This window comes from Suricata suricatta, chromosome 8, assembly GCF_006229205.1.
Source record: "Suricata suricatta isolate VVHF042 chromosome 8, meerkat_22Aug2017_6uvM2_HiC, whole genome shotgun sequence".
In the NCBI taxonomy this organism is placed as follows: Eukaryota; Metazoa; Chordata; class Mammalia; order Carnivora; family Herpestidae; genus Suricata; species Suricata suricatta.
This window is the reverse complement of record NC_043707.1, coordinates 112,420,542-112,528,997: the sequence shown is the minus strand read 5'-3', so window position 1 is coordinate 112,528,997 and position 108,456 is coordinate 112,420,542. Positions and strand designations below refer to the sequence as shown.

The window sequence follows — 108,456 nt, the reverse complement described above, 5'->3', positions numbered from 1 at the left end:
GGGGCACCTGGGTGGCTCAGTCAGTTGGCCCTCCGACGTCCGCCCAGGTCATGATCTCACGGTTCAAGCCCCGTGTCGGGCTCTGTGCTGACAGCTCAGAGCCTGGAGCCTGCTTCAGATTCTGTCTCTCCCTCTCTCTCTGACCCTCCCCGCTCATGCTCTGAATCTCTCTGTCTTAAAAATAAATAAAACATTAAAAAAAATTAAAAAAAAAAAAAAGAAGACGACTGGGTGAAAATTCAATGTCAACAGTACAGGAAAAAGAATAGAAAAAAGAGAACACAGAATACCCTCTCTGACACGATGCGCAAGGGCTCCTTCAGCAATGCCACCACACAATCACCTGACCACAAGAGATCTGAGCTTGGACACCGGAAACCGTCATAACTAGTAACAAAAGCGGGACAGCCAAGCGAGACATGAAACGAAGTGCAAATACTCATCAGTTTTGACACCATGGACAAGGGAGCAGTGAAATGAAGTGGAGCTGTCTTACTAACAGCTCCAAACATGGGCCCAAGTCAGAGCTGGAGATGCGAATTTTTCCGTCAACTACACAGGGAAACTTTACCGGAGCCATGGTTTGGATAAGCTGACCAGGGGAAGAAGTGAAGAAGCGAGCAGAAAGCCTTGGCTCTGAGGAATGCTCAGACTGAGAAAAACGGTCAGGACAAACAGGAGAGGTGGTCAGAGAGACAAATACATAAAGTAACCTGGAGAGCTCAGCGTTAGGGAAGAACAGAGGGGGTAGACTTCCCCAAAGGAGGATCCGGCAGGGCCATATGCTTCAGGAAGCTGAAGAGGCGACAGAACGAGGAAAGGCCACTGCATGTAGCAGGAAGGGAACCTGGGAACCTGCCAAAAAACAACCTCGGTCCACAGAATCGGGTGGAAGCCAAACAACAGGCACTGAGACATGCATTAAAAGGACCCCAAGTAAGAAAGGCTGGAATTAAACACTTGACTTAACGCCAAAGATCAAAAGAAGAATAAAGTCTGGACTATATATGGAAAGGAAGGAACAAAAGTAGTTTGAGCTGATAATCCTCAAACACTGCAATATTATCTTCTCTTACTTTCAAGAACCTAACAAATGATGACAAAGAACTTCACATACAAAAACAGCCTTTTAAAATGCCATTACCTTTTCGTTCAAAACTTTCTTCCCTAAGAATGCAGACCAGTGCCAAAAATTTAGTCACTTCCTTTAAATAAAGGACAGTTGTATTATTCAGCTTGATAATTGCCATAGATTCTTTGTCATAAGCACTTCCACTTCCATCTTCCTTTAACCTGTTTTAAAAGAAAGTATTCGTTACAAGTTTCCCAACTAGGTATTTTGTCACATTTTTACGCACAATGACAAGTCTTTCCACCCAGTTTCCGGAGTGGCTTTTGAGAAAAGATACTGGCTTAAATACACTGGAACAGAAGTTCTCATTTAAGAGACATGGTTCCCAGACCTGGATGCAGTATTCCAGGCGCTCACACCTTCATCTTGTTTACCTAAATACATGGAACACAACGCCTTCCAATCTTCCCTCATAACTCATCTGTACCGACAGCATGCAAATAAAAAGGACCTAACCTAAGAGAGCTGCCATTTGGGACGCCAGGGTGGCTCAGTCGGCTGAGCTTCCGACTTCGACTCAGGTCATGATCTCACGGTCCATGGGTTCGAGCCCCGTGTCGGGCTCTGTGCTGACAGCGCAGAGCCTGGAGCCTGCTTTGGATTCTGTGTCTTCATCTCTCTCTGCTACTCCCTTGCTCTCACTCTCTCTCTCAAAAATAAATATTTTTTTAAAAATTAAAAAAAAGAGAGAGCTGCCATTAGTGAAAAGCAGCATAAAAACTAAAATGAATACAGTCTGTCAAAGACTCCATAGAATCTTGATGCTTACAAAGTGAGCCTTCAGGGTCTGAAAACTATTTTATTTTATTAGAATTGTCAGAATTATATGCTTCTCCTTCGAAAGATGTAAATCAAGAGTCAAGTAAGAAGCAAATAAAGCACACCAAAGTGCATGCATGGACTGTGTGAAGACTGACAGTAGAGATGTTCTCTTTTATAATGTGCTTATAATGTATTTTACAATGTACTTTATACTGGGGGAAAAAACTTTACAACTAAATTTGATTTTTATATTATAAAAAGAGATTATAAAATTTTGACTTCTTATAAAGAAAAAGCAAATGTTCTATTCATCCGTTTTCAAAGTAGGAATGGGAACATGAAACTTTACTAAATAATATAATAAACAGACAAAAATCACAGTTTTATCATGGGAAAAATAAAAACAAAGGAAAGCCTGTAATCACAACGGTGAAAAATAGAAACAGAAGACAGGGACAGACAGGTAAAGAACAGGTAAGGGAAACGCATTCTTCTCCTCCTCACAGGCAGCTGGAGAAAGATGCCGACAAATCGGGCTGAGAGACCAAGGTGAAGAACAGGGACAGAGATGAAAGAAGAGTTCAGACCAGGTGGAGAGAGGGACAGATCAAGGACACAGGTACCAGAAAGCACAGGTGATGTCCGAGCATCAGCGAGTGCCCTGAGGGTACCGATGTTAATACAGGCAGGGGACCAGGGCTACTATAAACAACAGAGGCTGTTGGCTTTTGAAATACCAGTAATTCTCCAAAATCACACGCTTTTGCTAGCATTTATAAAGCCCTGTAAGGAGTTTGAAGAATTTACATGAAGAGAGAGTTTATATTTTAGACATTTACTTTGGAAACTTAGACATATGGGTGAAAGTTTTCTATGTGCAAGTCCTTCGGACATCCAAAATTCTGATCTCCTTGTTTCTTAGCTCTATGAAAGATAAAGGATTCCTCATGCTCGCAAAGCCTGAAGTTAAATTAGGAACCAGGACTTCCTCTGTTGTTCAAAATGTTTTAAATAAATAAATCTACTTTTTTGACCTAGCTAAATCCCTAAGGGAGAAGACACAGTGCAAACCTCCCAAATAATGGCAGGGGAAACCTCCAGTGATAATGAAGTCTGGCACTTGCCACTCTTTTACCACTCTTACCCATCCTCTCGGAAGGAGGAAGACCTACAGGAAGTCCTACAGTCCACCTACAGAGACATCATGCTCCAAGTTGACGAACTATGGTCGGAACAATTCCACTCCACACAGTACCTGCTAGAAGCCTCAGAAATTAATCCCTCTGACAAACTGATCTGGTAGTTTTCCATCTGTCTGAAATCTTACCAACATGTATATGTAACTTACCCATATATACAAGACACATCAATTACGACATCAATCATGTCACAGCAAAGTTCGTAAGATTGCATATCCACAGGTGAACTGTCTGTGGCAATGTAGATTTTGCTGACAACATCGAAGAGAAAAGCTTTTTCAATACCTGAATTCTTGGAGAAACAAAATTGGGGAAGTGTCAGTTTTAAGAATCAAAATTTGTAATTTACTTAATATCCAAAATGACTGATTAACACACAGAGACATTTTTTAAATGTACAACCCCATACCGAAAAAGCAAATGATATTTGGAAACACTTCTGTTATCCAAGGGATAAAAGGGGAATTACTTCTCTGTTCTGATTTACTAACTTGCTTGCACCGAATTTGTTTCTTCTTTTGCTAAGACACCACCAAAAAAAAAAAAAAAAAAATTAACAACTTTTAAAACCCTCCAAAAATCAAGCCCTCCTACATTTTCAATAATCCTTTCTTGTTACAATAATCAATCTGATTTGAATGACCTTGCTACCAGGAAGGCTTTCCATGGTAATTAGCAAAACATAAAAGAATTAATTTTATGTCAACATCTAGCATAACCCAAAGCCCCAAAGAACTGGGGATCACTACATGCTGAGTCCTTCAAAGTCATGTCTGGAAAACATAAAAGTTGAATGTTAAATTTATTGAAGGAACATCCTTTTTTATTAAGCTGAATTCTCAAAATAAGAAAGGTGAAATGTGACACTAAGATTACGGTTAGCAAAGAAAAGATCAATTTTTCAACGTGACCTCCAATAAAGCAGACATTAAGCAGGAGTCAAATTCCCAAAATCCAGTCTTTTGCAGTTACTACTCTTCGTTCAGGAAACCAATATTATGGTTTTTTCTTTATCATGAAGATTTTTATTAGTTAAGAAAGCCTGAGAAAATTTTTCATTAAGTCCATTTTCAGACCAAAAGGGTGAGCACTAAAGAGCTCAGAAAATAACTCTAGCCATTTTTTTTGTGAATGTTCTTATGATTTATTCTACATGTTAAGTGTGTCATTAGTCTTTCAGCCTGATTCAGACTAATTCAAGCCAGTTTTTGGAGAGTTTGATAACACAGATATATTCAAGAGAATGGAATCAGAGACTATAGTGAATTAGCTCACTTACTGATATAAAGATATTTAATAGGTTTTCCAAGGTCGGCAGTTGTGGGATGAGTTTCTGCACCACCTTACTAAAGGCTTCAAATATTGAATGGTCATAGATACTAGTCAAATAAAAGCTGAAAAACACAACACAGTTTTGATTACTTTGACAAAGAAAGTGAAAATTATCATAAAATATAAAACTTTAAGTTTCTTATCATTTCATTTCAAAAAGTCCAAAGCCTTTTCATCTTGCCCATAATCCCCACTGGGGAACACAATCGCTGCCTCCCCACCTGGCTTGTAACCATCCGTCCTGTTGTTACTGTGCTTCCACAGAGGGCAATGCCCTAGGACCCAGGAAAGCATTTCCAAATGCAGAAACCTGCATATTCACCTAATTCTTTGCAGCCTGATCCAAAAAGCTTGGTTTCTTAAACCAAAAAAAAATGACAATGACCAAGATAAAAACCAAAAGAGACTACAGAGAAGGATGACATTTATTAAGTAAGAAGGTAATTCAGGCCTCTATTAAAGTGTCATCTCCTCAGAAAGCTCTTTCCCGACCCCCCTACCTAAAATAGCACCCCTTTCACCTAATATATTTTTCTTCATAGCACTGATAAGTACCTAAAGTTACCCTATACATTTGTAAGTGCTTTCGAGCTGTCTCAGTCATCAGAATGTGAGCTCCATGCAGACATTCTGACAGTTCTGCTTACAGCTATACCCCCAATGCCCTCAACAGTGCTCATAAATATTTGTTCAATAAACAAATGAACACAATAGATACTTAGAATTCATGTAAATAACATATTTAGAAAGATAGGAGCTAGGGCCCTCCTGAGAATGAAACAGGAATCTAGTAGCCTAAAAGGACATACAGTGGAGAAGTCTACAGATTTAACAAAACACATAGAAGAGACACCTTTAACCTTTTAAACAATATAGACAATTTTACCTCCTTTTTAGGTCAGGGAGTATACTTTTCATTACAGTTGTTCTATTTATTTATTTCCAAGCATATATTATAAAGTCAGAAACACAGATCTGTGAACATCACACTTTACAGGCAATTTAAAAACACTTTCGAGAAGGTGACCTAAGACCCTAACCCTACACAAGATGAGGCTCCACTTTAGATGTCAGAGCAATGAACAGGAGAGACCAATGGGACTCCCTAAAGGCACTAAGAACAAAGGAGTATTTGACTATTTCTGTTAGGCAAGACGGTTAGCAATGTGAGAAGGTCCTGTGACACCTGCAAGGTCTGTGACACCGGGAGTAGATGGGGACATGGAGAACCTACAACACAGGGCATGTAGTAAGCAGAGTTTCCGGTAACCGGAAATCGAATGAAGCTTAATCTACAGGTGTGCCAGTGATTAACAAAAGCTAGATGCAAAATTCTACAGAGGTTAACAAGGCCTAAGGCCCTGTAAGGAACTAGAGAAAGGGACAGAACGTACCACTGGGGTGGGCTGCCCTAGAAAGGGACACAGAAGTGGTGTAAAGATTAGGAGAATTCCCATGGGCACTAGGGAACACAGGACAATCATGACCTAAAATCCACTGTCGATAGTAGATTCCCAACAAGTAAGACTGAGGAATTTCATACGGAGGCACTTTCACTTTCTCTTACAAATACTGCTGAATTTTGTTTTAGGTGTGAATTACTGATAAATATTTTAAAATTTTAATGCAGGCAAACTAGAGATCAATGAGACTTTCTCTACATGACTTCCTAGAAAAATAACAGAAAGACCCTGGAGTGTGAGACTCTAGGGTATATTAGAGATAGTGATGGGGGTTGGATTGAGCCTATAAGGAAGTCACTGTAACAGACCAAGGATAAGGAAATAGCTACATGTGTGTCTCTCCCCTGCTTCCCCTTTAGCTGTCTGCATCATCAAGAGAACATTTTCTTGGGTATTTTTTATTAATCCTATCTACCTATCCACCAAAAAATACAAAATACAGATAATATTCCTCATACACTTTCAGAATATAAGCACATACACCATCAATCCTATCTAGTAGGTGAGTTGTTTTAGTAGTAACTTTTAATAATATTTATGAATCAATTCTTGAAACCTAACAGGAGCCCGCAACAATATATACAATAAACTCAACTAACCCAAACTTTACAGACTCATAAAAGCATAAAATGTTTTTAAAAACATACACACGATACATTAGAGTGCAGATTCGAAACTATAGTCTTTAAAAGGCCCTTCCTACTGAAAAAAAATAAAGTGAAAACTCAGGCTACAGAGAGCTACAACAAATGTGACCAAAAGTCCTTGAATAAAGGCAAAAAGAAAAAAAAAAAAAAAAGATGAAACCAAGAGAGGGAAGTCCCAAAACAGATTTATGCCATGAAAAAACAGGCTGATTCCAGTCTCTTGAGATGGATTTCTAAAAGCACCAAAGAAAACACTTTACATGACTTCAATCTCCAGGAAAATGCAAAAAAAACTGGGAATGAAACTTCTCAAGAACATCCAGGCTCCCAAAACTGAATTCGACAAAGAAGAGATCAAGAACATCACAGATTTGGGAAGGGCACACCAGTAACAGCAAGCTACGTGTTTGTAATGACAGAGATGGGAATACATTTACACATTCTTCAGGGCTCTCATATCAAACACACATGTTGTTACCTAAGGTGGAGTTTTTCTAGCCCAGCATCTGCAAGGTCATCATTGGCCCTTTGATGAATGTCCCTCTGTGTTTCTATTTTGTGATCATCAGACAGACCATCAACTTTGTGAATAAAAACCTCAAAATTCATGTCTGGGTTAACTTTGTAGGCTTTAGAAACAGTAATGTGAAGTCTTGTTAAAGCCTCCATGTAGTCATCCTGTAAGTCAGAACAAAATATTTTTTAAAAAGAAATCTTGTAAAAGTCAGTAACGAGTTAAGAAAGCCTCAAACCACCTCTTTCCCCGACCAGAGAAAATATATTGCCCTAATTATTCACAAATACTCAACACATTCTAATACACTAACTTAATCTAAATCTTTTCATTTCTCCGGATAAAAAAATTCAACTACCAAGTTAAAGCTTGTAATTTTTAATATTGATACTATAAGGAAATGGACATTTCTTCTCAATAGAATTTTTTCAAAGTAATCCCAGCTCTGCCATTCATTAGATGTGTGACTTTAATTAAGCAGGTTGCTTAAACCTGTGATCTGAAGTTTTACTTCTTCACGAAATCGGCGTTCCCGTACCTACCTCACAGCATTGTAAAGAGCAAGTTCTATCGACTCATGTATGTGCAAGTGTCCATTACAGAGCCTGTCGCTCAGAAACCATTCCTGACTGATGTTTACGCTTATAAAAAAGTAAGCCTCTTAAGGAGAGGGCCACGTCCCATTCTCCTCAGTGCCTTTCACATGCGAGGCCCTCAATAAATGCTTGTTGAGGGAAACTCAATTTGGACAGTAAGGAAACCAGTCACTTTAACATTTACTCAGTTCTCCCCTTCCTCCTGCTATTATGGGCACCGAGGAGACTTTTCCAGTGACATCCCCAGTATGTTAATGAAGTAGAGCAATATCCACTGTTAACAAATAAAGGTGGAAACCTGCTCATTAACTGGAACTCAAAGACCATCAACGAGCCACTCTCTCCTAATCATCTCCTGCTCTGTCCTCGCACACGGCATGCTCTGCAGCTGCAGCTCTCACACTGCAAGGAGCTCTCCCTGCAAAGAAATGCACTGCAAGAAGCACATGATAGAAAAGACAACTTTCCTTTGTTTCTACATCTCTTGACACCAGATAAAAAAGAAGTAAACATCTTTATTCCTAACTACCTGTGCATCAATGACATATATCAACGCTCCGGTTCCCCTGAAGATCATCTCGTAGTCAAAAGTTGGGTCAAAAAAGTCCATTTGCCCAGGAAAATCCCAGATCTGGAAATTCACAAAAGAACTATTGGAAATGTCATCTTTATAGATCTTGTTGGTACTTTCCAAAAAGAGGGTCTCGTTGGGTGACATTTTATGAAACACCACCTGTTAAAAGAAAGGAGATAATTTTATGACTATTCAGCTTTGTATTTCAAGTTCAAAATTCCCCCCTGAATTAACATGCAAAGAATTTGATCCTATAACAAAAATGTTTAAAGAAATAAAAAGTGAATGGTGTATCCATCACTACCCACTATCCTTTTACTTCTCAGAGATGAGAAGACACCAAATTAATTTCCATCAGGCCTATTCTGGAGCTAAATTTTTCTGCTATTTTCTCTGAACCACAATCAATCCTAGTAGTAGCAATGTCTCTTGTGTTAATTTTGTTTTTTGTTAAACTGTATTAGTTCTGCCAAAATCTGCTTTAAGATTACACAAATTTATAGCTAAAGTATAAAAATTTTTGTTCATTGAAAACTTCCTGGGAGACCTATATCAGGCTCTGAGAAATCATTAGAAATGTAACTGACTAGACTCTGCCTTCACTGAGTTTGCAGTCTTGTGGAAGAAATTAAACAGCCAGGAATCATACCAAGTAGAAAGTAATAAAAATTGGGGGAGCAGTGAGAGGAGACAGTGATATATGGGGGAGGGGAGGTGACAGAGGAGAACAGCTCCCATGAAAAAAGAAATGGTAAAGGTAATTAGTAAAAATCAGGATAATCCCAATCCATACAATTCTAACATAAAACCAATTCATCTCTGTTACTTTATGGAAGAGGAAAATGGGTAGTTACTCCCAAGGTCTGGTCAACGAGTAACAACTGAGAATTAAACCCAGTTTGCTAAAGCCCCACCATACAGGTACTCAAATTTTGCTACAATAAGTGAGAAGATAAATAAAACCCAGCAATCCAGTAAATTCAGAAGTAAACACAACACAGCGATCCAATACTTGCAGAAGAAGACCACTTTTTAAAATCATCACCTTAACAAAATATCAGAGATTTATTGTGGAAAGGCCTTTGCAACATAGTGGAAAGGGCAAGGTATCTGGCGTTTTAATACCAGCTCACTTGTGTGTGAGGGGGATGGCCTCAATTTCCCCCTTACTATAAAGGCTCTAGCCCTCCATTGGTTCCTGGCAGACCCGAAGTGAAAGCAAATGGACTGACCTAGGTCTGCAAATACTCTCGAGGTCTCAGAAGATTTTTGTATCGCATACGGGAGGACTATCACCAGCAATGATACTCGCCTGGCCACAAGTTCTAAAATTGGGGGAGTAACAGCCCCCGATCCCCAGTAATGTTAAATTCTCCTTCGCGGTAGTAACAAGAGCAAACATTAAAATGGCCAGTGATGTAGTCACAGCTCTTCCAGACGCTGCTCCCTGGGGCTCACCTGAGAAGCCCCGCAAACTCAGGCCACCTGAAGTGACAGGAATAGACAAAAAACAAAAACGGGCAGGGGAGGGAGTGGGACAAGTTTTCCAAGTTGGGACCGGAGAGTACGTCTCGGTTTCGGAAAAGCACGCAGGGGCTGGGTCCCAGGGGGCGGAGGTCCCGGGCGGTGGCACCGGCACCTGCCTCCCTCCAGCCGCTCTCGCTTTCGGGGACCCGCTCGGCCTCAGCTGACTTGGGCGTGGACTCTCAGTTCGGGGTCCTTCGCGGGCCGCGCCTCTGGCCCCACTCCACAGAAGACAAGAAAAAGCGCGGTGGGACAGCCTTGCCGGCCAGCCTCTGCCGCCGACCTCCTCGGGGGCCCCCCACCCCAGCCCGGCGGCCACCCAAGCCCCCGGGACGGGGAGAGAGAGCCGAGGGACCCGGCGCGGCCCCACTCACCTTCTGGATGGAGGACTTGCCGCTGCGCCGGAGCCCCATGAGCAGAATCCTCGGCTTGGAACTGTCAGCGCCCCCCGGACCACAGCCTCCGCCGGCCCCCGCCCCAACCCCACCGGCCGCGGCTGCTGCCTCCTCTTCCTCCTCCTCCACGCCGTAGCCGAAGTCCTTCGGAAACGAATCCGCCGCGCCGTAACTGCCGGCCAGGGGCGTCTCCTCCGCCCCGTACTGCAGGGACATGGTGCTGGAGCCGCCGCCGCCCGCGCCCTGACAGGCCAGGCCAGGCCAAGCCAGGCCGCCGCCTCCCCAGTCCGCCGCCGCCGCCGCCCCCGGCAGCCACCACCACCTCGCGGCCCGCCCCCCGGAGCCAGACTCTCATAGGCTCCGCGCCGAGGCCCAGCCCCTCATTGGCCGCCCGAGCTGCCACTCGGGAGCAGCAGGGTAGGTGGTGCCCGTCACGTGCCCGGAATCACCTGACTTGGAGCCGTGGAGGGGGGAGGAGGAGTCACGAGGAGGGTGGCCCGGACGGCCGAGCCCTGTGCCCTCCGCCCTAGCGAGCACCTCGGTCCTGCCCAGCCACGCGCAGTGTTCCTCGCTGCTCCCCTGCCTTCTTAGGAGGTCTGGAGGCCATCGCAACGGGAGATACTTTCTGGGCATTTGCGGGAAGAACTAGTTGTCCTCCTACCATGGTACTCGCCCGACCAGTATTTACTGATGCCCGCGATGCCCTGGGGGGACAAGGGACACAAAACTGAAACCGACTCGGACCCTGCCCGCCCTCAAGTTGCTCGAAGACTAATAGAGATCGGATCTCTGCGTAAGTAGCTTTGGTACGAGGTATGAAGCGGAAAGGTCAAAGGTGAAGATAACAATGCTCGGGAGTTGGGTGGGAAAGTCTGTAAGGAGGTGGCGTCTGAGCCCGTCTAGATGCATGGATCTGGTAGGTAGGGAAGAGGAGCCAGTCGGAGTGAGGGTAAAGCCTCAACCAAAGGCAGAGTCTTGGGTGTGATGCAGTTCGTTCTAGCAGGCAGCAGGACCCTGGGAGAGTAAATGCAGCCAAGCTAGAACAGCTTATCCTCCTCCAGCAAATCAGACAGTGGATACTACTACCACTGTAAACTCAAGAGGACTCAATTTTCCCTCCTTCCCACCTAGTTGTCTACTTTTCATGTAATTCATCCCCCGCCCCCAATAGAACATAGCATCTTCTGTGACCTTCAGTTCATGACCAAAGGAGTGAATAATGAAAGCAAACTAAAGCTAATGCTTTCACCAAATGCGTTTGAGAAAGCTAGCGGAACTTTCATCCTTGATAGTCAGGAATTAGAATTGGAAATTTGACGAACCAAGATCCTCCTCTTAAAATGGAGGTGGTGGTGGCACTGAATTTCCAAAGAAAACAACTTCTAGATTATGAAAGGAAAGCATGTTCTTGGGGATCTGAGACTTGGCTATGTCTGAATCTTTAAGTGAAAGGTAGGACACATCCTTCGAGGTCCTCTAGTCCAATCTCTCACCTAAAGAAATCTACCCTGTAACACCTGTGACTGTTGGTAATGCAACATACACCTCAATAGTTCCAAGGGAAGAGAGCTCACTATCTCAAAGGGCGGCTGCTTCCCCTGAGGTAGAACTTTGTTTGAAAGTCTGTCCTTGGAGCTCAAAGTGGAACGCAGGAGTAGTCTTCAGCTTTTTCATGACAGCCCTTCAAATACTAGATTGCAGTCTTCACTATCCACTAAGTCTTCTTTTCCCACATAAAACATACTCTTTTCTTTCGACCATCGCTTCTATGATGTCCAATAGAACTTTCTGTGAGGATAGAAATGTTCTACAACTGTACTTTTGGGTGTAGTAGCCAGTGTGGATTGAGCTTTCGAAATGTTACTACTGTGAGGAACTGAATTTTTTTTTAACTTTAATTGCCACGTGTGGCTAGTGGCTACCATACTGGACAGCACCACCTCATATTTTCAAATGCCCTCTCCTTGTTGGTCACTCACTCTCTCAGCAACTCCTGCCAAATGTCTGGCACCCACAACGCAAAATGACCAATACAGCCTTCAGGATGACTGTTCAGCACCTGGACAATACTCATCATTCTTTCATTCTTTACAGAATGGAATATATATATATTATATATAGAGAGAATATATTTATACTGAGGAAAATATATATAGATAGATAGATAATCACTGGAACTAGTATTTTGTCAGCAATCCTAGTGCCTAGACTTGTAGAACTACTTTTTCTTTTGTTTTTAACCTAAATATAAGACCTGACACTTCAGCTTTTTGGTTTAGGCCCAGAATTTTGGGTACTCCAAGTTAATCATTTTCAGGTTTGATTCAGCATAGTCTACCAACCAGCCAACTCTGTGGCATTTACAGATTTGGCATTGCACCATGTGACCCATGTGTAGTCTTTTACAATTTACAAGGCACTTTTCATCCATTATATTTAATTTGAACCTTACAACAACCCTGCGAGGTAGGCAAGATATGAAATCTACATTGTATAGACAAGGCAGCTGAAGTACAGCAGGAACTGGACGGATGGGATTCTTTTTCTACTTCATGTGAGCATCTTCTTCCTATAATCTCTTCATCCGTATCCTGGACAGAAATGATAAAGAGGATCTCCAGAGGCAGGCTGACTCTGAGTTCTTAAATAGCACTGACTGGTACAGCAGTTTAAGCAGGTCAGTTCCCCCCTAAAAGTGCGATTAGCCAACCCACGGGTTGCCATTCTATCCAAAAGGATGGTGCAAGAGACAGTAACCTGAGTTATAGAAATAGTAATACTAGTCCCATGGGAAAAAAGCAAATGAGGGTTGGCTGCCAGGAAAAAAACATTCTGCTTGTGTGTATTCTACAAAGGGGCTGTCATACCAGCTGCTTAAAGAAGCCAAGCCTCCCTCGCCTCCAGAATCCCCATGGGGCCATGTTTTATTATTCTTATGATTCTTAGCACTTCCTATCCCACACTGTAATTGCTTATGTATATGTCCTATAACTAATTTCAAGTCATTAATCTTTATAATACCCAGCCCTCAGCCTACTGCTGAGCATGTAGAAGGCCCTCGATTGGTAAAAGATAAACCAATTCCAGTGAATGTTCTTCCAGTAGTGTCTGGCCCCCCTCCAAAAACAAACTTGTGACTAGAAGAGACGCAGACCATTGCCACATTCTTGCCAACATGACTGATTAAAATGCCCTTATAATTAGCTTGGTCAGTTTCCAGCAAGTGCTGACGCTTCTGCTAGTTAAAATCGGTTCGCTTTGTTTTGTTACATGTGTTTTGACCAAAGCGTAAATATGGGTTCTCTAGCAATAGGGTTAGAATATATGACCTAGAACTCTTAATGAAGACAGTCTAGGGTTAGAATATATTAAATAGGGACTCTTAATAATGTCAGTAAATCAGTAAGGACAATAAGTGATCAATAAAATGAAACATCTGACTGTAGGTCTTCCAAAAGAAAGGAAAAGGACTAACAAACAAGAATATAGTGCTTTACCATTTACAGATCTTTCACATACATTCCATTTGACCCTCACAACAACCCTGTGAGGTAGGCAGCACAGAGACTGTTCTCATTTAACAGATGAGGAAAGTGAATCTCCGAGCAGTTAACTGATGTGCCCAAGGTTCTACAGTTAGTAAATAATTTGTATTAATATCAGTCTTTGGCCTAAAAATTCAGCACCCAACCTCCCCTCATACTTGCCCTACCTACTTCACAGGGATAATGAAGATAAAATGAATTCAAGGCTAGAAAAATACGTTGGGGGAGGAAGCACTATATAATTATACCCGCAGACTATAGTCTTCCACGATATATGGCTCATTCCCCTTCTTGTCCCAGCTTGTGCGTGAACCCAGAATTCTAGATTGCTTCTGTTCTGTGCTCAGCTAAGCAACGAGGTAAGGCAGGGGGACAGTGTGATCCTGCTTGAAGTTATTATAAATTACACTCAGGGTAACTGCTACAATAGCAAGTTGACAGACAGCACGGGCCGATGTGCACCTGGGACCCACTGAAGCACAGAGCAAAGCAAGGCCACATTACCGGGCAGGGCATGATTGCATAGAAGGACCGCGGTGTCAGAGTTCACACTAGCACACGCACGGTGATGTAAGGCAAAGTGGTGGCAAAGAAGAGTTATTTGTTCCGCGTTATACAAATAAGAGCAGAAGATTCATGGGAACCCGTGGCAGAGCATCTTCTTGTCACACAGACCTTTCCAGCTGCCTACAGACGATATAAACGACCGTGTCCTCTTCATTTTAAAGAATGATTGTACCTGTGCTCATATCCTGAATGAAAGCAAGGAACGGCTCCATGCTGAACTTCCTTGGCTAAAATACAACCAGTACCGTCATTCCTAGTCAGACTAATAAACAGAATGTCTTTTAAGGTAATGCATGAGATGGCTATGTTTACATTATTTTTTTTCAGGATTCACTTTGGATTCTCCTGCTTTTAAGACCCAAAGAAAGTTACATTGAGTTTTTATTGGTGGTTCTAAGTATATGTGTTTATAACAGTTAAAGTGTGGTTGGTGAATTCAACATATTAAAAGAGTTCTATAGCATCTGTTCAGAAAAGATTATATACTATACAAACTATTCAAGTCATACAAAACCATTGTTTCAGTGTCTTTTCAATTGAGAAGAATCCTATTCAGCACGCTTCTCCTCCTGAGGTGGTTCATACTGAGCAAGCTATAGGGCAAAGACAGAGGAGTTTAGGTGAATTTTTTTCTAAATTGGGTAAAAAACTTAATAGTAACGAAACAAGTTAACTATTGTACTTTATTTAATTATTGAATCAGTACCTTTATAGGAATATCCTATCCTTTTAAAGCCATTTAAGATTAACACGATTTAAGATTTAATGCAATCAAGTCTAATGAAAACCCTTTTTTGTATAAACCTTTAAAATTACTGGGAAACCAAAATTGAATTCCAGTTCATACCGCACTGCTCAAATACTTGATAGGCAATAATCTATCTCTATCTTCCCAAAGGTTCTGTGGCTTCTGATAAGGTAACTAACTTTCTTCCTCTTTACCAAAGGTTTACTGAACTTCCTCTCAAAAAGCAGAAAAAAAGAATAATGTAACGTATATTAATCTAGCTGCTCAAAGAAAAACAGCTCATGTCTGACTTAAAAGATTCCAAAGAGTTAACTAGTGTTTGTGTTGTGGAATCTTGAATAACTTACGACACTGCATTTTCTATTGTGCTAAGCTGTGGTCCTCTGTAAGAACACTAGGCTAAGATGTAGATTGTTCCAATTAGCTGTCAGATGTGAGAAGACAGACTTCGCTATGCTCTAGTTCCCTCACCTACAAAATGGTCCATGTCCCTGTCTCACTTATGTCGCAAAGTTGTTGAGAAGATAAATCACGTGACGAGAATGCCTAGAGTAATGTAAAGTATGTGATTCAGAATTGGTAAAACCTCAAGGGCTTAGAGATGACTAATTTGAAGTTTATGAAGATTCTCACAAGAATTTAAACAAAGAACTTCAGTGATAGACAAAATTCAGTGCAAACAAATTGACACATTAACACATTATAGGGCCGCCACAATAGGACCGTGCAAATTGCACACTGCACAACTCTAAGAGGCGCCAGTCACAAAGCAGTGACCCTACACTGACCTACTTACATCAACTGCTTAGGACTCCCCCAAATTTCCATTCACTCATAAGCAGTACTAACTGACATTCTCAGGTTTTTCTTGATGCAGGTTCCTAAGAACCTCTTCTTGACTACACTGTGCTTGTCTTACTAACAATTTGTCTGTGGTTTTCTTGACAGTTCAGTTCAGCCTTGCAGTTAATTGAGATCATTTCTCCTCCCCCCCCCCCCCCGCTATCTGTTTTAGTGAGGTTCTGAGCTTATAATCATTAAAGTTAAAATTATTTTTAGTACGAATGCTTTTAAAACATTTATTTACCTTTGTTTTCAGTTTTTTATTTTCTTCTACAATAGCTTCATATTTCTCTTTCATTTCTGCCAATTCTAGGCGAAGCAGCTCTATTTCTGGATTTTCTGGGGTAGTAGCTCCTAAGTGATGCTTTAAAAAACTAATATCAAAGTTAAGAATTTACTTGAGCTGAATGAAACAAATGAAATAGCTCAGAGTAGTATCACTGTCTCTGATCACAATCACCGCGCCTTTCCACCGACATTTACCCAGAGATCTTCATCGCAAAACTTAAAGTAGCTTTTTCAATCATTTAAAATATTTTAAATATTATCTATGTGAAAAAGAGTTCCAAAAATAAGTCCTTTTTCTGACTTGAAAGATGAAAAGGATACTCCAAAGCACTATTAGGTTTCTCTGGTTCTTCATATAAGGCTACCAATACTGCAAATCAAAAAGCAGAAAAAAGCAATAATTAAAGTCTTAAATTTGAATGACTGAAATTATATTCCATAGTCCAGTAAGTATTAAGTGCCTTTTATACACCAAGCTCCTTACCAGGATGGCCATGCCATGAGACACACAGCAGATTATCACCCTGTTCTCAACAAATTCATAGTCTAGTGCAAAAAATAAGCAAAGGACTAGACCAAAAAAAAGCATCAAGCGGTGATACGGGATGGATTATGGGAACACTGGGAGAACACCTACCTACTCGCCTAGGACCCTAAGGGAGGCTTCCTAACAAGGGGAAGTAAGAGACCTAGGCTTTGAGGGTGTCAGATAAAATGGGAAGGTAAGGGGGTGGGGAGGGCAAGAGAACAACATATTGAGGAACTGAAAATTCAAGTATGGCTAGACGGAGCTGCGAACCATGTGGCAGGAAAGGAAGCTGGCAAGGTGGTCAGGAGGCCAACCAGGGAGGATCCTGCAAGTTCAGTTGGACTTTGATCCTAAGAACAGCAGGCATATTATTAAACAGTTTCAAGCAGGAGAGTGACAGGATCACTCCTGACTGCTGTGTGAAAGTTGCCGGGTGGGACAAGGATAAAGGCAGGAAGAGCAGTTTAAGAGGCAGATGTGGTGATCCAGCTGGAAAAGGTAGTAACCTGCACTAGAGTGAGTGATGGAGGGGTGAAAACAAAGATAAATTTATGAAAACTTTTGGAGAGAATCAGCAGGGCTATGATAATTCCTGGAAGAAGCTTTGAATTGAAAACATGCTTCAAGAATAAAGCTTCAGACACAACATGCTAAATAACCAACCAAAAACTTCACCAGTAATCAACATGCGTAAATCAACATTAAAATATATACTTCAGTTCATATCCAGAAGCTTACATCAGCACTGCCTTGTTCCTCTTCTATTGAATGAATTCCTCCTAGGATTTACTACTCAGATATAAATCTCTATACACCAGCAGTTAAATTTTTTGGTGCACAGAACCCTTTGAAAAGGGACAAAAGCCAAAAAATTTAACTGCACACAAAAAAATGTCCCTCTCTACCCCCCCAAGACACTGTTCTAAGACAACACACTTCCTTTTTTAGTTTTTTAGCTTTAATAACTCATCAAAATAATACAGACAGAAAAAAATCAAATGGCAGTGACTTTTAACAACCAGCACTGAGTTCCGATAGTTACCCTTCTGAGTGTACTTGCAACAATGTTTTTGAGCAGTCGGTATACTTCATACATCACCGCCCCCCTCTCTCTCCCCTCTCCTTTTCAGTGTTTTTCTTTCAATAACATAGTCAAACGTGTTTCTTCTTCCACTGATCTCTGCCAGCTAACTTTTTAAGACATGAATACTCTTTACCTTTTCTACCTCTTGTTCCCCACCCCGTTTCTTTCAGCTTCTAAATTTGTCAGTGGCACTACAAGGCTGATAATTACAGAACATAATGTAAATGGCAAGTTTCCTGTGCTTTTCCATAGATGAAATATACTTCCTTCTAATTAGACGACAAGAACTCCATACCCCGCGTTTCTCTTTTTGCCTTAGCAGCCAGGAATTTTAGAGGTTGAAATGGTACTCAAAATAACTCAGATGCCTCTTTTTCCAAATGACTTATCTTTATCTTTAGCCATACAGTTTTTAATGTTAGAAGCAATTTCAGATCTCTTGGAAATAAGCCGGATGAAAATTCTAAATTAAATACGTGTAAAGTACATATGTTTGAAGCTAAAAAAAAATTTTTTAAATAGGTTCCATCAGTAGGTACTATGTTAAGTGGTCTGATACTATTTAGGAGACTGGAAGCCTACAGTGGTTAAGGAGTTAGATGCCAGTAGATGGAAGCAAGGGAATAGACGCCTTCAGCGGTTTCCAGTCTCATGAGGGAAGATCCATGTATGGCGCAAGGCTGTACATCTTCAGTTACCTCCCACCAAGGTCACTTCCCTACCTTTTAACATTCTTTTATTTTGTCCAGCCACTCTAGCCTCCTTGCACTTCCTGGAACTCTTGACATCACATTTCATTCAGATCTCTACTCAAAGGTTACTTAAGAGAGAAGTAACCACCACCCCTTGTGAAACGACACATCCATTGATCTTTATCTCCTTTGCTGTGTTTGGTGTTTTTTGGTGTTTTGTTTAGAGAGAGAGAATGCAAGCAGGAAGATGGGCAGAGGGAGGGAGAGGGTAGGAAGGAGAGAGAGAGAGAGGGAGAGTAAAAGAGAAAGAGAAAGAGGATGAGAATCTTAAGCAGCTCCACGCTCAGCACAGAGCCCAACACAGGGCTCAATCCCACAACCCTGAGATCACGATCTGAGCCATAATCAAAAGTCAGACACTCAACCGAGCCACCCAAGCGCCCCTCCTTTGCTATGTTTATTTTTCAAAGCACTTGACAATGGCTGGCACTATGCATTTATTACATCTCCCCCAACTAGAATACAAGCTCATTTAGAGCAGGGACTTTTTTTTTTCCCCGCTGCTGTATCCCCAGTGCCTTGAATAAAATGGTTAAATAATTGAAAGAAATGAACCCACGGAATTTTTTAAAGTGGGGGGAGAGAGGGCCAATGAAATTCCAACCATCTATGACACTTCAAGAAAGGAAAGAGCACAGCACTTTCATAGAATACTCCTGTGATGTCTGAAGTATAATTGCGAAGAGATAGGGAAACTAGTACCTGAATCTGACCTAGGCAGCAATTCAAACTTACCAGCCCATGAATGGGAATTAAAAGCCCTGCTTTCTGCTAAGACCCAAAGTTGTTATTCTCCCAGAATTGTCTCCTAACTTTTGCTTCTGGCCAAAAAGCAGTTACTAAATTCTTTCTTTCCCAGACGCTTCTCATGTGGACCCTGGTCTTTATTCCTGACAGCTCTTCTGTTCTACACCTTGGCAAGTCCTAGCCAATGAGCTGAATGATGCATAGCAGGCATTCATATTTTTGCTGAGCTAATGACATAAGCGGTACCCCCAACAATCTCTTGGAACTCTCCAGTTTCAAGCTCCTTACTCATTTTAGGTCTTGAAATCGCCCACCCCCGAAAGAGATACAGTGTAACAGCTTCTATTTTTAAAAGTGAAAACAATATAACCATTTTTATGTGCCCTCAAGCTCTTTAAACTGTAATTCTACTTATGGAATCTGCACACGGTAGGAATTGATATAGCCTACCAAACCGGGGTTGAAAAACCACAGCCAAATTGACTTATGAATCGCCTACTTTGGGGGCTGAGGTCACTTATTTCATAGCTTTGAAATCTGGTAATTTTCCCACTTGCCCTTTTTTCGAAGGAAAATGTTTCTTTACATAATTGTGAGTCCCCAAAAACTGTAAGGAGGGAGGAGTTGGGACCTCAAGGTCTTTACCAAACATGCTCGCTGTGGCCACTCCAGGCAAAGCAACGGAAGTTGGAGGGACTTTGCAACAGCTGCAGGAGTTTCACTCCCCGCCTGGAGAGTGGTAGCGTGAGCAAAGCTACCCCACTGGAGCGGCGTCCGACAGCCAGCAGCCAGACGTGCGCCAGTCCCTGCCGAACCCCGAGGTCCACTTTGTTGGACCCCAGACAGGTCCCACCTGTTCTCCCTCCTTTCCCACGCCTCGGCCCGTCAGGGGCGCAGCGCCGAGGTGCACGACGTGGACACGAGGAACCCTCTCCTAGCCCATGCTCACCCTTGGTCAGCGTGTCCAGCACCCCCGACTTCTCCAAGTACCTCCGGAACTGCTCGCGCTTCGAGTCGGCGGCCTGAGAAGATACCGCGGGTCAGTAGCCGAAGCCCAGGGGCCGGAGCAGGAAGAAGGCGCTGGGAGTCCGGCAACCCCACCTCCGCCTCGCTACCGCAGGCCCCCAAAATCTGAGCGCGCGCCCCCACTCCCACCCGGAGCCGACCAGCGGCTAGCTACCGCCCGCACGCCCCCAGCCACGCCGCGCCCCCCTCACTTTGTAATGGGCCATAGTGACAGCGGCAGCGGCGTAGCTGGCGCTCGAGACCGTGGCTGGCGGGCTCTGAGCAGCACTGCTCATGCGCGGAAGGGCCCGCGCACCTGCGCACTTGCGAACCACGGACTGAGATCGTGGGGGTGTGGCCTGTTTTCATGGCGACCAGGACGCTCTGAGTGCCCCATAGTGGGCTAAGCCGAGGGAGGCTGCGTACGCCCGCCTCTCTGCTCCCGGCTCAACAACTCTCCTTCCTCTTCCGGTCCTCGCAGCAATTCGGTTGCCTAGCGAGAGGCAAGGTTTTGGTAACTAGGAATGGGTGTCCAGGTGGGGCCAGAGATAGGCGTGGCGCTTGGGGGCGGGGCCTGCGGAGTCTGGGAGCCTTGGGACTTTAGCTGGGTGGCGTTTCCCGACAGCGGTGTGGAGCGGACCTGTCTCAACTGGGGCCTAATTAGGTGTGGTAACCTATATGTGCTGGCTTTTTAGCTTTCGTCCTGAAAAGGTGTGCACGACCGACGCAGGGCGACCCTTGGATTTCCAGTGGCTTGAGAAGAGTGCTTGTAATCGTATGTTTCGGCTCCAGCTTTTACATTTGCAGTTTGTTTTTGTGGGCAGCTTGATTTGGGCCTCTGGAGGGTGAGCTATAACTAGCTAATAACACTTTTGAGCGCTTTCTGTGTACCTGGCACTGTACTAAACACGTTTCTTATTTTAATTCTCACACTATCCCTGTAAGGTAGCTGTTAGTAAAGTGTCAAGGTAAGAGGAGTAGGGAATGAGGAGATACAACTCAATCTGGACATTCAATCACGATGTTTTAAAAGCCACCAATCTTTTAAAGATTTTATTTACTAGAAAGCAACATTATGATTATACTCAAAGGACATCAGACTACAGTCTATATAAGGAAACAAAATTAAGTCGAAGGGACAAACAATTTAATCATTGTCCAGAAATAAAAGATTAGTAACTAAAGGGGAGAATTATGTAGAACAAGGACAGTCTCCTAAGGCTGTGCTCCCATCAAGGAAAAACGTAGTTACAAACCATTAAGCCTCGCTTCTGAACGTGACATTCCCAGAATCAGTTTTCACGAATTCTAAAGGGAGCCTGTGAAAAAGTAATCCTGATTTGGTAACTGTCCATGAATTTAAAACTGCCCCATCACCATTTAGAATTAATGAGTTTCTCTTTTTTGAAGTGGGTTTGCAATTGTCTGCCTAAACAGCCCATCCTTAGAGCTGCCCTTATTTGTTTTGCCAGTTCCACCACCACGAGGCTACATCTATGATAACATAATATGCAGGATGTCTAGAAGCCAACAGCTATTCAGATCTGAAGGTCTGTGGGAGCCCGCCTACCAGTAAGGTTGTTTCTCAGCAGCGCTAAATGATTTGGAGGGCAAGCAGTAGGATTGTTGCAGCTTCTGATCAAATCAGATTCAAAGGACAACTGTCCCAAAGAATCAGGAGTGTCTGGAATATCAAGTGGTTGGCAGCCTCCCTTGGAAGATCGAAGGGTTGGGATTGTGCCCTCTCTGAACTGGCCCTTGAGATTTCCTTTAGGAGGTGATGCCCAATTTTCACCTTCTCTAGAGGGACCCCAGGTAGCACTAAGCCATGTCTGTTTCCAGGCAGAGTTAGCTGGCAGAGAGAAAGCTGTTTCCGGGTCTATGGCACCACCTGGAATAGAACAGTCACCTCTAGAGTAGTGGTTCCTTTTGCTGTCTTTGCCATTGATTTCTCTCTTTTCCTTTAATGGGTTACCCACTTCTTTTCTAAATATTTCATGACTGTCTTCATTATTACATGAGCTGATGTGTTGAAGATGACTACAGGTAGCGCTAAGTGTGCACATCTCATTTGAAAGTATAGTTTTTTGTTCATCCAAAGTGCATTTTTCATCGTTTCCACTGTGATGGTCAGGATCTGCCTGAAATGCAGGTGAATTTAAACTAGGGCGCACTGCTGTGTGTGTTTGTCTTTCTAGCATCAGATAATAATCAGGTGCAGATGAGAGTCTCTTCAGTGAATTTGCAGATGTGCTCTGATATTTGGCAAGATTTTGTTTTGACTTGTTTACAAAGAATTCATTGTGCTCATCCTTCAATCTAGATCGTTTCCAAAGCCCTCTTTTAATCTTCTTAAAACCTAGGTGGAAAATTTCTAAAATATTTAGGAAAAGTGAAACAGTGGCTATAGACTGCATAAATAACAGGAATATTGTCTTTTCTGTTGGTCTTGAGACAAAACAATCAATTATATTTGGACACGGGTGGCTGTGGCATTTAAATAAAGGCTCTAAATGAAACCCATATAAAAGGTACTGTCCGATCATGAACCCAACCTCGACCACAGAGCGAGTGAGAATGTGTATCACGTAAGTGCAAAGCAAGGTTCCCCTGAGTGGGGCTTTGCTTAGTTTCCTCTGTTCCAGCTGACAAAGTTCTTGCGCCAATCTCCGCCTGTCCCAGGGCATTTCACACTCCGCCCCCTTCAGTGCCCCTCTCAGCTGAGCTTTCTTCCTCTGCCTCTCTTTCTCCAGAACTTTCAGCCGGTACAAAGCATGACCCATGTAGACCAGGGATGGTGAAGACACAAATACCACCTGCAAAATCCAGTATCTAATGAGAGAGATGGGAAAGGCCTGGTCGTAGCATACATTTCTGCAGCCGGGCTGTTCTGTATTACAGATGAAGCTAGACTGCTCATCATTCCAGACATCTTCAGCTGCCGCCCCCAGAACAAGCATTCGAAATATGAACAGGATAGTGAGCCAGACCTTTCCAATTATGGTGGAGTGGATGTGAACTTCCTCCAGGATGCCTCCAAGGAAATTCCATTTCCCCATGTTTGTTTAGTCGGCCATCTTAGCTCTGAACGCGGTCAAATAGGAGGCAGATACATTCTTCCGTCCTGAAGGGCATGCTATCTTGTAAAGCAAACCTATGGCCAAAACATGAACAAAATATCGCTCTTTTAGTTGTGCTGGTTGCTTTACTTTTTTCCCAAGAGATCTGTGATGATCTTATCAAGAATATATTTAGGATATCAGTTTAAATCACTTACGTTTAGACCTCATAATACAACAAAAGAAAGGGAAAAAAAGATACCTACCTGGAGGAGGGGTTGTATATATTCTCTGTGAAGAATGGAACTGTAGATAGGGGTGTCTGGCTGGCTCAGTCAGGACAGCATGCGACTCTTGATCTCTGGGTCATGAGTTTGAGCCCCACATTGGGTGTAGAGATTACTTAAGTAAATAAAAATTTTAAAAATAATAATAATAAAGGGTAGCACTGTAGGATTCCCTATAGGAAAGGAGTCCTGTCCTTGTTAGCTGAAGCTAGAACTACTGACATGATCTTAAAAACCTACTTATTAAGATTATATAAAAATCATAAGGAGGGGGTGCCTGGGTGGCTCAGTTGGTTGACCATCTGACTTCAGCTCAGGTCATGATCTCACTGTTCGTGAGTTCGAGCCCCGTCTCCGTCTCTCTCTCTCTGCTCCTCCCTAGCTCATACTCTGTCTCTTTCTTGCTCAAAAATAAACAAATATTTTTAAAATTTTTCTAATTATTACCAAAGTCAGTGATTTTTATCTTTTCTTATATTTATTTATTTTTGAGAGACCAAGACAGATAGAGCGTGAACAGGGGAAGAGAGAGCAGAAGGAGAAAGAGACACAGAATCTGAAGCAGACTCCAGGCCCTGAGCTAGAGATCAGCACAGAGCATGATGGCAGGGCTCAAACCCACAAACTGTGAGATCATGACCTGAGCCGAAGTCGGACGGACGCTCAACCAACTGAGCCACCCTGGCACCCAAAGTCAGTGATTTTTAAATCTCATTTACACACAAAGGCAAATGAATGTGTTTCATTTCATAATTCAGTAAGATCCAAATTTAATGAAACTAGAGGAAAAGGATCTGGCTCTTGCTATAGGAATTTAGATTTGTTTTTTAATCCACATTAAAATGTCTAACTTCTGGTTGCTTTCTGACAGCTGTGAGGTAGTTTCAGAAATCAGAAACTTCAGTAATATTTGTGAATATTCATAAAATTCTTAATTATCAATGAAAAATTTTTATCATAAAATGAACTTCAGAAATTACCAGCTATTTTTGTACTACCAGAATGTTATCAGATATTTCTTGAAACAGATAGCTGATGTGGTGGTCTATTATAGATACTTTCATTGTAACAATATTTAACCTATTTAAGACACATATCTTGCTTTTGAGGAAAGAGCAGGTGGGTAAATCATAATTCAGATGCTTAGATTATCAGATAGTACATTTCTTTTTTTTTTAATTTTTTTTTAATGTTTTATTTATTTTTGATACAGAGAGACAGAGCATCAGAGGGGGAGGGGCAGAGAGAGAAGGAGACACAGAACCGGAAGCAGGCTCCAGGCTCTGAGCTAGCTGTCAGCACAGAGCCTAACGCGGGGCTCGAACCCATGAATGTGAGATCTGACCTGAGCCAAAGTCGGAGGCTTAACCAACTGAGCCACCCAGGCGCCCCTATCAGATAGTACATTTCATACTAAGGTGGATATATTAGGGTATCGAAGATGAAATATATCCCACAGGAAAAATTAAAAAGAGGGAATGTTTTCATCACATTTAAAATATCGGTCTATGTCTATTGAAATCAATGTTGCACTGTATGTTAACTAACTAGAATTTAAATAAAATTTTGAAGAAGAAATTAAATTGAAAAATATATATCAGTATAAATGCTATATCCTTCATATAAACGGAAATGTTACATAAGCAAATAAAACTCTGGGATACTATAGCTACACGATATGTTCATCATAAAAATCTTATGAAGGAGATATATTGTTTCTCCGTTTTACAGATTGAGGAAACTGAGGCACACCTTAACTTACCTAAGGTCATGCCACTGAAACTGCATTAAAACTGGCATCAAAACTCAACCAGCAGCGGGATGCCTGGGTGGCTTAGTCAGTTAAGCATCTGACTTCAGGTCAGGTCATGATCTCATAGTTGGTGGGTTCGAGTCCTGCACCGGGCTCTGTGCTGACAGACAGCTCAGAGCCTGGAGCCTGCTTTGGATTTTGTGTCTCCTTCTCTCTCTGCCCCATTCCCTCTCATGCTATCTCTGTCTCTGTCTGTCTCTCTCTCTCAGAAATAAGTAAACATTAAAAAAAATCAGTGTAGCTCTAAAGTCAGCTCCTATTCTATTAAACTGTTCTTTTTCTTCTTTGCACATTTGAAATCATCTGGTTTCCTCTCAAAAGTTTATTTAAATTAGGTATGTCAAATAGTGAGTGATAGTTTGGGCTTTTTAAACAATTAGTTCGAAAGTCTTTAGTTCCTTTTCTAAAACCTACAGTTGAAAAGATTCAAAACCATCAACTTTCTAAAATTTAGTTGTATTCCTGAGATAGAGAAAATTTCTATTTAGCTTTATTTGTTAATAATATTCTTTGATCCAATAATCCAGAACACTTCCAAGTGTAAGCAATGGTATTATTCATGTTGTTTATAATAATCACAAATTGAAAATGTCCAAAATACCAATACAAGAAAGACATTACTGCACATTATAACAGTACATCCATGGTATGGTACTATTCAACCAATAAAAATGATAAATATGTACAAAGACATTTGATAAATTGTTTCAGTTTATAAAATAGAATAGCATGACCCCATAATTACATATTTTTTGTAGGTAGAGATGCATCCAAAAAAGCCTAGAAGGATATTCATCAAGATATTAACTATGATTATCTCTGGGTAGTGTGATTACAATTGACTTAACTTTTTATAATACATATTTTAGTTTGTTTCTACCATGAGCACTTTACTTTTATAATCACAAAAAAGGATATGTTGGGTTTTTTTCCTTAAGGGACAAGAGCATAGAATTTCCTGAAAGAAGGAGCAGTACCTTTTTCAGCTACAAGTCTTTGGTTCTGAAGCTTTCACAGCAAATGACATGAATACTAGTATACATAGATTCAATCCCATAGAATTCAAAACCAAAAAATAAAAACATTTCAAACAACTCTCTCTTAATTTGCTAAAACAGAGATTAACAAACCTGTTTAGATAAACCTGAGAAGCAGATCATGCTCGTTCTCTGAATGTGACCCTTTGCAGGTGGGGAGCAAGTTCAGTTCAGCGCGTGGAGTCAGCCATCAGCTAAAACATTTGTGCGCCTCCTTCTTCTAAGTCAGCTGCATCCAATAGAACTTTTGCAATGATGTTGAAATTAACTCTGCATTGTCCAGGACGGTAAGCCACTAGCTATGTATAGCCACTGGGCACTTGTGCTGTGTCTGTGAATTTTTTTTATCTTATTTAATTTTAACTAAAATTTAAAAGCTTCACGTGACTAGGGACTACTTTATGGGACAGGACAGATAAGGAATATTTTAATATTTCTAATAACACAACAGTTTAGAAGACTACAGTTATGAGTCCCAAATTAAGCTGAATAGATGGTTCCTTTATAATTCAGAGACGTTAAATTTAAAACACCAGGTTTTTATGTACTTTTTTTTTTTTTTACAGTAGTTTTGTCTCCTGGGGAAATTAGAGATCACTGTTTTTGGTTATGTGAACAATGTTGCTGGTACCAAGAAGTCTTTCTGTCTAAATAATAACTTCTTAGTCATCAATCTTAATAATCAATGGGTCATGTCCAATTTCATAGTTAAATGAATTCTGTTTCTCTGCCTAGTTTTCTGTTACAATTACATTTCCATTTAGGTCATTAAAGGTCTCTCTTCAGAGCTAGTGACCTGATAGGTTGGCCATGACAGAGGACTATTTCTTCACTGGGATTTTTTTTTTTTAAGATTTTTTTATTTTTAAATAATCTCTACGCCCTAGCAAGGGATTTAAATTTATAAGCCAAAGATCAGGAGTCACATAATCTACCAACTGAGCAAGCCAGGTGCCCCTTTTCTGGGCTTCTTTGCCAACTAACAGTTTTCACATTAAATGGAACTATTTCATAGGGGGGAAAATTATACATATATATTCATATTTATATGTTATATAACTTACATCATATGTGTAATAATTAATAAACTTGAAAAACACTAAACCTCATTATTAAATACAAATTTAAATGAAGTATGTTTTTAACTATCAAAAATGTAAATTTTCTTAGACATTGGCTTTTTTATTTTAGTGTTTCATTTTAGAGAGAGAGAAAAAAAACACAAGCAGGGTGGGGCAGAGAGAGGGAGTCAGAGGATCTGAAGCAGGCTCTGGGCTGACAGCAGAAAGCCCAATGCAGGGCTCAAACTCACCAACCATGAGACCATGACCTGAGCAGAAGTCCAATGCTTAACCAACTGAGCCACCCAGGTGCCCCAAAATGCAAATATTTCAAAGACATATACCTGCTCTTGGCAAAAGTGGAAGGAATCTGTTACTGTCATGTACTGTCAATCAGAATATAAATGGATACAGCTACTTAAAAGACAGTTTCTTGTTATTTTGTTTCTTGTAGTTATTTTAAGTAGGCTCCATATCCAACAATTCACGACCCTAAGCTCAAAGCCTGAGCTGAGTTCAGGGGGTACCTGGGTGGCTCGGTCAGTTAAGCATCTGACTTGGAGATCATAACTCACAGTTCGTGAGTTCCACCCCCGCATCGGGCTTTGCACTGGTGGTGCAGAGCCTGCTTGGGATTCCCTCTCTCTTCCTCTCTCTCCACCCCTTCCCCACTTGCTCGCTCGCTCGCTCTCTCTCTCTCTCTCTCTCTCTCTCAAAATAAATAAGTAAACCTAAAAACAAAAAACAAAAACCTGAGCTGAGTTTGAGAGTCAAGACACTCAACCAACTGAGCCACCCAAAAAATCTATCAAAATTAACATAGCATTTCTGCTTCTGGATGTTCAAAATATTCATTCAGCAAACATCCTCAGAGACACACTGCATGTACTAGGAAGTTCACATAGCGCTGTAGATAATAGTACAAAATCAGCAACAACGTCAGTGTCCAGCACAGACGTGGTTAAATAACTAGAGTACAACTTTATCACTCAGCAACTCAGAGAATAGGGTCTCTACGTCACACTGTAAAACAAGTTACTGAACAATCCATGTAGCATAATCTCATTTATCTTGTTATAACATGCATTTCATATGTATATTTAATTAGCCAAAATGGAGAGATTAACCCAAACCTTAGTCGAGGTAAATCTGAGAAGCAAATTGTCCTTAGAAGTTAAATCACAGTCATTTTCAACTTGTTCTCTGAACTTGTCCCTTTGGGGGTACAGAGCAGGTTCAGTGCCATTCAGTAATCAGGCATCAACTAAAATCCATTTCCCTTTCTGCACACCCTGGATAGAAAAAGGTCTGTGAGAATACACACCCAGCTGTTGACAGCGGTCATCACCAAGGGGAAAGAACACGGTCTGGGATGGGAAGGTAAAAGGGACTCTTAGCTTTTAAGTCCTTGTTCAAATCTTTGTTGAAGCAAAAACACATGCATATTCTCATACTCAAAAAACATGTTTCTAACAAATCTCAGATCATTGTTTCTCGAAATGCTGAAATACTTTTCTCAGTATATGTAAGGAAGTATGAATCTTCCTTTCAGAATACAGCAGTGTGTTTAGATAGGTGTTTATAAGTGAAACACGTCGGGTCACCTGGGTGGCTCCGTCTGTCCAGTGTCCGACTTCAGGGCAGGTCACGATCTCACGGTTCGTGGGTTCATGGCCTGTGTTGGACTCTGTGATGACAGTGCAGAGCCTGGAGCCTGCTTCGGAGTCTGTGTCTCCCTCTCTCTCTCTACCCCTCCCCCACTCACCTCTGTCTCTCTCTCTCTCAAAAATAAATAAGCATTAGAAAACTTTAATAAATAATGAAACATGTCAATGATCCAAGAAAAAAATGTGTTTCTTGTGTTCAGAGGGCCCCAAACTACCATTTTGGAAAAAGAAAGGCCAACAATCAGGGGCGCCTGGGTGGCTCTGTCAGTTAAGTGTCTCAACTTAAGCCCAGGTCATGATCTCAGGGTTTGCTAGTTCGAGCCCCGCATCAGGCTCTGAACCGACAGCACAGCCTGCTTTGGATTCTGTGTCTCCTTCTCTATCTGCCCCTCCCCTGCTTGCTCTCTGTCTCTCTCTCTCAAAAATAAATAAATGTTAACAAAAATAAATTAAAAAATGGCCACCAATCCGGTTTCTATACTAGGAAGGGAGACAGGCTTCTCAGCTTTGATATGACATTTTGCTTTTTGTAAACAAATTCTACCCATTCCCAGGAGAGCCAGCAGCCATGGAAAGGATGAAAATCTTATGGATGAGAATGCCAAGAGTCCAGGTGGCCATGGTGCACAAGAAAGCTAGTTCTAGGTCCCTTGGAATCCTAGTCACACTTCTAGAAGTTTAAACTAGCAGTCCAGAAGACTTTATAAGGTGTTTCTACCATGCACAGTGCTCTCAACTTTAAGTATTTGGGGACACAGCGTCATTAGACCAGTAAGGGAGGAGAGTGTGGGCTTTCGAGTCATTACCAACCTTCAAATCCTGCTCCTTCTTAGACAAGTTACTTGATTTTTCTAATGAGTTTCCATGTCGTCCTCTCTAGATACAGAATAATTAGCCACCTTTCTGAGTTGTTGAAAAGATTAGCAATAATGTATATAAAGCATCTCAAACAGTGATCTATCCACCCCAATGGTGACTGAAAGATTATCAATAGTCTGGCACAGGTATGAAAAGTTTTTATTATCAGCACGGTACAGTATTTATGGATTCTATCAAGCAGTCTCTACAATATATACTCCAAGAAGACCAAGTCACTTTTAGAGGATACAAACAAGGCACAGCGCATGTCTGGAAAGAGCCAATCCCTGCTTTTTCTATCCCTGCCCTTTTCTCTCTTCCTTTTCCCTCCCTCCGCATTCAGGAGCCCCTTCCCTAAACCCTGACTCCTTTTGGAAACAGTCTTTGTAACCAATGACTTCCATTGTGTTTTGACCTCTTTATAAAACTGTTAGCATTTGTGAGGACTTCTCTGTCTCTTCGTAGACTTCAGTTTTTTCCCAGATGGCTCTTTTCATTACTTGGTTTATATTGGAGGCAGGTCAGTTTGCTGGGGACAGGAAAATGTTGAAAAACACAGCAAATAAGACATAAACTGAATAAGCTGCGATTGCGATCCAAAATCTCGGATCCTTCAGCAGGGCCTTATCAAAGCAGCTAAACACAGTGTAACCTATGGACATTCCAGCGAATCCACCTGCAAAGTGGGCCGCAAAAGACACCTTGGGAGGAAAGGGGGCAAAACAGAAATAAGTGAAGAAAATGCTAATTGCATATTTCAATTGCATCTCTTTTACTAAAAAACAAGCACCTTCAGAGTCAAACCAGAGTCAAGCCTTAAAAGCCTGAACAACAAGGAGGTGAGGCCAAAGAGACACAAAGCTTGATGTGCACAGAGAGACGTTCTAAAAGCATACAAAGCTAAAACGTGTCATTTCATCAAGTCCCGAGCACACAAGACAGAGCCGTGTTCCTCATCCTCTGTCGCCATCACACCTGGGACGGTTCTACATAATGCCGAGTGTGCTGCGTTGCCACAAGGGACCCTGTAGGAGCGCTCCCTGACCCCACGTAAATGGAATGTCAGAACGAAAACATAGATAATGTACACAGTCGAATATGCAAACAAACTACCAAATTCAAAGACTTATCACCACAAAACTGGAAATCTTTGTCAGTTTTCTTTGTATTGCAAATTCATCCAGACCCAGATTTTCTGTGCTGTTTTCAATCTGCTTTTTATTCTCCGCAAGCAGTGAAATCCCTTCTCCCCTGTTTGGCTACCAGCGGCCACCAGTAGGTAGGGCAGTGCAGAGAAGTAGAGCTGCGGGCAGGGTTCTGAGCGAGTTAAATGAAAAGGACAATCCAACAGCCTGATGTCCTCAGGAATTTGCTTAACTAAATTTGGCTGCCCTAAATCATAGAATTGTTGCCCCCATTTGAGGACCCTTTTAGGCTATTGATAAACACTTTTCGCTTAAAAAATAATAAACTGGTGGTGCCTGGGTGGCTCGGCCGGTTGACCGTCTGACTCCTGATTTCGGCTCAGGTCATGATCTCACGAGTTCGTGAGATGGAGCCCCGAGTCGGGCTCTGCGCTGACAAGAGATTCTCTCTCCCCTTTCTCTCCACCCCTCACCCCTCTCAAAATAAATAAACTTAAAATAATAATAATAAACTGAACTCACCGGTAACCCATTTGCAGAGACAAAGAACCTTCTGTAGAGAGCAAATCCCATATCCGACACAACTAGAAAGAAAAACAACCTGATGAAGCCCCAGAATCACCACAACGATGCGCCAGATGTTTTTGATTCCCTGCTGACAATGATAGCAGCTAACACTGATTGAGACTCACTCTGTGTCAGGTTCTGTAGTAAGAGCTTTAGGAGTATTAATTCACTAATCCTCACAACAACTCTATGGAATAAGTACATCATTATCCCATTTTACAGATGTATTCATCCCACAAGTATTTATTGGTTATCTTCTCTGTGCCGGAGAAGGTGGTAGAGATACTGCCTCACTGATCTGACAGTCTAGTGGGGGAGGCACACAAATAAGTGAAACATACAGTACATCAAATGGTGGTAAGTACTACGGAGAAAATGCAAGGAGAGCAAGGAGGATTAGGAATGCTGGGAGTAGGGTGTACTTTTTAAGAGTCAGGGACAGTCTCACTGAGAATATGACATTTGACGGAGATAAGAGAGCAAGCCATGCTAATATCTGAAGGAAGAGTCTTCCAAGCAGAGGGAAGAGCAAGTGCAAAGTCTGTGCGACAAGAAATGGACCTGGATGGGTGGTTTTCAAAGTGTGATTCCCTGCCCCTCGAGAGCAGCTGTAACATTCGCCCGGGAACTTACTAGAAATTAAAATTCTCAGACCCACCCCAGACTTGTTGAACCAGAAACTCAGAAGATGGGGCTCAGAAATCAGTTTTAACAAGACCTCCACGTTATTCTAGACTTCAGTTTGGGATAAAATGATAGGTGAGGAGTGGGGGACAAATCACGGAAGGGCTTTATGAGCCAGTGTAAGGACTTTGACTCCAAGTGGTAGGAAACCTTTGAAAGCTTTTGAGCACAGGAGTGATATGATCCAGCTTCTGCTTTTAAAAGATCCTTCTGGCTGCTATGATAGGAAAGAGTGTAAAGGAGCAAGGCCAGGGACAGGAAGACCACCTACATGACTGACATTGCTGCAATCCACGTGAGGAATTACCGTGGCATCTTATATGTAAGGAAACAAAACACAGAAGTTGAGTACTTGTCCAAGGCCACACAGCTCAGAGGCAAGGGCAGGGTTTGAACCTTAAGAAGTCTGGCTACGGAGGCTCCCCCCTCACCCACCGTACAAACTGCCTCTAAGGACCACCAATCAGGCCAAGGAAGGAAATGAGTCCACATTTTCCAGTGGAAGAGTGAGAGCCCAGAACTTAGGCACTCTTCAAATAAGTCAGATCCGTGATGCAAAAGGAGCTTCTGGGGTTTCTCGGCCTGGAAGAAGTCCACCCTCCATGTGCCCTGCACTTGGAAACATCTCATGCAATGGTCACATTCCACACCCATCCCCCAACTCCCTGTGCTCCATTTAGTGAACTAGCGTGTCCTCGGAGATAGAAAGACCCAGTCCTTGCCTTTGGGAAAATAGCATCAGGACCATGTGTTCTGCCTAGCTCCCCTTTCAATACCGTATTGATCAACCTTCAAGTGACTAGACAGGAATTGAGGTCGAGGAAGTATTCAATTTAACTATAAATGACTATGACACAAAATGCTGGATAAATGTGGCTGTGTCCTATTTGCAATCATTTGAATTTCTTAATCCCTTGTAAATAACAGAGAACTAGGAAAGTCCAAGAAAACCACTGGAGGAGGGGGCTGACTTATCTGGAAACCGTTCCTCGGTCTAGTCTGCCACAGGAGGAGGCCTCCTCGCAAAAAGCTTTTGTAACTCTTAGCATGTCAGTTTCTCCAATCTGTTTCTCTCCGACCCTGTCCTTCTGCAGATCTCTGCCTGGCTCTTTCTGCTTCCTAGAGAAGTTTGCTTCTGCCCCGCTGCAGTCTCTACACTGACACATGTCTTCCCATCAGAAAAGAAGCCCTCATTCCAATAAACCAAGTCCATTGTCCTTACTAAAAATTTGTCACTGATTCTAAGAGAGTTGCCTTTATATGGATTTTTTGAAGAGTGAAAATGTGAGATTTCTTTTTTCCAAAGGGAAGCTCAGTTGCTTTGTTAGGAGACATAGCCAACCAATAATGCTTTCATGAAGGAAGGTTCTTAAGGCCAGGCCACTTGTCCTTCACAATTAAGAATGATATTTACCATTTTATTAGCATTTTTATAAAAACTACACATTTTCCCAAGGAAACGTGTTTAAAATAAAAATGTACTTGTGTTGGGGTGCCTGGGTGGCTCAGTTGGTTTAGCGTCCGACTTTGGCTCAAGTCATGATCTCACGGTTCGTGGGTTTGAGCCCCAAATTGGCCTCTGGGCTGACAGCTCAGAGCCTGGAGCCTGCTTCAGATTCTGTGTCTCCCTCCCCCCTGCCCCTCCCCAGTTGGCACTCTGTCTCTCTCTCTCCCTCAAAAACAAATAAATGTTTAAAAAAAATTTTTAATGTACTTGTGTTTTATAATCTGGCGTATGTTGTTAACTTTTCTCATCTTTAATAGTAGGCAAACCAGGCCAAGAACCTTTAGTAATGAAGCGTGCCAGGAGGGAGGGAAGGGTTAACATTAGCGGCTCTTACCTACTCTGTAAGATAAAGAAGCGGCTTTATTACTCACCTCAGGAAGGACACAATGTTACATAAACTATTTTTGGAGATTCCCTGTGCATAAGGAAAGGGTTTTTACTCCAGCATTGAAGAGTATTAAAACCATTTCCCCATCAAGGGTTTGAGGTTCATTTTACAAAGTCATTCATAATTACCTAAAAGAAACAGATTGAAAACCAGGTAACTTGTGTGAAACAACTTTTTTTTTTTTTTTGGTCATGGGACTTGTCCCGTGGTCATGATAGTGACACTCAACAGCTCAGGTGACCGCTGTGCTCCACGGTGACTCTCCTCAGTGGCCCCAGGCATATGCTCTCCTTTCTGTGCTCACAACTTTCCCTCACGTTTTCAATTTCTTATGGACAAAAACAGTACGCAGAGTATGCGTAAGCTGCAAACAAGCCACTTATCTGCTCTCAGGATGAAATCTTGTTTTTACAGCTAAACTGTCTGTAAATTGGATTTAGTCTCTTTCCTCAGAGGTAGCTGGCCCTGTTCCCAGCAATGTGGATAATTGAACTCTTGATCCCAATTAGCAGAACCATGTTTGCCTACCATGCGGAAGGCCCAAATCTTAGGTTTTATCAAGTGTCACCTCCATCTTGGCCACCAGGTCTGAGCCTACAGTCTGACCCCAGGGTCTGCCTTCTCCCCACACCCCCTGTGTAGCTTCGGCTTCAGCCAGAGCCGGTTCAGAAACACAAGGCCCCAGCCGCCTTGGCTCCTTTGTCATCCACCCAGAGTGTCCCCCCCCCCCCCCCCCCGCCATGTTCAGACTCAGCTAAAATGTCCACCTCCACTCCAGACTGAGCTCTCTTCCTAAATTTCTTCAGCATGTAATTCTCTATTATACATCTTGGAGATTCCAAACACCACATCCAGCACCGTGCTGGGTCCCTGACCTCTCAAATCCTTCACTCCCTGCTCCTGTCTTCAGCCCGCAGCCAACACTCCATGTTTGGATCCTAGATCAGTTTGTGGGTTTTTTTGTTGTTTGTTTTTTTTCAATCTGAGAATTTAGAAATTGACAGATTAGGTCAGTGGTTTTCAAGCTTCCCCTTCTCAGACAAAATCATATACAGAATCCAATGTATGAATGAGAAAAATCCAGTGTATAAATAGAAAAGAAGCTATTGTGGTTGAAGTAGACAAAGTATCTGACTCTTGACTTCCCCCACTCCAGAAAGAAACAAAAAGCAAAACCTCATTACTGAGGAGCCTCTAAAAACCACCCATGGGGCTCTGTGAAAACTCCTCCATTTACCTTTTTGCTTAAGGCAAGGGAGCCACAACTGTCACTCCATGCCAGTGTTTAGGAAACGTGAGGCCTCCTGGAGGTCAAACCAGTAAAACGTAAGGTGCGAAGTGTTCACAAAATAAACTTACTTATGACGATGATAATCAGTAGTCTGACAATTCCAAAAGCAGGAATCATTTCTCGAAAATTCTTGCAAAGAGATAAATAATAATAGTCACAATATGAGCTGTATATTGGCAAGTGAAACCCCAACTATGCTCTCTCTACATCTACTTTTTTGTCTAGAGTTTGAGTTTCCAATATTTACAAAACAAAGCAATGTGGCAAGAGCCCAGTTTTGGGAAGTACAATGCTGGTGCACTTTGGAGAACAAAATGAAACATGACATTTAATTCTGTGATATAAACTAGACGTAATTGAATTAGTATCAAAGAATCTAAATATAAATAATATGAAATCAACACTTAACATGTCAAAGATAGAGATTTGATAGACGGATGCTGTCAAACTAAGTTTGGTGAAATATGATTTTTTTTTGTTAATATTCATTTGATGCTTTATCCTCTTTCCAAATAGGGGTTTAGCTAAAACTTAACTAAACTTGGAGTATTACCTTAATTTTTTTAGATAATGTCCCCAAAATTTAAAATATTGTTTTAAAATATAAAGTTTTGGGGGCACCTGGGTGGCTCAGTCAGTTAAGCGTCCAACTTCAGCTCAGGTCATGATCTCCCAGATTGTGAGTTCAAGCCCTGCGTCAGGCTCTGTGCTGACAGCTTGAAGCCTGGAGCCTGCTTCGGATTCTGTATCTCCCTCTCTCTCTGCCTCTTCCATGCTCATGCTCTGTCTCTCTCTGTCTCTCAGTAATAAATAAACATTAAAAAATATTTTAAATAAATAAATAAATAATAAATAAAAGATAAAGTTTTAGTTTTGAATAATCTCAATCCAGCTTACAGTACCTTCCTGTGTTACCAAATAACTGCTGAGTCAGAAAGATGGCTCCACTTTAATTTACTGAGTTACCTCTCCCTTCCCTTTCATGTTATTAACTCTCTTCCCAAAGAGTAGAGATACTGAAATACCCATATTTATTCTAAATCAATTATTTTTGAACTGTTGTGGTCACAACCTACAGTAAGAAACAACCGACATAAAAATCCAGGATACACATAAATTAAACAGTGTTACACATGATATATACTGAAATTTTTTTTAATTTTTAAATTTTTGTTTATTTTTTTTTCCAAATAGGCTCCATGCCCAACATGGGGCTTGAACTCATGACCCTAAGTTTGAGTTGCATGCTCTAACAACTGAGCCAGCCAGATGCCCCTCTTTTTGTTTAATTTTTGGTCACAATCTCTTAAACTATATTCAAACCACTACTGGGATTGCAACCCAAAGTTTGAAAACACTTTTCTAAATGACTTATATTTTTGGAATAGTTTTATAACTGCTTCATATTTTTCCTCCTGGGGTATTTTTAAAGTATACCTACGTGCTTAATGGGTTGACAACTAGTCAGGATTTAACACTAGGCTGTTTTAAAAAGTGGTTGGCAGGGCGCCTTGGTCACTTAGTTGGCCGAGCATCTGACTCTTGATTCGAGCTCACATCATGATCTCAGGGCTGTTGGGTAGAGCCCCGCACTGGGCTCCACATTGAACATGAAGCCTGCTTAAGATTCTCTTTCTGCCAACGTTTGGAAGGAAATTTAGCATTTATCTATGGAAATGTAAAGGCTTTATCCAATAAATCCACTTCTAGGAATTTATCCTACCAAAAAAGACCCAAATACAAAAAGATAAATGTGCGAGAATATTCTTTCAGCATTATCACAAGTGTGAAAGGCTGCAGTCACCTCAATTTTTTTTCACTGAAGGATTAAATCAGGATTCAGCTAACAGTGCACAGTGGAACACTGGAACAGATTGAAGTGGATTTCTGTGAGCTGATGTGGGTGGATGGGGTCAAGATCATTTCTACATTAAGATGTACAATATCTTTAAGAGTGGATCCATTTTTGTAGCCTTAATGTTGGCAGGATTTTTTTTTTTAGGATTTGTTATTAATATTTATTTATTTTTGAGACAGAGTGTGAACAGGGGAGGGACAGAGAGAGAGGGAGACACAGAAATCTGAAACAGGCTCCAGGCTCTGAGCTGTCAGCACAGAACCTGATGCGGGGCTCAAACCCACGAACCACAAGATCATGACGTGAGCCAAAGTCAGACACTTGCCCGACCTAGGCGCCCCAACAGGATTTTGAATACATACACAGAAAGGTTTGAGGGGCACCTGGGTGACTCAGCTAAGCATCGGACTTCAACTCAGGTCATTATCCCAAGGTTCATGAGATTGAGCCCCACATCAGGCTCTCTACTATCAGCACCGAGCCCACTTCAGATCCTCTGTCTCCCCATTTCCGCCCCTCTCCCACCCCTTCTCTCCAAAATAAACATTAAAAAAAAAGAAAAAAAGGTCTGAAAGGATGTATATGAAACCATTAACAGATAACTGTAAAAATAGATTTTGTAAAAGTCAGATTTTGACTTTCTGTTTTTTGATTAATTTTTTTACTCATCATTTAGGGATCGGGAAATTAAAGATAAAAGATGAAAGAAAAATTCTGGTGCCAAGAAGGAAGATGAGTGCTCAGTAAATACTGATAAATGCAGATACCGTGATTCCCAAATAACAGTTATCATTTAAAAGGAAAAAGTCCATAGATTCCATTCCCAAAGTTCTTACCACTAGAACATTCATAAAATAGCCTCCCATCAGAGCATAGACTCCTCCTGAAGCACCCACAAGATACCTGAGTGGGTCAAAAATGGAGCTGGCAAGGGACCCTAAAGAATAAAACACAAAGGATCAGACATAACTGTAAGAATCATGAAAAATAAATCGTTCTAATATAGTGTCAAAGTTGGGAAGTTTGGATCATTACCATATTAACAAGCAACAAATTTATTCTGTTTGTCCCTTCCATACTATAAAGGTATAGAAGGGTTGGCTAACTACCTCCATTTTTCTGAAAGAGTAAATGTTCAACATGAAGACAGAATAACAAAAAGCACAGCCTCTAGAGCCAGAATTACCAGCTGTGTGACTTGAGCAAGTTTCTTAACCTCTCTGTGCCTTAGTTTCCCTAAAAAAATGGACATATTGATAGAACTTACCTCAATGCATTGTCAGGGGAAGTAAATTAGTTGATACATGCATCATGCAAACACTGCCTGGCATGTTATGTACTTACCAGCTATTGTTTTGAAATATAGCATTCCTTTAGCCAAAACTATCAAAATACCTTAGACATTCCAACATTTTTTAAAATGTTTATTTTTGAGAGACAGAGAGGGAGGGAGGGAGAGAGAGAAAGAGGAGGAAGGGCAGAGAGAAAGGGGAACAGAGGATCTGAAGCAGGCTCTGGCCTGACAGCAGGGAGCCTGGTGTGGGCTCGAACTCATGAACCCAGAGATCATGCCATGAGCCGAAGTCGGATGCGCAGCCAACTGAGCCTCCCAGGCTCCCCAGTGTTCCATTTTGTTATCTAATGGCTAGCTTTCTCATAGAGTCAAGATGTGGCCTCAGAACCCTCATCAACACAGCATTCAATCAGATCCACCAAGCAAGATGAAACCTGTTCACTAACCCAAACAAGACTTTAAAACCACCTTATGCAAATGCTAAGATGTTCTCTCCTGGCTGCTCTGTTCCACTACTTAGTTTTTTGCTTTGAAGGCCTTCCTTCATTCTTTAGGATACTATGTAATACCTACTTTGTGCAAAGAAGACAAAGTGGCCTTAGGAATCTTACAGAGGAGTAAACAATTCTAAGAGGGAGAATAAAACAACTACTGTGATTTCTTAAATGTAATGAATTTCCTATGGAAGCACTTCAGAAAGAATGATTTTTTCAGCAGAGGGGTGGAGGCCTTGCTACTCTGAGGAGGAGATAGCATTTTGATTAAACTCTAAAATATCTTTAAGATTTGGAAGGAAAACAAAGGAGGAGAAAATATTCAGAACTTAGGGAACTAGAAAAGCAAAGAAACAAAGGTATATGATTACTAAAGATCATTGAATACAGGGTTAGGGCAATGGTCCTCAAATGTTAACTTTCTGACTAGCGCTGGAGTGACTGCATCTTAATTATATGAGTAATTTATTTTTAAAATACAGATACAGGGGAGCCTGGTGGCTCAGCTGGTTGAGTGTCAGACTTCAGCTCATGGCATGATCTCGAAGTTAATGAGTCAAAGCCCTGCATCAGGCTCACTGCTGTCAGGACAGAGCCTGCTTTGGATCCTCTGTCCCTCACCCCTCTCTCTGCCCCTCCCTTGCTCATGCTGTCTCTCATAAAATAAAATAAAATACAGATACAGATACAAATGTCCACGTCTGACCATGATGGAGTAACAAGGATAAGATTTTCTCTTCTGCTTGAAACAGCTAAAAGCACTGGACAAGATGAAACAGTGGTCTCCAAGATACTGGACATCAGATGAGAAGGGACAGTTCACCCTGAGAGGCAAGACATAAATGAGGTGAATTGTCTGATTGCCCAGCTTACTGCCTTGAAAGAGATTACAAGCCATAATGTGTGAAAGAGAAAACCAGGTAGATCTCAGTAAACTCTGAATTGATGAGATAGAGTTTAAAGTCCAGATAGTGGGATGCCTGAATGGCTCAGTGGGTTGAGCATCCAGCTTTGTCTCAGGTCATGATCTTGCACATCAAGGGTTCAAGCCCCATGACGGGCTTTGCACTAACAGCTCAGAACCTGCTTCGGATTCTCTGTCTCCCTCTCTCTCCACCTCCCCTGTTTGTGCTTTGTCACTCTTAAAAATAAATAAGCATTAAAAATAAGTAAATAAGGGGCACCCTGGGTGGCTCAGTCAGTTAAGCATCAGACTTCAGTTCAGATCATGATCTCATGGTTCGTGGGTTCAAACCCCCGAGTTGGCTCTGTGCTGACAGCTCCAGCTTGAAGCCTGCTTCGGATTCTGCAGCTCCCTCTTTCTCTCCTCTCCCTTGCTCACACTCTGCCTCTCTCTCAAAAATAAGTAAACATTTAAAAATTTTAATAAATAAAAAATAAAGTCCAGATATTGCTAGGCAGCTGGGGTTTGTAAGACAGAGCACCAGAGAGGAAAAGAGGTGCAGGGAGAGAAGCATGTGAGGAAATTACCTAAGCCAAGGAATGTTCCACTGGAAAGGCGCAGAGGGAAGAGTAAGTAGGTTTGCGCTCACGGCACCAGAGAGGCTGAGTCACTTTCCAAACATGGGGCACTGGTTAAAGTACACAGAAGGGTCCTGCACCGGAAGTGGGTAATAGCTCTAAACATGACTCGAAAACACAGTTTCACCTCACAAGTCTTATCAGAAAGTTTCAAAGTGCTTCCAAGTAACCGTGTTCCATGACAAATTTAAGGAATATTTATAGGAATACAATAATATTTACTATCCAAAGGTTAAATGTCCAGCATCCAAACAATAATGGTCAGACATGCCAAGGAACAGGAAAATATGACCCATAATGAAGAGAAAAATCTATCAATTCAAACCTCCCAACATTGACACAACTGTAAGTTTTAGCAGATAATGGCAATAAATAATTATTACAATGGTATACCATATGTTCAGAAGTTAAGTAGAGACATATGAAATATAAAACATTCAAACTTCTAAGGATGAAACTACAATGTCTTGAGGCACCTGGCTGACTCAGTCAGAAGAGCATGTGACTCTTGATCTCAGGGTCATGAGTTCGAGCCCCAGGCTGGGTGTAGAGATTAATTATATAAATAAATAAATAAATAAATAAACAAACTTTTTTTTAATGAAAACTTTTTTTAAATAAAGAAAAAAAAATAAACTGGTTGAGTTTAATGACAGATTAGATGTTGCAGAAGATTAGCAACCATAAAGGTACTGCAGTAAAAGTATCCAGCATGAAACACATAGAGAATAGTTTTAAAAATAAATACAGTATCAATGATCTGTGGGTCAGTTTCAAGCAGCCTAATAAATACATAATTAGAGTCCCCAAAGGAGAGGAGAGAAGTACAGAAAAAATAATGAAGAAATTATGGCCAAAATGTTTCTAAAGTTTTGTGAAAACTGTAAACCCACCAGTCCAAGAATCTCAACAAACTCCAAGCACAGGAAATATGAATAAAACGACACCAGGTCACAACAAAATCAAATGGTTCAAAAGCAGTGGAAATCTTAAAAGCGCCAGAGTAAAAAGACATGTTTTATACTGAGGAACAAAGATAGGGATGATAGCAGATTTCTTATTGGAAATAATGCAAATGAGAAAACAGGAGAGCACCGTCTTTACTGAACAAAAAGTACAGTCAAGCTAGAATTCTATGCCTAGTAAAAATATATTTCAAAAATGAAGGCAAAATAAAAACTTTTTTTCTGACACACAAAGGTTGAAAGAATGGATAACCAGCAGACCCATAGAAGAAATGTTAAAGGAAATCCTCAGACAGAAGAAGAAACATCAGAAATACAAAATTACACAAAAACATGAAGGACACCGGAAGTGGAAAGAACATGGTCAAACCCACAAGACTTTGACTTATTACTTAAATCCCTGTAGAAGAGGGGCACCTGGGTGGCTCAGTCAGTTGGATGTCTGACTTCAGCTCAGGTCATAATCTCGCCATTCTTGAGTTCAAGCCCCACATGGGGCTCTGTGCTGACAGCTTGGAGCCTGGAGCCTGCTTCAGATTCTGTGTCTCCCTCTGTCTCTGTCCCTCCCCCAATTGTGCTCTGTCTCTTTCTCTCAAAAATAAATAAAAGCATTAAAAAATTAATTAATTTAATTAATTTAAAAATCCCTGTAGAAGATACCTGTTTAACAGTTTACCTATTTAACTACTAGAAATTTGTGAATTTGTCAAAGTTGGAGGATACAAGATCAATATACAAAAAAATCAACTTTATTTCTATGCTTTATTTCATAGCAATGAAGAGTCAGAAAGAGAAAATTTCTTAAACAGTACCATTCACAGCACATCAAAAAATATGAAATATGGAGTTAAATGTGATCCCTCCAAAAATGTGCAAGAGCTGACCCTCAAAACACAGTTCCTAAAATTTGAAAAGTGATAAATCATACTTCATCAAAACTTTAAAACTCCTGTTCTTCAAAAGGTACTATTAAAAGCATGAAAAGCCAAGCAACAGACCAGGAGAAAATATTTGTAAGTCATATATCTGATGAAAGACTTATAATCAGAATATACATTAATATATATAATAAGAAATATAATCCAATTTTAAATGGGGCATAAGATTTTTTTTTGTCTTTATTTTATTTTGAGAGACAGAGAGGGCGGGGCGGGCAGAGGGAGAGGGAGACACAGAATTGAAGCAGGCTCCAGGCTCTGAGCTGTCAGCACAGAGCCCGACACAGGGCTCGAACTCACAAACTGTGAGATCATGACCTGAGCCAAAGTTGGACACTTAACCAACTGAGCCACCCAGGCACCCCAAGATATTTTTTAATAGAATTTATCTTGAGAGAGAGCACATGCACATGGCGGAGAGCAGAGAGAGAGAAAGAGAATCTTGAGCAGGCTCCATGTGGTTAGCACAGAGCCCGACAGTGGGCTCAATCTCACAAACTATGAGATCATGACCTGAACCAAAATCAAGAGTGAGATGCCCAGCTGACTGAGCCACCCAAATGCCCCTAAATGGCATAAGATTCGAACAGATACTTTACCAAAGAAGGCATGTGGATACCAAGGGAGCGCATGATGTTCAACATCATTGTTAGGAAAGGCAAATTAAAACCCAGTGAGATACCATTATATGCCAAATATATTGGCTAAAATTAAAAAGAATGATACCAGACGTTGCTGAGAATGTCAAGGAGCTGGAGCTTCTGGTGGAGGTATAGAATGGTACTCCAGGCAACCCTTGAAGAACACGGTTTGAACTGGTCAGGTCCACTCTTTCAGTTTTTTCCCCAATAAATACAGTACAGTACTGTAAATGGATTTTATCTTCCTTATGATTTTTTAATAAGTTTTATTTATGTGGGGCTCAAACCCACAAACCCAAGATTTTTTCTTTAGTTTATTGTACGAACACAGTACATAATACATATACAAATATGGGGGGGTGTGGGTGGCTCAGTCAGTTAAGCATCTGACTCTTGACTTTGGCTCAGGTCATGATCTCATGGGCTCTTCTGAGTGTAGAGCCTGCTTGGAATTCTCTCTCTCCCTCTCTCTCTGCCTTCCCCTGCTCATGCACCCACACACTCTGTCTCTCTCTCTTAAAATAAAGACTTAAAATATACATAAATACATTAATTGACTATGTTATCAATAAGACTGCAGGTCAACAGTAGGCTATTAGTAGTTAAGTTTTGGGGGAGTCAAATGTTATATGTGGATTTTCAACTGGGGGCAGGTGGCGGATCAGTGCCCCTACCTGCCACATTGTTCAAGGACCAACTATACTTTGTATCATATAACTTAACAATCTCACTTATATATCCAAGAGAGCAACACAAAAACTTGTACACAAATGTTCATAGCAGTGCTATTCATAACAGCCAAAAAGTAAAAAGAATCCCAATGCCCATCAGTTGACAGATGGGTAGAGAAAATGTGGTAGAACCACACAACGAAATATTGTCCAATAATAAAAAGGAATGAAATACTGATACAATATTGATGAACAATGAAAATATTATGCTAAGTGAAAAATGCCAATGACAAAGGACTGCATATGGTATGATTCCATTTATACTTAATATCCAGATAAAGCAAATCTAAAGCAACAGAAAGTAGATTAATGGTCGTCTAATCCTGGGGAAGGGGTTATGGTGTGAAGAGTGGTACAGGGTTTTTTTGGCAGACAAAAATGTTGTAAATTCAATTGTAATGATGGGTATATAACCCTATGAATTAAGTGGGGAAAAAACATTGTATATACTTTTTAGTTTTATTTATTTTGAGAGAGAGAGAGAGAGAGAGAGAGAGAGACTGCGCAAGAGGGGAGGGGCAAAGAGAGGGAGAGAGAGAATCCCAAGCAGGCTCTGCTCTGGCAGCTCAGAGCATGATGTGGGGTTCGAACCCAGGAAACCGCGAGATCATGACCTGAGCTGAAACCAAGTGTTGGACACTTAACTGACTGAGCCACCCTGGCATCCCTGAATTACAGATCTTAAATGAATGAATTGTATGATACATGACATATCTCAATAAAACTCTTCAAAAACATTGGCAGTCTCTTAAATGTTAAACATATCCTCTGATAGGATCCAGCCATTCCATTCCTAGGTATTTACATAAGAAAACCGAAAATATTTGAATACACAAATACTTTTGTTACACAAAAACCAAAATATATGATACATATAAATGTTCTTAGTGGCTTCATTTGCAATAGCCCCAAACTGAAAAAACAACCCAAATGTCCATCAGCAGTAGAATGGACAAATTGTGGTATATCCCTGGCAGTAAAAAGGAATCAACTATTTTAATTTTTTTAATATTTGTTTATTTTTTACAGAGAGACAGAGCATGAGCAGGGGAGGGGCAGAGAGAGAAGAGGCACAGAATCCAAAGCAGGCTCCAGGCTCAGAGATGTCAGCACAGAGCCTGACACAGGCCTTGAACCCACCAACCACAAGATCATGACCTGAGCCAAAGCTGGACACTGAACTTAATGAACCACCCAGGTGCCCCAAAAAGGAATCAACTATTGATACACATAATAACATACATAAATCTCAAAATAATTATGCCAACGGACCAAAGCTAGACAAATATAGAGTACATACCCTATGATTACATTTATATAAAGTTCTAGAATATATAAATTAATCTATAATGACCAATAATTGCCAGGGAGGGGCAATAGAGAGAGATTCCCAAGGGTCACCAAGAGTGATGGATACGTCTATTATCTTGACTTTGATTATAGTTTCCTGATTGGATACATGCATATTATACACTTAAATTTGTGCAGCTTATTATACGCCAATTATATCTCACTAAATAGGAAACAAAACAAGACAAAAACCCAGATCCCAGGGGCATGCCCAGAGATTCTGACTCAGTAGATGTGGGTGGGATCTGGATCGCTTTAGCTAGAACAAGTTCTCCAGGTGATTGTGATGATTAGTCAGACGGGGGAACGCTGGGTATGATTGCAGACCAGCATTTCTCCATCTTGAATGTGCATACAAATCACCTGTGGATGTGTTCAAATGCAGAGTCTGTTAGTGGGTCTGGTGTGGGGCCCAATAGTCTGCATTTTTAATGAGCTCCCAGGTGGTACCAATGCTGCTGATCCATGGACAAGGATGAGAAAACCAAAGTTATTTGATGTATCAAGGAATGTAGAAAAAAAAACAAAGCAAGAAAGCTACCTCCAAAAGTTTCGGATGGATACGTTTATGACATAGAGTGTAGTGAGGGTTTCACACGTGTGTCCTTAACTCCAAACTCAAGTTGTATACATTAAATATGTACATATTTTTGTATGTTAATCATACCTTAAAAGAGTTATTTTAAAATAAAACATTTTACATCAGGTTCCCCTTAACCTTTTCATGTATAATTTCTTTATTGGAATATTAATTAAGATTATGCTTTCCAAGAAAAGGAAAAAGTTGAAAGGGAATAGGTCGGCATAGCGGACGGTAACGAGCAATCCTGGATGTTTTGACTGTCTTCTGGGCACTGTCAGTGTTTTAGGAAGCATATAATATGATCGAACCGATGCTGGAGAAAGCCGACCAGGCAGCAGTGTGAAGGGTAGACCGGAATGGTAAAGAGACACTGGCCAAAAAGCTATTGCAAAATCAGGCAGAGGGTGTGAACAAGTTATTCACGTTCTCTCTTCTCTCCCTCCTCTGAAACTGAGGCAAGGCCAAGTCCACGGATTGGAATCCAGCTGTGGGGAAAATGAGCACAGATGCTAGAGCCAGGCAGGACCTCACTGCACGGAGGTTCTCAAAGGCGTATGCAGGAATGGAAAAACAGGTGTGCGCAGGAATGGACATAGAAGGTGGAAAAAAGATTCATAAAAGTAGGAGGGAAGCACAACGGGGAGCTGTGTCACTCAGCAACGCCAATTCTGTGCCTTTAACGCATCTCATGAATGCTTCCTACCCTGTGACCTCACTGTTCCGAGAGTAACATTTTCATCAGTTAAAAAAATGGTGAACACTGCAAAAGGGTGGATTGTGTCCCTCAAAAAGATGTGTTGAAGTTCTAACCCCCAGCACCTCAGACTGTGACATTATTTGGAAATAGGTTTGTTGCCGATATTGGAGGATAGTGTCCACAAACAGGATGGTGTCCTTATAAGAGGAGATGGGGACATATGAAAGGAGAACTCCATGTGACGATGGAGGCAAAGAACACAGTGTGGCATCTGCAAGCCAGGGGGTGCCAAGGACTGAAGGCCACGGCCAGAAGCCGGGGGAAGAGAGGAAGGCTTCTCCCCGAGAGTATGGGAGGAGAGCACGGCCCTGATTTCAGACTCCTAGCCTGCAGAGCTGTGAGGTGGTGCACTTCTGTTGCTTCAACCGCGCACTGTGTGATTCTTGGTTACGGGAGCCCTAGGAAACCCATACATGCACCCATTGCAAGAGAAGTAACTTATGGGTTGTGTGTAGAACCTCTACTATACTAATGCGGGTTTGTTGATGCCAGGTACATTTAATTTACTGGTTTTCTTTCAGAGACTAGTATGTTTTTCTAATATAAAAATAGAATTTTTGAAGGACAAAACATTGATTACATGGTATTTTTAAATCATTTCTATTTTATTAATGGCACAAAAATGTGTTATCAAGACATGAAGAGACAAGGAAGAAATGTAAATGCTTATTACTAAGTGAAAGAAGCTAATCTGAAAAGACTACGATTCCAACTATCTGACATTCTGGAAAAGACTAAACTACGGAGACAGTAAAAGAACCAGTGGTTGCTGGAGGCTGGGGGTTGGGGGTAGGGATGAATAGTGGAGCACAGAAAATTTTTAGGACAGGGAGCGTACTGTGTATGACACTATAATGATGGATATGTGCCTTCACACATTTATCCCGAATCATAGAGTATACAATGCCAAGAGTGAACTTTTTTGTGGATTCTGGGTGATTATGACGTGTCCTTGGAGGTTCATCAATTGTAACACATGCCCACTCTGTTGAGGGATGTTGATAAGGAGAGAGAGGGCTATGCATGCAGGGGGCATGGGGTGTATGGGAAATCTCTATGCCTTCCACTCAATTTTTCTATGAACCTTAAACCACTCTAAAAAATAAAGTGTTTAACTTATAAAAACCTTTCAATGAGCAAATTTTAATTTTTTTATTTTTATTTTCTGAAAAAATTTTTAATGTTTATTTATTTTTGAGAGAAAGAGAGACAGAGCATGAGCAAGGGAGGGGCAGAGAAAGAGAGGAAGACACAGAATCCGAAGCAGGCTCCGGGCTCTGAGCTAGCTGTCAGCACAGAGCCCAACATGGGGCTTGAACTCACAAGCCGTGAGATCCTGACCTGAGCTGAAGTTGGACGCTTAACCAACTGAGCCACCCAGGTGCCCCAATGAGCAGATTTTTAAAATAAACTTCATTCTTTTTTTTAAACGCTCATTATATATCACAACCCTGAAGTACAAAAGTATACTTCTTTTTTATTTATTTATTTTGAGGTGGGAGAGAGGGTGCACACTCATGTGTGCGCTCAGAAGAGGGGCAGAGAGGGAGCAAGAGGATCCCACATAGGCTCCTGTGCAGCCAGTGCAGAGCCCAAAATGTAAAATTTTTAAATGACATGTAGTTTCAAATAGGAGCATTATATCGACTGTGCCTACTCCAATTGTGGGGAAAAATGTATTGTAACTTAACTGTTAATTCCCACCTTTCCCAGTATCGGTCATTTGTGCTTGCAGACTAATCAGAAAGTGTTATGGGGTGCCTGGGTGGCCCAGTCAGTTTAGCATCTGACTTTGCTTCAGGCCATGATCTCACAGTTCAGGAAGTCAAGCCCCGCATAGGGTGAGCTGAAGCCCCAATCCGGGCTCCACACTCTCTCTCCTTCTCTCTCTGCACCTCTCTCATTCACACTCTCTCTCAAAAATAAATGAAAGGGGCGCCTGGGTGGCTCAGTCGGTTGAGCGGCCGGCTTTGGCTCAGGTCATGATCTCACGGTTTGTGGGTTCGAGCCCCGCGTCGGGCTCTGTGCTGACAGCTAGCTCAGAGCCTGGAGCCTGCTTCAGATTCTGTGTCTCCCTCTCTCTCTGACCCTCCCCTGCTCGCGCTGTCTCTCTCTGTCCCTCAAAAATAAATAAAAGACATAAAAAAATTTTAAAAAATAATAAATGAAAGAAATAAAGTGTTACAAAATATGTTTAAAACCCACTAAAATTTTTTTTTTAATTTTATGATGTTTATTTCTGAGACAGAGAGAAACAGGCATGAGTGAGGGAGGGGCAGAGAGAGAGGGAGACACAGAATCCAAAGCAGACTCCAGGCTCTAAGCTGTCAACACAGAGCCCCAGCTGGGGGCTCAAACCCACAAACCATGAGATCATGACTTGAGCCAAAGTTGGACCCTTAACCGACTGAGCCACCCAGGTGTCCCATAAAACCCACTAAAACTCTTAACTAAGAAACCTTAAAACAGATTAGGAAATTGTTTCCCTGCTTTTTAAATGTGAATTTCTTTTTTCTTTTTAATGTTTATTCATTTTTTGAGAGAAAAAAGACAGTGCATGAGTGGGAAGGGGCAGAGAGTAAGGGAGACACAGAATCTGAAGCAGGCTCCAGGCTCTGAGCTGTCAGCACAGAACCCAATGCGGGGCTCGAACCCACAAACCGTGTGACAACCTGAGCTGAAGTCAGATGCCTAACTGACTGAGCCACCCAGGCACCCCCTTAAGTGTGAATTTCTAAGACTTGTTGCACATTCCCAGCAGCAAAATCACACAAGGAGAAAATGATTTCCAATTAGTTTTCAAAATGTCCTTTCAAAGCATGAGTATTTTTGGAAAAGCAGTTACATTCTTTCTCCTTGTGTGAAAAAAAGCTTTATATGCTCAAAGGAACAAATTTTGTGTTTGATTTTTCAACAACTTCTGTTAGGTAGTATCGTTTTGAAAGACTTTTGTTACCACAGGGGGTAAAAAGTCAGCAACTTAGACACTCATCGTTTTGTAAAAAGAAACATGCATAGCCTTTAAATAGAGCAAAAGAGGGGCGCCTGGGTGGCTCAGTTGGTTGAGTGTCCAACTTTGGCTCAGGTCATGATCTCATGGTTCATGGGTTCAAACCTCTCATTGGGCTCTATGCTGACAGCTCAGAGCCTGGAGCCTGCTTCGTATTCAGTGTCTCCCTCTCTTTCTGTCCCTCTTCCAACTTGCACTCTGTCAGTCTCTCTCTCAAAAATAAGTAAACATTAAAAAAGTTTAAATAAAATAAAATGAGCAAAGGATGAAAGGAATCCCTCTAACTGATTTCGAGACTCCTATTTATGTAGCTACAGTGGTGTGAACTACATGGTATTGGTGGAGGGATAATAAATCAGTCAATGGAAAAAACAGGAAAACCCAGAAATAGTGCCCTACAAATAGAGCCAGCTGATTTTTGACAAAGGTGCCAAAAAATTAATGAAGGAAGTAGAATTTTCAATAGATTGTTGTGAGATATTTGGATATCCCCCCTCCAAAAAAACCCCCAAAATAACCTCAATCTAAACCTCACATCTTATACAAAAATTAGCTAACTCAAAAATGGATCACATATTTCAATGTAAAGTCTAAAACTATAACTTTAGAAGATAATGGAAAATCTTTAAGACCTTGTGCCCAGTGAAGAATTATCAGATATGACCAAAAGCATGATTCATAAATGAAAAATTGATAAATCAGACTTCATCAAAATTTAAAACTTCAGGTCCATGAAAGACTATTAAAACAATGCAAAGACAGACACACTCTGAGAAATATATACCTTGTAAACTACATATTCAATAAAGGGCTAGGATCTAGAATATGTAAAGAACTCTTTGAATTCAATGGTTTAAAAAAAAGCTAATTAGGAAACGGGCAAAAGACATGAATAGGTATTTCACTAAAGGGGTTATATAGATGGCAAGTAAGCACACAAAAAGGTGTTCAACATCATTAGCCATTGGAGAAAAGCAAATTAAGAACGAGATGAGATATCACTCCACAGAGCACAGCTAAAAATAAGAAAGGTGGGGCTCCAGGGTGGCTCAGTCTGTTGAGTGTCTGGCTTCAGCTCAGGTCATGATCTCACAGTTCATGAGTTCGAGCCCCACATCAGACTCTGTGCTGACAGCTAGCTCAGAGCCTGGAGTCTGTCTTCGGATTCTCTTTCCCTATCTCTGACCCTTCTCTGCTCACATTGTCTCTCTCTCTCAAAAATAAATAAAACATTTTTAAAAAATAAAGAAGGTGACAACACCAACGCTGGTGAAGATGTGGGGAACTGAATTACTTAAATAATATTGGAAGGAATGTAAAATTAAATAGCCATTCTGGAAAACATTTTGGCAAGTTCTTAAAAAATTAAATATGCAACTACCACACAACCTAAGACCTGTGTTCTTGGGCATTTGTCCCAGAGAAATGAAAACTTAGGTTCACAAAACTTTGTACTTCTGTTCACAAACACCTGTACACAAAGGTTTGCAACAGGTTTATTTTGTAACAACCCCAAACTGGAAACAACCCAAGTAGTCTCCAATGAGTGAAGGGTTAATCAAATGGCAGTACATCCATGCCATGGAATACTAGTCAGCAATAAAATGAATGAACTGTTGGGATACCTGGGTGGCTCAGTTGGTTAAGCCTCTGACTCTCAATGTTGGCTCAGGTCATGATCTCACAGTTTGTGGGTTCGAGTCCCATGTGTAGCTCTGCGCTATCAGCAAGGAAGCCTGCTTGGGATTCTGTCTCTCCCTCTCTCTGCCCCTCCCCCACTTGTTTTCTCTCTATATCCCTCTCTTTCTCACTCTCTCAAATTAATAAACTTAAAAAATTTTAATTGTTCAAAAAAAAAAATGAATGAACTATGGTATGCAACAACCTACATGAATCTCCAGAGAATTATGCTGTGTGAAGACAGCCAATCCCAAAGGTGATATACTGTATTATTCTATTTATACAACATTCTAGAAGTGAGAAAATTACAGAAATAGAGAACAGATTAGTGGTTGTCAGGAGTGAAGGAGGGTATGGGGTGGGAAAGAAGAGTATATGGCTGTAAAAATGCAAAATGGGGAATCCGTTGTTTTGCACCTTGGCTGTATCAATGTGGATCTCCTGGTTGTGATAGTCTACTATAATTTGCAAGCTGTTACCACTGGGGGTAACTGGCTAAAGGATACATGAGACCCCTAGCTATTTATTTCTTACAACCATGATGTAAAAAGTTTAACTAAAAAAAATGTTTACAATAAATAAATACATGGATGGATGTAAATTCTGATATATTCTGCTTAGACCAAAGTGAATCATCTTAAGGCACGCCCAGTTGCAGAGATCACTGGCGTATGCCACTAGCCCCTGCTGAGGCTTTGGGCCCCTCCAGTTCTTCTCTACATTCCTTCAAGCTGCCTTTCTGAAATGGAAATTTGCTCCTGTACTCCCAAGATCACTAGACTCACACATTGGGCCTTCCTGATCCGGCTGTAGGTCTCTACCCAATGTAAGCCCTTGGATACCAAACTACACACAACTTCCAACTGTACAAAACCCTGTCTGACTGTGGCATACCTGAGGACAGGCACAATGACTTCTCTCTGCTTTTTTTTTTTTTTTTTTGAGTGAGAGAGCTCACAAGCAGGGCAGAGGCAGAGAAAGAGGGAGAGAGAGAATCGTAAGAGAGAATCTGCAACCCCGCATGGGCCCTGATGCAGTCTCAATCTCAAACCATGAGATGATGACCTGAGCCAAAATCAAGAGTTGGACACTTAACCGACTGAGTCATGCATGTGCCGCTCTCTCTGCTGATCTTATCTCAAATATTTTAATTCTAATTAACTTCTTTCTTTTTGTTTTTTCACGTTTATTTTACTCACCATCCTGAGATCAGGAGTCACATGCTCTTCTGACTGAGCCAGCCAGGCAACCCTCTAACTTACTTTTTTTTACTTTTTTTAAGTTTTATTTATTTAAGAAATCTCTACACTCAACATGGGGCTCGAACTCATGAGCCTGAGATCAAGAGTCACGTGCTCTGTCGACTGAGCCAGCCAGGCTCCCCTAATTAACTTATTTCTAATACTTATCAGATTCCCTACCTCAGACTAGGAGTGCAATAAATCTTGACTGAAATGTTTATTACTTCTGCTTCGTTTATTGCCTCCTAAGAGGCGCGGATTCTGTGTTACCCTCAGAACACTGACCTGCGATCACTCCAGCCAGGTACACCAGCCCTACTCGGAGGCCTTTGTGGACCATTTCCAAGGGAATACCCAGCATGAGCTGCATAACAAGATTCCCCAGGATGTGCTGAACTCTGCAGAGACAAACAGAGTAGTCAGATTATTATGAGTAACCCACATAGCTATTTCTTTGGGACATTAACAGGCTAGTTATAGACTTGCTTAACTCAAATTCCATTCTCTAATCTTTTCAGGTGACTTTTAAAAAATAAAATTGCGACACAGAGCTTCAATATGTAAAACAGGTAAAAGGACATTTTAGAAGTATACATCTATTTTATACGTTCTGTTTCATGACAGTTACTGACAGCGTCAGAGAGTGATGAGTCAGTTTAGGAACATAAACGTGAATTTAGGTGACAATTGCCGTCTCATGTCAGCCCCAGCTTCGGTTGCATGGAATTGAGAAAACCCTAATTCACTCACACTGAGTTTAAATTTCAATAGTTTTGGTTTCTTTTTTAATGTTTTTAATTTATTTTTGAGAGACAGAGAGAGGCAGCATGAGCAGGGGAGGGTCAGAGAGAGAGGGAGATGCAGAATCTGAAACAGGCTCCAGGCTCTGAGCTAGCTGTCAGCACAGAGCCCTACATGGGGCTCGAACCCACGAACTGTGAGATCATGACCTGAGCCGAAGCCGAATGCTTAACCGACTGAGCCACCCAGGCACCCAGTTTGGTTGTTTTATTTTTTTTTAACATAGGCTCCACCTCCAACATGGGGCTTGAACTCAACATGAAGATCAAGAGTCATGTGCTCTACAGACTGAGCCAGTCAGGTGCCCCAAATTTCAATAGGTTTTTAAACAACAGTCTTGAAATCTTAGGCTATTTTTTAATAAAACAGAAATGGCAAGAGAAACCCATATTCCCAGTTCTACATTAAAAAGTTGAAAAGCAAGTTTACCAGATGAAAAAGAAAGTTTACCCATGAATACTAATTTAGTATCTCCCATTACTACAGTTTGATATAGAACATATCTGACTACAGGTGGTTTTTATTATAGTTTTTAATAAGTAAAAATGTGTTTTAAATTTTTTTAACATTTTTATTTATTATTGAGAGACAGAGAGAGACCAAGCATGAGCATGGGAGGGACAGAGAAAGGGGGAAACACAGGATCCAAAGGAGATTCCAGGCTCTGAGCTGTCAGCACAGAGTCCACTATAGGGCTCGAATTCACAAACCGTGAGATCATGACCTGAGTGGAAGCTGGATGCTTAACCGACTGAGCCACTCAGGCGCCCTGGTAAAAAAAAACTTTTTTTAATTTTTTTAATGTTTTTATTTATTTTTGAGAGAGAGATCACGAGTGGGAGAAGGGCAGAGAGAGAGGGAAACACAGAATTGGAAGGAGGCTCCAGGCTCTGAGCTGTCAGCACAGAGCCCAATGCAAGGCTTTAACTCACGAGCTGTGAGATCATGACCTGAGCCAAAGTCGGACGCCCAAATGACTAAGCCACCCAGGCACTCCGGTAAAAATGTTTTTAAATAAAATTCATATTATTTGCTTGTCAAACCCCACCAGCATCTCTGGAGAATCTCTGAATGTACTTTGGAACATTTCCACATTACAATAATCCTTAATTTAGTAGCACAAGGCTTTATTTTATTTTAAAGGAGATTTCAGGTTAAACCAAAAAGGTTAAAAAAAATAGGTGTTGGATCCTCCACAAAATGCAAGAGTTTTCATATTCATTTTAGGGATTGTGTTTTGGATTATAATTTACTTAACAGAGGCTCTCCGGGCACACCCTGCAGAACAGATTACTTACCTTCATGGCTACATGTGCACCAGCCACGACTATCACTGTCCAAGTCATCTTCAAAGACATACAAGAAGTAACATGTAATTCAGCACAAAAGAGTCTAGCAAGGACAGTTACACTAGTCTTATCGAGAACTCAGACATAAAGAGTATTTGGGAATACTCTGTGAATCTGAGCAAAGTCAGTGGGAGCCATCCCATCTTATTCTTTGGGAACAGCTTGAGAGATCACGAGTGGGAGAAGGGCAGAGAGAGAAAGAGAGAGGGAGACACAGAATTGGAAGCAGGCTCCAGGCTCTGAGCTGTCAGCACAGAGCCCTACATGGGGCTCGAACCCACAAACCACGAGATCATGGCCTGAGCCGAAATCAAACATTGAACCAACTGAGCCACCCAGGTGCCCCTCCCCTTGCTGGTTTTAATACCAAGCTACTGCTGCCAACTTGCCACCATGAGAGAAAGGTCAAGGGAAAAGCAGAGATGCCAGCACAGAACCAAGTGTCTTGGCTTCATTAAATTGATGAATTAACCACATACCTCTGGGCTTCTTATGTGGTAAAGAACTAACCTCCATTTGTTTAGGCCCCCATTAGACTTTTTATTACTTCTATCCAAGAGCATTCCTAACTTATATAACCCCATATGTGACCTGTCCTGCACAGCCTTGGGAATTCTTGCTGAGTGCTGTATTATGCACTGCAAAAATTACATTATAACCATTGTCTCATTTAATCACAGCAAACTTATGAGGTCGTACTATCACCCCACTTTACAGATGTGGAAACTGAGGCACAGAGACATTAAGTAACTATTGTACACTATAATACTATATGGTCTTGAATTACTATTTAACTGACTGTTCCCCCCTTATAATTTTAAAGTCCTCGAGTACAGAAACCACATTTGTTCAGAACATGGTAAGTGGAAGACCAAACTGAAAGTATCCATAAAAACTGGGCAGTTAGCAATTTTGCCATTGACTTGTCAAACCTCAGAGCCCTGTGTCCTGCCATGGATCCCTATTTAGCCACTGGCTAGAGTCTTCCTTCAAGGTCCAGGGCTGGGTAGGTCATGTAGATGAAGCTGGCCTCACCTGGAACCCCAGGTGTTCACTGGAGGGGGTGGGGGCCAGCAGCAAACGCCTCCCTGTCTGCAGTGGGCATGGTGAAATGTGGGTCTGAACAAGGCCGTAAAAGACTACTAGTGTATAAGAAGCTATAAACCAAAACTAATGCCCATTGCTTGTATTATTGAGGTAGACAACAGTATTATACACTCAGCAAAGTGCTCATGAACTAATTCTTTTTAAGTGTGTGGCAGGGTGGGTAGGGAGGGACTGCTGATTCATGTCCTAAAGGGAACATTTTAACATCAAACAACTAGGGGAACATACGTGTGGTTTAGTAATGATTGGGTCTCTTCTCATTAGTGTTCTTATGTAACTACCAGTATTAGGCTGCCATATGCAACATTAAGTACATTGGACTTGGAATTAGCACCAATGGGTTGAGGTTCTCCCTCTGCCATGTAGCCATGGGAATGGAATGAGCAATACATCCCCTCAGCCTCGGACATGAAGCAGCAGGAACACCTGCCTCCTAGGGTTGCTGTGAGGATCAGACAAGGTTATGGACACGTAGGTGTCTTATCAATAATAAAGCACCAACCAGGGGCACCTGGGTCGGTCAGTCAGTTAAGCATCCGACTTCGGCTCAGGTCATGATCTCGTGGCTTGTGAGTTTGAGCCCCACATCGAGCTCTGTGCTGACAGCTCAGAGCCTGGAGCCTGCTTCAGATTCTGTCTCCCTCTCTCTCTGCCTCTCCCCTGTTCACACTGTCTCTATCTCTCTCAAAAGTAAATAAACAATAATTTTTTTTAAATAATAATAATAAAACATCAACCAGATGTTGGGGGTTACAGGTACTCACAGGCTACCTCCTCCATCAGCGACTTATATCATTCCTTACCCAGCATGCACCAGCATATAGGAGATGAACCTCCAGGCTTCCTCCCTCTTCTCAGGACTATAGATAAAGGGGCTCTCCAGGATGCCAGTGTCCAAGGTGATCCACTGTTTCTGAGGCTTCCACACAGCATAGTAAATAAACACTGCCAGCTGACAGGGAGGGGCAGACATGAATGTTAACCACCTTCTGCAGAGTGGCCCCATTCAAGCCCACAGGCACTACCTTGGTTTCAAATGATTAGCTCTCAAGTGGGCCATTCCATACAGGTGCTCAGAAGATGACAGGAATTAAATTTCCCTGCTGCATATCTGCCCACGTAACTGTGGTCACAGCCTACTTCCTCCAGTGAGTAGGAGCAGCCCTACCCCAAATATAAAGGAGACGCTTTCTGAACCCCTTGCCCCCTTAAACACCCTCTGCCCTCATGTTTTCACACCCATTTAGTCTTTCATTTACACCGTAACATTCAGTCACTGCTGGCTTCCAAAGAATAGAAGAAGGAAAGGGAACAATAGAAACTTTACAGCAGAGAAGCCTGGCAAACACGACCTTAACCAAATGATGAAGGCTCATGTCAACAGGGACGTCATGTGGATGTCCCCTTCTCCCTGATGTGATACGATGAGAAAAGCACTTCCCCTCTGCGTGTTCCTCCCCAAAACCCATAACTCCAGACTAATCATCAGACAAGCCCACATTGGGGGATAATCTACAGAAACCTGGCCCCATGCTCCTCAAAACTATCAGTCATGAAAACAAAGACAGCCTGAGAAACTGTCACAGATTAGAGGACACTAGGGGGACAGGACAACTGAATGTGATAATTCTGGGTTGCAGGATACAGAAGGAACAGAAAGAGGACATTAATGGAAAAGTTGGTAAAAATAAGTATTAAGGGGTGCCAGGGTGGCTCAGCCAGTCAACTGTCCAACTTTGGTTCAGGTCATGATCTGCGCCCCACATCTGGCTCTCTGCTCTCGCCCAGGGCCTGCTTTGGATCCTCTGTCTCTCTCTCCCTCTCTCTCTCTCTCTCTCTCTCTCTCTCTCTGCCCCTTCCTTGCTCACGTTCTCTCTCCCTCAAAAAATAAACATTAGGGGCACCTGGGTGGCTCAGTTGGTTAAGCCTCCAACCTTGGCTCAGGTCAGATCTCACGTTCGTGGGTTCGAGCCCCACATCGGGCTCTGTGCTGACAGCTAGCTCAGAGCCTGGAGCCAGCTTCCAGTTCTGTGTCTCCTTCTCTCTCTGCCCCTCCCCCTCTCATGCTCTGTCTCTCTCTGTATCAAAAATAAATAAAACATTAAAAAAAATAAAATAAACATTAAAAAAATAGATTTTAAAATAAATAAATAAAAACTTTTATTTAAGGGGCACTTGGGTGGCTCAGTCAGTTGAGCATCCAACTCTTAATTTCAGCTCAGGTCATGATCCCAGGGTTGTGGGATTGAGCCCCACATCAGCATGGAACCTACTTGAAATTCTCTCTCTCTCTCCCTCTGCCCATCTCCCCTGCTCATGCTTCCTCTCTCTCTAAAATTAAAAAAAATTAAATTAAAAAATAAAAAGTAAAGGTTTTATTTAAAAAACATCTTGGAGCACCTGGGTGCCTCAGTCCATTGTGCGTCCAGCTCTTGATTTCAGTTCAGGTCCTGATCTCATGGTTGTGGGATGGAGCCCTGTGCAAGGTATGCAGGGCTCTGCACCAGGAGCTTGGATCCTGTTTAGTATTCTCTCCCTCTCTCACTATCCCTCCGCCACTTGTTCTCTCACACACTCACTCTCACTCCCAAAATAAATAAGCATTTTAAAAAAACCTGATCTTTCAGGGTGCCTGGCTGGTTCAGTCAGTAGAGTGTGCGACTCTTGATCTCAGGGTTCTAAGTTCGAGCCCTATATTGGGTATAGAGATTACTAATAAATAAATAAACAAATCAGTCGATCGATTGATAGAGAAATTATTTTTAAAAAAGAATGTGATCTTTCCATGAGAGACAGATATCTTAGTACCTGCTCCATGACCCTTCCTTAGAAAACTGCCTTCTCCACAGCACTGACTACAACGGTCATGTTTTATATCATGTGACTTTATCCTATTATGCCCAAATTCCCCCAGCCCCCTAGCACTCACACACCTGACTGGACCATGGGCAGGCCAGCCAGTCCATAGGCTAGAAGGATAACATGATAGAGTGCACCAGGAATACTGACACATTAGCCTTTTCTTTATCTGAACCATAAGAGGCAAGGTCCCTATGACAGTTCATTTTATGTATCAATTTGGCCAGACCATGATACCCAGATTATTTGATCAAACATGATTCTGGATGTTTCTGTGAAGATATTTTTTAGATGAGATCAATGTTAAAATCAATAGACTCTGAGCAAAGCAGATTACCTTCCATAAGTGGTATCTCAACAAATCAATTTAAAGCCTTAATAGAATAGATTGATCTCCTCTGAGAGAAAAGGAATTCTGCCTTTAAGGGAATGTATGACTGCCTTTGAACTCTAACTACATCTCTTATCACTCTAGGTCTCTAGTCTGCCAGCCTATCCTAGAGTTTGAACTTGCCAAGCTTCTATAATTACATGAGCCAATTTCTTAAAATCAATCAATTTCTCTCTCAATATCTATGTAGCGATGGATAGATGGATGAATGGATGGATGGATGGATAGATAGGTAAATAGATTGATAGGGAATGTATGTGTGTTTGCATGTGTACACACCCTATTACTTGTGTTTCTTGAAAGAACTCTAATACCATCCTTGATAAGGAAGTTGAGACATCAATAGGAATGAAAAGGATTCCATTAGAGACTTCCTAATGTCCCTGAAGTCACACTCCACACACATACATCCTCTGCCAATTTCTTTATGAGACATCATGGTGTAGGAGATAAAGGTAGGTACGATGAGGCTTAGGAGAAGCACAATGCTGGCCCGGTCAACATATGTGACCTTCGGCAAGTCATCCCACCTCTCTGAGCCTTGTACTCTTTTCTGGAAAATAAAAGGGCTTACTTGATCAGTCTGAAAACACACTAAATGCTACCACGGTAGACATCATTAGAGGATTCCTTTTTTTTTTTTTTTTTCCTACTGAAAAAAATCAGAACCAATCAGTTCATGAGATCAAACCGATTTGTGACCCCAAGATTATTTGCTTTCCAAAGCCCCAACATCTAAAATGAAATTGTAGTCACAGCTGGGAAGGGGACTTGCTTGAAAAATAAATCATAGGAAAGACCTAAAGAGGCTCCAGAGAGAGTTAGGTTGAGTTCTGTGTGTGCTGTACTTGCCACATCAAACTCTCTTCTCTAGATGTGATCACAGCCCTCGTATGTTTGCAACTGGTACTTGCACTAGTGCATACCACCCAACCCACTCACCTCAGCAATGCTGATGGAGATGATGAACACAGGGGGTGGGAGGCAGTTAGCTCTCTCCAAGTATGTTCTTCGGACCTTTTCAGGAAGCATCCATTTTGAGACAACCCTGTGGACCTTTTTAGCCTTGAAGGGGTCTATACCTCCTCCATCCTCTCGCATTTCCTTCTCTTCTTCCAGCTCTCCTTTCATGTCCCTATCCAAATTCAGATTCACATCCTCCATCTCCAAATTGCGATCAGCAGCCATTGTCCTGGGTCTTCCCTCCACCTAAAAGGGACATGAATATCAAGGAAAAATAGATGACTTTATAGTCTTTGGGCATGGATCTTTCCTGAGCTGTCTGGTACAATCATTGGTTTCCTAGGCCTTTTCTGCATATTAATAGGAGGCAGTTGAAGATCTGGTGTCCACATACTCATAATATCTATAACCTATCACCAGCATGTAATTGTGACAAAGTAATAGGGTCTCCCCAAATGAGGGAGAGGGCTTCCAGGGGTCACTTCTAGTTTCATCAATTGCCACCCCCCAAAGAATGGACTAGAGCCTTGAAATAGAAACTCTACCTTGTATGCCCCTTCCTTCCCCTCTGCCCCTGACTGTCAACTATCAGTGTAAGAGATGCCTTGGCCATGAAGTGATACATCTCAGAGCTCAAACCACACATCCCCCGTAAATGAACCCAGTCTCATTCAGCGAAAGTGAATGGCCCCCTTTCCAATTTTAGTTTCATCTTGCTTCCCCTCCCAGTCTGAACACAGGTCTCAGATTCCTGACTCAGAATCAAAAATAATTTACTGAGACTCTACTGTGTATCAGGCACTATGCTAGGGGCTTTCACATCTACTGACTCATCGGACTTCCACAATAACCCCAGGAGGCGGGGATCTGTAGTCCCATTTATAGATAAAAAACTGGGCTGCCCCTTCTGCTTCCCAAAAAAGAATCAAACCTACATCTTCTCTAAATTGCCAGTTTCCTTTCTAAAATACCAGCACTGCCCATTCTGTAGCACACTTGAGTTAGGAAGGCCATTTCCTGCCGGTCCTCCCGGCACAAGGTCAGTATCCTTGCTGAAACACATTTTCCCAACTATGCTCTGACATCCAAAGCTCTTGGCTGAATTCCTCCTAATTTCCACAACAAGTATTCTCTTGAACTCAATCCTCAACATCCAATTATTCAAGTATTTATTCAGTAAATATCTATGAAACACCTACTATCAAGCTACCATCCCTAGTCCAAAGGGTTGACAATGTAATGGAGGAGACAGAGGTCAATAAAAATCATACAAATAATTGTATCATTACACTGTGATAAAGGACACCAAGCAGCATGTCTGTCACAGAGAGGGCTGATCCACATACTCTTTCCTCTCCCTGGGCCATGTACCGTCCTTTCCCTGTTGGTCTGGTTCTGTGGGGTTTTTTTTTAATGTTTGTTTGTTTATTGAGAAAGAGAGAGAGAGTACAGCAGGGGGAGGCACAGATAGAGAGAGGGAGAGAGAGAATCCCAAGCAGGCTCTGAGCTTTCAGTTCAGAGCCCGACGAGGGGCTTGAACTCACAAAACGTGAGATCATGACCTGAGCCAAAAACAAGAGTTGAGCACTTAACTGATTGAGCCACCCTGATTAACTAGGTGCTCCTGGTTCTGTTATTCTCACTCCTGGTTAAACTACTTAAATCATTCAAATATTTCTGTGGTCAAAAGGAGGGGAAGGGTGGGAGTAGTAAGGGAAAAAATAATATTGCAAAATACTACATAGAGTACAATCCAATTTTTGTAAAAAGGAACATACTGATACACACACAGGAAGAAATCTGGAGAATTAACCATGATTGTATCTGGATGGTGGGTGGGATTTCACTAGATTTTTGGCTCCTGTGCCGGGGAGGGGGGGGGGCAGAATTTGTGAAGCCTGAAGTATAAACAATTTAGGGGGCTTTCCTTGGAAAAAATAATATAAAATTAAAATTACAAAATATAAAAATTGCAAAAGTGGATACTGGCCTTTGAAGAAGCCCATGTAAGTGAAAGAGACCTGAAGTTTAAGCTTTCATTAGCTTCCGAGGTAGCCTTTGTTTATATTTGATTTTTAAAGTTTGTATTACTATTTTAATTAAGAAACAAAAAACAACGGGGCGCCTGGATGGCTCCGTCGATTAAGCATCCAACCTCAGCTCAGGTCATGATCTCATGGTTCATGAGTTTGAGTCTCAAATCAGGCTCTGTGCTAGTAGTGTGGAGCCTGTCCTGGGATTCGTGCTCTCTCCTCTCTGCCCCTCCCCTACTCAAGCTTTCTCTGGGTCTCAAAATAAATAAATAAATAAATAAATAAATAACTTTTTATAGATAAATAAATAAATAAAGCCATATCTAGGGCCCCTTGACTTGATCCTAAAGTCTCAACTACTGCACTACTTCACCCTTCTCTTTGTGGCCCAGTGTCTTGAAGGAGTCTGCACCCCTAACCAGCTGGTCCTCTGTACCCCACATTGGAATTGATCTCCTGAGTTAACACCCTTCAAACAAATCTGATTCAAGGGCACCTGGGTGGCTCAGTTGGTTAAACGTCAGATTTCGACTCAGGTCATGATCCAGGGGTTCATGAGTTGGAGCCCTGAATCAGGCTCTGTGCTGACAGCTCAGAACCTGGATGGAGCCTGCTTCAGACTCTGTGTTCCTCTTTCTCTGTGTCCCTCCCCCACACGCATCCTGTCTCTCTCTCTCTCTCTCTCTCTCTCTCTCTCTCTCTCAAAAATAAACATTTTTTTAAAAAGTTAATTTAGGGGCACCTGGGTGGCTCAGTCGGTTAAGCCTCCGACTTCGGCTCAGGTCAGAGCTCACGTTCGTGGGTTCGAGCCCCACGTCGGGCTCTGTGCTGACAGCTAGCTCAGAGCCTGGAGCCTGCTTCCCGTTCTGTGTCTCCTTCTCTCTCTGCCCCTCCCCCTCTCATCCTCTGTCTCTCTCTGTATCAAAAATAAATAAAACATTTAAAAAAATTTTTTTTAAGTTAATTTAAGAAAATCTACTTGAGAAGTGATGTGAGTCCCAACCACACAGGCGGAGCACCCTTGGCATTTCAAAGCACATACCCACGCAAAATCTCACGTACTCCTCAGAATAATCTGAGGTAAAAAGAAGGCAAGGGTTGTGTCCCCACTTCTCATCTTCAGCCTTCCTAACAGACCTTCTTTCATCCATCTTTCATCTCAACCATATTTTATTCACGGACTTCCTTCTCCCGCCCTCAAACCACAGGCATCCCCTCTGCCTGCTTCAACAACACTCTTGTCCTACAACTGGACTTCTCTAACTCGGTGACGAGGAGCTAGTGGCAAGGTCACTAGAGGACAGGAACACAGGCTTTGACATTAGATAGACTGGGGGAATGGCTCCGTCTGAGTTTTCTTTGCAACCCCAGGCAATGGCCCCGGACCTGGCAACATAAACTGTAAAATGGTGGTTTTGCAGGCATGGGGGAAGGGAGAAAAATGGGGAGTTGTCTGGTTTAATGGGTACAAAGTTTCAGTGTGGGAAGATAAAGTTCTGGAGATGGATGGTGTTAAGAATTTCACAACAATGTAAATGTACTTAATGCCAATGAAGTGTATACTTAAAAATGGCTAAAATTTAAAGTTATGTATGTTTTACCTACCCACCCCCAACTCACACACAAAAGCTAGACAATAATGCAAAACTTTCTTTTTTTTTTAATTTTTTTTAATGTTTTATTAATTTTGACAGAGAGCATGAGCAGGGGAGGGTCAGAGAGAGAGGGAGACACAGAATCTGAAGCAGGCTCCAGGCTCTGAGCTAGCTGTCAGCACAAGCCTGATGCGGGGCTCGAACTACGAACTGCGAGATCATGCCCTGAGCCGAAGTTGGACGCTCAACCGACTGAGATACCCAGGCGCCCCAATGCAAAACTTTCAAGGTCATTGCAAATATTAGATACAGTGTACCACCAGTACATGCTTCATCAATGATATATATTTGTTTTTTAATATGACCCACGGAGCCAGATGACTGGGATTAAAACACAGCTTTACTACATTATCAACTGTAAACTTTGGTAAGTCACTTAAATTCTGAGCCTTAGATTACATTTTTTAATTATCATAACATACACATAACATAAAAATTTACCACTTTAGGGGCCCCTGGGTGACTTAGTTCTTTGGGCGTCCAGCTCTTGATTTCAGCTCATGTCATGATCTCATGGGTTCATGAGTTCAAGCTCTGCATTGGGCTCCGCACTGACAGTGCACGCCTGCTTAAAATTCTGTGTCCCTCCCCCACTGGTTTCTCTCTCTGTCTCTCTCTCTCAAAATAAATAAGTAAACTTAAAAAAAATTTACCACCTTAACCATTTTAAAGTATAAAATTCAGTGGCATTAAGTACATTTACAATGGGGCATCTGGGTGGCTCAGTCGGTTAAGCGTCCGGTTTCGGCTCCTGTCATGATTTCATGGTTTGTGGGTTCGAGCCCCACGTCGGGCTCTGTGCTGACAGCTAGCTCAGAGCCAGGAGCCTGTCTTCAGATTCTGTGTCTCCCTCTCTCTCTGCCCCTCCCCTGCTCATGCTGTCTCTGTCTCTCAAAAATAAAAACCATTAAAAAAATATTTTTAAGTACATTGATAATGCAATACAACCATCACCACTAGCTAGGATAGGAACTTTTTCATGATCCCAGACAAAAACCCCAAACCCATTAAGCAATCTGTCCATTGCCATCTCCCTCCAGCTCATGGCAACCACTTTTTGGTCTCTATGGATTTACACTCTGAGTATTTCACGAAAATGGAATCATATAGTATGTAGCCTTTTGAGTCTGGCTTTTCTTAGTTAGGAGAAAGTCTTCAAGGTTCATTCCTTTTTTTTTTTTAAGTAAGTATCATGCCCAATGTGGGGCTTGAACTCAGAACCGTGAAATCAAGAGGTGTGGGCAGAAATGATGGGTTAAATAGGTGATGGGTATGAAGGAGGGCACGTGTGATGCGTACTGGGTGTTGTATGTAAGTGATGAAACTAAAATTCTACACCTGAAACTAATATTACACTGTATGTTAACCTACCTGGAATTTAATAAATTTGAAGAAGAAAAAAAGAGTCACATGCTCCACCTACTAAACCAGCCAGGTGCCCCAGTACTTCATTCCTTTAGTATAGTAATTAATTTAGTATAATAATAATAAATATAATTACTATAAGTATATATTTAAGTATAGTAATTAATATAGTAATTCTATATTTAACTTAGGAAATTCTCAGATTCCATTTAAAAAAATTTTTTTATGGTTTTTTATTTTATTTTTGAGAGACAGAGACAGCACGAGCAGGGGAGGGTCAGAGAGAGAGGGAGACACAGAATCTGAAGCAGGCTCCAGGCTCTGAGCTAGCTGTCAGCACAGAGCCCGACGCGGGGCTCGAACCCACGAACCGTGAGATCTTGACCTGAGTTGAAGCCGGACACTTAGCCGACTGAGCCACCCAGGCGCCCCAGATTCCATTTTAAAGTGGAGATAATGATAGAACTTACCTTGTAGCATTGTTGGAGGTATTGGGGGCTCCTGGGTGGTTCAGTCAGTTAAGCCTCAACTCTTTTTTTTTTTTTAACATCTTATGTTTGAGAGAGAGACACACACAGAGTGTGAGTGGGGGAGGGTCAGAGAGAGAGGGAGACACAGAATCAGAAACAGGCTCCAGGCTCTGAGCTGTCAGCACAGAGCCCCACATGGGGCTCAAACCCACAAACCGTAAGATCATGACCTGAGCTGAAGTCGGATGCTTAACTGACTGAGCCACCCAGGCGCCCCAAGCCTCAACTCTTGATTTAGGCTCAGGTCATGATCTCACAGTCATGATCGATCTTTCTCTCTCTCTCTCTCTCTCTCTCTCTCCCTCTCTCTTTCTCATATAAATAAATAAATAAACATTGTTTGAGGTAATTCATGTAAAGTACTTAGAATAGTATCTGGCACATAGGAAACACTCCATAATTGTTAGTTATTATTAGCTATGGCTGGATGAGTGGGTGCATGGATGAATGGATGGGTGGTTGGTTGGTTGGGTGGCTGGCTGGCTGGCTGGCTGGAAACATGAAAAGGATGGGCTGAGTTTAGGGCCTCTTTTCACACTGCAAGTTACTGGAAATCAACTCATACTGAATTAATTCTTTAAAATATTTCATTAGGCGGTTTCCACATTAAACAATGGGTTATATTCAGAAAATTTAGGGAAGAGAATTCCCCTTTCGTGTGACTTTTCCCCCAATACTTTTCTGAGAAGAAATCTTCCTCCCTCCCCTACACCTCCCACCCTCTCACTCACATAGCTCCCCAGGGACAGACACTAAGTCTGGACTTAACTATTTCATTAACTTTCTTTGAATGCTGTTGACTATTGCCAGTTTTGTGACTTCTCATGATGGCAAAACACAGCGTGGATTGGAGACTCACAGTGTTTAACTTCAAATATTAAAGCATTTTTTAAAATGTTTAATGTTTATTTATTTTTGAGAGAGAGACAGAGCCCAAGCAGGAGAGGGGCAGAAGGAGAGGGAGACACAGAATCTGAAGCAGGCTCCAGGCGCTGAGATGTCAGCACAGAGCCTGATGCGGGGCTCGAACTCACAAACTGTGAAATCATGACCTGAACCAAAGTCGGACACCCAACTGACTGAGCCACCCAGGCGCCCCTAAAGCATTTTAAAAATAAGTTCAACTAATGATGTTTAACATTGTGTTAATAAGCTCTACTGTAAATTGAAATACCATACATGATCACTTTATGAGGAAATGAAATTTTACGTTAATACAACTTGATAGCTATAAAAGCTAGAAAGCTAAGGATTACATTTCCTCAAACTTTTTTCTTTTCTCCAGATTTCAAACTTTCCAGAAATTTTACAAAGTCAAGCCCCCCATTTTAGGTATTTTAGTGAAAGGTATTTCCTGTGTTGCAAAGATATCTGAACCATTTGGTTTAGCCAAGACTCATCATGGGTCTTTTTTTTTTTGATGTTTTATTTATTTTTGATACAGAGAGAGACAGACCATGAGAGGGGGAGGGGCAGAGAGAGAAGGAGACACAGAACCGGAAGCAGGCTCCAGGCTCTGAGCTAGCTGTCAGCACAGAGCCCGACATGGGGCTCGAACCCACGAACGTGAGCTCTGACCTGAGCCAAAGTCGGAGGCTTAACCGACTGAGCTACCCAGGCGCCCCAGTGGGTCTGCTTTCTTCCTCGGGATGTATAGTAGACAGATTTGACATGTCGTTCTAGCTACTTCAGGTTCTAGCAACAGATGAAATTGTTGGTGGCCACTGCCGCATTTTTGGTTTTACTTCTCTTCTCAGTGACGGTCACACTCTGACTTCCATCTCTGTCTGTGTGCCCTGTTGCTTGGAGACAGGGGCCTCTCCCTGATTCATCTCTCCAACATCTGCGGCCTGATGCTCACAGGTGTGCTTCCGGTCTCTGACATTCCCTGGCCCTCCCACTCCTGTTTATCTTCTGCTCCCAAACCTGAATTTCTGGGCACAGTTCACCACCTTGGAAACATTACTAATCAAACAATGAAAAGACTAACCGTATGTTGGAGGCTGTGGGAGACAGGTGCAGCCTTTTTGGAAGGCAATTGGGCAGCACCTATACAATAGAAAAGCATATAACTTTCTTTTTTTTTAATTTTTTTAATGTTTTGAGAGAGAGAGACAACATGGGTGGGAGAGGGGCAGAGAGAGAGGGAGACACAGAATCTGAAGCAGACTCCAGGCTCCGAGCTGCCAGCACAGAGCCCGATGTGGGGCTTGAACTCACAAGCCATGAGATCATGGCCTGAGCTGAAGTGGGAGGCGAAACCGTCTGAGCCACCCAGGTACCCCAAAAAGCATATGACTTTCAACAGAATCACCCTCCTAAAAGTCTATCCTGCAAATGTATTTGAGCAAGTATACAAAGCTATATTTCAAAGATGTTCAGTGTGGAACTATTTAGAGTAGTGAAAAATCACAAAGAACTGGAATGTACTTCAGTTGGCGTGTTGCATTTTCTGCCTGTTCTAATCCTTAGGTAGTTAGTTCTTCCTTACACTGTGCTGAAATCTGCTCACCAGCATGTCTGCTCCTGGGTCCAAGGTTTTCCTCCCTAGGCTAATCTAAGGTTATGCCATTAATTTTGTCCCTGCATGGGCGTGGCCTGGGTACTCCATGGGCTCTACAGGTCAAAGTTGGGATAAAGTCTCTGGAAGCATACTTTAGATTACCGGAAATTTTGGAAGCCAATTAAATACGGCAGGAATCTCAAAGCAAGTCAGCAATGATTACAGTGCATCGCAACTATCAAATTATTCACTTGCTCACTCTCATCACAGTGCGATGTATTGAAAGGAATTATTTACTGCACTGTTTCTTACTGACTAATCAAAGATCATCCAGGTTTCTTGAGCTTTCTTAATGTTGGCTTGATGTGGTGCCTCACCTCCTTCCTTTTAGCTTTACCAAGTGGCTGTCAACTCTGAAATCTCTCTCTCTCTCTCTCACACTCACACACACACACAGATCAAAACTGGGTGGCACTGCTGTGAAAAGTTTTCATCCCACCAGCATGGAACAGTGAGGGTGGACTGTTAAAAAGAACATTGGAGGAGTAGAAAAGACTCATATCCTTTGAGTTAAAAATGGAGATATTCCCCTGGTGCACCAAAGACCTTCTCTCCATGGTTGCCAAGTATTCCTTTTGTTTTTTTAAGTTGGCTCCATGCCAATGTGGCCCTCGAACTCACAACCTTGAGATCAAGAGTCACATGCTCTACCCACTGAGCCAGCCAGGTGCCCCAACAAGTATTCTTAAGAAAAGGAAAAGTGGGATGGCTCAATCGGTTAAGCGTCTGACTCTTGGTTTCGGCTCAGGTCATGATCTCACGATTTGAGTTCAGCCCTGCATTGGGCTTCAAGCTGTCAGTGCAGAGCCTACTTGGGATTCTCTCTGTCCCTTCCCACTCTTTCTTTCTCTCTCTCATTCTCTCAAAATAAATAAACAAACTTAAAAAAAATCAGAGGAAAACTGGAACGAACTTCCCTACACCCTGTCTTTGTCTGGAAGCATTGCTCACGATATGAATCATGGAGCCATTGTGTTGGCCAAGGATTGGAAAGGGTGGGGCAGTGCTCATTTACACAGAACACTCTTCTGACTTAACAAAAAAAAGTAGAGGGCACCCGGTTGGCTCAATAGGTTAAGCGTCCGGCTTTGGCTCAGGTCATGATCTAGCATGATCTAGCGGATCGCTGAGTTTGAGCCCAATGTCAGGCTCTGTGCTGACAGCTTGGAACCTGGAGCCTGCTTCCAATTCTGTGTGTGTCTCTCTCTGCCCCTCCCCCACTCATGCTCTGTCTTTCTTTTTCTCAAAATTAAACATGAAAAAAAATTTTTTTAATGTAGAGAAAGATTTCCATAAAGAGATTTACACAGGAGACCCTTGACAATGGCAAGAGATTTTTCCAAAGACCTTTCAAGAGCCTTAGTAAACCATATGGTGTCTCCCAAAATTATGTTATAAGTTTTAGCCAGAAATTTTTAAGTGATTGCATTTCAGACCCTAAATATTTTCTACAAATGCAGATGTAAGATTATTTATAAAGTTATGTGAGGAGTATTAATTAACTATCTTCAACACTCTGCACCCAAGGTCGCAAAAAAGAAAAGAAAATAGAGCCTTGGTTAGTTAATTGTGCCTCTTTTCATCTTTAAGTAAACTTTAACCTCTCTCTTGAAGACCAGCTTCCTCACTGGCTGAAGCACTCATCAAAACAACTTGCCAAAGCACTTTTCCTTGGATCTATGTGACACACATCATACATCTCTTGGTATCAGAGATCCTAGACACTGCTGAACTTGACATTCCATGCCAATTTATCCAAGACTTCTACTTGTGGAAAAACATAAAAAATAAAAGTCACTTTCTCAAGCCTCTTCACTTGCTTCTCATTTCTATTTCTGGCACTATCGAGTGATTTATTTTTAGAAGTCTTTTCTACTCCAACAAGAAACAAAGATTTTAGTCACTACAGGCAGGTTACATAAAGGCTGTAACTAGTAGGGAATAGTGAAGTCATGTGAGATGTCAAAATGGAATGATAGGCCTGGCTCACCAAATATTAAATGACTAGCAAAGTCATTCAGTTCACATTCATTCACAACGGGCCTTTGAGGGTAGCTAATGAAATATAAAAACTATTAAGTGTTGAATCTGCAAATGTCAAGGACTCCCAGTATATTCTTTTGATAATGCTTATATAATGGTCATTTGTCAAGGTTCTTGGAGGATTCCCAATCTCATTAATCCTGGTGGGCAGCAGGGACCACTTAGCACTACAGAAGGTAAAAATTTCCAATCCTCGCTGTTCCAGGTCCCTAGGCAACTGGCGTTCAGGTACATAGGGCTTGACCCATCAGCTGCATTTGCTTAGGATTTTTGAGGCTGGAGTGTCAAGACTGGTAAAGTTCTTTCCAGACGATAAAGCAGTGACAACAGTGTCCAGTGTCCAGCCCTGTGATTGGGGTCAGTTTGGCATCCAGCATCCAATGCCAGCTGTATCTTGGATACAAGCTGCAGCAATGAACACCCAGCTGCTGCAGCAATAGGGCCATTTTCATCTACCTGGCTCTGCGATGCTTCTGGTGTAGTTCTAGGTGCCTGACTCCCTTTGTCTCAGCTCATTTCCCAAACCCTGTTTCTGCAGCCTTCCAGTGATTTTGTAACCTACCTGTGATACTGTGAAATATCAAGAAACAAATATTTTCCTACCCAGTCCCTGGCACAGAGCTCCTAAAACCTTTGGAATTTCCTGAGTGACAGGGGTGGGAGGGGCATCTTCTATTATTCATAATAAGCCCCTTTCAACCACACCTGAGTTTATGCTAATGAAGTGACTCTATGAGGATGGCGGCTGAGTGTCTATGGAAATAACCACGTGATTAGAGGTTTGAAGGTTGGAACTTTCAGGCCCATCTCTGGGAATGGAAGAAGGGCTAGAGATGGAGTTTAATCACCAGTGGTCAATAACCAATCATGTGTATGTAATGGAACCTCCATAAAAACTAAGCAAAAGGTTCAGAGAACTTCCAGGTTGGTAAACACAGGTGAGGCTCTGGGAGAATGAAACCCCCAGAGAGGGCATGGAAGTTTTACATCCTTTCCTGTATACCCTGCCCTATGCATCTCTTCCATTTGGCTGCTCTTGACTTATATCCTTTATAATAAGCCAGTAATAATAAGTAAAGCCCCTCCTAAGTTCTGTGAGCTGTTCTAGCAAATTATTAAGCCCAAGGAGGTGGGGGTCACAGAAACCGCAAATTATAGCCAGTTGATCAAAAGTACTGGAAGTCCAGATTTGCAAATGGGATTTGAAGTGGGAAGCAGTCATATGGAACTGAACCCTTAACCAATGGGGAAGTAGTGGCAGAATTGCTTGGTGTGAAAAACCCACATATTTGGTGTCAGAAGTGTGAAGAGGAGTTGAGAAATAGTTTTTATTTTCCTACCCAATGTGCTTTCAACAAAATTTATTTACTGGTGTAATCAACCAGAATCACTCTCTGCCCTTGCAACCAAGAATCTACTAACTCCTGAATAGCCAAGCAACTCTTCTACCTGGGGTCTTCCTGTTACAAGTTAAACTCATTTCTTGTTCTGTGTGAGGGAGACAGTGCAAACAGTGCAAGGAGAGCACAGAACCAGGAGACCTGTTTTCTGGTCTAGGCGCTGCCACTTCCTGGCTGTGTTAGCTGGAGCCAGTCCCTTCCAGGCTCTGAGCCACAGCTGGCTCTCACCTGCACAGTCAATTCGACAGTCTGCCCCAGTTCAGTTGTTCCCTTAACTGGCTATGCCTTAGAATCCCCTCAAACATTTGTTTTTTCAACATTCGTTTCCATACAGCTTCCTGGGCTCCACTCCTGAAAAAACTACTTGAATAGATTTAGCAGATCTCCAACAAGTGATGTGGAGACTGCAGCACCTTTGAGAACCACAAAGTAAGGACTCCAGGATCCACTCCTCTCACAAACTCTGTGATCATCCAGATTTGGAAAATACTTACATTTGCGTAAACGGTAAACAAACTGTACTGTCTGCAACTTTTCTGTAAATCTAAACTTGAAGGAGGGGTGCCTGGGTGGCTCAGTCAGTTAAGTGCCCGACTTCGGTTCAGGTCATGATCTCACGGTTCATGAGTTTGAGCCCTACATCAGGCTCTGGGCTGACAGCACAGAGCCTGCTTTGGATCCTTGGTCTCCCTCTCTCTCTGCCCTTTCCCTGCTTGTTCTCTCTCAAAAATAAATAAACATTAACAAAAAAAACCCCAAAAAATACTGGAAGAAAAAAGATGGGAATCTCTCCAGACCATATTAACCAAGAGTCTTACATCACTTTTTGTTGAAAAGCACCTTCCACTACCCTTTTCCTCTACACTCTGTCCTATTATTATTCCCATCGCTGACCTGCCAGAGGAGACCCACAGAGCCACCATGCCCTCATGGCTACAAAAGGCCTTCCCACCTGACTTTTTGCTTGGCACCGTGAAGACCTGAGTTCTGCTCCCAGTAGCCCTTCATTTCCCCATGCCTCAATTTCCTCAGCTGTAAAATAGACCCCCTTTCTCTCCTCAGTATCTTACACAATTATTGTAAGAAGCAAATGAAATAATAAGAGTCGCAGTAACACTGAGCATCACTGCCTGCAAGATTCTATGCTAAACAACGAGCATTCTCTTCATTAATTTTCACAACCTTATGCAATAGGATAATAACCAAAAAATTAAAAAAATAAAACAGGATAATAACATCCCCATTTTATAGATAAGGAAAATCAGGCTCCAAAGTAACTTGATCAAGGTAATGCACGCAGTGAGGGGGAGGGCTGGGAGAAAAACCTGGGGTGTCCGACTCCATAGACCCTGTGTGCTCCTTGGCCCTGTGGCTCCTATGCACCAAGTGTTAAAGAAGTGTACATCTTGGGGCACCTGGGTGGCTCCGTCGGTTAAGCGTCAGCTTTGGCTCAGGTCATGATCTCGTGGTTTGTGGGTTTGAGCCCCGCATCAGGCTCTGTGCTGACAGATTGCTCAGAGCCTGGAGCCTGCTTCGGGTTCTGTGTCTCCCTCTCTCTGACCCTCCCCTGCTCACGCTGTCTCTGTCTCTCAAAAATAAATAAAAAACATTAAAATAAAAAAAAAAAGAAGTGTACATCTCATTTTGATTACGTTCATCCCATCCTTCCCTCTACCCTAATCTCCCTCTTCTTCCTCCAGCTCCCTAAACAGACCCACACTAGAGCCTGGGAGTTTCCAAGTGGCAGGTCAGCAGCCAAGAAGATGGGGCTGGGAATCCCCACCATTCCCACTGGGGCCACAGGGAGTCAAGATTCCCAGAAGAGGAAAAGGATTTGCTTCTCTGAAAACCCAGGGGATGAAGTCAGGCTCACCTTTCCATTTTCATCTCACCCAGGAGAGCACGAGCCCAGCCATCCACCTTAGGACAACTCCTCTTTGGCAGAAAGAGACTTTTGATCATTAGTTTGTGCTGTCTTGCTAGTTGCATTCGAATGAGTAGGTTTTCAATATCTGAATTGTTTCTTTAAATAGCTGGCTCCACCCATTCATTGGTACCAGGAGGGCCCCTGCCAAGGCTGAGTCCAGCCTTGATGTGGCTGGGGAGCCCAGGAGGCTGGATGGCAGGCTGTGCTGGGTGTGCCCAACTTTTGTCCAGCCGGGCCTGGTGGGGAGGCTTTGGGTGGTGTTGCCAGGCAACCTGGGTAATTGGAGAGGCCACAGATTGGGCTTCTGGGCCACAGAGATTAACAGCCTCCTTCATCACACTGCAAACCATCATTATGTCCCATTCCAGGGGCCTGCAGCAATCCCTGTGGTTTAGCCTGAAAAAGTGCTTTTTTAGCTACAGAAATTAAGAACCAGCTTTTCAATATTATGGGTTTGTGGCTATGGTTGTTTTCTTTTTGCTGCATCTCTGAGGATACACTTGGAACAAATAAGCAAAAGATTTAAAAACAAAAACTGCTTTCACAAACCCCCCTTTCCAGAAGTTTTTCTTATTCCTAAAGCAAAGCAAACGCGCACTCAACTTTGAGGGTAACTAAGGTAGAGACACTCAGCCTCCTGAGGTCTCTGCACGCCCACTACGTGTTAAAAGCTTCTCCCTTGGAATCCCACACACTGTGGCTGTGGTTCAGGGTGGGGAAACCATCCCTTGGTAATGGGCAAGGCCTCTCAATAGAAAAATGTCTTTGTGTCTCTCCCCTTCCAGTCTACAGAACCACTTTTACTTATACTATTTCAGTGGATACTCCTAGCTGCCCTGTGGAGATGATGTCATTATTATTCCCATTTTACAGATAAATAACTAAAGCATAAGAGGCACATGAGGTAATACACCTACCTAGTCACACCAAAGCGGAGACATAAAGCCATTTTTCTGAGGCGATCCTGGGCTCTCCACTATACTACACTGCTTTCCCCAGAACTATCAAAGATACGACATATATATTTGTACCTTATCATAATATAGGTAATAGTAATAATAATACACACTGGTGTAGAGACACAAGAACTTCATCCTGTCCTCAACACATCATCCTTGTTGATTGTGGTCAGGCTTTCACAGCTGCCTTGTTTTCTTGTGTGGTTTTTTTTTTTTTTTTTTTGAGAGACAGAGAGAAACAGTGAGAGCAGGGAAGGGTCAGAGAGATAGGGAGACACAGAATCTGAAGCAGGCTCCAGGCTCTGAGCTAGCAGTCAGCACAGAGCCTGACACAGGGCTTGAACCCATGAACCATGAGATCATGACCTGAGCTGAAGCCGGACCCTTAACCAACTGAGCCACCCAGGCACCCCACAAAGCTGCCTCGTGTACACTAAGGAATACGGAAGAATTCCCAGAGATGGACACTCTGTTTAGCTCGGTTAACAGACCTAGTATACCAGAGTATAGGGTTGAAGGGAAGCACTGATCCTAGGTCATCTTTTCCTTAATTAAAGGAGATGATTCTGATAGCATTATGACACTACTATGTTAGCCCCTTAAGTAAGGAGGCAGAATCCCTGCTCTCATTAGATACTTGTAGGTATTTTTCAAAAGGTCTTTTAGTGCCTCATCTACAATGTTTTTGAATAGTGGTCTACTGATAATAACCAACTGTGCTAGTGTACATGGGATTAGGGATTTCTTGGGATGTGAGACTTGGGATTGCTAAAATCAGGGCAGTGCTGGGCAAATCAGGACAGTCAACTATCATAGACCACCTGCAACAGAATCATCCAGGGAAGTCAGCGAAAGGTGGTTCTTAGCCTTGGCCACACGTCAGAACTTTCTGAGTTTATAAGGTGTTTGGGCTCACCCCGGAACAATGGCATCAGAGCCTCTGGAGCGAGGGCCTGGATACTGTCTGTTTTAAAGTGTAACCCAGCCTAAAAGATTTGGATTCAGAGAGTCTGGACTAGGGTCTTGCCCAGGAATTGGCATGCCTTTTTGACAGCTCCCCAAGGAATTCTTACGTACACCGTGGTTTGATAACCAATAAATTCTTACGTGATGTATGCAGTCACTGGACAAGCATTCCCTGAATGCCTTATATATGTTGGGCTCTGGAAACACAAAGGAAAAAACAAAACAAAACAAAACAAAATACTTCCTGTTCCCAGGCTGTCTCTATCCAGTGAGGAATAAAATCCTACAAATTTTTCCAACATGGTATTCTGTGATTTAGATTTATAAGTGAGTCAATAACATCAGGGTGATTACAGTTAATCAGTCCTCAGAAACCTAGTGATAGATTTAAGCCCCATGTTGGGTATGCAGCTTACTTTTAAAAAATAAATAGGAGTGCCTGGGTGGCTCAGTCAGTTAAACAACCAACTTCAGCTCAGGTCATGATCTCATGGTTCATGAGTTTGAGCTGTGTGTTGACAGCTCAGAGCCTAGATCCTGCTGCAGATTATTTATCTCCCTCTCTCTCTGCCCCTCCTCAGCTCATGCTCTGTCTCTCTCGGTCTCTCAGAAATAAATGTTTAAAAAAAAATTTTTAATAAATAAATAATAAAAGAAGATAAAGGGGCACCTGGGTGGCTCAGTACATTGAGCATCCAACTTCAGCTCAGGTCATGATCTCTCAGTTCATGAGTTTGAGCCCTGCATCAGCGGCCTCTCTGCTCTCAACACAAAGCCTGCTTCGGATCCTCTGTCTCACTCTCTCCCTGTCCCTCCCCTGCTCATTCTCTCCCTCTCTCTCTCTCAAAAATGAGTAAACATTAAGGAGAAAAAAAGGTCAAATAAATAAATAAATAAATAAGGTTGACTACCCGGAAGCCACCATGCTATGAGGAAGCCCAAGCAACTCATATGGAGAGAGAGGCCATGAAGAAGAGCACCAAGGTGCTACAGGTGAGTGAAGCCTTCTTAGACCTTGTAGCCCAGCTCATTCACCAACTGAATACAGTCAAGTCAGTGACCCCAGCTGATACCACACAAGGCAGAAGAACTGCTCAGCTGAACTCTGCCCAAATTCCCAGACCCACAGAATCATGATGATATAAGATGATTGTTGTTTTAAGTCACCATATTTTGGGGTAATTTGTTAATACAGCAATTGTTACCAACATACGTCACCAGAACTAGAAGACAGAATGGCATCCCATACCAGTCCACCTTCCCATAACATTGTTCGTCGTGGTATCCCTCCCATAGAGTAGACTGCTGATGTCTTATCTAAAGTAGTCTCCATCTCAGTTTCCACCCCTGCCCCTCCTCCAAAACAAACACAACCATAAATCAGGGTATAGCAACTCTCTTCTTAAAACCTGTCAATGGGGAGCACTTGGGTGGCTCAGATGGTTGAGCAACCAACTCTTAATTGCAGCTCAGAGTTTGATCCTCAGTTCGTGTGATCAAGCCTCATGATGGGCTGCAGAAAAGAGCCTGATGGGGATTTTCTCTCTCTCTCTTTCTCTGCCCCTCGCACTCTCACACACACTCTCTCTCTCAAAATAAATAAATAAATGTTAAAAAAAAATTTCTCAATGGTTTCCCACTGTCTTCCAGATAAATACAATATCCTTATCAAGGCCAGTAGGGTCCTGCATGACTCAGCTTCTGCCCTCTTTGTAGAATTTTACCATTCTCCCCCAACATCTATTTTTTCTTTTATATACTGTTTCCTTTATATATATATATATGTATTTTTACTGAACTATTATTTTTATCAAAGTATTATTAGTTTCAGGTGTACAATATAATGGTTTAACAATTACATACATTACAAAATGTTCACCACAGCAGATATAGTTACCATCCGTCACCATATAACATTCCTGATGTACTATTGACTGTATCCCCTATGCTGTACTTTTCATCCCCATGACTGATTTATTTTATAAGTGGAAGCTTGTACCCCTTAATCCCCTCCACTTCTTTCACCTAGCCCACCTCCCCTCTCCTTTGCAACCACCAGTTTCTTCTCTGCATTTGTTGAGTCTGTTTCTGTTTGTTTATCCATTTGCTTTGTCTTTTAGATTCTACAAATAAATAAAATCATATGGTAGTTGTGTTTCTGTCTGGCTTATTTCATTTACTATAATATCCTCTAGGTCCGTCCATGGTGTTCTGAATGGCAAGAGTTCATTCTTCTTTATGGCTGAATAGTATTCCATTATATATAACCATATATCCTTTACTCATTCATCTACTGGTGGACACTGAGGTTGCTTCCGTAACATGGCTATTGTAAATTATTTACAATAATAATATTGTAAATATTGTAATAATGCTACAATAAACATAGAGGTGTATGCATCTTTCCGAAAGAGTGTTTTCAGGGTGCCTGGGTGGATCAGTCAGTTAAGTGTCTGAATCCTGATTTCTGCTCAGGTCATGATCTTATGGTTTGTGAGTTCAAGCTCCGTGTCAGGCTCTGACCCAACAGCCTGGAGCTTATGTGGGATTCTCTCTCTCCCTCTCTCTGCTCCTCTCTCTTTCAAAATATCTATTTTATTATTATTTTTTTTAAACAGGTAATTTTTTTTAAACTCTATTTTTTTTTAATGTTTTATTTATTTTGATACAAAGAGAGACAGAGCATGAGAGGGGGAGGGGCAGAGAGAGAAGGAAACACAGAACCGGAAGCAGGCTCCAGGCTCTGAGCTAGCTGTCAGCACAGAGCCTGATGTGGGGCTCGAACCCACGAATGTGAGATCTGACATGAGCCGAAGTTGGAGGCTTAATCGACTGAGCCACCCAGGCGCCCCCAAAATATTTTTTTTAATGAATTTGTGTTTTTGTTTTCTTCAGGTAAATACCCAGAATTAGAATTACTGGATCCTATGCCATTCGATTTTTAATTTTTTTAGAAAATTCCATACTGTTTTCCACAAGTTCTTCTTCCTATCTCAGGAATACCCCAAGCTTTCTCCTGCCTCTCAGGGTCTTTGCACTTGCTGTTCCCTTGACCTAAACCTTTCTCCTCCCCTCCCCTCCATTTCTCCCACACACCCTAACACAAGTCTACCTCCTTCATAACAAAGAGCACTTTCCTAGTCTTCCCTGACCCCTCCCTCTGTCCACCCAGATATTCTATCACATTCCACAGCTTATTTGCTCCCAGCACTTGTCACTATCTAAAAATATCTGATGTGCTTACTCATTGTCTGCTTTTTCTATTAGAATATAAACTGCAGAAAAAGTAGAAAATGTGTATTTTTTTACTCCATCTGTAGGTGCTCAGTAAATGTTTGCTAAATGAGCCGTCAAGAAATGAAGAAGGAAGGAAGTATGGAGTCACAGAAATCACAGCACTCAGAAAACCCTGATCTCGCTTCACTTCTGCCTCTGCTTAGCCGTGGACAAGCCACTTCAGCTCCTGAGCTCCTGACCAGGAACCTGATCCCGAACCATGATGCATGTGGCCAGTGATGTGTACGTACACCATATGCCTGAAGTCCTCACATTGTTTCCCTCACGAATCCCCATTAGATTTTTTTTTATGTTATTTAGTTTTGAGAGAGAGAGAAAAAGAGAGAGTGAGTAGGCATGAGCAGGGAAGAGACAGAGGGAAACAGAAGATATGAAGCAGGCTTTGTGCAGACAGCAGAGAGCCTGATGCAGGGCTTGAACTCATGAACCATGAGATATGACCTGAGACAAAGTGAGAGGTTCATCTGAATGAGCCACCCAGGAGCCCCCTCCATCAGATTTTGAAAAAGCTATGACCCCCCCCACATTTTTATGATAATAACTAAAATTATTTTTCACAAGTTAAAATAGTTTCCAAGATAGAATTTTCTGGGGGCGCCTGGCTGGCTCAGTCAGTAGAGGAAGTGACTCTTGATCTTGAGGTTGTGAGTTCGAGCAAGAGATTACTTAAAAAGTTTGAAATTACTTAAAAATAAAATATTTTAAAAATACCAAGAGGGACAGAATTTTCTGGCATAGTCTCATTAGAAACATACTTTAGATATATTTCCATCCAAACCTTGAAACTACAGATTTAGCTTGTTCAATTTATGGAAAATGTCTGCCATGTAATCCAGTTATCAAAGTCAGTCCTCACTGTCAAACCGACCAGCCAAACCAGAATAATTTTCTATCTGTAAGAAAATCCACCTTCATTTAAAAAAACTTTTATGAATGAGTTTATCTGTATCCCCATGACAACTAACTCAGGTCCCAATTAACTCCATAATACACAGAAAAAGAACATACATTTAAAAGTAGAGTAGCATAATGGTTAAAAGCACAAATTCCGAGGTGAGGTTCTAGAGTTCAAGTCCTGATTCTGCCACTTAATAGCTCTGTGACCTTGGGAGACTTATTAAATCTCTGGTTGCTGGGGTGCCTGGCTGGCTCAGTAGGTAGAGCACGCAGCTAGCTCTCAATCTCAGGGATTGCGAGTTCAAGCCCCAAGTGGGTGTAGATTTACTTAAAAAATAATAATAAAACAAATGAAAAGTAAGTTCTAAGAGTCTTTAGTAAGGCACTACCCCTTCAGTTTATCTTACCTAACCTCTCAGGAACAATGCATTCTCCAGTTGTCCTTCTGGTTTTTTATATCCTCAAGCAATGCACTGTAGAATGATTTGGCACAAATCTAGTAAAGCTAGAAAAGGGAAATAATGAAAGCAGAGTTAGGGTCTCCTGTCTGGCTCAGTCGGTAGAACATGTGACTCTCAATATCAGGGTCTTGAGTCCAAGCCCCACATTGGATATGAAGCTGGAAGGGAAAGGAAGGGAAAGGGAAGGAAGGGAGGGAAGCGGGAAGGAAGGAAGAAAGGAAGGTGGGAGAGAGGGAAGAAGGAAGGAGAGTTCACAAGGATAACTTAAAAGACTCCAGTCAAGCAGATTGCTTTTAGGAAAGACCTATGGAATCTGAGGGTCTGGAAGCTGATTCTCTGAAAGCTATCCATGACCATGTACCCCCAAGTTCCATATTCAACACGAACTCTCAGGGCAAATTCAGAGCCTAATATAATTCCTGGTGCCCTACCTACGACTCTTCTTTCTCTCTCCTTTACATAAGAAAGCACAAGTTAGCAAGTAGTATACCCCAGAATTTGCTCCCGATTAAGCAAATGTAAATCATTTGTATATTTCAGTACTTTTATTAGGAAGAATAGATTAGGGGCATCTGGGTGGCTCAGTAGGCTAAGTATCTGACTCTTGATTTTGGCTCAGGTCATGATGTTACGTTTCGTGTGTCTGAGCACAGCATCAGGCTCTGTACTGATAGTGTAGAGTCTGCTTGGGATTCTCTCTGTGTCCCTCATTCTCTGCCCCTCCCCAATTCATGCTCTGTGTGTGTGTGTGTGTGTGTGTGTGTGTGTGTGTGACTCTCTCTCTCTCCGTCTCTCTCTCTCTCTCAATCTATTGGCTGTAAACCAGAATACACTGAGGACAAAGCAGCAGTAGATCAGGACACAAGGCCCTTCATGAATCACTATAAAGTCCTAAAAAGGAAGTCCTAACCCAGATCCTAAAAAGAAAGTTTTATTTGCTCAGACAGGTAGGACCTCTGTCGGGCCTAGAGCTCCTGGTGCCATTTCCATGACCCCCATCCATCAGCCACACTTCTGAAATACAAGTCGGATGGTGTCTCTTTTTGCTAAATCCCTTCAATAGTTACCCGACACCCTTGGTATAAAATCTAATTTCCTTGACAAGGCTCATGGCCTGAGCCCTGCCTATTTATCCATCCTCGTTTCTTGTCATTCTCCATATGCACTCACACTTCAGCCATCCTGAGCCCCTAGCAGTCCCAGCTCCCACCCTGCACTAGGCCTTTTCATGAGCATCCTCTTCTGCTAGAATATCTCCCCTCCCCAGTTTGTTCACCTGGTGAAGTTCTAACAACCCCTTCAAGACCCTGTCCTAAACGCCTCCTCTGCAAAGTCTTCCTGAACATCTACCACAAGCCTGCCATTGGGTAGGCCCTGGATACAGCAGAGAACAAAGCCAATGTGGTAGAATTAAATGGCCCTCACAGTTCCCTCTCCAGGCTCTGCTCCTGTCTAAGGTACCATGTCTTCTTTGTGTTATCACCATCTCCTCCACGAGGCTGTGAATGCCTTGAGGATAAGACTTCAGTTTTATTCATCTTTGAATTGAATGCCTTGAGGATAAGACTTCAGTTTTATTCATCTTTGAATCTCTTATTAGGGAGCCCACAAAATGCATCAAAAAATGTTTCTTGGACCCATTTAGTCCCAAAGGATTTATCAAACATTTCTTTTTTTTAATGTTTTATTTTTTAATTTTTTTAAATTTTTAAAAATATTTATTTATTTTTGAAAGACAGAGAGACAGGTCATGAGCAAGGGAGGGGCAGAGAGAGAGGGACACACAGAATCAGAAGCAGGCACCAGGCTCTGAGCTATCAGCACAGAGCCCAATGTGGGGCTCAAACCCACGAACTGTGAGATGGTGACCTAAGCTGAAGTCGGATGCTCAACAGACTGAGCCACCCAGGCGCCCCTCTTTTTTTAATGTTTTTTTTTTAAGTTTACTTATTTTGAGAGAGAGAGTGCGAGCAGGTCAGAGGCAGAAAGAAAGAAAATATCCCAAGCACGGACTTGAACTCACCAACCATGAGATCGTGACCTGAACTGAAGTAAGATGCTCAACTGACTGAGCTATCCAGGCACTCCAAACATTTCTGTATTAGGGATATACAAGGTGTTGGTTACATAACTGAACAAACAGACATGGTCCCCGCCCTCTTGGGACCGACAGAGCACTTGATTGAATGAATGACGGATGAATAAATGAACGAATTCATGAATTAGGAAGAGTGTCCTCCTTCCCACTGGGATAAGCCAGCCCATACCAGGAGATGTAGAGGAATTAAGAAGCTGGTGTCTAGGAAGCTGGGAGAATGATGATGTCCTTTTGTTCTTTCCCATACAGAGGAACTTGAAAGACAACAAGGGAGGTGAGCAGAGAGCATGGAGTCCAGGGGCACCTGGGGGTTCAGTGGATTGAGCATCAGACTTCAGCTCAGGTCATGATCTCACAGTTCATGGGTTCAAGCAGCGTTGAGCTCTGTCCTGACAGCTCAGAGCCTGTAGCCTGCTTCTGATTCTGTCTCCATTTCTCTCTTCCCCTCCCCCTGCTTATTCTCTGCCTCTGTCTCTGTCTCTTTCTCAAAAATAAAAAATTATTATTTTTTTAATTCAAAAGCCCTTAGCCCAAGGCCAGGCAGAGTTGGTTTTAGGAACTGGTGGTTCCCATCACTTGCTCGATGTGAGTGCAAATTCAGAAACTGCAAGAGAGCCTACTGGGAACTTCACTTCCCTCCACAGGAGCCCCAGCCCTGGTCCAGTTTTCTTCCCCATCTAGCCCCACCCCCACTCCTTTTGAGTCCCCTTCTCCTATCTCCACCTCCCACTTCACTATCCATTCTAGGTTTACAGTCTGCCTAAGTGCTTTCAAGGCCAGGGTTGTCTCACAATCTTTACAAGCCTACAGAGATGGGGAGGTGCCAGTAGGGAGGCGAGGGGCAGGGAGGGAGCCAAAGAAGAAGGAAAGAGCACAGGTGTTTATTGAGGCACCCACTATGTCCTGGGCACCCAGCTTGGTGCCCGACATGCATTGTCTTCCTCCATAACACCACCATTTTAAGGATAAGGAAACCAGGGCTCAGGAAGTGAACAGGAGAGCTGGAATAGCCCCCAAATAATCTACTCTGTCCCGCTGCCCACCAGCTTATTAATTATCAAATGCATGAAATACACGTCAGTTTTCCTATTCCCAGAGACTGTGTGCCTCCTCCCCCAGAATCCAGGTATACGCTCAAACAGTGATGAATAAACAAACGAATAATAACGAATAAATGAGCATAATCCCTCAGATACCAGTACCAGGAAGGAGGAAACAAATAACCAAGGGGGAGGTGCCTAGCAGGAAGAAGCTGGGGAGGCTGCCTACCAGGCTGTGGTCTCCAGGGCTGGGAAGGAGCTCTAGCAACTGGCTCAATTGGAGGGAGAAAAAAGATGGGGGACAGACGTGGGGAAGGAGGTTGCTTAGTGGGGGGAAATGTGAAGAAGGGAGAGAAAGCCAGGGATTGCCCAGTGCTAAGGAGGAGTGTGGCATTACCTGGTCCCCGCCAACCATGTCCCCGGGGGAGAAGCCAGACACAGCCCCCGACTCCTGCCTCAACATGCTACTTTTTTTTAAGTGTATTTATTTACTTAAGTAATCTCCACACCCAAGGTGGAGCTCGAACTCACCACCTGAGATCAAGAGTCGCATGCTCCTCCGACAGAGCCAGCCAGGCGCCCCTCGACACGCTTTTAAAATGAAAGTTGCAGGATCCCAAGCGGCCATCCTGAAGGATACTCCGGAAGGGAGGTTGCCAAGAGAGTACCCCAGACCAGCTCCTTCCCGCAAGAGCCCCCGGGACCCTCTGGCCTTCTTTATCCCCTGACTCTTCCTGCCCCGCCGCCCCCTCCCCACCGCGGGCCCTCCTGCACCCGTCCGGGCTCCCGCGGCTTACCTCGGAGGCCGACGGGAGTCCCAGGCGGGACAGGCTGCACCCCCGCGTTCCAGGGGGCCTGGGCCCAGGGGCAGCCTCCGCGGTCCTGAAGTTCCCGCCCCGCCCGGAGCTCCGTGGTCCCTCCCCAAACTGAAATCTTCCCAACAGGTTCCCAGCTGCCCAGCCCAGCGCGAGGGAGGCTGAGGAAATCCCCTCCCCGCCTTGACACCCGGCCTGGGCCGGGCCAGCCAGCTCTGCAGTCTCACTCCTGGGCTGGCCCTGGATGAATGAGTCCTCTCCTCCGCCTACCTGGGTCTGAGCCAGGAGGCTGTGACAGTCTCTGCTCTTTCTTTGTGGCCCTGGCACTGAACTCCATTCCTCCTCCGAGTCCTACCCTCCTACGCTAGTTCTGCGTCTGTTTCCTTCCCTACTCAGTTCCCTGGGGAAAGTCCTCAGCAGAGGGGTCTCGGTTGCTCTGCCTTTGGTTGTGCTGTGACCGGGAGCCAGATCTGGTACTGGACACCAGAGTGGAGTGACTTCATGACCCTCAGCAGAGCTTTAGTGACAAAGCCCCCGGGTTCTGTCTATCAAACGCATTCTGTGGCCTGTGTGGTTCAGTCGGTTGAGCTTCAGACTTCTGCTCAGGTCAAGATCTCACAGTGAATTCAGCCCAGCATGGGGCCTGCATTCACTCTGCAGAGCCTGCTTTGGATCCTGTGTCTCCCTCTCTCTGTGCCCCTCCCAGCTTCTCTTTCTCTCTCTCTCAAAATTAAATTAAGCATCTGTTTTTTAATTACAAAAAAAACCAAGTTCTATCTTGGCCCCTGGTGAAATAGGTTTACCAGTTTCTGACTACTCATTCAATGCATTTTGAGAATAACTCTCATTGTATAATAGGGAAAGATAAGATAAAATAGGCAGAGAGGGAAAGGATGGGACCTGAGGTCCCTGGGGGTGGGGGGAAATACCTATCTTGAAAGACTGCTTGGAGCGATTGACTACAGCAAACCCCCTCCGGCTTAAGGTTACCCCTACAAATGTAACAGACACCACCTACTCACCCTCAGGTTCCCTTCAGGAATTTGACTCAAGACTTAACTAAAAATAAGTAGTAGGCCATAAAATGCTCCAGGAAGAATGAGACGCCAAAGACCACCCCTCACACAATGGAAACCAGCCAATCAGGAATGGACAACCCAGCACCTAAAGCTATCTAGCCAATAAGGGTAGAACCTGAGAAGAACAAGGGGGAAATGAAGGCGGGGCACCAGAACCTTATAAAACAAGGACGTTTGCCTATAGTCATGGGCATTTACTTTCGAACGTCCCCTCTCTGTAAAGAGAGCTTTCCTATTATTCTTCCTTTCCAATCATGTACTCTAATAAACGTTTGCCTGCTGCTCATTTTGTGTCCACCTCTTCCTTCTTCAAGAGGCGAGACAACGAATCTCAGGTACTGTGGTAAAAAAAAAAAAATCCTGCAACAATTGTACTAGGCACTGGAGAAGGGCTGATATTCTCATTTAGGATTTGTATATCAGTTGCTTGTGCACCTCATTAATCAGTGCACAAATCTCAATTCTGTGAATTGAGTACCTACAAATCTCAATTCTGAGATGTTATGCTCATGTTCCTAAGCCTGACCTTGAACTTGGTGAATTCACCAAGATATGTCCCTTTGGAGCCATTGAATCAGTCTTTTCAATGCCTCACCTAGCACCATCATTCCCCACCAGCCACCATCGTGAGGCCTAAGGTGACCTTTTCCCAACTGGATGTTCCGTTTGAAATTTCTATAAATGCTTATGTGGCTTTTTTTCTCCAGCAGCTCTTAGCTGCTTAGGCAAAGAAAATGGTAGGATTGATTCAGGTTTGAGTGGTACAGAAAGTCAAGGGCCAAGTACCCTGCCCACTCACCCCAGAGCCATATCTCTGAGAACTGCTCTTACCCACACCATCCCTTAGGACTTTGGCTGTCATATATGTATTCTGTGACCAACATTGGTTATAGCCATTGGGCCAGAGAAGGACATTTGACTCGGGATTGTCAGCTCATTCCCCTTTCCTAAAAATTTGCATTTGAGGCAGAAAGACTCTACTCTTGCAGTTAAAATGAAAAGCAGTAAATCTGGGAGCTACAGAGAGTTCCTCCTGTGGAGATACACAGTAACTAATTTCCATGCACTCTAAGCTTACCAATATCATATGGGAGAAAAGCAATCTTTCCTTCTGTGTATCTTTTTTACTACTCACACACAACGCTTCCCTTCTGACACTTCTGGTCACCAAATGTGTGGTTTTCCCCCACCAAGCAATTCTCTGAGACACCAGCTGGCTGTCAGACTCTGTCTACTGGGACATAGCATCAGATCCCACAAGTTAAGGGTTCAATCCTACACAACTGTCTCCCATTTTAGATGCCCATCACCAGTACCCCACTTACCCACAACTTCTTTTTTCAATTTTTGTTTAAATTTTATTTCAGGAGGGGTGCAGAGGGAGAGAGACAAAAAAGGGTGAGGAGAGGAGAGAATGTTATGTAGGATCCATACTCAGTGTGGAGCCTGAAATGGGGCTCTCATGACCCAAGGATCATGACCTGAGCCGAAATCAAGAGTTGGGTGCTCAACTGACTGAGCCACCCAGGTGCCCCACCCACAACTTCTGTGTTATTTGGCTGCAAATTAGAAGTTCCCATACTCCTCTCCTCTGGTTTGATTGATTTTGCTAGAGTGGCTAACTCATGGGAATAGTTACCATTACCAGTTTATTAAAGGATATGATAAAGGATGCAGATGAATAGCCAGATGAAGAGATAGATGGGGCCAGGTTTGAGAGACTCCAGTGGAAGTTTCCCGTGGAAACAGAAGAGGTGTGTACCCTCCCAAATTCATGGATCTTTCTTTCACTAACCTGGAAGATCCAGCCCTTTTCCCTCTCTACAGAAGTGGGAGGAACAGGGCTGAAAATTCCAAGCTTCAAACTGAAGCTTGCACTTTCTGGTGACCAGCCCCATCCAGGAGCCTTCCAGGAGCCCACCCAGAGTCGGTTCCATAGAACAAAAGATGCTCCTAGTGTTTTTATCACTTAGGAATTTACAAGGGTTTTAGGAGCTCTGTGCTTGGAACTTGGGAGAGATCAGTGTACATTTTTATTGTCTTTTGTTAAAATCATGTTTTATTACATGTATTTATTTATTTTTGGGAGACAGAGTAAGACAGAGTGTGAGCAGGGGAGGGGCAGAGAGAGAAGACAAAGAACCCAAAGCAGGCTACAGGCTCTGAGCAAGCGTTCAGCATAGAGCCCAACACGGGGCTCAAACCATGAACCGTGAGATCATGACCTGAGCCGAAGTCGGACACTTAACCGATTGAGCCACCCAGGTGCCCCTATTTTTTATTCTCTTACACACATCATTACACCTATCACAATGTATTTAAATTATCTGCATATATGTCTTTCTCTTTCCTGAGAAGGGACATGCCCTGAGATTATGAAATTGCCAAAATTAGTAACCTACTCTATTTCATCTTTGTATCAACGACACCAAAGTCGGCCACAAAGTGTTTGTTAAATTTTTGAACCCAGAAGCATCAACAGTTCCCCCTTTCACAGGTGAAGGTTCCCTCAGCCACCAGCAGGTGTCAGGACATATCTCAGTAGCTTCTGGCCACCAAGATCTTCATCTTGGTTGATGAAGAGGTGTGCAGAGTCTGTGGGATATTTCAAGGCCCCAGGGTGTCAGGCCACTCAACAGGAAGCAATAAAATCTAGGCTACATAAAGTTACTCCTTATATTCTTCCAGATTTCCTGGAGCATGTTTCCCAAATGCTGAATTTTCTCCTAAATGTGTTAGATAAAGTGCCAATGTGAATATCCCAATAAATTAGCTTTGCTTCTCAGTTTTAGCATTATATATCTAAAAGAAATATGAATTTTTAGAATGGTATTCTGTTTATGAAAAAAGATTGTAAGCCAGTCACAGAGGGGCACCTGGGTGGCTCAGACTGTTGAGAGTCTCACTCTTGATTTCAGCTCAGGTCATGAGTCCAGGGTCATGGGATCAAGCCCTGGGTTGGGCTTCATATTGGGCTTTGTGCAGACTGTGGAGCCTACTTAAGATTCTCTCTCAGGGCTCCTGGATGGCTCAGGTGGTTAAGCGTCTGACTTCAGCTCAGGTCATGATCTCACAGCTAGTGAATTCAAGGCCCACGTGGGCTCAGTGATGATAGCTCAGAGCCTGGAGCCTGCTTTAGATTCTTTGTCTCCCTCTCACTCTCTTTGCCTCTCCCCTACTTACCATCTGTCTCTCTCTCTTTCTCTCTCTCTCTCTCTCTCTCTCTCAAAAATGAATAAACATTTAAAAAAAAGATTCTTTCTCTCCCTCTGCTCCCCTCTCCCCCACTATCTCTCTCTCTCTCTCTCTCTCTCAAAACAAAAAAAATTTTACAGAAAACTCAGTAAGACAGAACTAAAAACACTAGATAAAATGTAAAGAAAATCTTATTTAGTGTATAACTGACCTTGGCTGGTATCTAAGGGATCCCTAGAAGAAAACAGAAGTAAACCAAGGCTAAAAAAAAATCTATTTTAAAGAAGACACACCTGAAAATTAAGAAACTGGGAAAGATTGGGGATTTTTGTTATTGAAATGTAATTGACACATAAGATCATAGAAGTTTAAAGAATGCAGAAGATTTTTTTAAGCGTCTAAAACATATGGTCAAACTAACCAAAAGAAACTTCACATGGTTAATATCACACAAAATAGAATTTAAGTTAACAGAATTATCAGAGATAAAGAGGGCTACTATAAATTGAAGAGTTTTGACTTACCAAGAATCTACTATAATTCTAAATGTATGATTGATAGATAGATGGATACCTATATACATAGAAACATATGCATATACAAGAAAGCTTTCTTATTAGGATTTTATAATAGAAAAACCTAGTACAGCATAAAAAATATAGTCAATGGTATTTTAATAGTGTTGTATAGTAACAGAAGGTAACTACATTTGAGATGAGCATTAATATAAGGAATAGATCCAGCATAGAATAGACTTATTCAATCACTATATAACTAATGTAACATTGAAACTAATGTAACGTTGTGGGTGTCAACTACACTTCAATTTAAAAATTATCATAGGGACACCTGGGTGGCTCAGTCGCTTAAATGTCTGACTTTGTCTTGGGTCATGATCCCATGAGTTTGAGCCCCACATTGGGCTCTGAGCTGACAGCTTGGAGCCTGGAGCCTGCTTCAGATTCTGTATCTCCCTCTCTCTCTGCCCTTCCCCGCTCACACTTTCTCTCTCTCTCAAGAATAAATAAACATTTAAAAAATTATCATATATGTGTTTGTCTATATCTGGAATGCCCTAATACAAGTAGGTATCTGAAAGCACCAGGGCATCCATTCTATTGCTTATTGCCATACCTCTGTCAATGCAAGGTGTGTTCCTTAAACTGAAAATTTTGCTCGAAAGCCCTACCCAAGAGGAAGAATTTGTCTTCTTTATCTGTATCCATCAGGATTCTGACTTGTAGCAACACAAACCAATTCTGGGTATTTTAGGCAGAAAAGCAATTTATTAAAAGAATATTAAGTAGCTAGTAGAATTAATGAGAGGGCTGAAGAGAAGAATCACATTCTGGGCTACACAGTGAGAAACAGCCAAAGTCAAGTTGCAGAACAGAACTAGTGGTAAGGACACCACCTGCTGTAGTTGCAGAGCTCTGGACACGCAGCAGTGCCAATGGCTCTGCTGACACTGAATACTGGCTGTTCATTGCCCTTGTAGCATTGCTTGACCAGGAAATGATCTTTGTAAATACACACTGCAGGGGCACCTGGGTGGCTCAGTTGGTTGAGCGTCCGACTTTGGCTCGGGTCATGATCTCACAGTCCATGGGTTTAAGCCCCATGTCGGGCTCTGTACTGACAGCTCAAAGCCTGGAGCCTGCTTTGGGTTCTGTGTCTCCCTCTCTCTCTGCTCCACCCCTCTCTCTCTCAAAATAAAATAATAAAGACATAAAAAATTTTTAATGCACACTGCATATATTCCCTAATGCAGTAGAATCTTGTTTTCATCATCCCAGATCCCCTTAGACTCCTCATTCCTGATCACAGACCTGTGATCTCCCTGGAAAACGGGATGGGAATGTAACCCAAGACAAGTTTAATCAGCATTTCCCCTGAGATTCTTCAAAGGAAAGTGGGGAGGAAGATGCTCTTTTCCTTTCTAGAAGAAAAAAAAAATGTGGCTACATGACTCTGGAACTGCTAGCAGCCACAGATATACCTTCCTCGTGAAGCCAGATTTATCTTCCAAAGCAATTTTACCATGCAGTGATAACTTTTTATTTTTTTTTTATTTTTTTTTAATGTTTTATTTATTTTTGATACAGAGAGAGACAGAGGATGAGAGGGGGAGGGGCAGAAAGAGAAGGAGACACAGAACCAGAAGCAGGCTCCAGGCTCTGAGCTAGCTGTCAGCACAGAGCCTGACGCGGGGCTCGAACCCACGAACGTGAGATCTGACCTGAGCCGAAGTCGGAGGCTTAACCAACTGAGCCACCCAGGCACCCCAGTGATAACTTTTTCTAACAGCTTGTTGAGATACAATTGACACCGTAACAGAGACAAATGCCAATCAATTTTTATTATTTTTTTTAAATGTAGATTCTATGCTCAGTGAACTCATGCCCCTGAGTGACATGTTCTACTGACTGAGACAGCCAGGCACCCCTAAATTATGCAACAGATAATATTCACCCTTTTGCCATACTCAGAGTTCTGGGGATTAGGAAGTGGATATATACCTTTGGGGAGCATTATTTAGCCTACCACGTAGGTTAATAATGGGACATACCTCATACAGCTGTTGTGAATCATATCTGAGTTCACTCACATAAACTGTGTACATACATAGCTCACAATGAATGTTGGCTATTGTAATTATTATTATTCATTTCTGTAATGTACCTTATTGGTTTTCTTAAGCCATCTCATGTCTGAACATCCTTCTTATTTTGAGGAATGGTTTTGTTTATTGGTCTCAGTGGGAGGGAGAAAGCCCAACTTGTGTTACAGGAGTTTGAAGGGAGACAAATATTTGCCCTCCCTATCCCCTATCATCCAGGCCACGGGCCAATAACCAAGGTTTGGCCAATAATATGCTCATACCTGAGACATTGGAGTCTTTTAAAGACCCAATTTGAAATCATTAAGGGCTGCAACAAGGATGTCAAGAGTCTGGAAGCAACAAATGTCCTGTGGTGGTGCTGTGGTCAGACTATACTTGTGGAGAGAGAAATAACCAATGGTGTATAGCTTTTTTTTTTAGCTGGACAAATGGCTTTTTGTTCCTTTTCTAAGCCTGCTTCTCCTAGTTTCCCTTCTTTTCTATAAGCTGCATAATATCCTTCTAATGAATTCATTTTCTGCTTAAGTTAGCCACTTTTGGCTTCTATTATTGCAGCTGAAAACCCTGATTCATATCTATTGGAATTCTACTGGTCTGCTGTTTGTGACAGTTAATTAACCATGATTATTACACTTCCTGATGATGTGCCCCCTGAAGGTGAGACGCTGAGGACTTCATTAGAACAATTCCATGAAGTTGCAAGATGTAACAAAGAGATAATTGATTACGTTACCTACAGCAACACAGGGAAATTTTTTATTTAAATTTCCCAGATCAGAGCAAATTTTAAAATTCAGAACCATCAAAAAATAAAAATAAAATAAAATAAAATTCAGAACCATCATGAAATGTGGCAGGAAACCTTTCTGCCTATACCCAGCCCTCTGGAACTGCTCAAACTTGGCTGTAAAACATACTAATTTTGAATAAGTAGTACAAAGACAACTGGCTATCCACATGCAGAAAAATGAAGTTGGCCCCATAGCTCACACTATACACAAAAAAGAACTCAAATGGATCATAGACTTAAATATAAGAACTAAAATTATAAAACTCCTAGAAGAAAAATAAGAATAAAGTCTTTGTGACCTTAGGTTAAGCAATAGTTTCTGGATAGGACATCAAAACCACAATTGACAAAACCAAAAATAGCTAAGTTGAGCTACCTCAAAATTTATGTTTGTGCTGCAAATAATACCACCAAAAAAGAAAAATGAGAGACAATATTTGCAAAATGGGAGGAAAATATTTCCAAAGTCATATATCTGATAAGGGACTTGTCCAGAATATATAAAGAACTCTTAGAACTCAGTCGTTAAAAAGGCAGAAAGCTCAGTCACAAATTAAGCAAAGAGGGGCACCTGGGTGACTCAGTCGGTTAAGCATCCAACTTCAGCTCAGGTCATGATCCCACAGTTCATGGGTTCAAGCCCTGTCTTGGGCTCAGAGCTGGCAGCTCAGAGTCTGGAGCCTTGATTCAGGTTCTGTGTTTCCCTCTCTCTCTCTGCCCTTCCCCCATGTGTGTGCACATGTACTCTCCCGCATACACGCTCTCTCTCTCTTTCTTTCTCTCTCTCTGTTTTGTTTAAAAAAGCAAAAACAAAAAACAAATACAGTTAGATCTTTAAAAAAAAAAAACTTGAGTAGAGCACCTGGATGGCTCAGTCAGTTAAGGACATGACTTTGGCTCAGGTCACAATCTCATAGTTCTTGGGTTAGAGCCCCATACCAGGTTTTGCGCTGACAGCACAGAGCCTGCTTAAGATCTTTTGTCTCCCTCTCTCACTCTGCCCCTTCCCTGTTTATGCTCACTCTATCTCAAAAGTAAATAAATATAAAAAAATTTTTTTTAAATCGAGCAACAAACAGTTGGGCTCTGTGCTGTTGGGCTCTGTGCTGATAGCTTTCTTTGAGTTCTGTGTCTCCCTCTCTCTTTGCCCCTCCCCTGTTTTCTCTCTCTCTCTCTCAAAAATAAACAAACATTACAAAAAACTTTTTAATTAAGCAAAGAATTAGAATAGATATTTCATAGATATTTCTCCAAATAATATATACAAATGACATAAGCACATGGAAATATGTCCAATATCATTCATCATTGGTCACTAGAATTGAATGCAAATAATAAAAACCCCAGTGAGATACCCACATGATATCAGCCTGACCTCCAGGGTCCCTGGAGGGAAGCAAACAAGGAAAGGACATTGAGTTCAACCAATGACTGATGGATAACCAATGGTTCGTGATTTAATCAATCTGCTTATATAATGAAGCTTCAGTAAAAAGTCTGGACTCTGAAGCTTGGTAGAGCTTCCTGACTGATCAACATTGATGTGTCAGGAAGTGATATGCCCTGACTTTGCAGGTAGAGGGCATGAAAGCTCTCCATTTGAGTCCATCCTGACTTCAGCATCTCTTCCTTTGGCTGGTTCTGACTTGTATCGGTTATAACAAAAATTTAATTTCAAGTATAGAACTTTCCTAAGTTATGTGAGTAATTCTACCAAATTTTCAAACCGGAAGGGGCTGTGGGAACCTTCACCCCTGTAGCCAGTTCATATTAAGTGGGGGAGGCCTGGGGATGACTCTAGTTTGGGTGACATCTGAAGGGAAGGCAGTTTTGTTAGGGACCATACCTTTGAATCGTGGGTTCTGTGCTAACTCTTGAGGTAGTGCCAGAATTTTATTTTAGTACACTAGTTGGTGTCAGAATATTACCTTATATGGCAAAATATATAATTAAATTAAAGCTATTGTGAGATAAGGATAATCCACCTGGATCATCCAAATGAACCTTAAAGGCAATCACATGTATTCTTATAAGAGAGATTTGCCACAGGCAGAAGAAGAAAAAGCAATGTGACCACAGATGCAAAGGGTAGGATGGTATAGCCACAAGCTGAGAAACGCTTGCAACCAGCAGGAGCCGGAAGAGACACTGAACAGATTCTACCCTTGGAGTGTTCAGATGGAGAAGAGCCTGGCCAAGGTCTTGATTCTTGATTTTGACAAAATGAAACCTATTTCAGACATCTGACCTCTAGCATTATGTGAGGATAAGTTCCTGCTGTCTCAAGCCACCAAGTTTGTGGCAATTTGGGATAGCAGCTGTAGGAAACCAATATATCTCATTTACAGATCAAGTTGAGGCCCAGAAATTTCCAAACTCCTGCAACAAGGACAAAGTCACATTCAGGCTGTCTGGCTCCAGAGCCCATGCTCCTAGTGGCTACACTGTCCTATAGCTATGTAAGGATGCAGGTCTGAAACTGACTCCATGAAACAATAGAAGGGCACACATTGCCCTAGGCAAAAGGGACCACCCTTGTAACATTCTAAGGGCAGGCCTAAAGATGGAGGCTAAGACTAGTCACGCCCTACCTGAGGGTCCTGGGCCCACTCTCTGATTGGTCAATACTCTGTTGTGATTGGGTCCCGCCAAAAGTAACAAATACTCTAGGCAATGTGAATGGTTAGACCTGCTGTCAATACCTATGTCACAATTTCCTGTAACTCCCACTTCCCAAACTCATAAAAGCCCTACCCTGCCTTTGTTCGGGGCTCACTCCACGTGGATCCAGTGTGTTGTTGAAGTCTGTGAGCCGGAGTTTAGGCTGGCCGGGCCTAAGTTCATAATAAAGCCCTTTGCTTTTGCATGCGTGATTCGGTCTCCCAGGTAATCTCTGGTTTTTGGGAGTGATATTAAAATCTGGGCATAACAGCTAACGGAAAGAAGGTTCTGAGAGCTCACCATTTTGCTGTGGTTGCCACATTCACAGCACCGTCCCGAAGGGCTGATTTCTGCATTAACTTCTTGTAGGCTATAGGAAACAAAGCCTGAGTGGCTCAGTTGGTTAAGTGTCTGACTTCGGCTCAGGTCATGATCTCACAGTTCATGGGTTTGAGCCCTGTGTCTGGCTCTGTGCCGACCGCTGGCTCAGACCCTGGAGCCTGTCTTCAGATTCTGAGTCTCCCTCTCTCTCTCTCTGACAGTCCCCTGCTCATGCTGTCTCTCTCTCTCTTTCTCTCTCTCTCTCTCTCTCAAAAAAAAAAAAAATTTTAATTTAAAAAAAAGGAAACAAAGGCATCCCTAGCATTCTACAGGAAATGGGAATTTGGTGTCGTGATTCTCAGATAAGAAGCACAAAACCCATCTTGGGCCGCATATCCAGGCTTTGTGCCACTGAACCATGGTTCTTTGCCATTTAAATACAGTAACAGCTCTAGGGCACAAAGACAACTCCCGTGGTTGCTCCCCTCCCCCATCCATAGGCGGTCATCCATCTATTGCTGCTTACCCAAGTTACTCCTCCATTCTGTGAACATAGTTGATCTTTGTCCTTGCCCCTGCTTCTTCCTGCTGCTTCTACTGATCGCTTCTGTCCCTGTTCTTCTATCTTCTGCTTGATTTCTTCTTTCTCATACATGCTACTATATTATGGCTTCTCCTTAGAACTTTCCTTCTGTGTCTCAACTACCATTTTACAAATAGTTAAATGCCCCAAAAAGGAACATGGTGAGGTTGGTCAAGCACTATCTGATCTGCTACCCATATTGTTCAGAGCTCTCTTTCTAGGCCACTTTATAGTGTTTAGATTGCACTCAATATATTAAAAGATAGGTATATAATGGTTTTTAATTTTAAAATGCTGTTATTTGCAAAATGCTGGAAATCCTCTCCTTTGCGGTATTCAGTCTTAGAATGAAAACATTTAACTGTCACTTAAAACATATGTATAGGAGTACATAATTTTTCAAAACCGTTTTAGAGGGAGGATATGTAAGCAAAGCAGTTGGTTACTTTGCTTACAAAAATCTTCTCTCTTTGTTGGGGTCCCATAGCAAATACTGGAAAGAAAACATAGCTGAGTTGAAAAGTGAAGGAAAACTATCTGAATATAAGTGGCTACATTGAGAGATACTTTCTGACTTTATTAATAAGAGCTGTGTTTGCCTTTCATATGCATTATCTCAGTTAATTCTGGTAATTCACCTGTGATACAAGTTCATTTTACGGGTGAGCAAACTGGGTTCAGAGAGGTTGCGACTGGCCTAGGCTTACTCAACATGACAAAAACAGAGTTGGGATTTGAACCCGCATCTGCCGAATCCTCAGATCTGTGTTTTAACCACATCATGCTGCTCTTTGCCAAAGAGAAGGGCTCTGCTGCATCCCATCTCTAGGAACAGCTACCAGCAGCCAGGGCAGTTAGGGCCACCCAGCAGAGAGGAGACACAGGCTCAGCTCAGGGAGGGATGGCAAGAAGACCTAAAGTGTTGCCGTATCTATGGCTAATACCTGTTACTAAAATTGCTGTGTGGTACCTGTGGCTAATACCTATTGATAAAATTGCTAATACCTGTTAGTAAGGGTTCTGCATCTCAGCAAATGAAGCCTAAGAAATGTCTTCTGGTGGCCTAAGAAAAGTCATCATTCCCCTACCGTGTTGCAAGTTAGGAAGGGTGGCCTCTGCTCTCCTGTCCTGTCTTAGGGAATGGGGAGCAAACATTTGCTACCAGATAATTATTCCCCTTTTGTTCCATGCTCCTTTGACATTTGTGGTACTTAGCTTATCTTTCTTTTTCTCCCTTTTATTTGTCATCCTCTACCAACTTTCTATTTGCTTCCCCTCGGAAATAACATAGTACAGTGGCTAAGGTCATGGACTCTGGGCCCAGACTTTTGAGTTTTGCCCCTACTCCTTACTAGCTGTGTGATCTTGGACAAACTCCATAAATTCCTCCTATCTTAGTTTCTTTTTTAAAATCTTACCATGTAGATTTGCATACTTCTGATCCATTCTTTTTAATAGCTGAAATTGACGTAGCATACTTTCTACAGAGAATGATAAACTTTGTCTTGAGTCTCAGTGTTTGGCCATTGTAAACAATGCTGCAATAAACATCCTTATAGATATAGTCAGTGCTTTTCTACCCAGAAGTGGCATTTGTAGAGGAAACGGTATATTTTTATTTTATTTTATTTTACTTTATTTTATTTTATTTATTTTATTTATTTTATTTTTAGAGAATGCACAAGTGAGGGAGAGGGGTAGAGGGGGAGAGAGAGAAAGAGAGAAAGGGAGAGAGAGAGAAAGAGCATCTTAAGGAGGCTCCACATTCTACATGGAGCCCAACACAGGCTTGATCACATGACCTGGGAAAGGAGTTGAAATCAAGAGTCTGACACTCAACCAACTGAGCCACTCATACACCCCTGTTTTTATTTTTAATATGTGTGCCTGGCATACTTTCCGAAAAAGCTATAGCAGGAGCACCTGGCTGGTTCAGTTGATAGAATATGTGACTCTTGATGTCAGGGTGGTGAGTTTGAGCATAAAGATTACTTAATTTTAAAAAGGCTATGCTACTTTATAGTGATATATAATAATTCCTCTTTTTCAGCAATCCCATCAACAATAAATATTACCTGAATTTAAAAATCTTCACCATCTGATAAGAACCAAGTGAAATCTTACTGTTACTTTAATTTGCATTTCCCTGGCTATTGTGAGTCTGAGCACTCTACTATGCCTCTTGTGCGTTCAGATTTGTGAATTACTTCTCCATGTCCTTTGTCCATTTTTCTATTCAGTTCTTAGTCTCCTTCTTGTCCATTTGTAAGAATTCCTCTTATGTTATAAATATTAACCATTTGTTCACACTTTGCATTCTCCCCTTCCCCCCAAATTTGTTGTCTGTTTTATAAATTCATTTAGAGAGCTTCATGTAGTCATGTAGTTCCTACTTTTTTTTTTTTTTTAAGTAGGCTCTACCCCAAACATAGGGCTTGAAGTCACAACCAGAGATCAAGAGTTGCATGCTCTGCAGACTGAGCTAGCCAGGTGACGCCTACTTTTCTAACAGCTGAGTTTGCTGTCTTAGTCTACCTCATACCTAGGTTGTACATATGGTCTCCTACATTTTCTTTTCTTTTTTATTTTTTTAATGTTTATTTATTTTGGAGAGAGAGAATGAGAGAGACAGAGAGCATGAGTGGAGAAGGGGCAGAGAGAGAGATGGAGACATATAATCTGAAGCAGGGTCCAGGATTTGAGCTGTCAGCACAGAGCCTGACGTGGGGCTCAAACTCAAGAAACACGAGATCATGACCTGAGCCAAAGTTGGACTCTCAACCAGCTGAGCCGTCGAGGCCCCCTGACTTTGTTTAACTTAAACTTAGGTGTTTGTGTGTGTGTGTGTGCTTATTGTATTGCAAAATACACATGACATAAAATTTACCATCTTAGTTAATATTACACTATATGTTAATTATACTGGAATTTAAAAAATAGAAAACTAAAGAACTAAAATTATCATCTTAACCATTTTTAAGTGCATAATTCAATGGCATTAAGTACACTCACATGGCTATGCAACCATCACTACCACTTGTCTCCAGGGACTATTTTCATCTTATGAGACTGAAACTCCATAACTATTAAACAATAATTCCTCAATCTCTCCTCCACTCCACCTCTGGCAACCACAATTACACTTTCTGTCTTTACGACTTTGACCGTTCTAAGTACCTCATGTAAATGGAATCATGCAGTAGTTGTCTTTCTGTGACTTGTTTATTTCACTTAGCCTGATATCCTCAGAGTTCATCCATGTTGTAACATATTGCAAAATTTCCTTCCCTTCTTAAGGAATTTTTCTTGTTTTTTTATTTTTATTTTTTAGAATTTTTTTCTTTTTAAGGCTGAATATTCTCAGCCTGTATTGTTTGTATATACCACATTTTGTTTACCCATTCATCAGTCAATGGATACTTGCATTGCTTCAATGTTTTAGCTATTGTGAATAATACTACTACAAACATGGGTGTATAAATATCTCTTCGAGACCCCATTTTCAATTCTTTGGGTATATACCTGGAAGTGGTAATTCCAGTTTCAATTTTGCGAGTAACCACCATACTATTTTCTTCAGTGGCTATGCTATTTTACATTCCCGTCAACAGTACACAAGGGTTCCAATTTCTCTAGATCCTCACCAACATTTGATATTTTCTGCTTTTTTATTAGCTGTCCTAATGGGTATGAGGTGGTATTACAGGGTTTTTTCCTAAAGAAAGAGGTGCAAGTGAGCAAGGGGCAGAGAGAAGAGGAGAGAGAGAGTGAAAAGTAGGGCTCACCTGAGGCAGGGCTCCTGCTCACCTGATGCAGATGATTATTTTTTAGAGAAAGAGTGCAAGCAGGGGAGGGGCTGAGAGAGAGAGAGAGAGAAAGAGACAGAGGATCTGAAGCAGGCTCTGTGCTGAGAGCAGTGAGCCCGATGGTGGGCTCAACCTCTCGAGCTTTGAGATCATGACCTTAGTGGAAGTCAGATGATTAACCAACTGAGCCACCCAGGCACCCCTGGTATTACAGTTTTGAGTTACATTTCCTTAATCATTAGTGATATTGAGCTTCTTTTTCATGTGGTATACCTTCCTTGGAGAAATGTCTATTCCAGTCCTTTGCCCATTTTTGAATCACATTTTGTTATTGTAGAATTTTAGAAATTCTCTATGTATTCTATATATTAATCCCTTATCAGAGAGATGGCTTGCAAATATTTTCTCCCATTTAGTAAGTTGCTTTTTTATGCTATGGATAATGTTTTTTGATGCTTAAAAATTTTAAACTTTCAAAAAGTCCAATTTTTTTCTTTTATTATCAGTGCCTTTGGTGTCATATGCAGAAAGTCATTGCCGAATCTAAGGTCGTGAAGTTTTTGTTCTATGTTTTCATCTTTTTTAACAAAGTTTATTCATTTATTTTGAAAGAGAGTGAGATAGAGGTGCAAAGAGAGGGGAACTGAAGATCTGAAGCAGGCTCCAAGCTGACAGCAGGGAGCCGGATGCAGGGCTTGAACCCATGAACCACAAGATCATAACCCGAGCCAAAGTTGGACCCTCAATGAACTGAGCCACTCAGGTGCCCCATCCCATGTTTTCTTCTAAGAATTTTATTATTTTATGTTCTATTTTTAGGTCATGGATCCATTTTGAGTTAGTTTTTATATATGGTGTTAGGTAAAGGTTGCAACTTCACCAAGTTTTCCCATAACCATTTGTTGAAAAGATGTTTTTTTCCTTATTCGGTGGCCTTGGCACCCTGTTAAAAAATCATTTGACCATATATGTATGTATAGGTTTTAATCTGAAATGTTCTCTTTTTTATAGCTTTCTAGTTTACAATTTCAATTTTTATTTCCTCTTTGATTTCAGTGTTATCTAGGAATATACAGGCATCCAAAGGTTTTCCTATCACCTTTTTAAAAAAATATATTTTATTTATTTTTGAGAGAGAGAGAGAGCGTGAGCAGGGGAGGGTCAGAGAGAGAGGCAGACACAGAATCCAAAGCAGGCTCCAGGCTCTGAGCTAGCTGCCAGCACAGAGCCCAACGCGGGGCTCGAACCCACAAACTGCAAGATCATGACCTAGCCAAAGCTGGACGCTCAACCAACTGAGCCACCCAGGAGCCCCATCACCTTTTCTTTAAGTTTTTTTTTTTTTTTTTTTTTTTTTAGTAATCTCTACACCCAATGCCGGACTCAAAGTCCTAACCCCGAGATCAAGAGTTGCATATTCTACTGACAGTCAGCCAGTCTCCTGCCATCACCTTTTTATTATATATTTCTAATTTTATTGGGTTATAATTAAAGTGTGCTCCATAAACTTGCTTTTTAAAAAAAATGCCTTAATAGTTTCTTTTGACCCATTTTTGTAAATGATCCAATTATGGTCCAATTTTGTAAATGATTTGTGTGTATATAAAAAAAACAATAGTCTCTATTCAGGGGATGTTAGGTTCCATAAATGAATATTAAATCACATTTGTTTATTAAATTATTTGGTTCCTTTATGTTCTTGCCTATTTTTCAGAATCACAATATGATTGTATTTCTTTTTTTTTTTTTTTTTTTTATCTATTTTTGAGAGACAGAGCATGAGCAGAGGAGGGGCAGAGAAAGAGGAAAACAGAATCTGAAGCTGGCTGGCTGGCTCCAGGCTCTGCGCTGTCAGCACAGAGCCTGATGTGGGGCTCAAACTCAAAAGCTATGAGACCATGACCTGAGCTGAAGTTGGACACTTAACTGACTGAACCACCCAGGCATTCCTGATTTTATTTCTATCAGTTCTTTTTGCCTTTCTAATAGTTTAAAAAATGTTTTTTTTAAGTAGGCTCTCTATGTCCAACATGGGCCTTGAACACACCACCCCAGGATCAAGAGTGGGATGCTCTACTGACTAAGCCAGTCAGCCAGTAATAGGTTTTGATTTGTATAGTTAGCTGCCATGTTATTTAGTTAATAAGTATGAACACTTCTTAAATTATGCTTTCTATTACTATATCATATTATACCACTGAGCTCTTTTTTTTTAGATTCCTCCTGATCGTAACATCGCTTCTTCTGCATTCCGTTTACTTAGCATGTGCTGAGTTTGCCTTGTCCAACCCTTATTTTCAACTTTTCTTTATTATTGCATTTTATTTATTTATTTATTTTTTGAGAAGCAGAGAAAGACAGAGCATGAACAGGGGAAGAGCAGAGAGAGAAAGAGACACAGAATCTGAAGCAGGCTCCAGGCTCCAAGATAGCTGTCAGCACAGAGCCCCACGTGAGGCTCGAACCCACAAACCGTAAGATCATGACCTGAGCTGAATTCGGACACTTAACCAACTGAGCCACCCAGGCACTCCTATTACTGCATTTTAAATGTTTCTTATATGTGGAGCAACTGGGCGGCTCAGGCAGTTGGCATCCAGCTTTGGCTCATGTCATGATCTTACAGTTCATGGGTTCGAGTCCTGCTTTGGGCTCTGTGCTGACAGCCTGGAGCCTGGAGCCTGCTTCAGATTCTATGTCTCCCTCTTTCTCTGCCACTTCCCTGCTCACAGTTTCTCTCTCTCTCTCAAAAAAAACCCCATAAATAAACATTAAAAAATAAATATTTCTTATATACAGTACATACCTGGGTTCCTTTTTAACTCAATCTGACAATCACTGTCTTTCAGTGGGATAGTTCTGTTTGTTTACATTTAATGGCAATTGATAACACTCAGCTTTGGTCAATACTTTTATTTTACCTTACTGATTCCCCTGGTTTTATCAAATTATCATTTGTTCCCCTTTTTTCCTTTTTGTTAATTTTTGAGTTCTGCCATACCTTTCCATTTTATTTGTGATTTTTTCCCTTTCCCTATGCTTATATTAACTATATATTTTCTTTCTTTTTTTTTAATGTTTTATTTATTTTTGATACAGAGAGAGACAGAGCATGAGAGGGGGAGGGAAGGAGAGAGAAGGAGACACAGAACCAGATGCAGGCTCCAGGCTCTGAGCTAGCTGTCAGCACAGAGCCTAACATGGGGGTCGAACCCACGAATGTGAGATCTGACCTGAGCCGAAGTCGGAAGCCCAACCGACTGAGCCACCCAGGTGCCCCAACTATATATTTTTCTAACATCATATAAAAAATACCAACTATTTGCTTATAGAGATACTTTCTTGCCCCGTTGTATCCTTGTCTTCCCCCCAAAAGATATTTCAGAATACTTTTATTTCTCCATTCTCCATTCACATGAAATCTTTAAATTAAAAAAAATTTTTTAATGTTTTTTATTTATTTTTGAGAGACAGAGAGAGACAGCATGAGCAGGGGAAGGTCAGAGAAAGAGAGAGATACAGAATCTGAAACAGGCTCTGGGCTCTGAGCTGTCAGCACAGAACCTGATGCAGGGCTTGAACCCACGAACCGTGAGATCATGACACAAGCCAAAGCCAGATGCTTAACCAACTGAGCCACCCAGGCGCCCCTCATGTGAAATCTTTAGATGGATTTTACCACTTCTTTCCTGTTTCCCACCTCAATTCCTAGGTCTTGCTCAGATAATTTGGTACTCTTTGTTTTAGGCTATTATTAGATTTTCCTGGGGTGCCTGGCTGACTCAGTTGGTAGAGCATGTCACTCAATCTGAGGACTGTGAGTTCGAGCCTCATGGTGGATGTAGAGACCCTAAAAAATAGGGTGATGGGCTTTGAAGGGGGCACTTGTTGGGATGAGCACTGGGTATTGTATGTAAGCGATGAACCATGGGAATCTACCCCAAAAACCAAAAGCACACTTTACACACTGTATGTTGGCCAATTTGACAACAAATTTTATTTAAAAAAACTTTTTAAATAAAAAAACAGTTCCCTTTGCAGTAAGTTTCTTTAATCTTAATAATGTTTTTAGCCTTTATATTACACGGTTCCTTATAGTTTATTAGTATCCAGTGGATATATTATATATTTCCAGGTAGTCTATTAGTATCCAATAGATCACCAATGGATACTGTTTGACGAGGGAGTTCATGGCACACAAAACATGGCTAAGCGGCGCTCAGTAAAGCATGTGACTCTTGATTATGGGAGTTGTAAGTCTGTGCCCCACAATGGGCATAGAGATTACTTAAAAATAAAATCTTAGGGGTGCCTGGGTGGCTCAGTTAGCATCTGACTTGGGTTCAGGTCATGATCTCACAGTGAGTTTGAGCCCCCTGCATCAGGCTGTCTCTCTGCTGTCAGTACAGAGCCTGATTCCTCTGTCTCCCTCTTTCTGCCCCTTCTCCCTTGCTCGTGTGTGTGTGTGTGTGTGTGTGTGTGTGTTCACGGCTGGTGGGTTCAAGCCTCACATCAGGTTCTTCCCTGACAATGCAGAGCCTACTTGGAATTCTCTCTCTCCCTCTTTTTGCTCCTCCCCTTCTCTCTCTCTCAAAATAAATAAACTTTATTTTAAAAAGTAAATATATTTTTATGTTTATTTATTAATTTATTTTGAGAGACTGTGTGTGTGTGTGTGTGTGTGTGTGTGTGCCCGCATGTGCAATGAGCGGGAGAGGAGCAGAGACAGAGGGAGAGAGAGAGAATCCCAAGTTGAGCATGGAGCCTGATCTCATGATCTCATGACTGTGAGATCATGACTTGAGCCAAAATCAAGACCCACTCTCTCAACCAACTGAGCCACCCAGGCACCCCTAAAAATAAAATATTTTTTTTAATGGCTAAGAATTCCTACCCTAGACAATCCCAGCTGCCCTCATAACTTCAATTATCATTTCTACACTGATGACTTTTTTTCTCCAGCCCAGATTTCTGAATCCCAGACCCACAGATCTATACACACACTGTCCACTTGAGAATTGCACGTGATACTTGAAAAGAAACTCCAACTCAGGGTGGCTCAGTAGGTTAAGCATTTGACTTTGGCTCAGGTCATGATCTCACTGTTCCTGAGTCTGAGCCCCACATCGGACTCTGCGCTGACAAGCTCAGAGCCTGGGCCTGCTTCGGATTCTGTGTCTCCCTCTCTCTCTGCCCTACCCTGCTTGAGCTCTGTCTGTCTCTCTTTCTCAAAAAGAAATAAACATTATAAAAAAAAAAAAGGAAAATCTAACTCTGCATGTCCAAAACTACACATATCTTCTTCCCCAGTCTGGTACTTACCTGAAAAAACTTTCTCGGAAAATGGTACTAGGAAAATCAGAAGCCTAGAAGTCGTATCTGAGTCCTTCATCTCTCTTACCTCCCTGTCTAATCCTCACCAAGATCTGTTCATTTCACCGTTGTTTGTTTTGTTTATTTTTAATTATTTTTATTTTTTTAAAGTTTATTTATTTTGAGAGAGAGTACAGGCAGGGGAGGAAGTGGGGGAGAGAATCCCAAGTGTGCCCACTGTCAGCACAGAGCCTGAGGCAGGGCCAGATTCCAGGAATTGTGAGATCTTGACCTGAGCTGAAATTCAGAGTCGGTCACTTAACCAACTGAGCCACCCAGGGACCCCTGTTTTTATTATTTTTTAAAGTTCTTTGTTTTCCTTAGGGATCTCTGCATCCAACATAGGACTTGAACTCATGACCCAAAGATCAAAATTTGGGTACTCTTCTGACTGAGTCAGCCTGGCATCCCTAATTTTTTTTCTTAAATAGGTTCTATGCATGGCATGGGGTTTGAACTCAGGACCCTGAGATCAAGAGTTTCACCCTCTACCTACTGAACCAGCCAGGTGCCCTTGTTCATTTTATCTTCTAAACTTTGCTCAAATCAGTCCACTTCTGTGTGGACTAGCTTGGAGATCATTGGTAACTTTACCTATTTTAGTGGAATGGGAGGAGCAGAAATCAGATTGATGTGGGTTGGTACTTGGTGGGTAGGAAGAATGTAAAGGAGACAGCAAATATAGACAACTTTTTTGAAAACTTTAGGCAAAGAATTCTGGGAGATTTTGGAAGATGGTATCCTTCTTTTCTTTCACTCCCATCCCAAACTTTAGCCCAGCCATGCCCCTGGGTCAGATAACTGCTGGCACCAGTAAACAGAGCCCCAGACCTATTACTGAGCTTTCATAGGGTGAACTAGCATAGAAACACCCACAGGTGGGGTTATGAAAGAATTTGTGCGTGCCAGGAGGTAACAGGTTCCTTGTAATATTATCAAACTAATACTACAAGGCATGAAAATGGACAGATAAAATAACCTTTTTACTGATGTCCATCCATCGCTGCTCTCCTTTAACCAGTTCTCAATACAGCTGTTAGGAACCTTTTCAAATGTAAATTTGATCACACTGAAGCTCTTTTGTTCCCACCATAACCCCTAAAGTGGCTTCTCATTGCTCTTAAGATAAAGGTAGAACATCTCTGGGCAGCCAATGGGGCATTAAATGATCAGGCTCCTGCCTTCCTCATCAGTTTTTTCTTCCCTGACTCTCTGCACTCATGTTCTGTACCACAGCCACTTGGGACTTCTTTAGATTCTTCAAATACATTATGGTCTTTTTAATAATAAGATTTTGGATATGCTGTCCCTTTGGCCTGGGATGTTCCCAACCTGTCTTCGCTTAGTTAACTCCTAGCTCAAATATCACTTCTTTGGGGAAGTCTTCATTACTCTCCAAGATCGGTTAAGATGTCCGATGTACTCTCTCATGATATTCTCTCTTTTCCTTCATAGTTCTGTCACAGTTTGTGATTATGTGATGATTTGATTAATGTCTGCCATCTCTAACAGGCTGGCAGCCCTAGCAATCATGTCTCTTTGCACACCATAGTAGCCTCCACCATGATAGCACGGTGCTGGTAATTAGTAATGTGTGTGTATATGTGTGCATGTGTATGACTGGATATGCAAAGCAGTGTGGACCAGGACTATGGTGACCTCATAAGGAGACACCACACTGGGTGGCCTTCAGAGCAGTCCATCTGCTTCCCTCAAGGATATCTCTCTGTTTGGGCCACTGTCAACTGCAACTTATAATAGGACATACCACCTACTTGTTTGGTTTCTGAATCATCTGAATCCACCCTCATTCAGCAATGTGGACTATCGACTTTTAGCGGCAGACAGAACAACCCCGAAATAATTACCATTTATTCATTCGACCAATATTTATTCTGTGCCTACCCTTACTGTATTTAAATACTGTGCTGGGATGAGGAAACACAGATGAATGAGGCCTGCTTGTTATTCTCAAGGAATTTATAGTTTTGATGCACAAATATATAAACAAATTATAACTTCCTGTTTTAAAACACTAATCTTACAAGGCACGCTCAAAGTTTTAAAGGATCACAGAGAAGTGACTGATTATCAAAGCACTCAGCTAAACCCTAGCTAGAAAAAGTGCTGTTAATGATGACTCAGGGGACACACTTTTTAAACATTCTAAGCTCTAATGACCAGTTTAGACCACAGAAAGCAATTTACTAGGACACATTAGACAAACCCCTTAAAAAAATAACCGTCACTAAGTTGCTTTTATGTCCTTGGCTTTTATTTGACATAAGAAGAAATATCTATTTGAATCTTGCATTTGCATGTATTGTTCAAATCTTCTTGATTACTTTATTATATCATTCACTAGTTCCTAATAAAGTCGAATTAGAATTTTTAGGGGTGCCTGGGTGGCTGTTGTTTGAACGTCTAGCTCTTGATCTCAGCTCAGGGCTTGATCTCAAGGTCATGAGCTTGTGCTGGGCTCCATGCTGGAGGTGAAGTCTACTTTAAAAGAAAAAAGAAAAAAGAAAAAAAAAAGAATATTTAGCTATGGAAAAAAAAATCTACAGTTTGTCTTCTCTGATGCACTTATTCCTTTTAGATGCCATGTACTATGTTTTCATTTTTGCCCTGGCAGGCAGGAAGCTCAGAGCTAAGTTTCAAATTCAGTCACAGTCATGTTTAACTTCAGGATAATTGTGATCTCTTTTCAGTTTGACCCTAAAGTTCTATTTCTAGTTTTCTAGCCTATGGTAAACCTTCCTTATGTCCTTAGAAAAAGAGATGGGATAAAATGTAACATCTATTATGCTCAGTCATCTTAGAATTATTTCTACTATTTGTCAAAGATAAATACAGAAAAACTTAGCCTATGTTTGGATCTCAAGAAAAGCAACAGAGGGGAGAGAGAGAGACACAAAACCTGAGAGACTATTGAATGCTGAAAACTAACCGAGGGTTGAAGGGGAAGGGGGAGGGGGGAAAGAGATGGTGGTGATGGAGGAGGGCACTTGTGGGGAAGAGCACTGGGTGTTACATGGAAACCAATTTTTTTAATTTTTTTTATAAATTTATTTTTTTAATGTTTTATTTATTTTTTGATACAGAGAGAGACAGAGCATGAGAAGAGGAGGGGCAGAGAGAGAAGGAGACACAGAATCTGAAGCAGATTCCAGGCTCTGAGCTAGCTTTCAGCACAGAGCCTAACACGGGGCCCGAACCCACCAACGTGAGTTCTGACCTGAGCCGAAGTCAGAGGCTTAACTGACTGAGCCACCCAGGCACCCCACATGGAAACCAATTTGACAATAAACTATTTAAAAAAAAAAAAAAACCCGACACAAAAAGCAAAAAAAAAAAGAAAGAAAGAAAGAAAGAGCAACAGAAAAAGGACAAAGAACGGGACTGAGGTAGCATGCCCATATTTTCCAACTCAAAAACATCGGGGCACATTGATTTGACATATGGCCGGCCAATTAGAAAAGAGTATCTGAAACTTGGACCATTTTCTGGAAAACCCCAGGCTATGTTAAAACAGACAGATCCCAGGAGATATGGCCATTATTTAATGTATATGAATATTTATAGAAAGATTTTAACCTTTTTTGGATCACAGATTTTTTTGGTGAACAGTTGAAAGCATTTGACCTGCTTCCCAGTAATACATAAGCATATACAGTTTCTGAAAGCGGAACCCTCCTGTTATCTATGTATCTTTGCAGAATTTATCAAAAGCACTTTACAGCTGCCACGGATGTAAAGAATTCTCATAGACCTGAAGAAGCACCCAGCTGCCAGGTCAGATGCGGAGAGAC

At 42.0% G+C, this 108,456-nt stretch overlaps 4 protein-coding genes and 1 long non-coding RNA gene across 9 annotated transcripts in view; 1 reads left to right on the top strand and 4 right to left on the bottom strand.

Moving 5' to 3' along the window:
* Nucleotides 1-10,440, bottom strand: part of RRAGC (Ras related GTP binding C) — a 15,287-nt gene extending 4,847 nt beyond the window's left edge. The window contains exons 1-6 of one of the 2 annotated variants that reach the window (XM_029948585.1): nt 10,118-10,440; nt 8,175-8,378; nt 7,014-7,213; nt 4,373-4,487; nt 3,243-3,385; nt 1,145-1,293 (exon numbers count right to left, since the gene is read on the bottom strand). In XM_029948585.1, the coding sequence (XP_029804445.1) occupies nt 1,145-1,293; nt 3,243-3,385; nt 4,373-4,487; nt 7,014-7,213; nt 8,175-8,378; nt 10,118-10,354 (1,048 nt within the window). In that variant the 5' untranslated portion in view covers nt 10,355-10,440. The remainder of the gene's footprint in view (nt 1-1,144; nt 1,294-3,242; nt 3,386-4,372; nt 4,488-7,013; nt 7,214-8,174; nt 8,379-10,117) is intronic. The other variant, XM_029948586.1, reaches the window with a different exon arrangement.
* Nucleotides 10,441-13,616: 3,176 nt separating this feature from the next.
* MYCBP (MYC binding protein) lies at nt 13,617-20,663 on the bottom strand. 2 transcript variants are annotated; one of them, XM_029947176.1, is made up of 5 exons: nt 20,563-20,663; nt 20,191-20,263; nt 16,451-16,499; nt 16,086-16,215; nt 13,617-14,843 (listed from the first exon to the last, which is right to left on the bottom strand). In XM_029947176.1, the coding sequence occupies exons 1-5, from the start codon at nt 20,641-20,643 to the stop codon at nt 14,799-14,801; spliced, it is 378 nt and encodes a 125-aa protein (XP_029803036.1). In that variant the 5' UTR covers nt 20,644-20,663; the 3' UTR covers nt 13,617-14,798. The 2 variants fall into 2 exon arrangements, with proteins under 2 accessions (XP_029803036.1, XP_029803035.1); XM_029947175.1 differs by lacking the exon at nt 20,563-20,663 and adding an exon at nt 20,459-20,551.
* Nucleotides 20,664-21,342: 679 nt separating this feature from the next.
* GJA9 (gap junction protein alpha 9) lies at nt 21,343-23,396 on the bottom strand. Its single transcript, XM_029947171.1, has one exon. The coding sequence runs from the start codon at nt 23,303-23,305 to the stop codon at nt 21,785-21,787; it is 1,521 nt and encodes a 506-aa protein (XP_029803031.1). The 5' UTR covers nt 23,306-23,396; the 3' UTR covers nt 21,343-21,784.
* Nucleotides 23,397-24,248: 852 nt separating this feature from the next.
* Nucleotides 24,249-33,898, top strand: LOC115298414. The gene is made up of 3 exons (XR_003911730.1): nt 24,249-24,285; nt 26,595-26,729; nt 33,519-33,898. It is a non-coding gene; the product is annotated as an uncharacterized LOC115298414 (long non-coding RNA).
* Nucleotides 30,172-84,280, bottom strand: RHBDL2 (rhomboid like 2). 3 transcript variants are annotated; one of them, XM_029947172.1, is made up of 9 exons: nt 84,196-84,280; nt 80,207-80,304; nt 60,144-60,410; nt 56,755-56,903; nt 52,980-53,092; nt 38,305-38,405; nt 35,679-35,739; nt 31,696-31,757; nt 30,172-30,729 (listed from the first exon to the last, which is right to left on the bottom strand). In XM_029947172.1, the coding sequence occupies exons 3-9, from the start codon at nt 60,387-60,389 to the stop codon at nt 30,550-30,552; spliced, it is 912 nt and encodes a 303-aa protein (XP_029803032.1). In that variant the 5' UTR covers nt 60,390-60,410; nt 80,207-80,304; nt 84,196-84,280; the 3' UTR covers nt 30,172-30,549. The 3 variants fall into 3 exon arrangements, with proteins under 3 accessions (XP_029803032.1, XP_029803034.1, XP_029803033.1); XM_029947174.1 differs by having other exon boundaries at nt 30,172-30,557; XM_029947173.1 differs by lacking the exons at nt 80,207-80,304; nt 84,196-84,280 and adding an exon at nt 73,627-73,726.
* Nucleotides 84,281-108,456: the final 24,176 nt, after the last annotated feature.

Bases quoted from the DNA above. Each gene is read 5' to 3' on its own strand.
- MYCBP (XM_029947175.1), bottom strand. From the start codon at position 20,542: ATGAGCAGTGCTGCTCAGAGCCCGCCAGCCACGGTCTCGAGCGCCAGC. The intron at 20,264-20,458 runs GTGAGGGGGGCG...GTATCTTCTCAG, and splicing joins TCACTATGGCCCATTACAAA to GCCGCCGACTCGAAGCGCGA. The intron at 16,500-20,190 runs GTGAGCATGGGC...TTTGATTTGCAG, and splicing joins GCTGGACACGCTGACCAAGG to TATTGGTAGCCTTATATGAA.
- GJA9 (XM_029947171.1), bottom strand. From the start codon at position 23,305: ATGGGGAAATGGAATTTCCTTGGAGGCATCCTGGAGGAAGTTCACATC.
- RHBDL2 (XM_029947172.1), bottom strand. From the start codon at position 60,389: ATGGCTGCTGATCGCAATTTGGAGATGGAGGATGTGAATCTGAATTTG. The intron at 53,093-56,754 runs GTAAGGAATGAT...TTGTCTCTGCAG, and splicing joins TATATGCTGGTGCATGCTGG to AGTTCAGCACATCCTGGGGA. The intron at 35,740-38,304 runs GTAAGAACTTTG...TCTCTTTGCAAG, and splicing joins ATTTTATGAATGTTCTAGTG to AATTTTCGAGAAATGATTCC.